Source organism: Castanea sativa, chromosome 12, assembly GCF_040712315.1.
Source record: "Castanea sativa cultivar Marrone di Chiusa Pesio chromosome 12, ASM4071231v1".
NCBI classification, from domain to species: domain Eukaryota; kingdom Viridiplantae; phylum Streptophyta; class Magnoliopsida; order Fagales; family Fagaceae; genus Castanea; species Castanea sativa.
The window spans coordinates 21,114,025-21,258,203 of record NC_134024.1 but is presented as its reverse complement, the minus strand read 5'-3'; the positions used below and the strand labels follow the sequence as shown (position 1 = coordinate 21,258,203).

General features: G+C 35.8%; 4 protein-coding genes, 2 long non-coding RNA genes and 1 pseudogene across 6 annotated transcripts; 5 read left to right on the top strand and 2 right to left on the bottom strand.

Moving 5' to 3' along the window:
• The first annotated feature begins 41,513 nt into the window (after positions 1-41,513).
• Positions 41,514-51,101, top strand: LOC142620352 (inositol oxygenase 1-like). The gene is made up of 9 exons (XM_075793733.1): positions 41,514-41,666; positions 46,119-46,246; positions 49,696-49,775; positions 49,905-49,983; positions 50,084-50,162; positions 50,256-50,460; positions 50,663-50,722; positions 50,811-50,863; positions 50,955-51,101. Exons 1-9 carry the CDS (start codon positions 41,514-41,516, stop codon positions 51,099-51,101), a joined length of 984 nt encoding a protein of 327 aa, XP_075649848.1.
• A 111-nt stretch (positions 51,102-51,212) lies between these two features.
• Positions 51,213-51,661, top strand: LOC142621184 (uncharacterized). Its single transcript, XR_012841722.1, has 3 exons — positions 51,213-51,283; positions 51,386-51,464; positions 51,652-51,661. It is a non-coding gene; the product is annotated as an uncharacterized LOC142621184 (long non-coding RNA).
• A 5,565-nt stretch (positions 51,662-57,226) lies between these two features.
• On the top strand, positions 57,227-92,368 carry LOC142620351 (bark storage protein A-like; annotated as a pseudogene).
• A 6,777-nt stretch (positions 92,369-99,145) lies between these two features.
• Positions 99,146-101,431, top strand: LOC142621146 (putative inositol oxygenase). Its single transcript, XM_075794456.1, has 11 exons — positions 99,146-99,210; positions 99,340-99,418; positions 99,519-99,597; positions 99,691-99,895; positions 100,100-100,159; positions 100,248-100,300; positions 100,392-100,514; positions 100,643-100,712; positions 100,808-100,886; positions 101,075-101,156; positions 101,247-101,431. The coding sequence occupies exons 1-11, from the start codon at positions 99,183-99,185 to the stop codon at positions 101,271-101,273; spliced, it is 885 nt and encodes a 294-aa protein (XP_075650571.1). The 5' UTR covers positions 99,146-99,182; the 3' UTR covers positions 101,274-101,431.
• A 1,217-nt stretch (positions 101,432-102,648) lies between these two features.
• On the bottom strand, positions 102,649-106,460 carry LOC142618590 (uncharacterized). The gene is made up of 4 exons (XR_012841320.1): positions 106,288-106,460; positions 106,018-106,092; positions 105,813-105,877; positions 102,649-103,107 (listed from the first exon to the last, which is right to left on the bottom strand). It is a non-coding gene; the product is annotated as an uncharacterized LOC142618590 (long non-coding RNA).
• A 2,681-nt stretch (positions 106,461-109,141) lies between these two features.
• On the bottom strand, positions 109,142-112,486 carry LOC142620350 (lysine-specific demethylase JMJ13-like). The gene is made up of 8 exons (XM_075793732.1): positions 112,189-112,486; positions 111,685-111,841; positions 111,163-111,382; positions 110,923-110,976; positions 110,755-110,834; positions 110,382-110,659; positions 109,912-110,298; positions 109,142-109,374 (listed from the first exon to the last, which is right to left on the bottom strand). The coding sequence occupies exons 1-8, from the start codon at positions 112,484-112,486 to the stop codon at positions 109,142-109,144; spliced, it is 1,707 nt and encodes a 568-aa protein (XP_075649847.1).
• A 15,688-nt stretch (positions 112,487-128,174) lies between these two features.
• On the top strand, positions 128,175-130,897 carry LOC142620886 (putative calcium-binding protein CML18). Its single transcript, XM_075794189.1, has 2 exons — positions 128,175-129,213; positions 130,407-130,897. The coding sequence occupies exon 1, from the start codon at positions 128,720-128,722 to the stop codon at positions 129,209-129,211; it is 492 nt and encodes a 163-aa protein (XP_075650304.1). The 5' UTR covers positions 128,175-128,719; the 3' UTR covers positions 129,212-129,213; positions 130,407-130,897.
• Positions 130,898-144,179: the final 13,282 nt, after the last annotated feature.

Sequence of the window (144,179 nt, the reverse complement as noted above, 5' to 3'; positions counted from 1 at the left end):
AGTGCCTGAGGTTCCTTAATATGGTGATAACATTTGTTATCCTTTCCTTGTCTCAATATAACTCCATTATTGAGCCTCGTGCTCGCCTTTTGCTTTCCTGCATTAAGTACCTTACTATAGACTTTCCCTCCCATTTCATTCTCTCCCTTATAGATGTCTATTAGGATATGGCGACCCGTGATAAGCTTATCTTTCCTTCTGCTATCATGAGGATCATTCGCCACTCCTCTATCTCCTATCCCAAGTCTGTTCACTTCTCCTTCATAGGTGCCTTGAGCGCGGCACTTGTTTGGAAGGTAAAATGACCAAACGACCTTTTAATGCAAAAGGTAGAAGAGCCCAAGAGTTGCTTGAATTAGTTCATACAGATGTATGTGGTCCTATGTCAACCCAAGCAAAAGGAGGTTATGAGTATTTCATCACTTTCACGGATGATTACTCAAGATATGGTTATGTGTACTTAATGAGACGGAAGTCCGAAACCTTTGAAAAGTTCAAAGAGTTTAGTGTTGAAGTTGAGAATCAATTAGGCAAACGCATAAAGGCCATTCAATTTGATCGAGGTGGCGAATACCTTCTTGGGGATTTCAAGGATTACCTAATTCAAAATGGGATTGTATCCCAATTGACTGCACCTGGAACTCCTTAACAAAATGGTGTAGCGGAGAGAAGGAATAGGACTCTTTTGGAAATGGTTAGGTCCATGATGAATTATTCAACTTTACCAATTTCTTTTTGGGGGTATGCCTTAGATATAGCAATACATCTTTTGAATTTGGTTCCATCAAGATCTGTTCCCAAAACACCCATGGAATTGTGGAGTGGGCGTAAGCCTAGTATGAGGTATCTCCACATTTGGGGTTGTCCAGCACATGTACTAAAGGGGAAGCCTGATAAGTTGGAACCAAAATTAGAAGTATGTTTGCTTGTGGGCTATCCAAAAGAAACTATGGGTTATTTATTCTATAGTCGAAATGATAACAAAGTTTTTGTTAGTACAAATGCTAGATTTTTGGAAAATGACTATATTAATAACTTTATTCCTAGAAGTAGAGTTGTATTGGCTGAAATGAATGAATCTGTTAATCAACAATCGTTGGATTAAACAAGGGATGATGTGGTTGTATTAGATACACCACAAGATACTACTTATGAGAAGTCTAGTATATAGGAGCCTTGTCGTAGTGGGAGAATTGTTTGGCCTCCTATGAGATTCATAGGTTTTGGAGAAACTTATGAAGCTATCTCTGAAGAGGCTGAATCGGATCCCTACACTTATGATGAAGCAATAAATGATATAGATGCACATCATTGGGTCCAAGCTACGAAATCTAAACTGGATTCTATGTATTCCAATCATGCGTAGGATCTTGTAGAGGCGTCTAACAGCATTAAACCTGTTGGTTGCAAATGGGTTTACAAGAGGAAGAGAGGGATAGATGGAAATGTTGAAACCTTTAAAGCAAGACTAGTGGCGAAAGGGTATACACAAAAAGAAGGTATTGACTATGATAAAACTTTTTCGCTAGTAGCCATGTTTAAATCTATCAAAATTCTCTTATCCATTGCTGCTCATTATAATTATGAGATTTGGCAAATGAATGTCAAGACTGCATTTTTTAATGGCAATCTTGAAGAAGAAATCTACATGTTGCAACCGGAAGGTTTCATAGCAAAAAATCAAGAGCATATGGTATGCAAGTTGAAAAGGTCCATTTATGGACTTAAGCAAGCGTCTAGGTCATGGAACATCAGATTTGATTAGGTAATCAAATAATTTGGTTTTGAACAAAATCTTGTGAACCATGTGTGTACAAGAGACATCAAGACAAAGTAGTGATGTTCCTAGTGTTTTATGTAGATGACATTCTACTCATTGGAAATGATGTAGGAGTAATGTCATCGGTTAAGGTTTGGTTGTCAAGCCAATTTGATATGAAGGACTTGGGCGAAGCTAACTATATTCTAGGGATCAATCTTTGGCGAGATTGAAAGAATAGGATGTTAGGTTTGTCATAAGCTGTATATATAGATAAGGTTCTAGAACGGTTTAGCATGCAAAACTCCAAGAAAGGATTACTTCCTTTTAGACATGGAGTTCCTCTGTCTGATGATCAAAGGCCTAAGACTCAAGAGGAGGAAAATATGATGAGACAAGTTCCCTATGCTTCTGTTGTGGGAAGTCTCATGTATGCAATGCTTTGTATTAGACCGGATATTTGTTATTCAGTTGGCATGGTCAGCCGATATCAATCAAATCCAGGACCAAAACATTGGCAAACTATAAAGCATATTCTCAAGTATCTACGGAGAACGAGAGATTATATGCTTGTTTATCGTTGTAAGGATTTGATTCTCATTAGCTATACAGATTCGGATTTTTAGTCAGACCTAGATTTCAGAAAATCCATGTTGGGATGTGTTTTCACCTTGGGAGGTGGAGCCATAAGTTAGAGGAGTGTTAAGCAATCTTGTATTGCCGACTCCACCATGGAAGCCGAGTATGTTACTGCTTGTGAAGCAGCAAAAGAGGCTGTTTGGCTCAAGAAATTCCTTTCTGATCTTGGTGTTGTGAGAATTGAGCAAGTTCCTATTACATTGTTCTGCGACAATAGTAGAGCGATTGCACAATCCAAGGATCCAAGGAATCACAAGAAAGGAAAGCACATAGAGAGAAAGTATCACATCATTCGAGACATAGTTGCTCGTGGAGATGTGGTTGTAGCAAAGATTGATGGTGCAAAGAATCTAGCAGATCCCTTTACCAAAACCTTGCCCTAAAGGACTTTCGAGTCATATTTGGAGGAGATGGGAGTTAGATTAGTGCACTATAATGTTTAGTGCAAGTGGGAGATTGTTAGGATGTTTGCCCTTAAATCCTATTGTATGATGCTATGTATTTTATTATATATGACATTATGTATGACTTAATGTTATGTTTAATAAAGTTATTTTATTATTATCTAAAAATAATGGTAACATGAATATTGGGACATTATCATATAGTCAATGAGATGCATTGTATATGATTTAGTCACAGAAGATGTAAATCACAAGTTCCTTGTAAACTCAAAATGTAGTTCGTAGTCGTTGATGAAAATTGGGCATTTCATCTGCGAAGACTATAACATATGAACTAAGATGATTTGTCTTGATCATGGAAATGGAGATTTCTAGTTGATATGTTGATATGTTTTAAGAGTCAAAACATATTGAACTGGACCGTGTGAGATTTATTATTCTTCCAACGACTGTCATATGAATAATAAAATCACGACTTATATTTGCATGAACTTTTAATCTTAAGAGAATAATGGACTTGATCATGAGGTGTAGGTTGCTTTGATATATCAAGAGTGAGATCTAGAGTAACGGTCAAAACCTCAATATGTTGGGCAACTACATTTAGTGTTGATGAAACATATATTCTCAAAATGGAATTCATAGTCTCTTAATCGAGAAACAAAATATTCCCTTGAGATAAGTTTAATAGGATTGTTATTCAGAGAGTTAGGCCTAACCACTTTAGTAAGGAGTTACTAAAGTATATATATTTATGGAATTGGATTTCATAAATATATAATTAATAACTTTAAATGATTAAACCGGGTACTCAAGGAATTAAGATGTAGTAATCTACAAAGTGACAGTCTTCTTTCATGACTTTGTATTATGACGAATCTTTTATGAAGGGGTTGCATGTACAATAAAGTCTTGGGATATAATTTATAGATAAGGCCTAGAGTACAACTATATTTATATAGTGGTATTAAATATAATTAATGGTAACTTTGGACTTGTCAAGAGTTGACAGAAAAGCCCAAGGCCCATTGGAGCTAGTGTTTTATTGGTCCATTTTGGTCCCACTCCAAGCCACACACTTAAGCCCAATTGGAAAGGCCCAAAAAGGCCAGCCCAATTAGATAATCGGTTAGATACTGATAGGGAACTGATTTAGCCTATCTCCGAGTCGTCCATACAGGTCGTCCATAACCCACCTACCACTGTAGACACCCTCAGAAACTTGCCTACAATTACCTCATCCAGGGAAGAAGAGCTCTGGACAAGGTAAGCACCACCAAAGTGATGCACTCGTCCAGAGTGCCGACAACCTCATCTTGAAGGAATTTTCCTGTTAGATGAAACAGCCCCTGCGCGTGCACCAAAGCACACCCAACTAAGAAACTCCAGGACGAGGGTATCATACTTAGGAAAATCTCCGAATAAGATGTGATAATCCCTTATCCCACGTATAACCGCCAGGTATCCGTTGTGGAACAGAAGCATAACTTCCAAACGGTTATGCAAGTTACGTTTGATTTCTACCTCTCCTTGAATCCAGGAGAAGTTCCAATTTTGATAACCGCCTATAAGAACACTATATAAAGGTTGTTTCAGACAAAGCCAAGGTATGTTCATTTTTTATTCCAAAAAAGTTGGAACTCAGATAACATAGAGAGAAAAACTAACTTTGCCATCGGAGGGTTTTTGGCCGGCAGCCCCGGTCGCCTTTGATTCGCTTTTCTTTCTTTTTCAGGCCGCAGAGAGAACCAGTAGTCCTTTGAAGTCCGAAGCATCCAGCCTACTGATCTTCTTTGCATCATTAATTGGCGCCGTCTGTGGGAATGAGTTATTCTATCCCAGACAAAAGGCTGAATGGTTCGAACAAGATCAAGGGCTACCAGCCCAGGCCACCAGGAAAGTAGGGATGCCTCCAACAATCCCCTTCGCGATCGCAGATCAGCACCTGTAATGCAACCGCCTTCTATTCAGCACATACAATCCATGGCTGCCGCTATGGCAGAACTGACACGTCAGAACCAGGAGTTGAATAGGGAGAGCAACCTCAGGAGGCAGCGTCAAGGACACATGGACGGAAGGGCCCCAAGTCAAGAAGGAGGAGGGGAAAATGTAGAGTCCAAAGATCAAACAAGGGGTACCGCTTCAAGAAGGGTGCCGCACTTGGAAAAAGAAATGGACCAGATGAGAAAAGCCATGGATGATATGGTTCACCGAACGGACTCCCCCTTCACGGCTTCCATCAGCTGTCACCCCCTACCTCCAAAGTTCAAAATGCCTTCTCTGGACTCGTATGATGGAGATCGCGACCCTTGCGATCATATTACAACTTTCAAGACGACCATGCACCTACAAGGAGTCCCGGACGAGATTATGTGCAGAGCTTTTCCCACCACACTTAAGGGACCGGCACGAGTGTGGTTCGGTAAGATACCCCCAAACTCGGTGGGATCCTTTGAAGAGTTGAGTAAGTTGTTTGTCAACAATTTCATTGGAGGACAGCGTCACAAACATTCCTCCTCCAGCTTACTGACCATAGAGCAAGGGGAAAATGAGAGTTTGCGATCCTTCATCACCCGTTTTAATAGGGAGGCCCTGACGGTGGACGAGATGGATGACAAGCTATTACTGGCCGCTTTCCACCATGGGGTCAATTCTGACTTGTTCATTCATAAGCTCTACGAGCAGGAATCGCAGACCATGGCCGATCTTGTACATTCGGCCCAGAATTTTATGAACGCTGAGGACGCTATCATAGCCAAGAAGAGAAAAAGGGCAGAACGTTCAGAAGCAGGTCACCATCGTTATTCGGATCAAGGACCTCGTCCAAAGAAAGCTCGGGTAGACGAGAGGAAAGATAAGGATGGTAAGAAGGCCAGTTCCTCCGCGAGGAATCAGCAATACACGCCCCTTACTATGCCACTAGAGCAGGTTCTTATGCAGATCAAGGATGATCCGTCCTTGAAGTGGCCGAAAAAAATGAAAGGAGACCCCAACAAGCGTAATAGGAGCAAGTACTGTCGTTTTCACAGGGACCATGGGCATGATACGGACGAGTGCTTTGACTTGAAGCAGCAGATAGAAAATCTCATTAGACAGGGAAAATTGAGGAACTTCCTTGGACGAGACCAGAGAGATGAGAAAATGAAGGCCAAGGTGGAAGAATCATCACGCCCCCCCACTAGGAGAAATAAGGGTAATTGTAGGAGGAAACTTGACGGTGCAATCGTCCAAGTCAAGGAAGACATACCTGAAGGTGGTGCAGAACATCCAACAGTCTGGACGACCTCCTAGGACGAGGGAGGTAGACCAACAGGCTGTTACGTTCACGGACGATGAGGCAGGACGAATTCACCACCCACACGATGACGCGATTGTCATCACCCTACTCATCTCTGACTACACGACCAGAAGGGTATTGATAGACAATGGCAGCTCTACAGACATTCTCTACTACCCCACATTCCAACAAATGAGGCTAGGACGAGATCAGCTTCGACTAGTGAACTCGTTGTTGGTAGGATTCAGAGGAATGAAGGTGCAACTTGTAGGCACCATCATGTTGCCAGTGGTTGTCGGAACGTATCCGCAGCAGATAGCCAAGGAGGTAAATTTCCTTGTTGTTGATTGTGCATCATCATATAATGCAATTATTGGAAGGCCAACTTTGAATAGTTGGAAAGCGGTAACCTCTACCTACCACCTGTCCATCAAATTCCCAACCGAGCACGGAGTAGGCCAGGTACAAGGAGACCAGCTGGCTGCCAGAGAATGCTACTTAGCTATGCTGGCCATGGACGAGCACATGCAGGCGATGAGTATAGATGGAAGAAGGGTCGTGGCTGAGCCCACTGAAGCATTAGAGGACGTCCCTTTGGATGATAACCAACCCGAGAAGTCTACTAGAGTTGGGGCGAGCATGGCAGAGGGGGCAAAGCACGCTTTGATTCGGTTTCTGAAGAAAAACCTCGATGTCTTTGCATGGAGTCATGAGGACATGCCTGGCATTGATCCGAGCGTCATTACCCATAGCCTGAACGTGTGTCCCTATTCAAAATCAGTGCGTCAGAAGAGAAGAGTTTTTGCTCCCGAGCGAGACAATGCCATTAAGGAAGAGGTGCAGAAGTTGGTCACTACGAAGTTTATCCGAGAAGTTCATTACCCAGACTGGTTGGCGAACGTAGTCATGGTTAAGAAAGCCAATGGCAAGTGGCGGATGTGCGTGGACTTCACTGATCTAAACAAAGCTTGCCCCAAGGATAGCTACCCATTGCCGCGCATTGACCAGTTAGTGGACTCGACGGCAGGTCACAGGCTACTTAGCTTTATGGACGCTTTCTCAGGGTATAACTAGATTCAGATGAATGAAGCGGATCAGGAGAAGACCTCATTCGTCACGAGCCAAGGGTTGTATTGCTACAAGGTGATGCCCTTCGGTTTGAAGAATGCGGGGGCGACCTACCAAAGGCTGATTAACCATATGTTTCGTCCTCAAATCGGGCGAAATGTGGAGGTTAATGTGGACGACATGCTGGTCAAGAGCCAGGACGAGGATAAACATCTTGACGACCTTCAAGAGACTTTTCATACGTTGCGACGGTACCACATGAAATTAAATCCGAGCAAGTGTGCTTTCGGGGTTTCATCGGGTAAATTATTAGGGTTTATGGTGTCGTACAGGGGAATTGAGGCGAATCCAGATAAAATCCAGGTGATACTGAACATGGAGCCACTGAAAAATATCAAGGAAGTCCAGTCTCTTACTGGACGAGTCGCCGCCCTCAACAGGTTTGTATCGAAAGCTACTGACAAATGTTTACCATTCTTTAAAGTCCTTAGGAAGGCTTTTGAATGGACGGACGAGTGTCAAAAGGCCTTCCAAGACTTGAAGACGTATCTAATGATGGCACCATTGTTGAGTCCGTCTATACCTGGGTAAGAGTTGTACTTGTACTTGGCAGTGTCCCCACATGCAGTAAGCTCAGCGTTAGTCAGAGAAGAGGGGAGAGTCCAGAAGCCGGTCTATTACACAAGCCACGCGATGAGAGGGGCAAAAGGACGATACCCGATGATGGAGAAACTAGCCTTTGCATTAATCACGGCTTCCAGGAAGCTGAGACATTATTTTCAGGCACACGTCATCAACGTCCTAACAGACCATCCCATAAAAAAGGCGATGAGCAAGTTGGAAGCTGCTGGACGGCTAGTACAGTGGGCCGTTGAGCTCAGCGAGTTTGATGTCAGGTACCTCCTAAGGAGTACAATAAAAGCGCAAGCGTTGGTAGATTTCATTGCAGAATTCACCCCCAGTCAGGACGACCTGAACAAGGACGAAGGAAATGAAATGTGGGTGGTTAATGTAGACGGATCGTCCACACTGTATGCAGAAGGGATTGGAATTGTACTGAAGTCCCCTGAGGGTGACAAGCTGGAGTATGCGGCCCGTCTGCAGTATCCAACTACCAACAACGAGGCTGAGTACGAGGCTCTACTCAAGGGCTTGGAATTGGCCAAGTCCTTAGGGGCGGAGTCGTTAACAATCAGAGGAGACTCTCAACTGGTCATTAACCAAGTAAATGGGATGTGTGATGTCAAGGAAGATCGAATGAAGAAGTACCTCAACAAAGTGAAACGCCTTGCCCGAAAATTTTCAGCCATAAGTTTTATTCAACTTCCCAGGGAGGAGAATGTGGAAGCAGACGCCTTGGCGAAAGCCGCCTCGGCAGGGGTCATAGACGAGTTCAGCGACATCCGGTACATGCCGAGCATAGACATCCCTGACATACAGCAGATAGGAGGAGGAGAGAATTGGATGAGTCCGATAATAATTTACCTCAAAGATGGGAGGCTTCTAGAGGACAAGGATGAAGCGAGAAAGTTAAGGGTCAGGTCGGCCAAGTATGTCCTCATTAATGAGGTGTTGTACAAGCGAGGCTTTTCCCAACCCTACTTAAGATGCTTGGCTCCTGACAAGTCAAACTATGTTCTAAGGGAAGTTCATGAAGGATCGTGTGAAAATCATTCAGGGGCAAGGTCCCTTGTCCATAAGGTCGTCCGTGCCGGCTACTATTGGCCAACAATGCAGGTAGACACTAAAGCCTATGTCAAGGTATGTGACCAATGCCAGCGTTATAGCAATGTGCCTAGACAGCCGTCAGAATACCAGACCCCAATGACGGCCCCATGGCCCTTCGCACAGTGGGGCCTGGATATCTTGGGTCCTTTCCCCGTAGGAATCCGGCAGATGAAGTTTTTGGTGGTAGGAATAGATTACTTTACCAAGTGGGTAGAAGCCGAGCCTCTTGCAGCAATCACTCAGCAGAATGTGAAAAATTTTGTATGGAAGAATATCCTATGTAGGTTCGGAGTACCCAGGGTATTAGTATCTGACAACGGACGTCAATTTGACAACGCACCCTTCAGGGACTTTTGCAATCATTTTGGGATCAAGAATCACTATTCTTCACCCTCCCATCCACAGGCAAATGGGCAAGCAGAAGTAGCAAACCGATCCCTGCTGAAAATCATCAAGACTCGGCTCGAGGGGGCAAAAGGGATATGGCCAGACGAGCTACCAGGTGTTCTTTGGGCCTATAGGACGACTGCACGAACTCCGACAGGAGAGACCCCTTTTAAACTAGCCTATGGGAGTGAAGCTGTCATACCAACGGAGGTCCATATGGCAAGTCACCGAGTGATGGAGTACCAGGAGAAAGACAATGAGGAACAACTTCGCCTTGACCTCGATCATATTGATGAGGTAAGAATGGATGCGGAGCAAAGGACAGCAAGGTACAAAAATCTCATGGCCAGATAGCATGATGCCATGGTAAAACCCAGACGGTTCGGTGTGGGGGACCTTGTCCTCAAAAGGGTCTCCTTGGCAACCAGGAACCCAGCTCATGGAAAACTGGGACCCAATTGGGAAGGACCCTACAGGGTCATCAACTGCAAAAGGCAGGGGTCCTACTACTGGAAGCCCTGGACGGGCGGAAGTTAGAGCATCCTTGGAACATGGAACATCTGCGAAGGTACTATCAGTGATGAGCAGGGGCGAGGGAAGTCAGTGGCAAAATTACAGTCGTGATTTGCGTGTTTGCTTATATTTACTTTTGCTTTTACTACTATTATGGTGTGTTATGAATAAAAGTGCACTAGTTCTTAAACTTTTGCACTACTTACAGACTAACTTATGAAAGACGATGCTATGTACTTGAGTATCTTAATAAGGCACTAGCTTATAAGCATGTGCCAAGTTTGTGAACAATGTTCATGTAATAATATGGTTTGGATTTCTTATGTATTTGAATTCTAGTTTCCCTGATAATACCCACGGACGAGGCAAAAGCCTTAGGCAAGTAAAATCTCTGGACGAAGGCAAACTCGTCTAAGATTTCCTAAAAAGAGGGATAAAGCAAAGAGAAAAATGCTAAGGCATGCTCGTCCAAGCTTTCCTTAGCCAGAGCCCACTTGTCTAAGAAGGAAAGTAGGCATTAACGCATGACATCCCAACGACGAGCATATGGTCAAGACGATTACGAACTCGTGAAAATACGAGTAATAATCGCCTAAAGGGCAGGCAAAATGATCATCATCGTCCTAAGCGAGTCGTCCATGAGGGAATCGTGTAAACGATCACCCAACACTTGGGAACATTGCTTAAAAGGCAATGGAATAAAACAAAAATGCGTAAACTCGTCCATGGAACAACAATAATAATCGAAAATAAACATTCATTAGACATTAAAGGGTGGACGACCATCGTCCAAAAACCCTTAAGAAATAAGCCTTGAAAGGCAATTGTTTATAAACTCACCAAAAGTACTCCAAACGAGATAAATGTATTATACATTTAAAAAAAAAAAAAAGACAAGAGCAAAACACTTGAACAAATAGTAATAAAATCTTTGAATAACAAAGGGCATCAGGCATCAGGGTCGTCTTGAGCAGGCTTGGTCGAGGCGTCGTCTTCAACATTGACGTCTTCAGAGCTAGTCTGAAGAAAAGAACTGGAAGCACCTCCTAGTTGAAGGACGATGGGGCTGAAATCAACTTCTGGAAACTTTTCTTTCGCCTCCATGCGAAAATCCTCAAATCCAGCTGCATAGTTGGCGTCCAGAAGGTCAGTGAATGGCTTCGAAGCCTTGAATTCGTCCACAGCTTCGTCCTTAGCCCTCACAAGGGAGTTGCTTAGCTCGTCGATTTTCCTTTGAAAGTGGTCAAGACGAGAGTCTTTCTCCACTATGTCAGCCTTCAGCTCCTCGACGAGGTTGAGCAAACCCTTGGCCTCGTCCTTAACCTTGGCAGTCGTCTTAGCCCAACCCTTGCAATCGTCCTTGACCTCCTGGATCCTCCTCTCCAGCAGTAGCCTCGTCCTGTCCAGCTCAGTAGCCTGCCTGGACGCAGCTATAAACTTTGACATGGCCTGCACAAGCAAATAAAAGTTTTTGTATTAAGCAAAGTCAACAAGCATAAAAGCAAAACTAGTGACGAGAATAAATTCATATCACTTACCTTGAAAAGATCGTGGACACCTGAGTGTTCAAAATCTTTCAAGGACATGTTATAGCATGCAGCCACATCCTCGTCAGACACTGCTTGTTGAAACCTCTCCCAAGCCAAGCCCTCACTCTCAAGAAGGTTAGGCACAACGTCAACGGGAGGCTGGGATGAGGTAGGAACATTGGTTTTGGATGGAGGAGGATGAACAGGCTCGAACGACTCCACATCGACGATCTGGACGGATGGCGATTGAGGAGGAAGAACAGGGACAGCGGGAGAGACGACCCCAGGCTTGGACGACCTCCTGTGCTTGGCTCTTCGGCTGGGGAGGTTTTCAAGGTTGATAGCCTTTGACAAGCTTCTTTTATCACCAGCAGCAGGACGAGCCCTTGCCTCGGAGTCTTGCTTAGCACGCTCGTCCGTGACTCCCTTGCCTTTGTTTTCCTTCATAGTAGCCATCCCTAAAACAAATAACAATACTAACAGGTATGGGTGAATAAGTTAACAAATCTGTCTAAGACGACAAAAATAAGAAAATAATAAAAAAGAGGAAATTCAAGATGAGAACTCACGTCGACGAACTGTGATTTCGTGAGCTAATGCTTCCGGAGAGGGCTCTGGGCCAAGTCCCCAAGTCGCAAGACGCTGCAGGGTGACCAAAGAGTGGAAGTCCCTCTCTGGGTGAAGACGAGCCTTCTGAACGCGTCCTAGATAGAACTTGTTCAACGAGGGCCTTCTAACACCTGCAATAAAGATGAGGAGTTTAACATAGAAAGATGTATAATAAAGGTAATGTTACGGTAGTGGTAAGCATACCTTCAGGACGAAGGTTCCCTATGTCTCCTGTATAGGGGGGAAACGAATCCCTGCTCAACTCAATAGGGCGTCCTGCCCAAAAACCGAAGACGAAGAAGAACTCCATCTTCCAACTCCTATCTGAAGTAACCAAAGATTTAATAATCCTACAATCTTTTCTCCTGGCTGTGAACTGATAGAAGCCACGAGATTGACTAATTTCAGAGGGTTTATAACAAAAAAGGAATTCGTCCACAATAAAAGGACAATCCCCTTCAAAAACCTCTCTCCACAAAACTTGCATAGAAACGACTAGTCTCCATGCATTAGGATTTAGCTGACACAAACCTAAACCTAACCTACTAAGTAACTCCCTGGCAAAAGCATTAAGAGGTAGCCTAAGACCCCCTAGAAGATAGGCTTCATAAACCCCAATGCCAAAGTGAGGTTGGCAACACCATTCACCACGGACGGCTAATCTAGGATTTAGCTCGTCTGGGATTTGGTACCAGCTTATAAGGGATGCTAACTTCCTCTCGTCTATCTTGGCCGAAACCCCTACAGCGCAGCTGTATACAGTCTCAACCTCGTCCATTCTAGTGGGCGAGGGCGCGCTAGAGGGACCAGCCCCAGACCCAGACCCTACCCTCGTCCTGATTTAGCCTATCTTCGAGTCGTCCATACAGGTCGTCCATAACCCACCTACCACTGTAAACACCCTCAGAAAATTGCCTACAATTACCTCGTCCAGGGAAGAAGAGCTCTGGACGAGGTAAGCACCACCAGAGTGATGCACTCGTCTAGAGTGCTGACAACCTCGTCTTGAAGGAATTTGCCCGATAGACGAAACAGCCACTGTGCGTGTACCAAAGCACACCCAACTAAGGAACTCCAGGACGAGGGTATCATACTTAGGAAAATCTCCGAATAAGACGTGATAATCCCTTATCCCACGCATAACCGCCAGGTATCCATTGTGGAACAGAAGCATAACTTCCAAACGGTTATGCAAGTTACGTTTGATTTCTACCTCTCCTTGAATCTAGGAGAAGTTCCAATTTTGATAACCGCCTATAAGAACACTATATAAAGGCTGTTTCAGACAAGGCCAAGGTATGTTCATTTTTTACTCCAAAAAAGTTGGAACTCAGATAACATAGAAAGAAAAACTAACTTTGCCATCGGAGGGTTGTTGGCCGGTAGCCCCGGTCGCCTTTGATTCACTTTTCTTTCTTTTTCAGGTCGCAGAGAGAACCAGTAGTCCTTTGAAGTCCGAAGCATCCAGCCTACTGATCTTCTTTGCATCATCAGATACAAAGGGAAAAACATACAGAATTTTCTGTAGAGAATTTTTGTAAGAACACTATTGTGAAGTGGTGTAAGAAGTGTTAGACACTTTGACATTTCTCCCTTTGGAACTGATTGAGAGACCACACATCTTGGGCGTTAGTGGAATTAGAGTGAAGGTTGAAAGTGTTTCCAAGCGCTTCTGATCTTCGGTTTTGAAATTCACCGCTTCAATGTACACTCTCTTGTTCTTAAATTCTGAAATTTACATAGTATATGTTAACATTTACGAATGAAGTAGATCCGTTATTTTTCCGCTGTGCACATGTATATTTCCATCACATACCTAATGAGCGAATCTGTGGATATGTGGACCCAGTCACAGGATGGTGGGAGACATTTTGGGGAAATGACAACCAATATATCAAAGTGCTTCAATGGTGTATTGAAAGGTGCATGGGGCCTTCCTATTGCCGCAATGGTTGAGTTCATTTAGTCCAAACTTGTTGCATATTTCCACGACCGACATAAAGAAATTACTCATGATTCGTTGGAGGGTAAGAGATGGAGTACATATGCCATGTCCACGTGGTTGGAGCACAACTGATCATATCAACTTTGCAACCAATTTGCTTTAGGGATTTCACTTTCCAATACTGTTCTTAGCAAACAGACACCCATCTCAATGGGAAGGACTGCTTCCATCACATATACCAATGAATAAGGAGTGGTTCCGGTGGAAGATTGAATTGATGTTCTATACCCCCTGAGTGCATAAGGCAACTGTAGGTGCTAGTCCTTGTAGTTCTTTGCGTTCTTCTTCATGATTCACCCTATATTTTTATTAGCAGCCTTAACTGTTCCGTTGGTTTGAGGATGGTGTAGGATTAAACATGGTTTGTATCTCATACAAAATATACGCAGCAGAAATTTAACGGATCTACTTCATTCACAATCGATAACATGCACTATGTAAGTTTCAGAATTCAAGAACAAGAGAGCGTACCTTGGAGCGATGAAATTCAAACCAAAGATCAGAAGTTCTCGGGAACACTTTCAATTTTCACTGCAATTCTACTAACGCCCAAGATGTGTGGTCTCTCAATCAGTTCTCAGGGGAGAATGTTAGAGTGTCTCACTCTCACACACAAACCACTTCACAATAGTGTTCTCTTACAAAAAATTCCTTACTGAAAATTATGTATGTTTCTCCCTTTGTATCTAACTGATTATCTAATTGGACTGGCTTTTTGGGCCTTTCCAATTGGGCTTTAAGTGTGGGGCTTGGAGTGGGACCAAAAGGGACCAATAAGACACTAGCTCCAATGGGCCTTGGGCTTTTCTGTCAACTCTTGACAAGTCCAAAGTTACCATTAATTATATTTAATACCACTATATAAATATAATTGCATTCTAGGCCTTATTTATAAATTATATCCCAAGACTTTATTGTACATGCAACCCCTTCAAAAAATATTTGTAGTAATACAAAATCATGAATATAGACTGTCACTTTGTAGATTACTACATCTTAATTCCTTGAGTACCCAATTTAATCCTTTAAAGTGATTCATTATATATTTATGAAATCAAATTTCATAAATATATACTTTAGTAACTCCTTACTAAAGTGGTTAGGCCTAACTCTCTGAATAACTGAACCCATTAAACTTATCTCAAGAGAATATTTTATATCTCTGTTAAGAGACTATGAATTCCATCAACATTAAATGTGACTGCCCAACATACTAAGGTTTTGACCGTTAGGATAGATCTCACTCTTGATATATCAAAGCAACCTACACTTTATGATCAGGTCCATTATCCTCTCAGGATTAAGAGTTCATGTAAATAGAAGTCTTTAGATTTATTATTCATTTGACAGTCATTAGGAGAATAATAAATCTCACAGCGGTCCAGTTTAATATGTCTTAACTCTTAAAACATATCAACACATCAACTAGAAGTCTCCACTTCTATTGATGACAATAACTCTACATCATTCTAAATGATTAGAATGTCATCAACATACATTAAAAAATTTATTATTCTATATAGCATTTATACACATTGGGCCTTTTAATACTTGATCAAAATCAAACAATTTGATTTCTTAATCAAAGATGATATTTTATGATTTAAATGCTTGCTTTAGTCCATAAATGGAATTTAAGCAACTTGCATTCTAAACTCTACTGTTTCTTTGTTATGTACAAGTCTAGATACATCATATAGATGTCTTCAAGATTGTTACATAAAGAAGCTTTCTTGATATCTATTGGCATATTTCATTCAAATGAAATATAATGGATAAAAGAATCTAGATAGTGTCAATCCCAAAAGTATGAATTTATTTGGTAATTAACAATCCTCCAACTACGAAATTGTACTTGTGTACTAGCTATATATTTAGAATAATCCTTTGTGGTGTATCTAAGACAACCATCTCATTTCTAAATGTATTTCTATAGTTGTCTTACAACAAATTTTGAAAATTTTCTTCTAGAATAATTCTACGTTTTACTTTAAGATTATTCGCTTAGTCATCATTAAGAAGTTTTGTATTTGTACTTTACAAACAACTTATCTTCTTTATGACTACCAAAACAATCTTCTACAATTCCTTTTGGATACTCAACATAAACATACATTTTTCTATCTTTTGATTTCAATTGTTAGACTTCCTTTCTAGCACAAGTGCTGGACATCCCAAAAAGTGAAAGTATCATATACTAGGTTTTCACCCAATCCACAATTTGACAAATGTCCTAGGAACAAACTTTTGAAATTAGTTTCAAAAAATGTATCGTAATTATTACAGTATATCTCCAAAAGAAATAAGCAAATAGAAATACTTATCATGTACTTTACTATTTCTAAAGAGTCTTATTCCTCCTTCATGTATGCACTAACTTAAAGAAGTCATTGAAACTACATTCCTTTACAAAAGGAGCCATAGATCATATTATCCTCTAAATAGAATTCATAAACTGGGAATATAACAAAATAATGGTTCTAAAAGCCCATCTTTCACCAATCTTGAATATAATTTAGATTAATAAGATATAGACATAAGTGCCAAAACATACATTGCTAAAGGATGAAAACTTTCTCTTTAAAAGTAAAACATGTAAATTTTCATCTAGAAAATAATCATGGACAATGCTTAGCTTTACCAAAACCAGAAACACTTTCCTTTTGGTCATGCTTTTGAGTCTAATTTCCTTTTGGCAACTACTAAGGCAACTAGCTTGTCCAACTATTTGGTATTATAATTCCTCATCTTATCACCCTTACCTTTTGGTCTAGGTTAAGAATTTGAATTAAATCATATTGATCCTAGCCTTAGCTTTTAGGATGTCTTCCGTTGCGTAGAACTCACCCATCAATTTAGATAATTAAAAAAAAAATCATTTTCTAAACAATCTGAGTTGATCAAATGATTCTAACATGGACTTATGGATCATATCCATATAAGATTAACATTTAATCTCTACATCCAAGAATTCCAATTCATTTTTAAAAATAAAATATTTTTATAAAATGATATAGAATTAGAACTCCTTAAGCTTTTCTTGGCACTCAATATGACTTATATTGAATATCGGCTAGTAGCATGATATTTCATACCAAAACATCTCATTTAGACTTAATATTAAGTTTAAGTCTAGTACTAACTCTTGCATCTCATGTTGTAGTACAATTGAGATAGAAGCCAATGTTATATTATAGCATTTCAATGGAGATTATGATCATATCATAAGCTATCTTCCATCAATACATTATGCATAGGAAATTATGACAATGTTGAATCGAAACATGTTTATGTACTTAAGCTCTTTTAAGCACCATGTCCAAAATTATTTCTTAGTTAATGTGATTCAATTAAAATAGTAGCTAGTGGACAAAACTTATGATAACTTTATTTTGAGGCTATGAACATAATTACAGGGACATTATATTTTGCATCTATAACTATATAGTATAAAACTCAAAAAACATACTATACTAGGTGCAATGACAACCTAATCTCGCAATTAATATTCCTCAGCATAGAGTAAAAACCAACCACTATGATCAGGCGAGAATTACTCTCATTATTAATGCTATCATGGTAACTCTTACCAAACAAAAATAATTTGCCGCTCTTCCTTTGGCCTCTAAGTAATAATAACAAGAACTCAGCATAAGGATACTATCAAACTTAGTCTAGTGGACACCATTGCCTAGAATCATGTGTAGCCACATTTCATCCCCTTAACAAGTTTATTATGTAGTGCTATGATACAAAACACCCTCCGCATGGAATGCAAAACTCGAGGCTAAGACAAGGTGTTTGATCAAACTACTATAAACCAAGAAATTCAATCTTGTAGTACCATGAAATAAATACTCTCCGCATAGAATGCTAAGTTCGAAGTAAAGACAAAGTATATATTTCACACTAATATGAACCAACAATGGAGGCCGTGAGATCCAACCCTTGTATCTCTCTCCCACTAGAAATTTTAAAACAAGTGGATTGTACTAAAAACATTGTGATCTAATCACAATTTTAACCCTACACATCATATGTGTTTAATTGTTTAAATTCGATGTGATGTTCCTAAGTCAATTGTGAAAACACTTATGAAAAGAGACTTATGAAAATCTTCTATAAAATTTTGTATGTTTCTCTCCTTATATATAACTGATTATCTAATTGGGCTAATCTTTTGGGCCAATCCAAATAGGCTCTTGTGTGTGGCTTGGAGTGGGACCAAAAGGGACCAATATGACACTACCTCCAATGGGCCTTGGACTTTTCTGTCAACTCTTGACAAGCCCAAAATTACCATTAACTATATTTAACACCACTATATAAATATAGTAACACTCTAGGCCTTATCAATAAATTATATCCTAAAACTTTATTGTACATGCAACCCCTTCATAAAAATATTTGTAGTAATATAAAGTCATGAATGTAGACTGCCACTTTGAAGATTACTACATCTTAATCCTTGAGTACCAGCTTTAATCCTTTAAGTTATTCATTATATATTTATGAAATCCAATTCTATAAATACATAATTCAGTAACTCCTTACTAAAGTAGTTGGGCCCAACTCCCTAAATAACTACACCCATTAAACTTATCTCAAGAGAATATTTTGTATCTCTGTTAAGAGACTATGAATTCCATCTTGAGAATATATGTTCCATCAACACTAAATGCGGCTGCTTAACATACTGAAGTTTTGACCGTGACTAATAGATCTCACTCCTGATATATCAAAGCAACCTACATCTCATGATTAGATCTATTATTCTCTCAGGATTACGAGTTTATGTAAATAGAAGTCGTGAGATTTATTATTCAATTGACAGTCGTTAGGAGAATAATAAATCTCACAGTGGTCCAGTTCAATATGTCTTAATTCTTAAAAAGATATCAACATACCAACTAGAAATCTCCATTTTCATGATCAGTGCCCAGGTTAATGGGTTGAGTTTCTTCTATTAGGGGTTCAAGGTATCCATGTTTTAATTCCTTATTATTAAGAGTTTCTTTAAAAATTTTAGAAATAAAAACATTCAAAGCCAGCAAATAAGCAGAATCAGAAATCATATTAAAAGGAAAAGAGTTCATAATAGACTCTATAGACTCAACTAGAAAACTATCACAAACAGACTTAACAGGAGTAACAATATTAGAAAAACTAGACTTAATAGGAACAAAAGCAATGTTTTTGGCAGGAGTGACTGGCTCGACGGTCTTGATCTGATGGAAATATGCATGTTTATATTGTAGTAGAAAAATAACGGATCTACTTCATTCATAAATGTTAACATGCACTACATAAGTTTCAGAATTTAAGAACAAGAGAGTGTACCTTGGAGCGATGAATTTCAAAACCGAAGATTAGAAGCACTTGGGAACACTTTCAATTTTCACTCCAATTCTACTGACTCCCAAGATGTGTGGTCTCTTAATCAGTTTACAAAGGGAGAAATGTCAAAGTGTCTAACACTTACATACACCACTTCACAATGGTGTTCTTACCATTTCTCTTTTACAGAAAGTTTTGTATGTTTTTCCTTTTGTATCTAACTGATTATCTAATTGGGCTGGCCTTTTGGGTCTTTCCAATTGGGCTTAAGTGTATAGCTTGGAGTAGGACCAAAAGGGACCAATAAGACACTAGCTCCAATGGGCCTTGGGCTTTTCTGTCAACTCTTGACAAGTTCAAAATTACCATTAACTATATTTAATATCACTATATAAATATAGTTGCACTCTAGGTCTTATTTATAAATTATATCCCAAGACTTTATTATACATGGAATCCATTCATAAAATATTCGTAGTAATACAAAGTCATGAATGTAGACTGCCACTTTGTAGATTACATCTTATCATTGAGTACCCGGTTTAATCCTTTAAGTTATTCATCATATATTTATGAAATCCAATTCCCTAAATATATACTTTAGTAACTTCTTACTAAAGTGATTGGGCCTAACTCTCTGAATAACAAACCCATTAAACTTATCTCAAGGGAATATTTTGTTTCTCCGTTAAAACATTATGAATTCCATCTTGAGAATATATGTTCTATCAACACTAAATGTGGTTTCCCAACATACTGAGGTTTTGACCGTTACTTTAGGTCTCACTCTTGATATATCAAAGCAACCTACACCTTATGATCAAGTCCATATTCTCTCAAGATTAAGAGTTCACGCAAATATAAGTCGTGAGTTTATTATTCATTTGATAGTCATTAGGAGAATAATAAATCTCACAGCGGTCCAATTCAATATGTTTTAACTCTTAAAACATATCAACATACCAACTAGAAATCTATATTTCAATAATCAAGACAAATTATCTTAGTTGATATGTTATAGTCTTCTCAAATGAAATGCCCAATTTCATCATTGACTACGAACTAAAATTCTGAGTTTACAAAAAACTTGTGATTTACATCTTCTGTGACTTTTCACATAAATCACATACTATGCATCTCATGGACTAAGATAATGTCCCATTATTTCATTTATAAATAGTCTCATATAATTAAAAAATTTAATTATTTACAACATGCCAATAACATGGATTTTAGGGCATAAACCCCAAAAATCTCCCACTTGCCCTCAAAGACAATTTATCATTAGTTCTCAGGTTAATGGGTTGAGTTTCTTCTATTAGGGGTTCTAGGTATCCATGTTTTAATTCCTTATTATTAATAGTTTCTTTACCAATTTCAGAAATAAAAACATTCAAAGCCAGCAAATAAGCAGAATCATAAATCATATTAAAAGGGAAAGAGTTTATAATAGACTCTATAGACTCAACTAGAAAACTATCACAAACAGACTTAACAGTAATAACAATATTAGAAAAAATAGACTTAATAGGAACATATGCAATGTTTTTGGTAGGGGTGACTGGCTCGGCGGTCCTGATCTGATGGAAATATGCATGTTTGTATCGCATAAAAAACTTACGCAGCGGAAAAATAACGGATCCACTTTATTCATAAATGTTAACATGCACTATGTAAGTTTCATAATTTGAGAACAAGAGAGTGTACCTTGGAGCGATAAATTTCAAAACCGAAGATCAGAAATACTTGGGAACACTTTCAATCTTCACTCCAATTCCACTAACTCCTAAGATGTGTGGTCTTTCAATCAGTTTACAAAGGGAGAAATGTCAAAGTGTCTAACACTTACATACACCACTTCACAATAGTGTTCTTACCATTTCCCTTTTACAGAAAATTCTGTATGTTTTTCCCTTTATATCTAACTGATTATCTAATTGGGTTGGCCTTTTAGGCCTTTCCAATTGAGCTTAAGTGTGTGGCTTGGAGTGGGACCAAAAGGGACCAATAAGACACTAGCTCCAATGGGCCATAGGCTTTCCTGTCAACTCTTAATAAGTCCAAAGTTACCATTAACTATATTTAATAGCACTATAAAAATATAGTTGCACTCTAGGCCTTATTTATAAATTATATCTCAAGACTTTATTATACATGCAACCCCTTCATAAAATATTCGTAGTAATACAAAGTTATGAATGTAGACTGCCACTTTGTAGATTACTACATCTTATCCTTGAGTACCCAATTTAATCCTTTAAGTTATTCATAATATGTTTATGAAATTCAATTCCATAAATATATACTTTAGTAACTCCTTACTAAAGTAATGAGGCCTAACTCTCTGAATAACAAACCCATTAAACTTATCTCAAGGGAATATTTTGTTTCTCCGTTAAGAGACTATGAATTCCATCTTGAGAATATATGTTACATCAACACTAAATGTGGTTGACCAACATACTGAGGTTTTGACTGTTACTTTAGGTCTCACTCCTGATATATCAAAGCAACCTATACCTTATGATTAAGTCCATTATTCTCTCAGGATTAATAGTTCATGCAAATATAAGTCGTGAGTTTATTATTCATTTGACAGTCGTTAGGAGAATAATAAATCTTACAGCGGTCCAGTTCAATATGTCTTAACTCTTAAAACATACCACCATACCAACTAGAAATCTCCATTTCCATGATCAAGACAAATCATCTTAGTTGATAAGTTATAGTCTTCACAGATGAAATGCCCAATTTCATCACCGACTATGAACTAAAATTCTGAATTTACAAAGAACTTGTGATTTATATCTTCTGTGACTTTTCACATAAATCACATACTATGCATCTTATGGACTATATGATAATGTCCCAATATTCATGTTACCATTATTTTTAGATAATAATAAAACAACTTTATTAAATACAACATTAAGTCATACATAATAACATACATAGCATTATACAAAAGAATTTAAAAGCACACATCCTAACAATCTTCTTGGCAAAAGTGACTGACTTGACGGTCTTGATCTTCCTCATAGAGTCCTCCATGGGGTGGGCAGATCCCTCCCATGCCTAGTTCTTCAACTCGGTCTTGGCTTCCACTTTGACAGGTGGCTCCTAGTAAGCTCCTTCTTCTTTCAACATCAGTACTACGGGATCTACATCCATATAATCTGTAGCTTCTTCTTCAACCTCCATTCATCAAATAGGTCATGCATGCCTCTATTAACTAAATCAGTGAACCGAGGGAGATGCTCTGACATAGTTTCTTCCATTCTCTTCTTACTACGTTTGGCGTTCTCAAGGGTCATGATTTTGAGACTGTGGACCATCGGTTTTTGATCTAGAGCGACCAACCTGGCATCTATGTCATCTTCCTTTTCAGTATGTGGGGTTGGTGAACTTGGTTTTGAATCATAATATGACCCCAATTTTGGAACTTCTTTTCCATGTTTGTCATATCCAAGGCCACACCTTAAACTAACATTAGTGATATCACTCCAATTTAAAAGTTGCCCATAGGGATATTCATCATGATACATTTAATTAGCTTGTGCATTCCCCTCTCTTGCATTTTCTAACACATTTATCAACTTGTATTGATCAATATCAGTGTCGCTCCACCTGTTAAATTCAGCATCATCTTCTATGTCTTCATCATAATAGTCCAACCACTGTCATATTCTTCATAGAATAGGTCTACATCTTCATATTCTTTATCACTAGGGGGTTCACCCCAATCATCCCCACCGTATGGGCAATTATAGCTTCTGCTATTGTTGTCATCACTATCAGTGCTGCTGTCATCATCATCTCCACTATCCTTATTGCTGTTATCACTACTACTATCTCTCTTGTCTTCACTTTCATCCTCATCATCACTAGGGGCTGCTCCCCCTTCCTCATCTCCATCATTGGTTCTTAGTTCATATGGGCTTTTCAATGCATGCTGGCAAGCCTCCCAATACTCTTCTTCTTCTATGTTGCAAATAGGATCTCCAAGAAGTGTAGTAATGGCACCAAGATCCCCGTAATAGGCCCAATTAGTAGGAACCCAAATTGTGTCTTCCTTCTTCGATTCTTGAACCTTATTGTTGCAATCCAGTAGTATCTCAAACCCAGGTACCATTGTCTTTGTTATAGGATCATATCTTGGTTCAGGAATCCTCAATATCGTTGACTCTCACCAGTTTTTTACAAACTTCTCATTCAATGTAAGAGTGTAGGGTTTCAAAGGTTCTAGAGGATAAGGGAGTTCTTTTTCTTTGGCCTTGGCTCAGGCCATTTTTCTCACTTCCATTTCTAACAAATCATCATTAGTGGGCTTATAGCCTTGCCCAAAAGGTGGTGTGGTAGTAGGAATTGCCAAGTCTTGAATAGTTGGCTTCTTCCTAGCTCTCCCCAAATTCATCTCAGGAAAGTAATTCATTTTTCTCATCATTGCTACCACATTGTTGTTACCATAAGGGGAAAAGTCCATGGGGATTTTCTCAACTTCTTCTTCTCTCTTTTCAAAACTAGGTCTCTCAATCTCAGATCCATCTAAAGTCAATGGCTCTTTTACAGAATCAATACCATAAATAGGTTTAGGCACAGTCAAAGTATCTCCATAGATGGAAATCGAACCTTTTGATATAGAGAGGAAGGTACAGCTTTTGTGTCATGGATCCATGGTCACCCAAGGAGCATATTGAAGCATGAGGCTATATTAAGGACTTGAAAATCGACCTTCTTGATCATTAGTCCTATGGTAAGTTCTAATGTTATAGTTCCTAAAACTTCTCTTTTACTATTGTCATATGCCCTCACATGTTGATTAGTAGGCACAAAGTCTTCAATGCTTAGGCCAAGGCAGCTTGCAGTTTTTGAAGGACACACATTCAAGGCACTTCCATCATCTACCAAAACCATTGATATTCTCTTTCCCATGGACTCTATAGTGATATGCAACGGATCGTTGTGGTGCTTCCCTTTCTTGGTTAGATCCTTGTCAGAATTAAAAATAGTGAGTTCCTTATTGATGGACCCAATCACAGCATTTAGATCCTAGGAGGTTGTGGTTGTAGGGACTTGGATTTGGTTGAGTAGGTCTACCAGGTTTTTTCTGTTTTTGTATGAGGCCATGAGTAAACCCCATAAGGATATGTTGGCTTGTGTCTTTTGTAGTTGCTTGAGGACTTCATCTTCTTCGGCAGGTGTTTGATGAGTGGATTTGCTCAAAGCTTCCACTGGGTTGTCAATCTCTAAATGTGGGGGTTTGAAGTGTCTCCCCTCTTGTGATGTGGGCAATTTTTGTTGGATCATTGGGATCACTATTTTGGGGTTTGAAGTGTCTCCCCTCATTTATTAGTGTTTGGCCATTTACTTGGGGTTTGAAGTGTGTCCCCCTGTTTATGGGTGTTTGGTTGTTTTCTTGCTGTTTGAAGTGTCTCTTCCTATTTGTGGATGTTTGATAATTCTCTTGGGGTTTGAAGTGTCTCCCCCCATTTGTGGATGTTTGGTTGTTTTCAAGTTTTGGTATTTCATTCCATATGTCATATCCTATGGTGGTAGTAGAGGTCCTATCCATTAATTCTTCCCATGTTAGTATGAAGCACTCGGGTAGGTCATAGATCAAGTAGGATGAGTCTTCCTTATTCTCTTCTTTAGTCATTAAGCAACTAATCCTCGGTCCTTTCCCAAAATTGTGATTGGGTAAGGGATTGTTAGTGATGCTAAGCCTCGTAGGAGGCGCAATCACTTTGTTGTCTATTAAATCTTGAATTGTATGACGAAGGGTGAAACAACGGTCAGTGTTGATAGGCCAAAAAAGTATTGACCCCTTGTGATGGATTAAGTTGATTAATTAGCCAAGTTTATTAATTAATCAAATTAACATGCAAATGCGTGGTAGCACAAACAAATCACCAACAAATTAAAGTGCAGCGGAAAAATAAATTGACACGGTAATTTGTTTACGAATGGGGAAAACCTCCAAGGCAAAAACCTCACTAGGTGATTTTAAGGTCACCACTCCCAAGAATCCACTATTATCATAACAAGCGGTTACAAGTAAAGGAATCCTAGTACGTTATACCAACCTACAGTTGAACCCTTACCCCAACTTGAGAAAGATGTTGGCTACAAAGTTCTTCAGTTCATCCTCACAATGAAAAACGAGAAGATGCTTGGTTACAAAACCCTATGGTGCAAAGACACATCAGCTTCTTCACAAAGAGATGAACTAGGGAAAACTTTGTCTCTGGTCACAAATTGGTTGAACAGACTTTGCTCAATGCTTGTACAACTTGTGCTTACTTTGACGGCCCTTAAAATAATTATTTTATATGTCTAAGGTTATGAGAAAAGAAAGCCCAAAGACATGTCCACAGATTAGAATCAAAACAATATTGGAAAACTGTTTTTCTTAAATCTCGACAGCTAGAGGTGTCGAGGTGCTGTTGGGCAGCTATTAAGCCACGGGGCTAGAACAGCTTCTTAAAGCTCGATAGATACAGCTGTCAAGCCAACTATCGAGCTTTAATGATGAGCTCTTCTCAGCTTGTTTCTTGAACACTCTTGCAAGGGTTTAACACTTGATCTTGAAATCTTGTTTCTTGAAGTATCAAAAACATCCTAGATCTACCCAATTACAACTAGAGTGCGTTTTGTCAAAGGATTAGCCAATTACATGACATAATGACATATGTTCTTAACAAGTGAACCACATATGTCCTAACAATCTCCCCCTTTGGCAATCCATGAAAAAACCACAACAAACAAATAAACATATGAGAGAAGTCATAAATCACTCAACTCATACTCACTTGTTGAATACAGTAAAATCTATCTTAACATAAAATCTTGAAAAACTTTGCAAGAAAAGAGTTCATGACAAGTAGACTTTGACAACCTGTATTTCTGAAACACTTTAAACAAAACACATCAAGGCATTTTTGTGTGAAGCAGAAATAATAGATTGCATACATAATAAAGAAACATGTGTATAAAGATAGAAAAGAAATAACACATGTAGAGATATGTGAAGAAAACATACAACATCACATATATATCAAAGATAAACATCATGTATGTAAAAAACTGATCACAAGACCTAGGTACAAGAACAATGTATCTCTAACAAGAAAGAAAAGAAAACAAATACATGTAATCCTTACTACATCCCTCAAAAACAAACTCTCCCCCTAACAAAAATCACCTAACTCTCCCCCTAAGAGTGACTATTCTCCTATCCAAAACTAAAACTACTCCCCCTTTTTGTCACGAGTGACAAAGGGTAAGAGTGTCAAGTGGACACCTCGTCAAAACTGGAAGAGCTAGCATCTCCATCCTCATCCTCATCATCGTCGGAACCATCAGGTGTCTCGGATGCCTCGGGAGGAGGAGATGGAGACTCCATAAAACCACCAAGGCCAGCCTGCCATCTAGCAATGTGGCCGACACGGGTGTTCACTTGATACAATTCTGTAGAAAATGTATCAAGGCGAGCATCCATGTGCTGAAGCTGCACCATGATCACATACAAAGTCACACCTTCTATAGAAGATGAGGGAGTGGAGGTAGAAGGTGTCGAAGGAGTGGGAGGAGCTGTCAAACCGGACTTCTTCGTATGAAACTGCACCTCACTCCATTTAACGGTAGCGTAGTCAATGGCACACATAAAGGTGAAGTGGTCAAAAAAGGGAAAAGGAACAGAAAAGGAACAGAAAAATGACGTAAGATCTGTGTGATAGTAGAAGGAAAGATGAGCTTATCACGGGTAGATGTATCCCTATAAACATCTATGATAGAAAGGATAAAATGTGAAGGAAAATCAATGGAAAGATCCTCAAGAAGGGACAACAAAAATCGAGCACGAGGGTCTGTGATAGAGTTGTAGTGAGAGAGAGGATACAACACAAACATCATGACCATGTTTAAGAACCTAGAACCTTTAGCAAAAGGTTGACATGATGTAGACTGATGCGGAGGGAGTAAGATTAGAAGACGAAGAGGCCCTAGAACGCAAAGGGTTCTAGACCGAAGCAGACTTACGTTTTGGTGCCATTGACGCACTAACGCAAACTAGAGAGAGAGGGGGAAGAAAGAAACATTCAAAAAAGTTCCAACATAGTTCAAATATAGCAAGTATATTGAAAGGAAAGAACGTATGCATGAACATGTGACATGCCATATAAAAGACATCATAGGCTTCGCCCAATCCAATCCTACCAGCTCACAATTAATTGGCACACATCTAAATGCATGATAATACAGTTATTATGCTGATGAAATGCAATGTATGAGATTCGAAACTCATTTAGGCAAAAACCCATCCAAAATTTTCACAAAAACTCAACAATTTTGAAGAACCCCAAAAATTTTTAAAAAGAACAAAAACCTAGGTTTCAAAACATGAAATGCATGTAGAATGAAGGATAAGAAGCTTACCAAGAGAAGAAAATCTTGAAAAAGCTTGAAGAAACCTTGAGGAAAGAGTTTAAGTGAGAGAAAGTGAAAAAGGGAGGTGAGAAGTCAAATCTATAGAGAGAGAGATCGAGAGAAATGAAGACCGAATCACACAGAACCTATATATAGAGCCTTAGTAAATCTCGACATATGAAGGTGTCGAGAGGTATCGAGACAGGTGTAGAGATAGGTGTCGAGAAAAAGTACGTCGATAGATTCAACTGTCAAGGAAGTGTCGAGGAACTAAACATCAGACATACAACAGAAGCTCAATCGATCCACAAGGTGTCGAGAAGCTATCGAGAGGTTAGGAGGTTTCTCAATCAATCTAGAAGCTATTGAGAAGCTATCGAGAGGTCAGGAGGTTTCTCGATCGATCCAAAAGCTATCGAGAAGCTATTGAGATTGCGATAAGATGCAACTAAAGAGCTCGACAGATAAGCCAGGTATCGAGAGGTGTTGAGAAGGTATCGAGATGGCTTAAGAATAGTTTTTCAAAGAGGAGAAAAATACAGATATGAATGCAATCAAACATGCAACTCAGCCAATGATCCAATCAACATTTTAACCTTTCAAAACATGTCTCAACCAACAAAGAGTTAAGCATTTAGCTTTAAAAAACACACACACACCCTAAACAAGTCTAACCAATTTTATATTTCAAAAACAAGTAAAGACATTTTAGGGAGCATACATCAACACATGTAAACCTTGTGATGGACAAATCACATTATACCTGCACATGTATCAAGAGTAGAAAAGAATATTGCATGTTGTGTGTGAAAAACATCGCAAGATTGCATGAGTGTCTTAATGTTATGATGATTTGGGATATGAGAAAATTGCTTTAACTCACACACAATTATAACTATTTGATGGGGACTATCACCTTTGAGGTATATCCTATAACTCCCATATCTCCTAGAAAACACGCTTGCAATCATATTTATAAGCATTTTGCTCTTCTTGCTTTCATTTTCTTTGCATCTTTTTTTTTATTAAGCGAACCATGCATGGGTATACAAAGGAGAGAAAAGAAATATCCAATTATGTTAAGCTTTTGACATTGCACTTTTGCTATGCCAAAACGTACAGATGTCATTGACATTGCACTTTTGCTATGCCGAAGCATACAGATGTCATATCATGATTGACGGGTAACAGTGGTGAGATGGTTATTTATGCCTTTCTCTTAGGATTTTCTAGTCCTTCCCATCAAAAAGAGTGATACGGGTGTTAAGTACAAAAGATCACTTAACCTTACTTATCACAAACAAAAAGTCACAAAGCTCACTTGCTTAGTTGTGCATAGGAATGCTCATCTAAGCTACAAGAGATACAAAGTTTAGAAAACTCTGTTTCAAAGGCCATTTTAAGGTTCCCAAGAACCGATGTATACAAACACACACTGTTATTGTATTTTTTTGAAATTTTCAATTTTTTATTTATTTATTTTTGAATTAAAACAAAATAACTAAAACTAAAAAACTAATAACCAAAAACATGCAAAACAAAACAAAGAAATGCAATAAAACTAGACTGACTCAAAACATTAAAGCAAAACACACAAATAATGTAAAAACAAAGAAAAACAGACGAAGAGAGAGAAAAAGTGATTAGATCACTTGGAACTCTTTTCCTCCCACACCTTGGAAGAACCTTTCCACTTTGCAAACCCTTGAACCATCGGTGAGGGGGAAGAATTGATACCGTTCAAGTTTGAAAGGAACAAGAGGGCTTTGAGAAGATCTCCAAGAGGAGCAAACGAGGACGGAAATTGATTCTGGTTTCCTAACGCCAATATGCTGTTGCTATTTTGAGTGGCTAACCACTTATAGCAATTTGGTCGAGTATGACCAGCTGCTCCACAGTGATGACAAAAATGCTGCTTCTTTTGTTTAGGCCTTTGAGAGGTAGCCTTCTTAGCCCTAGGGTTTTTAACTTCCTTCTTTTCCTGCTTAGGGGGTGCTCCTAAGATAGATTTACCCTTGTTTATGTTCTCACCAGCTAATTCAGTTTTAACATTAGTGTTCTCAACTTCAACATTATAGCTAGGGGGAACATAAACAGTAGTACTAGCAGAAGCAATATTAGAGGAAGAGAAATCATACTCCAAACCTGTTCGATCTGAAGCAGATTTTTTAAAATTGAGCATCTCATCGAGCTTAGCACTTGAGGTCCTTTCCAACTGAGCTCTGACTTGGAATAGTTTCGCCTCAAGCTTCTTAGTCTTCTTAGCCAAGAAGTTATTTTCGAACCTCAGTGCTCCAATAGTTTGATTTGCTTCATCAAACTTTGTGGAAAGCTTTTCACGTTCAAGCTCCACATTACTAAGCTTCTTGGTGGTCAACCTATAGAGCTTCTCATGCTTTTCTGAGACCTTATATAATTTTGCATAGGCTGTGTGAATGTCATCTTGATCATCCATCTTCTTAAACTTGGCTTCCACCAATTCCTCTTCTTCATCCACATCTTCAACAATCCCTTCAGTAGGATTAACTGTGGCAGTGAAGGCATTCAAGATTCCGTTATCCTCATTGTCAGAATCGTCTTTAGGCTCGGTGTCACTTAGCGTAACAGCAAGTGTCTTACTTTTCCCAATCGTCTTAAGATACGTTGGGCATTCTTGTTTCATGTGTCCGAAGCCTTGAAACCCAAAGCACTTAGGTCCTGTAGGAACAGTATACTGACTGCCATCCCTTGCATCCTTCTTCCCTTTGTCTTGACGCTTGAATTGAGAAGAACTGGATTGCCTTTGGTCCTTGTTGAAGCATTTCCCATTGGCATTCTTCATGAACTTCTTGAATTGCCTGGTGATGTAGGACTTCATCTTAGAATCTTCATCGTCTGAAGACTCTTCCGTCTCATTGCTCTTGGCCTTCAGTGCCATATTCTTGCTCTTTCTCGTCTTTCCGATTCTAGACAAACCCAACTCATAGGTCTGTAGATTTTCAATCAGCTCTATCAAAGGAATTTTATCAATATCCTTTGATTCCTCAATCGCAGTGATTTTGGCATGGAATCTTTCAGGCAGAGATCTGAGCACTTTTCTCACAATCTTGGGTTCTGGAATAGTTTCTCCAAGATTAAAGGCAAAGTTCACTATGTCTTTGAGTTTTGCATAGAGCTCGTCAAATGACTCATCCTCCTCCATCTTTATCTCTTCGAAGCTTGTAGTGAGCATTTGCAGCTTCGAATCCTTGACAACCTTTGTTCCTTCATAGGTTGTCTAGAGGATGGTCCATGCTTCCTTTGTAGTTTCTGTAGAGGATATCTTCTTGAATTCCTCATTCGTGACTACACTGAACAACGCATTCAATGCCTTGCTGTTCAAGTTTACTACCTTGATCTTCGCCTCATCCCAATCGGTCGGCACTTCCTTTGGCTTGGTCTAGCCAATTTCTACAGCTTGCCACACCTTCTCATCTAGAGACTGCGAAGAAGCTCTTATGCGTACTTTTCAGTATGCATAGTTAGTCCCATCAAATAAAGGAGGGATAATAAGTGATTGTCCTCTATCCATGACAACAGGGGTCAATGGATCACACACAAAGATTAAACCCTAATCAGAGTGTGCCTGCTCTGATACCACTTGATAGACAAAAAATGTATTGACCCCTTGTGATGGATTAAATTGATTAATTAGCCAAGTTTATTAATTAATCAAATTAACATGCAAATGCGTGGTAGCACAAAAAAATCACCAATAAACTAAAGTGCAGCGAAAAAATAAATTGACATGGTGATTTGTTTATGAATGGGGAAAACCTCCAAGGCAAAAACCCCACCGGGTGATTTTAAGGTCACCACTCTTGAGAATCCACTATTATCACAACAAGCGGTTACAAGTAAAAGAACCCCAGTGCCTTATATCAACATACAGTTGAACCCTTAGCCCAATACCCAATTGGACTTGCTCTGTAGTGACAATCTCTCATTTTCAATGCACGGCTCTCCAGTACGTGACTAACCAATTGAGAAGATCTCAGTACGCGACTTCAATCACCAACTTGAGAAAGATGTTGGCTACAAAGTTCTTCAGTTCGTCCTCACAATGAAGAACGAGAAGATGCTTGGTTACAAAACCCTATGGTGCAAAGACAAAGCAGCTTCTTCACAAAGAGATGAACTAGGGCAAACTTTGTCTCCGGTTACAAATTGCTTGAACGGACTTTGCTCAATGCTTGTGCAACTTGTGCTTACTTTGACGGCCCTTAAAATAATTCTTTTATATGTCTAGGATTATGAGAAAAGAAGGCCCAAAGACATGTCCACGGATTAGAATCAAAACAGTACTGAAAAACTGTTTTTCTTAAATCTCGACAGCTAGAAGTGTCGAGGTGCTGTCGAGCCACAGGGCTAGAACAGCTTCTTAAAGCTCGATAGATACAGCTGTCGAGCCAACTGTCGAGCTTTAATGAAGAGCACTTCTCAGCTTGTTTCTTGAATAGTCTTGCATGGCTTTAACACTTGATCTTGAAATCTTGTTTCTTGAAGTATCAAAAACATCCTAGATCTACCCAATTACAAGTAGAGTGTGTTTTGTCAAAGGATTAGCCAATTACATGATAGAATGACATATGTTCTTAACAAGTGAACCACATATGTCCTAACAAGTGTCATGACCAAGTACTTGGTGGTAAGCACATCTTTTATTCATATCAAACCTTGAGGGCAAGGGGTTTGGAATTGGTCTTGGATCCAAGGGTTTCAGTAACCCTTTTGCTTCTAGCTTATCAAACACTTGGCTTATGGGCATGTACAACTCATGAAATTCTCTCTTAGGTCTAGGCCTTCGGGGTACTTGCACAGGTGCAATGGGTGCAATTAATTGATAAGGATCATTTTTATGAATATTGGAAATTTCTGCAGCCTTAGTATTAGACCCTACATTCTTTCTAAATCTTGGAAGGTCATCGGTCTTTATAATACCATTGATTATAACATCCTCAATTTGGGTTCCAGCAGCAATTAACGTTTTAAAATTGGGACAATATTGTGCAAACAAATACTTGTGGTATACAGGTAATAAGTTTTTTACAACCATGGCTAAATGTTCTTCCTCACTCAGCCTACTCATCATATGTACAGCCTTGGCTCTCCACTTGATAATGAAAGTATAGAAGGATTCTTTCGCCTCTTACTTGGTAGTCTCAAGGTCTCTTCTCATGATATCCACTTCCATATTGTACTTGTATTGCTTGTGAAAGTCTCGGCAGATATCCTCCCAACTTCTTGGTCTTGCATCATCTAGGTTGAGGAACCATCTAAGAACAGCTCCGGTCAGTGTGTTTTGGAACATTTGAGCAAGTACTTCCTCGGTCACGCCTAAGGCCTGCATAGCCCTCGTATACATCTTTAGATGGGACTTTAGGCAGCCAGTCCCGTCAAACTTGTCTAGATTTGGCATCTTGAACTTGGGTGGCAGCCTTGCATTAGGAAACAAGGATAGAGAGTCGTAATCCATAAGTTCCTCCATCTTACGAGCTCTTCTAATTATCTCCTCCATTTTGTTCATCCTTTCGTTGGTCTTCTTCTCATTCTCTAGGACTGGTGGATCATGATCAGTATTATCCCCCTCTTGATTACTCTTCAAATTCTAAAACTGTTGCATCATATGGTTCATATCTTCCCTTAGCTGAATTTTGTTAGCTACCATAGTGTTAAGTAGCTCTTGGGTGTTCATGGTTTTCTCTGTGTTTGGGTGTTCTCCCTCTTTGACCATGTTGCTAGGAGCGTTAAACTTCTTGTGGCTTGTACTATCTTGGAGGTCGAAGATGGGGTTGTGATGTTGCAGCAGTGGAGTCTCTTCTATGCTCGAAGGCTTCAATATTGGTATGGGAGTGACTAGCTTGGAGCCGGAGCTACTGGCTTGAGTGTCAAGCTTGGGTTCTTTTTGTAGTCTTCCTTTAGATCTCGACTAGATTTTCCCCGAGTGACAGGCTTAGTTGGGTTAATCAAAGCTAAGACCCCATCCATATCCATCAATCAATCAAAACAAACACACACAATATGCAATGCATCTTTAACCGGGACCGACCTAAGTGTAGGTTCTAAGTCATTATGTTGTAGAGTGGGTTTGTTGTTTCATTGTTTCCCATAGCTAGGATGTTACACCTCCCAACTTGTAATGTAATGAACATTACGTTGGTCTGAACGGCATGGTTTGTCCATTATAGTCAGTAGGAAATGATTTAGTGACTTTGGGCTATGAGTTGGTGAGTTCGCCACTGGGCACCCGACTCTAATGAAGACCGGTGATCCATGGTTACTACCACCACAAAATTGTTGAAAGGGGTGCATACATTATTGTTTGGATGGCACACACAATGACAATTAGGGAAAGATTTTAACAATTACAAACAAAAAATTCCATACATCAAATCATCATACAACATCCCATCAAACATAATTAAACAAACAACAACTATATCATGCAAGACCATGCAAAACAAAGGTACATATTTGGTCACTTAAGTATAACATGAAGCTTAGCCCTCGACATCCCCAGTAGAGTCACCATTGTGAGAGACCTCGAAAGAAGTGTCCCTCAAAAAAGAGAGATTTTTTTGGAGTGCTTTTTAGGGCACCTCTCTTTTTGGGTAAGTGGTGTGGAGTCGCCACATTTTTTTTTATACAAAAAAATAAGGAAAAATAAATACATGACTGAATTGTTCCATTCATTAATTGAATAAAAATTATATATTTGTAAAATGGAAAAATTAGATGGCTTTAGGTCCTAGTTACAAACTACCATAAATACATGACTTTTTGTCCTAGTGACATTCTATCCAAAATAAATAAAGACAAGACTAGATCTACTTAGCCAAAGACCTAAATCCAGAAGCTAGGTTATGAAATGGGAAGGTGTTAGGCACCCATTCCGCCCAGACAGAGTCTGGTCTTCTAGACTCTTGTGACCAATGTACCATTTAATGCATGCAATGAATGATATGTTGAACATGAGAAAAAAATTAAATCACACAAATTTATATATGAATGAAGTCTCTTCTTTTGTTTTAAATAAAATTCAATTCTTTTTTAGTTGGTAAAAAAAATTGATTTTGATTTGTCAAAATACTCAATCTGTTTTGTAATATGTAGAAAAAATGGTTTTTGGAGATAAAAATTTATATCTGTGTTGTGATAATAAAAAATGATTTTAAAAAAATGATTTTTGAAAAAAAATGATTTTTGAAAATTTTTTTTTTTTATGAAGAGAGTTTCACTCATAAAATAAATCTATGCAACATGAATTACAGAAAACAAACACAAACACAACAATAGATGATCTCTTTCTTTATTTCAAAAATCTTCATGCATTAAAAAAAATCAGATTTGTATCTCAAGAAGATACACATCAGTTTTGATTAAAGAAAATTTAGATCTACATCTAAGGAAGATGAGAGCCATTTTACTTCGTTGAAAAATTCAGATCTGCATCTAAGGAAGATGCAAATCTGTTTTATTTTTAGAAACATTTAGATCTACATCTAATGAAGATGAAGATCTATTTTATTTTGGGAAAATTCAGATCTACATTTAATGAAGATGCAGATTTGTTTTGTTTTGAAGAAAAATTTAGATTTACATCTAAGGAAGATGCAGATCTGTTTTACTTTGTTGAAAAATTCAGATCTGCATCTACGGAAGATGCAGATCCATTTTATTTTAAGAAAAATTTAGATTTACATCTAATGAAGATTCAAATCTATTTTATTTTAAGAAAATTCAATCTACATCTAATGAATATGTAGATCTGTTTTGTTTTGAAGAAAAATTCAAATTTACATCAAAGGAAGATGCAGATTCGTTTTTATTTTAAGAAAAATTCAGATCTGCATCTAATGAAGATGCAAATCCATTTTGTTTTGAAGAAAAATTCAGATCTACATCTAATGAAGATGCAAATTTGTTTTGTTTTGAAGAAAAATTCAGTTCTACATCTAATGAAGATGCAGATTTGTTTTGTTTTGAAGAAAAAGTGTTTTTATTTTAGGAAAAAGTGTCATTCACATGCAGATTATTGACATTCAAGAAAGAGACTATAACAATTGCATAAAAACAATCATGCTTAACACAACACAATGATTAACAGTTCATAGATAAAAGAACATTCATCATTATAAACAAGAATCATAAGAAATAGATAGGGTGAAAGAAACAACCTCTTGCATGAGTACTTTTTGTTCTTGACAGGATGTTTTAGGGCTGAAAGAAATTTATGCAATTCTCTTTGAAATCTAAAAACCCTAATTTAAGCAGCATCACTCAGAGAGGGGATTAGGAAATATGAATAATTTGAGAGCCTAAAATGTATGCCTTAAAGAGCATAGAAAAAAGGTGCTAAATTATGAAGTCTAGTCTCTATTTATAGAGTTCAAAGGACTCTAAAAATAGGTATGGACAATTTGGGTGTGAACTCGGGCACATCCTTTTACGAAAAGACCGAAAAGGGTGTGCCTTATCGTCACCCGAAGTTCCGAATTGGCTTTTGGACTCCGAACTCCCTTTTGTGTTTGGGTGCTGTTTGAACTCCTCTTCTAAGGGTTTTTGACTGATCCTTGTACCTAGACGTGTTTTTATCCTCCATCTATGATTTTTCTTCTTTTTTCTGGATAATTCAGGCTATTTAAGAAAAATTATCTTGTAAATAAATACCCTAAAATAAATCTTGATAAAGTTCAGATTATCCACAATTTTATTGTTATCCAATCATCCTTTTTATTCCTATGCATGTAATCCTATTTTAAACACTAATTATTAATGAATCACATAATTAATTTTAATGGTTTAACCAATAAGAATTAATTCAAACAAATCATGTGTGGTCGACCTTACCTAAACACAATGCATGTTGACTGTGCAAACTTGATCATGCGATATCTTTCGATCTGACGGTCTAATTTGGAAACCGGAAACACCATTATGACCGTTAGAATCTCAAGATCATTTTTGTGATATGCAATAAATAAATTAATGCATGTAATGCAAAGACAAGTTGATGTATATAACGCAAGAACCAATTGATGATGGTTGTGCAAGCATGATTTTTGAGGTACATGGATGGTCATTCAAGTCATTCTCCTTAATTAAATCATGAGTACAAAATTGAGTGTTTACAGCTGTACATAGAAAAGAAGGTAGCACATTAAGTAAAAATTTTTTGAGAAAAGTTGTAAAACAAAATAGATTTTATAAGTTGAATGTCATAACTTGACACATGATATAAAAAATAGGAACCAACTTTCTAACCCTATTTTTTTATTAAAATGATTGAAATTTTATAGCAAAAAAGAAAAACATCATAAAATTTGATATTAGACATGTAGGTACTTATGTCCAATATCAAACAAGTACATTGGATAGAGAAGGTTGAGCTAGTTTATAACTACCCCCATTGTCAACATTTACCACAACTATGGAATTTTTAACTATGACATAACAACTATGGTTTCGTAAGTAATGCATTAAATGGTGAAGAATGCAAAAGAAAGAATCAAGCACAATTTGTAACCTCATAAAAGTTGCTTGGAACTCCAATACAATGCATCAAAACAACAAAGCTAGATTCGACAATGATAGACTTTCTATATTACCAATCCAACAATAGGAATATTGTAAAATCTCTAATATAATCAACAAAATTGTTAAAGAGTTTCATCAAAACTTTTAAAATTTTGAACCAAGATAGTTAGTTCAGTGTAAAATTTGGATTTCAAGTTAGTTAATTTTACTACACGTGTTCCATTTAATCAAAGTTTTTTAATTTTTGTGCTAAATGAGTTAATTTAGAATAGAAAACAAGGATTCCAATATAAATAAATCATAAAAAAACATAATCATATATCTTTTAAGTATATCCATACACATGCATGGAATGACAAGCTAGTTTCTACAAATTAAAAAATAAAAATTGCAAAGTACTCCACAAAACAATGAATGCAGAGTGTACTAAATGTATGGGAATGTTAACCGTCATGTAATGCATTTTCACCACCACTACTATCACGAGGTAATATTATATGTAATGGTTGTATGTGAAATCCCTCTATTGTTGCAATGAGTGAAAATTGCATATTGTGATTGCAACCATAACGACTATCACAACCACCACCTACAACCACGTCACAAAGAGGCTTCAATTTTATTCCATTTTCAACATCAATAAAAGGTATAAGTTTAATTACAATGTACATTTTCTAAGTTTGATCAAATATTCTTTTAAAAATTACCATCTTGATTATCTTAGGAGATTCCTATAGTAATCATAGAGATAATTAGAGACCACATATGAGATTACTCTAGAACAATGGTTATTGATGGGTTAAATAAAGATCATCCATATATGAATTCCCAAATGGATGATTTTTGGATCAAATATAAAGCAATGACTTCAGAAACTCCCTCCCATCACTATAATCCTGAGCTAAGGCACTAAAATAAGGGAGGATCTCCCTATATAACTCCTAAGATTTGCTCATTGGCACTAGTTCAATAACTAAAAATGATTTAGTCATCCTTGCTCAACTCAATATATATACCGAACTCCTCCAACCATGGCTGATATGAGTGAAATACACACACAAAGTACAGTGTTAACCCATTGGTGAAACTGACTTAAACTGACTACAATGTTAACCTAGTGTCACCTTACCTTTTAATCCATTACTTTGAGTGTGCAGGCATCATATCAAAGACAGTCCAAGATCTAGGCTCAAACAAAATCTACACTAAAACCCAAAATATTTGAGGAGACAGAACAAAATTACAAAAACTCCACCTCATAAACTCCACACCACCTATAGTCATGAGCGAATTACATAAAATAAGATAATACCACTAACTTACTAAGAAGAGTACATTGTATAACACACTGAATATCATGAAAATACTTACTTAAATGCAAGTGGAGCTCTTGGCCATGGGCCAAAATCACATCTAGGTGGGGGCTTTATCTTCAGGCACAAGAATAGCAACCTCGCCCATGCCCAATACTGGACTGTTAGGACATATGTGGTTCTCTTGTTAAGAGCATATGTCATTTTTTTTATGTAATTGGCTAATCCTTTGACAAAACGCACTTTGCTTATATTTGGGTAGATCTAGGATGTTTTTAATACTTCAAGAAATAAGGTTTCAAGATCAAGTGTTAAAACCATGCAAGTCTGTCCAAGAAACAAGTTGAAGAAGTGTTTGTCATTAAAGCTTGATAGCTAGCATCTATCGAGCTTAAGAAGCTGTTCCAACCCCGTGGCTCGACAGCTGCTCGACAGCTTCTTAACACCAACTATCTTTAGAGGTTTAAGAAAAATAGAATTTTAGATCTGTTTTGATTTCAATCCGTGGATATGTCTTTGGGCCTCCTTTTCTCATAACCCTAGATATATATAAGGATTATTTTAAAGGCCGTATCGGTTGCACAGCTGAGAGCACAAGTTGCACAAGCATTGAGCAAAGTTTGTTCAAGCAATTTGTGACCGGAGAAAAAGTTTTCCCTAGTTCATCTCTATTGTGAAGAAGCTGTTGTATTTGTGCATCGTAGGGTTTTGTAACCAAGCATCTTCTTGATCTTCATCGTGTTGATGAACTGAAGAACTTTGCAGCCAACATTTTTCTCAAGTTGGTGATCGAAGTCGTCGTGCATCAAAATGAGAGATTGTTACTACAGAATAGGTACAATTAGGTATTGGGGTTAGGGTTCAACTGTAGGTTGGTATAAGGTAATGGGATTCATTTACTTGTAACCGCTTTTTTTTTTTTTTTTTTTTTTTTTTTATAATAGTGGATTCTCGAGAGTGGTGACCTTAAAATCACTCAATGGGGTTTTTGCCTTGGAGGTTTTCCCTATTTGTAAACAAATCACCGTGTCAATTTCTTTTTTGCTGCACTTTAGTTTATTGGTGATTTGTTTATGCTACCACACGTTTGCATATTAAATTTGTTAATTAATTATACTTGGCTAATTAATCAATTAATCCATCACAAGGGGTCAATACGTTTTTGGCCTATCAAGTGGTATCAGATTTAGTACACTCTGATTAGGGTTTAATCCTTGTGTGTGATCCATTGATCCCTGTTTGTCATGGATAGAGGACAATCTCTTATTATACCTCCTTTATTTGATGGAACTAACTATGCATACTAGAAAGTACGCATGAACGCTTTTTTGCAGTCTCTAGAGGAAAAGGTGTGGCAAGTTGTAGAGATTGGCTGGACCAAGCCAAAGGAAGCGCCAGCCGATTGGGATGAGGCTAAGATCAAGGCGGCAAACTTCAACAGCAGGGCATTGAATGTGTTTTTCTGTGCAGTCACGAACGAGGAGTTCAAGAAGATATCCTCCACTGAAACTGCAAAGGAAGTATGGGCCATCCTTCAGACAACCTATGAAGGAACAAAGGTTGTCAAGGATTCGAAGCTATAAAGGCTCACTACAAGCTTCGAAGAGATAAAGATAGAGGAGGATGAGTCGTTTGATGAGTTCTATGCCAAACTCAAAGACATAGTGAACTTTGCCTTTAATCTTAGAGAAACTATTCCAAAACCCAAGATTGTGAGAAATGTGCTCAGATCTCTGCCTGAAAGATTCCATGCCAAGATCACTGCGATTGAGGAATCAAATGATATTGATAAAATTCCTTTGACAGAGCTGGTTGGAAATCTACAGACCTATGAGTTGGGTTTGTCTAGAATCAAAAAGTCTAGTAAGAGCAAGAGTATGGCACTGAAGGCCAAGAGCAGTGAGACGGAAGAGTCTTCAGACGATGAAGATTCTAAGATGAAGTCCAACATCACCAGGCAATTCAAGAAGTTTATGAAAAATGCCAATGGGAAAGGCTTCAACAAGGACCTTAGGTAATCTAGTTCTTCTCAGTTCAAGGGCCAAGACAAAGGGAAGAAGGATGCTAGGGATGGCGGTTAGTACACTGTTCCTACAGGACCTAAGTGCTTTGGGTGCCAAGGCTTCGGACACATGAAACAAGAGTGCCCAACATATCTCAAAACAATTGGGAAAAACAAGGCACTTGTTGTTACGCTAAGTGACACCGAGCTTGAAGATGATTCCATCAATGAGGATGACGGAATCTTGAATTCCTTCACTGCCACAGTTAATTCTACTGAGGGGATTGTTGAAGATGTGGATGAAGAAAAGGAATTGGTGGAATCCAAGTTTGAGAAGATGGATGATCAAGATGACATTCACACAGCCTATGCTAAGTTATACAAGGTCTCAAAAAAACACAAGAAGCTGTATAGGTTGACCACCAAAAAGCTTAGTGATGTGGAACTTGAACGTGAAGAGCTTTCCACAAAGTTTGATGAAGCTAACCAAACTATTGGAGCACTGAGGTTTGAGAATAACTTCTTGGCTGAGAAGACTAAGAAGCTTGAGGCAGAACTATTCCAAGTCAGAGCTCAATTGAAAAGGACTTCAAGTGCTAAGCTCGTTGAGATGCTCAGTTTTCAGAAATATGCTTCAGATCGAACAGGTTTAGGGTTTGATTTCTCTTCCTCTAATATTACTTCTTCTAGTACTACTATTTTTGTTCCTCCTCTCAATAATGTTGAAATTGAGAACACTAATGTTAAAACTAATTTAGCTAGTGAGAACATAGACAAGGGTAAATATATCTTAGGAGCACCCCCTAAGCAGGATAAGAAGGAAGTTAAAAACCCTAGGGCTAAGAAGACTAACTCTAAAAGGCCTAAACAAAAGAAGCACCATCTCTGTCATCACTGTGGAGCTACTGGTTATACTCGACCAAATTGCTATAAGTGGTTAGTCACTTAAAATAGCAACAGCATGATGGCGTCGGGAAACCAGAATCAGTTTCCATCCTCCTTTGCTCCTCTCGGAGATCTTCTCAAAGCCCTCATGTTCCTTTCAAATTTAAACGGCCTCAATTCTTCCCCCTCACCATCGATTCAAGGGTTTCCAAAAAGGAAAGGTTCTTCCAAGGTGTGAAAGGAAAAGGGTTCCAAGTGATTTAATCACTTTTTCTCTCTCTCTCTCTCTCTCTCTCTCTCTCTCTCTCCATCTGTTTTTGATTTTGCATTACTTGTGTGTTTTGCTTTAATGTTTTGAGTTAGTCTAGTTTTATGCATTGATTTGTTTTGTTTTACATGCTTTTGGTTGTTAATTTTTGAGTTTTAGTTTTTTTTTAAAATAAAAATAAAAAATTGAAAAATTCAGAAAAATAGGAAAACAGTGTGTGTATGTGTACATTGGTTTTTGTGAACCTTCAAATGGTCATTGGAACAAAGTTTTCTAAACTTTGTATCTTTTGTAGCTTAGATAAGCATCTCTATGCACAACTAAGCAAGTGAGCTTTGTGGCTCTTTGTTTGTGATGAATAAGGTTAAGTGATCTCTTGTACTTAACACTAGTATCACCCTTTTTGAGGGGAAGGACTAGAAAATCCTAAGAGAAAGGCATAAATAACTATCTCACCACTGTTACCCGCCAATCTTGACATGACATCTGTATGCTTCGGCATAGCAAAAGTGCAATGTCAATGACATCTGTATGCTTCGGCATAGCAAAAGTGCAATGTCAAAAAGCTTAACATAATTGGGTATTTCTTTTCTCTCTTTTATATACCCATGCATGGTTTTCTTAATAAAAAAATATATGCAAAGAAAATAAAAGCAAAAAGAACAAAATGCTTTAAAACATGATTGGAAGCGTGTTTTCTAGGAGATGTGGGAGTTATAGGATGTACTTCAAAGGTGATAGTTCTCATCGAATAGTTATGATTGTGTGTGACTTAAAGTGATTTTCTCATATCTCAAATCGTCATAACATTGAGACACTTATGCAATTTTGCAATGTTTTTCACACCAACATGCAATATTCTTTGCTACTCTTGATACATGTGTAGGTACAAAGTGATTTGTCCATCACAAGGTTTACATGTGTTGATGTATGCTCGCTAAACTGTCTTAACTTATTTTTGAAATATAAAATTGGTTAGATGTGTTTAGTGTGTGTGTGTTTTTTGGGATCTAAATGCTTATCATTTTTATTGTTGAGAGATGATGTTGAGAGTTCAAAATGTTGTTTGGATCATTGGTTGAGTTGCATGTGTGATTGCATTCATTTTTGTGTTTTTCCCTTCTTGGAAAACCATTTTTAAGCAATCTCGACAGCTCCTCGACACCTCTCGACACCTGGCTTATCCGTTGAGCTCTTCTGTTACATCTTATCGCAATCTTGACACCTCTCGATAGCTAGGTGGATTGATCGAGAAATCTCCTATCCCCTTGATAGCTCCTCGATACCTCCTCGATCCATCAAGTTTCTGTTGTGGACATCTCTAGACACCTCTCGATAGCTGCATCTGTCTAAGCCTTTTTATCTCGACACTTGTCTCGATACCTCTTGATACCTCAATCTGTCGAGATTTACTAAGGTTCTATATATATGTTCAAACGCGATCCGGACTTCATTCTTTCGATCTTTCTTGATCTGTCCGCGTCTGTTCACCTCCCAAATCACTCTCTCTCACCCCAAACCTCTTTCCCAAGCATCTTTCAAGCTTTCTCAAGTTTTTCTTCACTTGGTGAGTTTCTAATCTTTCATTTACATGCATTTCATGTTTTGAAACCTAAGTATTGGTTTTTTTTTTGAAACATTTTGGGGATGTTTGTGAAGGAAAAATTCTGGTTTTGCATCTCATGCAAAACCCACAGCGGAAGCAACGAACTAGGGTCTATTTCATTCATGATTGATAACGTGCACAATGTAAATTTCAGAATTTAAGAACAAGATAGCGTACCTTGGTGTGGAGAAATTCAAAACAAAGATTAGAAGCACTTGGGAACACTTTTAATCTTCACTCCAATTCCATTTTACGCCCAAGATGTGTGGTCTCTCAATCAGTTCTTCAAAGGGAGAATGAAAGTGTGTCTCACACTCTCTTACACACCGTTTCTTTTTCTTTTCTAATCTCATCTAATAAAAATTATGTATGTTTCTCCCTTTATAACTAACTGATTATCTAATTGGGCTGGCCTATTGGGCCTTTCCAATTGGGCTTTAGTGTGTGGCTTGAAGTTGGACCAAAAGGGACCAATAAGACACTAGCTCCAATGGGCCTTGGGCTTTTCCGTCAACTCTTGACAAGTCCAAAGTTACCATTAATTATATTTAATACCACTATATAAATATAATTGCACTCTAGGGCTTATTAATAAATTATATCCCAAGACTTTATTATACACGTAACCCCTTCATAAAATATTCATAGTAACACAAAGTCATAAATGTAGATTGCCACTTTGTAAATTACTACATCTTATATTGAGTACCCGGTTTAATTCTTTAAAGTTATTCATTATATATTTATGAAATCCAATTTCATAAATATATACTTTAGCAATTTCTTACTAAAGTGGTTAGGCCTAACTCTTTGAATACTGAACCCATTAAACTTATCTCAAGGGAATATTTTATATCTCCATCAAGAGACTATGAATTGCATCTTGAGAATATATGTTCCATCAACACTAAATGTGGCTGCCCAACATACTGAGGTTTTGACCGTAATTTTAGATCTCACTCCTGATATATCAAAGCAACCTACACTTCATGATCAGGTCCATTATTCTCTCAGGATTAAGAGTTCATGCAAATAGAAGTCGTGAGATTTATTATTCATTTGACAGTCGTTAGGAAAATAATAAATCTCACAGCGGTCCTGTTCAATATATTTTAACTCTTAAAACATATCAACATATCAACTAGAAGTTTCCACTTCCATGATCAAGACAAATCATCTTAGTTGACACATTATAGTCTTCGCAGATGAAATGCCCAATTTCATCACTGACTACGAACTATAAATTCTGAGTTTACAAAGAACTTGTGATTTACATCTTCTGTGACTTTTTACATAAATCACATACAATGCATCTCATGGACTATATGATAATGTCCCATATTCATGTTACCATTATTTTAGATAATAATAAAATAACTTTATCAATCACAATATTAAGTCATACATCATGTCATACATAATGTCATACATAATATCATACATAGCATCATACAATAGGATTTAAGGGCACTAATCCTAACAGTTTGTTGAGTTTTTTGTGATTTTTTTTGGGATGGGTTTTATAGATTTGATCTTAAAAACTCCATGCATTGCATTCCATGAGCATTATAACTGTATTGTCATGCATTTAGATATGTGCAACTCGATTGTGTGCTGGTAGGTTTGGAGTGGGCTGAACCCCTGATGCCTTTTATATTGCATGTCACATGTTCATACATTTCTCATGCATACGTTCTCTCCTTTCAATATACTTGTTTTATTTGAAATGTGTTGGACTTTTCTGAGTGTTTCTTTCTTCCCCCTTTCTCTCTAGTTTACGTTAGTGCGTCAATGACACTGAAACGTAAGTCTACTTCGTCCCAAAACCCTTTTCGTTCTAAGGCCTCTTCATCTTCTAATCCTACTCCCTCTTTTGTTCGGTTCCGTGATGAGAAAGCCCAAAAGGAGTTCTTGAAGAACTTCTCTAAACGAGGTGTTCATTCGGAATGCCGAGTTATTTTGTCGGATTTCGCCGACGCTAACCTTCCCAATGTCATTCACAATCGGGAATAGGAGTCACTGTGTGACGTCCCGGTCACATGTCCTTCCGTGCTAATCTAGGAGTTCTACTCCAACATGCATGGAATTGATACTTCAGTACCTCTCTTTCATACTTGCGTTTGAGGTACGTGCATAGTGGTCACACTAGAGTTGGTATCCGATGTGCTCCGTGTTCTGAGGGTTGCGCATCCTAACTATCCTTGTTGTGAGCGTCTACGGACTGTGTCCAAAGATGAGATGATCTCTATTTTCTGTAGGCGCCCAGTTGATTGGGATGATCATTAGTTTACATCATGTCGGCCTTTTGCTAAAGGTCCTAAATTCTTGAACATGGTGATGACTTTTGTTTTGTATCCTCTCTCTCACTACAACTCTATCACAGAGTCTCATGCTCGTTTTTTGTTATCCCTTCTTGAGAATCTTTCTATAAATTTTCCTTCACATTTCATTATTTCTATCATAGATGTGTATAGAGATACGGCAACTTGTGATAAGCTCATCTTTCCTTCAGCTATCATGTGGCTTTTATGCCATTTTTCTGTTCCTTTTCCCTCATCTGACCACTTCTCCGTTATGTGTGCCATTGACTAAGCTATCATTTAATGGAGAGTGGCACAGTTTCGATTGAGGCGGTCCGGTTGAACAGCTCCTCCCACTCCTTCAGCTCCTTCTACCTCCACTCCCTCTACTTTAGTGGGAGGTGTGACTTTGGATGCGATCATGTCACAGCTTCAACGCATAGATGCTCGCCTTGATACACTTTCTACTGAGTTGTATCAGGTGAACACCCGTGTTGGCCGTATTGCTAGATGGCAGCTTGCCTTGGTTGTTTTGTGGAGTCTCCCTCTCCTCATCCCAAGGCATCCAACGATGATGGTTTCGGCGACGATGATAATGATGAGGATGGAGATGCTAGTTCTTCCTGTTCTGATGAGATGTTTGCTTGACACTCTTACCCTTTGTCACTCGTGACAAAAAGGGGGAGTAGTTTTGGATATGAGAATAGCCATTCTTAGGGGGAGAGGTAGGATATAGGAGATTATTTTTTGTTAGGGGGAGTGTTGTTTTGTTTTTGAGGGATGTAGTGAGGATTACTTAAATCTTTTTCTTCTCTTTCTTTTAGAGATATATTGTTCTTGTACCTACGTCTTGTGACCATGTTTACATACATTGTGCTTATCTTAGACATATATGTGATGATGTATGTTTATTCACCTATCTCTACATGTGTTGTTTCTTTTCTTTCTTTATGCACATGTTTTTTTCTTTTGTATGCAATCTATTATTTTTGCTTCACACAAAGATGCATTGATGTGTTTTGTTTAAAGTGTTTCAGAAATACAAGTTGTCAAAGTCTACTTGTCATGAACTCTCTTCTTGCAAAGTTTTTCAAGAGTTTATATTAGGATAGATTTTATTGTATTCAACAAGTGAGCATGAGTTGAGTGTTTTATGACTTCTCTCATATGTTCATTTGTTTGTTGTGGTTTTGTCACGGATTGCCAAAGAGGGAGATTGTTAGGCCATATGGGGTTCACTTGTTAAGAACATATGTTATTCTTTTATGTAATTGGCTAATCCTTTGACAAAACGTACTTTGCTTGTATTTGGGTAGATCTATGATATTTTTAATACTTCAAGAAACAAGGCTTTAAGATCAAGTGTTAAAGCCATGCAAGTTTGTCTAAGAAACAAGCTGAAGAAGTGTCTGTCATTAAAGATTGACAGCTAGCATCTATCGAGCTTAAGAAGCTGTTCCAGCCCCGTGGCTTGATAGCTGCTCGACAACTTCTCGACACCTGCTATTTGTCAAGGTTTAAGAAAAATAGAATTTCATATTTGTTTTGATTTCAATCCGTGGATATGTATTTAGGCCTTCTTTTCTCATAACCCTAGACATATATAAGAATTATTTTAAGGGTTGTATCGATTGCACAGCTGAGAGCACAAGTTACACAAGCATTGAGCAAAGTTTGTTCAAGCAATTTGTGACTGGAGAAAAAGTTTTCCCTAGTTCATCTCTATTGTGAAGAAACTGCTGTGTTTGTGCACTGTAGGGTTTTGTAACCAAGCATCTTCTTGATTTTCATCGTGTAGATGAACTAAAGAACTTTGCAGCCAACATCTTTCTCAAGTTGGTGATTGAAGTCCCGTACTGGGATCTGCGCAACTAGTTACTCACGTACTGGGAGCCGTGCATCAAAAGGAGAGATTGTCACTACAGAACAAGTCCAATTGGGTATTGGGGTAAGGGTTCAATTGTAGGTTGGTATAAGGTATTAGGATTCCTTTACTTGTAACTGCTTGTTTTGATAATAGTGGATTCTCGGGAGTGGTGACCTTAAAATCACCCAGTGGGATTTTTGCCTTGGAGGTTTTCTCCATTCATAAACAAATTATCGTATCAATTTATTTTTCGCTGCACTTTAGTTTATTGGTGATTTTTTTGTGCTACCACGCATTTGCATATTAAATTGGTTAATTAATTAAACTTGGCTAATTAATCAATTAATCTATCACAAGAGGTCAATACATTTTTGTCCTATCATGGACCAATTGCAATGCCCCACCAATCTGCAAATGACCTTTATGGCTTGCCCAGCACAACTCTCTATACAACCATGCTAGGCAACCACTAAGGTTCCACGGGAACTCCAAGAATATCATATGCACCCTCTCTCCCGACTTGTCCATGAAAATCTTATCCTTGAGTAGCGCTAAAATATAGCACTAGGCATACAGATGTATCTGAATCTTCATTACATAATAAGGCAGTGGCTCTGCAATGCGCTCAACAAGGCGACTAATGAGAATTCCTTGCCCTAGCAAAGTTTTTTTTGTCATTTGCCGGAACTGCAAAACCAAGCAACTCCTCACATAGAGTGCTCCAATCCTCCCTACCAGTCGGCACAACCAAGACCTCACCATCTATATGAAGTCTCAAAATGACCTCCACATCTTGTGGGGTGGTTGACATCTCACCATGTGGAAGATGGAATGTATGAGTCTCCAGTCACCATCACTTAACTAGTGCCAATATTAGGCCATGATCTATCTCTCTAGACAGGAGCCTAAACAATCCTTCTAGCCCCACCAACTTGATATTTTCTATCACCCGATTGTCTTGCATCAATATCTTTGCCATCTCCTTAGAGCAACCATGGCACTCAAGTGGGCCTAGGTCTTGCAAAATCATTAAAAATAATAACGGTTGTTAGAACTTTGAAAGAACTAGATATACAACTTTGAAAAAACTTGCGAAAATTCAAAGAGAACGTAAAAATTAAAGCGGTTGTTAGAACTAGATATTTCACCTTGCCATTTCAAATGTCGATTGATCGATGATTTGGTTGTTTCGTCCGCACTGAATCATCAATGGGACCAGGGCACCCGATCTGTAGCTCCTCACTGATCCGAGGGTCTATATTGCAAAGAGTGCTATTGTGAGATCATTTAAACCCATCGTAACATTTATGATCGATGATTTTACAAAGTAAGGAGAATGTTTGAAAAGCATATTTATTCTATCATATTCCTTCAATTTTTTTTTTCTCTTTCATTACTTCAATTGAATCATTATAACGGATATGTGTGTGCAATTTATAATTGTTGTTATTAATGATGAACTCATTACTAATAAAGTTCTATAACAATTATGCTATAATAATTATATAACATTTTCTAAAACCATCTTACATAAAATATTATAACATTATCCGTTCATCGCACGAGTAACTTACTAGTATATCCTAATTATACATCTCATACATATCTTGGCTATTTCTGGTAAATACAATACAAGATAGAAACTCAAACATAGTCATGTTTATGTGGCAAAATACAATCATCTACTCTTGGTGAGCATAGTTGTTATGTTCCAATCCTATCAATGGAGAAAAGAAAAAAAAAATTTTTTGATGGTTCTTGGCTATTCATACACAAATATCTTTAGCTCAGTTGTTGATTTTATTTATTTTAAGCCTTATCCTCATAACAGAACGCAAAACATGGAGTTGGCCATGCCTGGATTGTCCTGTCATCCACATCTTAGGCTAGTTTTTTGCATTACGAAAAATAGGATGTGATTATCCACAAAGCTGACTCAATGCGTTATCACATTTATTTTTCCCCTTTTCTTTGTAAATGACAACGATGCATGTTTTTGGCAACAAAACAACCAAAGCATTAGGAATTTGGTTACATGGCTAATGAAGATAATGATTGACCATTCAATTCTCTTACAGAAACAAGTTATTTTAAGGTAAAGTTTGTTTGGATAAATTAGCTCTAGCATAATGAAAATTTACAGTTGAGGAGTCCAAGACTGGTCTATTTTCAGTTGAGGACTTATTATTTACCTATAAATTTGACTGGGGCCTTTCAAAGGTATTTGTCTTTGATTTGTTTGCCTTCTTTTGAGTTTTTAAGTGGGAACAAGATGATTGCCGTTGAGAACCAGGCAGTTGGTACTGCTTTGATTATTGTTTCCTTCTTCCTTTTGTCCATGAATGTTGATAATTTTTATTTTATTATAAGTCTATAAGCTTAGTTCAATTGGAGTCTAACTTTTGTGTTCTTTTGTTTGCAAATGTAAGTGTCAGAGAATGCAATACCAAAAGAAGCATCAGATGAATTTACTGTGCCAGAATCCAATGCCTTTGGCCAATCATTCAGGTTTTGACATTTTCTTCCACAATCTTTGTTTATAAGGTCAGGTGTTTTTCATAAATGGTTTAGTTTCTCATTCAATGAATTGTGTCAAAATGTGTGGTAGGGATTATGAAGGAAGTGTAAGGCTAAGCATTGTGGAGAATTGCTATCGGTTGCATCATATTAACCAAACATATGATTTTGTAAGTACACTTTCAATAAGTTAATGTTTAAATATTAAACTTTAGGACTTCATAGATTCAATTTGATATATGGAACTTTCAATGCAAATGCAGGTAAAGAGGACAAGGGAAGAGTATGCAAAATTGAACAAAGCAGAGATGTCCATATGGGAAGCCATTGAACTCCTTGACGATTTTGTGGATGAAAGTGACCCTGACCTGGATGAACCTCAGATTCAGCATATGCTGCAGACGGCTGAAGCTATAAGAAAAGATTATCCTAATGAAGATTGGCTGCACTTGACTGCCCTCATTCATGGTAAATACCCCATGCACACTCCTAGTTTCCGTTCTAAGGCTAAGATGCAAAATATAAGTTCCTTGAATGTGTAATTGTATATGTTTAACTTAGTGGCTCTATGCTCTTATTCATAATATCAGATAATAACTACCCACACTAGGCCCTATATATTCATGTTTAAATAAAACAACTTGATAATTGATTCTTGCATGGATTTCAGATGTTGGAAAGGTTCTTTACTTTCCTCAATTTGGATCGCTTCCCCAGTGGGCTGTTGTAGGTAACAAATGTTCTTTGACCAAATAAATGTCAATATATTTCTCTTGTTTCGAGTCATTTCAATCCGATGATGAATTCTGATGTTGCAGGAGATACGTTTATTGTTGGTTGTGCTTATGACAAATCGATTGTTTATCGCAAGGTCTTCTCAAAAATATTAGTTAATTATGTTTGACATGATTATATGTAGTCAGTCAACTGAAAGAAATTTCTTCCAATCTTTTGCATTGCAGTATCTCGAGGAAAATCCAGATTACAACAATCCTGCCTATAACACTAAACTTGGAGTCTACTCTGAAGGATGTGGACTTGAAAATGTGCTGTTGACATGGGGGCATGACGATTACATGTATATGGTATATCCTTTGAACCTTCAATGAATTTTTTATGAAAAATCTTTAATAAGATTTTCATATTCAAATTTCCACAATATGTTATTCCAAAATAACAATCATAATAATAATAATAATAATGTTGTTTCCAAATCCTTAGGTGCTTAAGGCAAGTGAAACTACTCTACCTCCAGCTGCATTATTTATTATCCGATATCACTCATTACACCGTAAGTATTATTCTTTTATATTTTCCTGTAAATTTGAAAAATAGTTAATATTCTTGAATCGTTTTTATACAATAAAATGAGTTTTATCCGTTTATCTTGCAGCAATGCATCTGGAAGGAGGATATCAATACCTAATGAATGACGAGGACAGAGAGAATCTGAAGTGGTCTAAATTATTCTGGTAAGCTTCCATTTTGCTGTTTAATTTGTACATTTTTTTTCTTTCTTACCAGTGTTCTTCCCCAACAATTATTCATTTCTCATTGAGCTGATTGTGAGCATCAGTGTTTTTCCCGACCAATTATTCAATTTTTGTTCAGTTGATTGTGACAACTAAACTGATTCCATTGTATTGTACAAAATAACAGCAAATATGATCTCTACAGCAAGAGCAAAGTTCACATTGATGTTGAAAAAGTTAAACCATACTATGAATCCCTCATAAAAAAGGTGTGTACCAGTGCAAAATTCTGTGCTTTGGTAATTTTAAACACTTTTTTTTCTTTACTAAAATTGGATATTTTTTTTCTTTCTTTTTGTAGTACTTCCCAGAAAAGATCAGATGGTAATCCTTGAGGATCCGGCTTTAGGCTGCCTGCCATACTTTTAGTTGTGCTCGCTTTCAATTGGCAAAGTTAATTTTATTTATATATGCACTATAAATTTCTGTAACAGTACTAAAGTTTGTAAAATATTAATTAATATTAATAAATAAAACACATCATAGAGATGTGGCGTGTTCATTATTATTTGGCTTGGTTCTTATATATTGATGGCCAGGAGGCCATGTGTGGGATGTCTTTAAGGCCTTGGGGCCTAATCAAATAATGCTAATGTTGCGGCTTCAACAAGAACAAAAATAAAAAATAAACCCCTTAGAAATCAACACCTAGGGTTATCTGGAATCAACACCAAGCTATTGAAGGAAAAACTACAATAATCAATTTCACTACTGAAGCAAACTGTATATATACAATACTGAATTAATTTAGTATTCCAGGCTCTTTAAATAGAGTTCCAAACTTATTATCCTAACAAGAAAAGGAAACAATTCTAACCAATGAAAATTCTACTAATGAAGTAAGAAGATGAATTAAATCCCTAAAACAAGTCGGAAAATAAAATAAGATTTAAAAATTGATAAAGTTTAGTTACAAAATTAGTTGAAGCCTAAGGCTACAATTTTACTCAATATCTTTTTATTAGAGGTGAATTTTGACAAACCCATCATTATATTATATCTTCTTCTTATATCTTCCATGCTTGCAAAATTTCTAGAAAATTAAAGATCAATAGCTATGTCATTAATAAATTGTTTAAATTGCAAGTTTTTGTAGTTTAAATTTTGCATAAAATTTAAGCTTAGAGATTATATAGTAAATAATATTTGATTGATACAAAATTTGACATGTGTATTTAGAGCGTAAAGAGCATACAATTCAACGGTTAGTTGGCTCTATTCCCAAGGCAACGGTTAATATTTAATTGAGTAAGGTTATAGCCTTAGGCTACAACCAATTTTGTTACTAAATTTTGTCATTTCATAAAGTAAATCGAATAAATTAAAAACATTAATAGATTAGGCCTTAAACCCAACTGTTAGTAAGCTCTATTCCTAAGGCAAGTGGTTGGGCCATCTTCTTCTTGTGTGTTGTCCATACTCCAGAGTATGTGTAATTGGGGACATATATCTTGTGTTGGCAACAGCTAAACTAGGCAGGAGCTGGTTGGGATCTTATGTAGACTTAGAATATGGCTAGTGATTGGGCTAAGACTAGTTCTGATATCATGCTTCATTTGATTTCATTAAATATTCTTGCCTAAGGCTTTCCCAGTAGTCTTTTTGGTTGTTAAATATGAGCTTATTGGTCAAGCCATCATATACCATTAGTGAGAATTACGGTAAAGAGTGTCTGCAAGTACATGGTTCATATAAACTCTTATTAACTGTCCTATGTAATAGTTAGACTGTTGTTGACCATCTATTACTTTCATATAAACTTATCATTTTTTCTCCATCATCTACAGTTAGCAAGAATTACGGTACAGAGTGTCTGCAAGTACATGTCTCCAACCGTGAATTAGAATTGTGGTAATCGAGTGCTCTTGTGAGCCAAGTAACAAGGCTATGACAATTATTAAAGGGTTAGTCTATGTATAAACTTATTATTTTTTCTCCATCATCTACCGTTAGCGATAATTACGGTAAATAGTGTTTGTAAGTACATGTTTCTAACCATGAATTAGAATTGTGATAATCGTGTGCTTTTGTGAGCTAAGTACCAAGGCTATGACAATTATTATAGGGTTTCTCCACATGAATTATAACTCTCGGCCAGTTGTATTCTTGTTTTATAATATTGATTGGAAGATACGAATGACATCTAAACTTCAATATGCACATGACCCTACACTTAATAAAACATACATTGCCCATATTCTTTTGTCTCTCCTCACTCTTCACTACATAGTTCTTGCACACTTCCAACTTTCCAAGGGAGAGAATATCCATGACCAACAATGTGGTCTGTTAATTTGCAAGTAATGTTAGTGGTGGGTTTATTGGTTATTGTTAGGACATATGTAATTTATGTTAGGAATATATGTCATCATGTATTTATTAATCCTTTGACAAAACGCACTTTACTTGTAATTGGGTGGATCTAAGATGTGTTTAATACTTCAAGGAACAAGGTTTCAAGTCCAAGTGTTAAAGCCATGCAAGTCTGTTCAAGAATCAAGTAGAAGTGCTGGTTTTTAAAGCTAGTATCTATCGAGATTTAAAAAGCTATCTAAGCTCGAAGCTTGACAGCTGCTTGATAGATAGGGTATCTATCAAGAATTATGAAAATCAAATTTTCAGTTTTAATTTCATTCCAATCTGTGAGTATGTGTTTGGGCTTTCTTTTCTCACAACTCTCAACATATATAAGGATTATTTTAAAGGGCTGTCATAGTGAGCACAATGGCACAAGTGTGAAGTAAAGTGTTGTTCATGCAAATTGCGACTGGAAACCTAGTTTTCCCTAGTTCATCATTCTCTTGACGAAGCTGCTGTGTTTGTATATCGTAGAGTTTTGTGACCAAGCAATTTCGTGATCTTCATTGTGTGATGAACTAAAGAATTTTGCAGCCAACATCATTCTCAAGTTGGTGATCAAGATGCGTACTAAGATCCGTGCATCTATTGGTTAGTTACGTACTAGGAGCCGTGCATTAAAAGGAGAGATTGTCACTATAGAACAAGTCCAATTGGGTATTGGGGTAAGAGTTCAACTGTAGGTTGATATAAAGTACTGGAATTCCTTGACTTGAAACCGCTTGTTATGATAATAATGAATTCTTGGGAATGGTGAACTTAAAATCACCTGGTGGAGTTTTTGCCTTAAAGGTTTTACCCATTCGAAAACAAATCACCTTGTCAAATTTATTTTCTGCTGCATGTTATTTTAGTTGGTGATTTGTTTGTGCTGCCACGTACATTGCATGTTAATTTGATTAATTAATAAACTTGGCTAATTAATCAATTAATTCATCACAGGGGGTTAATACAATGTTTTTGGCCTATCAAGTGGTATCAGAGCAGACACACTTTGATTAGTTTTGATTTTTACTGTGTGACCCATTGACCCTTGTTTGTCATGGATTGAGGACAATCACTTATTATATCTCCTCTGTTTGATGGTACTAACTATGTATACTGGAAAGTACGCATGAGAGTTTTCTTGCGGTCTTTAGATGAGAAAGTGTGACAAGTTGTGGAGATAGGCTGGACCAAGTCGAAGGAAGCGTCGGCCAATTAGGATGATGCTACGATTAAGGCGGCAAACTTCTGATGGAAAAAAACATGTTTGTATCACATACAAAACATACGCAGCGGAAGAATAACGGATCTACTTGATTCATAAAAGTTAACATGCACTATATAAGTTTCAGAATTTGAGAACAAGAGAGTATACCTTGGAGCGGTGAATTTTAAAACCGAAGATCAAAAGTACTTGGGAACATTTTCAATCTTCACTCCAATTCCACTAACACCCAAGATGTGTGGTCTCTCAATTAGTTTTAAAGGGAGAATGTCAAAAAGTGTTTAGCACATCTTATACCACTTCGCAATAGTGTTCTTACAATTCTCTACAGAAAATTCCATATATTTCTCTATTTGTATCTAACTGATAATCTAACTGGACTAGCCTTTTGGACCTTTCCAATTGGGTTTAAGTGTGTAGCTTGGAGTGGGACCAAAAGAGACCAATAAGACACTAACTCCAATGGACCTTGGGCTTTTCTGTCAACTTTTAACAAGTCCAAAGTTACTATTAATTATATTTAATACTACTATATAAATATAACTGCACTCTAGGCCTTATTTATAAATTATATCCTATAACTTTATTGTACATGTAACTCCTTCATAAAATATTCGTAGTAACACAAAGTCATGAATGTAGACTACCACTTTGTAGATTACTACATCTTATCCTTGAGTACTCAGTTTAATCCTTTAAGTTACTTATCATATATTTATGAAATCCAATTTCATAAATATATACTTTTGTAACTTCTTGCCAAAGTGGTTAGGCCTAACTCTCTGAATAACAACCCCATTAAACTTATCTCAAGGGAATATTTTGTATCTCCGTTAAGAGACTATGAATTCCATCTTGAGAATATATGTTCTATCAACACTAAATGTGGTTGCCCAACATACTGAGGTTTTGACCGTAACTTTAAATCTCACTCCTGATATATCAAAGTAACCTACACTTCATGATCAGGTCCATTATCCTCTCAAGACAAAGAGTTCATGTAAATATATAGTCATGCGTTTATTATTCATTTGACAGTCGTTAGGAGAATAATAAATCTCACAGCGGTCTAGTTCAATATGTTTTAATTCTTAAAACATATCAGCATAATAACTATAAATCTATATTTTCATGATCAAGACAAATCATCTTAGTTGATATGTTATAGTTTTCGTAGATGAAATGTCTAATTTCATCACCGACTACGAACTATATTTTGAGTTTACAAGGAACTTGTGATATACATCTTCTATGACTAAATCACATAAATCACATACAATGCATCTCATGGAATATATGATTTTGTCTCAATATTCATGTTACCATTATTTTTAGATAATAATAAAACAACTTTATTAAACACAATATTAAGTCATACATAATGTCATACATAATAACATACATACCATCATACAATAGGATTTAAGGGCACACATCCTAACAACTTCAACAGCATGGCATTGAATGTCTTATTCAGTGAGGTCACAAATGTGGAGTTCAAGAAGATATCATCCACTGAAACTGCAAAGGAAGCATGGACCATTCTCCAAACAACCTATGAGGGAACAAAGGCAGTCAAGGACTCGAAGTTTCAGAGGCTCACTACTAGTTTCGAAGAGATTAAGATGGAGGAGGATAAATCATTTGATGAGTTCTATGCTAAACTCAAGGATATAGTGAACTCAGCTTTTAATCTTGGGGAAACCATTCCTGAACCTAGAAAAGTACTCAAATCTCTACCCGAAAGATTTCACACCAAGATCGCCACTATTGAGGAATCAAAGAACATTGACAAGATTCCTTTGACTGAGCTGGTTGGCAATCTATAGACCTATGAATTGAGTTTGACAAGAATTGGGAAATCAAGTAAGGGTAAAAGCATGGTGCTGAAGGCCAAGAACTGTGACACAAATGATCTTTAGATAATGAAGATTCTAAAATGAAGTTCTACATCACTAGGCGATTCAAGAAATTCATGAAGAATACCAATGCGAAGGGCTTCAATAAGGACCGTAGGCAACCTAGTTCTTCTCAGTCTAAGAGCCAAGACAAAGGGAAGAAGGATGCTAGGGATGGCGGTCAGTACATTGTTCCCTTAGGACTCAAGTGTTTTGGGTGTCAAGGATTTGGTCACATGAAGCAAGAGTGCCCTACTTATCTCAAGTCCATCGGGAAGAGCAAGACACTTACTGCTAGTTTGAGCGACATCGAACCTAAGGAGGATTCTAAAAATGAGGATGACGAAATCCTAAATTCCTTCACTGCCACTATCAATCCTGCTGAGGGGATTGTAGAAGAAATGGATGAAGAAGAAGGCTTGGTGGAGTCAAAGTTTGAGAAGATAGGTGAACAAGATGACATCTATACTGCCTATGCAAAATTATACAAGGTCTTTGAAAAGTATGAGAAGTTGTATAGGTTAGCCCCCAAGAAGCTCAGTGATGTGGAGCTTGAACGAGAAGAAATCTCCACAAAATTTCATGAAACCAATTAGACCATAGAAGCACTGAGATTTGAAAACAATTTCTTGGCTGAGAAGACCAAGAAGCTTGAAGCGGAGTTGTTTCAAGTCAGAGTTCAGTTGGAGAGGACTTCAAGTGCAAAGCTTGATGAGATGCTCAGTATGCAGAAGTCTGCTTCTGAACGAACTGGTTTAGGGTATGATTTCTCTTCTCCTCATATTGCTTCTTCTAGTAATACTTTTTTTATTCCTCCTGCTAACAATGTTGAATCTGAGAACAATGATGTTAATATTGTGATAGCTAGTGAGAACATAGACAAGAGTAAATCTATCTTATGAGCACCCCTTAAGCTCGTTAAGAAAGAAACCAAAAAACCTAGGGCTAAGAAGAGTAATGCTCAAAAGTCTAAAGAGAAGAAGCAGCATCTCTGTCATCATTGTGGAGCCGTTGGACCTTCAATGAATTTTTAATGAAAAATCTTTAATAAGATTTTCATATTCAAATTTCCACAATATGTTATTCCAAAATAACAATCATAAAACTAATAATGTTGTTTCCAAATCCTTAGGTGTTTAAGGCAAGTGGAACTACTCTACCTCCAGCTGCATTATTTATTATCCGATATCACTCATTACACCGTAAGTATTATTCTTTATCTTTTCCTGTAAATTTGAAAAATAGTTAATATTCTTGAATCGTTTTTATACAATAAAATGAGTTTTATCTGTTTATCTTGCAGCAATGCATCTGGAAGGAGGATATCAATACCTAATGAATGACGAGGACAGAGAGAATCTGAAGTGGTCTAAATTATTCCGGTAAGCTTCCATTTTTCTGTTTAATTTGTACATTTTTTCTTTCTTTCTTACCAGTGTTCTTCCCCAACAATTATTCATTTCTCATTGAGCTGATTGTGAGCATCAGTGTTTTTCCCCACCAATTATTCAATTTTTGTTCAGCTGATCGTGACAACTAAACTGATTTCATTGTATTGTACAAAATAACAGCAAATATGATCTCTACAGTAAGAGCAAAGTTCACATTGATGTTGAAAAAGTTAAACAATACTATGAATCCCTCATAAAAAAGGTGTGTACCAGTGCAAAATTCTGTGCTTTGGTAATTTTAAACACTTTTTTTTCTTTACTAAAATTGGATTTTTTTTTTTCTTTCTTTTTGTAGTACTTCCCAGAAAAGATCAGATGGTAATCCTTGAGGATCCGGCTTTAGGCTGCCTGCGTTACTTTTAGTTGTGCTCGCTTTCAATTGGCAAAGTTAATTTTATTTATATATGCACTATAAATTTCTGTAATCAGTACAAAGAAGTTTGTAAAATATTAATTAATATTAATAAATAAAACACATCATAGAGATGTGGCGTGTTCATTATTATTTGGCTTGGTTCTTATATATTGATGGCCACGAGGCCATGTGTGGGATGTCTTTAAGGCCTTGGGGCCTAATCAAATAATGCTAATGTTGCGGCTTCAAAAAAAAAAAAAAACACTCCAAGCTAGGGTTATTTGGAATCAACACCAAGCTATTGAAGGAAAAACTCCAACAATCAATTTCATTACTGAAGCAAACTGTATATATACAATACTGAATTCTAGGTTCTTTAAATAGAGTTCCAAACTTATTATCCTAACAAGAAAAGGAAACAATTCTAACCAATGAAAATTCTTCTAATGAAGTAAGAAGATGAATTAAATCCCTAAAACAAGTAGGAAAATAAAGGTGAAACTACAATATTGGTCTGTCAAGTTTACTCTATTTGCGTAATTAGTCCCTTAAGTTTGAAACGAGCACAATTAGTCTCAAGATTTAAAACTGAGTTGTATTAGTCTTTTTACTAATTTTCGTTAGTAGTGTTACTTACGTGACTAATGGAACAATAACTTGGCATTTTTTGTAATGATGTGGCATTTATTTTTAGTAAAAAATTACAAAATAAATTTACACAAACAATATTTACAACCCAGTTCCAAATTAAAAAGATATTTTCTACTGATGGTACAAAGCACTAACCTGCCGCCGGTGGGATGCACTTTCATTCTGAGCCCAAGGAGGAGGCTCATCTGAATCTGGCCTAGCCCATGAAGGGATTTTACTTTCTTCTTCTTCGTCTCTAGTCTTCTTGTTGCTTGACTCTTTAGAACTTTCAGTCAAAGCAACCACACAAAAACTTACGACGCTGTGGGTTTCTTTTTGCTTGGAATAGGAATGATCTCGGGTATAATGGATTTTCTACTCTGGGAGTGAGACTATTATTATGTAGTACTAGTATTCGATTTGAACGCAACAAGCTTGCTGCCATGCTTCTAACTTTTATATTGCGTTGCGTTGGACTTGGCCTCTTCTTTTGTTTCTGTAACTCAAAAGAATCAAGATAAGAGATCAATTGTATGAATGTATAGTGATAAATAAATAAACTAAACAAGGAAGGAAGGAAAGAGATATGATATCATATGAGACATTGAGGAGGAGGAGGACAGTGGAGAACCCGGGTTGTAAATATTGTTTGTGTAAATTTATTTTGTAAATTTTTTACTAAAAATAAATGCCACGTTATTACAAATAAATGCCACATTATTGCAAATAAATGTCAAATCATTGTTCCGTTAGCCACGTAAGTAACACTACTAACGACAGTTAGTAAAAGGACTAATACAACTCAGTTTTAAATCTTGAGGGACTAATTGTGCTCACTGCAAACTTGAGGGACCAATTGTGCTCACTTCAAACTTGAGGGACCAATATTGTAGTTTCGCCAAAAATAAAATAAGATTTAAAAAAGAGATAAAGTTTAGTTACAAAATTAGTTGAAGCCTAAGGCTATAATTTTACTCAATATTTTTTTATTGGAAGTGAATTTTGACAAATCCATCATTAGATTATATCTTCTTCTTATATCTTCCATGCTTGCAAAATTTCTAGAAAATTAAATATCAATAGTTATGTCATCAATAAATTATTTAAATTGCAAGTTTTTGTAGTTTAAATTATGCATATAATATAAGCTTGGAGATCATATAGTAAATAATATTTGATTGATACAAAATTTCACATGTGTATTAAGAGCGTAAAAAGCATACAATTCAACAATTAGATTTTCAAAATATGTAGTAATATTTATTTAATTGAGTATGGTTATAACCTTAGTCTACAACTAATTTTGTTGCTAAAATTTGTCCTTTCATAAAGTAAATCAAATAAATTAAGAACATTAATAGATTAGGCCTTAAACCCAACTATTAGTAGGCTCTATTCCTAAGGCAAGTGGTTGTGCTCTAGAGTATGTGTAATTGGGGGCATATATCTTGTGTTGGCACCAACTAAACTAGGTAGGAGTTGGTTGGGATCTTATGCTGACTTAGAATATGGCTAGTGATTAGGCTAAGGCTAGTTCTGATATCATGCTTCATTTGATTTCATTAAATATTCTTGCCTAGGGCTTTCCCAGTAGTCTTTTTGGTTGTTAAATATAAGCTTATTGGACTAGCCATCATCTACCGTTAGCGAGAATTATGATAAAGAGTGTCTGCAAGTACATGTTTGAAGGAAAAATTCTGGTTTTGCATCTCATGCAAAACCCACAGCGGAAGCAACGAACTAGGATCTATTTCATTCATGATTGATAACGTGCACAATGTAAATTTCAGAATTTAAGAACAAGATAGCGTACCTTGGTGTGGAGAAATTCAAAATAAAAATTAGAAGCACTTGGGAACACTTTTAATCTTCACTCCAATTCCACTTTACGCCCAAGATGTGTGGTCTCTCAATCAGTTTTCAAAGGAAGAATGAAAGTGTGTCTCACACTCTCTCACACACCGTTTCTTTTTCTTTTCTAATCTCTTTTTAAATAAAAATTCTGTATGTTTCTCCCTTTATAACTAACTGATTATCTAATTGGGCTGGCCTATTGAGCCTTTCCAATTGGGCTTTAGTGTGTGGCTTGGAGTGGGACCAAAAGGGACCAATAAGACACTAGCTCCAATGGGCCTTGGGCTTTTCCGTCAACTCTTGACAAGCCCAAAGTTACCATTAATTATATTTAATACCACTATATAAATATAATTGCACTCTAGGCCTTATTAATAAATTATATCCCAAGACTTTATTATGCATACAACCCCTTCATTAAAATATTCGTAGTAATCCAAAGTCATGAATATAGACTGCCACTTTGAAGATTACTACATCTTAATCCTTGAGTACCCGGTTTAATCCTTTATGTTATTCGTCATATATTTATGAAATCCAATTTCATAAATATATACTTTAGTAACTTCTTACTAAAGTGGTTGGGCCCAACACTCTGAATAACTAAACCCATTAAACTTATCTCAAGGGAATATTTTGTATCTCCATTAAGAGACTATGAATTCCATCTTGAGAATATATGTTCCATCAACACTAAATGCGGATGCCCAACATACTGAGGTTTTGACCGTAACTAATAGATCTCACTCCTGATATATCAAAGCAACAACATCTCATGATCAGGTCCATTATTCTCTCAGGATTTATAGTTGATGTAAATAGAAGTCGTGAGATTTATTATTCATTTGACAGTCATTAGGAGAATAATAAATCTCACAGCGGTCCAGTTCAATATGTCTTAACTCTTAAAACATATCAACATACCAACTAGAAGTCTCCACTTCCATGATCAAGACAAATCATCTTAGTTGATATGTTATAGTCTTCGCAGATGAAACGCCCAATTTCATCACCGACTACGAACTAAACTTCTGAGTTTACAAAGAACTTGTGATTTATATCTTCTGTGACTTTTCACATAAATCACATATAATGCATCTCATGGACTATGATAATGTCTTAGTTCATTTATAGATAGTCTCATATAATTAAACAATTTAATTATTAAATACATGCCAATAAATTGGGTTTTAGGGCATAAACCCCAACAATGTTCATATAAACTCTATTGCAACTATCCTATGTAATAGTTAGATTGTTATTGACCGTCTATCACTTTCATATAAACTTATCATTTTTTCTCCATCATCTACCATTAGCGAGAATTACAGTAAAGAGTGTCTGTAAGTACATGTTTCCAACCATGAATTAGAATTTTGGTAATTGAGTGCTCTTGTGAGCCAAGTAATGAGGCTATGACAATTATTAAAGGGTTACTCTATGTATAAACTTATTATTTTTTCTCCATCATCTACCATTAGTGATAATTACGGTAAATAGTGCATGTAAGTACATGTTTCTAACCATGAATTAGAATTGTGATAATCATGTGCTTTTGTGAGCTAAGTACCGAGGCTATGACAATTAATAAAGAGTTTCTCCACGTGAATTATAACTCTCAGCCAGTTGTATTCCTGTTTTATTCCATTACAAAAAGTGTTGTAATTGCATTAATTTTGCTCCCTGTATTTTGTGGGATTTTATTGTATTGGGTTTAGTATTATGTTGGTGAAAAATTAAGCATGAAATGAAGAATCAGTGCAATTTCGCTAGTGTCTTGCTAGAAGCTGAAGAGTCATGACAAGCTATTAGTTTCGCTGGTGACTCGCAAGAAAGACCTACCAACGAAACATTCTGCTTGGAGATTTTTAAGTGTAACTTTCTTACCCTTCACCTATACTATATATACCCTCATTACCCACAAATGTATGAGAGGCTATTGAGAAAGAAAAAGCCTAGATAGGTTTTCTAAAACACAACACACCCATCTTTTAGGGAGAGAACTACTCATCCTTAGTGAGAAAACATTTTAGCCTCTTCTCCTTCCCTCTCCCATTGTCATACCTTGAGAGGAGATTTGTACCCAAACACAACCCACACCTTTTCAGAGTGTAAAGAGTGTTTTGGAGTTTGGGAAGCTTTGGAGATGATTCAAAAGAAGCCAGTGAGGCTTGGCGAATGCAATCAGGAGTATTGCGGGATCTAGAAAGTTAGAGAAGACATGACTCCGAGAAGTTTGTTGGTAGCAGGAGCTTGGAAGGCTCAAGTACATTGGGTAGACTAGGCTTGGAGGGTCTTTTGTTATTCATGTACTCCAACTTATTCTCTAGTGGATCGATTTCGACTTGGAGGGTCGCGAAGAGGTTTTTTCGCCGAGTTCTTCGGTTTTCTCTTCGATAACACGTCTTGGTGTTATCTTGTATTTGCATCTCTTTTTTCTACTTTTTAAGCTTATCTCTTATTGTTGATATTGGTTGATTATGGCTTAGAGTAGTTTTATCAGTTGTTTGCACTCATTTACTCTTATTCCGCACTTAGTTTAAGTTAAAGTAAAATCAATCTAGTCGTAACCTTTTTTAGGGGGGTCTAAACTGTTAGGATGTGTGCCCTTAAATCCTATTGTATGATGCTATGTATAACATTATGTATAACTTAATGTTGTGTTTAATAAAGTTGTATTATTTTTATCTAAAATAATGGTAACATGAATATTGGGACATTATCAGATAGTCTATAAGATGCATAGTATGTGATTTATGTGATTTAGTCACAGAAGATATAAGTCACAAATTTTTTGTAAACTCAGAATTTATAGTTCATAGTCGGTGATGAAATTGGGCATTTCATCTCCGAAGACTATAACGTATCAACTAAGGTGATTTGTCTTGATCATGGAAGTGGTAACTTCTAGTTGATACGTTGATATGTTTTAAGAGTTAAGACATATTGAACTGGACCGTGTAAGATTTTTATTTTCCTAACGACTGTCAAATGAATAATAAATCTCACGACTTCTATTTGCATGAACTCTTAATCTTGAGAGAATAATGGACTTGATCATGAGGTGTAGGTTGATTTGATATATCAGGAGTGAGATCTAAAGTAACGGTCAAAACCTCAGTATGTTGGGCAGCCACATTTAATATTGATGGAACATATATTCTCAAGATGGAATTCATAATCTTTTAATGAAGATATAAAATATTCCTTTGAGATAAGTTTAATGGGTTCAGTTATTCAGAGAGTTAGGCCTAACCACTTTGGTAAGAAATTACTAAAGTATATATTTATGAAATTGGATTTCATAAATATATAATGAATAACTTTAAAGAATTAAACCGGGTCTTCAAGGATAAGATATACTAATTTTACAAAGTGGCAATCTAAATTCATGATTTTGTGTTACTACGAATATTTTATGAAGGGGTTGCATGTATAATAATGGCTTGGAATATTATTTATTAATAAGGCTTAGAGTGCAATTATATTTATATAGTGGTATTAAATATAATTAATGGTAACTTTGGACTTGACAAGAGTTGACGGAAAAGCCTAAGGCCCATTGGAACTAGTGTCTTATTAGTCCTTTTTGGTCCCACTCCAAGCCACACACTAAAGCCCAATTGGAAAGGTCCAATAGGCCGGCCCAATTAGATAATCAGTTAGTTATAAATGGAGAAACATACAAAAAAAATTTTATAAGAGATAAAAAAAAAAAAAAAAAGGTGTGAGACACACTTTCATTCTACCTTTGAAAACTGATTGAGCGACCACACATCTTGGGCGTAAAGTGGAATTAGAATGAAGATTAAAAGTGTTTCCGAGTGCTTCTAGTCTTTGTTTTGAATTTCTCCACACCAAGGTACGTTATCTTGTTCTTAAATTTCGAAATTTACATAGTGCATGTTATCAATCATGAATGAAATAGATCCTTTTTTGTTGCTTCCGCTGTGTGTTTTGTACGAGATACAAAACCAAAATTTTCCAATAATTGGTATCAGAGCCAAGTTTTTATCTCATGATTGTATAGCGTGTGATTGAGTTTTAGAATTTAAGAAAATCGTTATTTTTGTGTTTTCAATTTTCTACATCATAAAGTAATAGTGCCGTATCTTAATAGTTATTGCATCGTTTGAATATAATGTAGAGAATTGCATCACTTGTATATATATATCCGTGTCTGCACAAGAAAATATTGCTATTGAAGAGAAGTTGTGCATGGTTATGGCCTAGAGGTTACAGTTTTATTCCATAACTGTCAAGATGCGTTTGAATTTAATGCACCGCTTGGCCTATAATTTCACAAACTGGACTTCATGCATGGATTGCATGGCTTGGCTATGCAAGCATTCCAATGTTTTGATGGCCCACGGTTATATATAGATTAACCTATAGATTGATAGAATCCTAAGACATCAAATCAACGTCCATCAAGATAATTAAATTGTCTTAATATATATATATATATAAAAATTTTTTCACGTGTCTAGCATTATTATGGTTCTTGACCTTAAAAAACTTTATTTTAAAATATCTAGTGGGAGAGAGATACAAGAGTTGGATCTCACGGCTTCCATTATCGGTTCATAGTAATGTGGATAAATACCTCGTCTTGGCATATATGCCTCACGATCCCAAAGGAGGGTATTTACTTCATAGAACTACAAGATTGAACTTACCCGTTTAAAGTAGTGTGGACAAACACCTCGTCTTGACGTATATGCCTCGCGATCTCAAAGGAAGGTGTTTTGTTCCATGGTACTACAAGTTTAAACACTATAAAAGAGAGATGAAATGTGGTTACACATGACTCTAGATAATGGTGTACACTAGACTAAGTGTAATGTTAACCTCCCAAAGGAGCTATGTCATTATTACTTAAAGGCTAAAAGTAATACGGCATATTGTTAGTGTTTGATAAGAGTTATTATGATAGCACTAATAATGAGAATAGTTCTCAACTAATTAATGTGTTTATAATAAACTTGCTACCAAGGAATTATAGACATAGATTGGATTGTCGTTGCATATATTATTTTATGATTTTATTAAGGTTCCATATTATATGCTTATATGCTAAATTGATAATGTCCAGTTTACTTATTATATTCATGTTTATTATTTTCATATTTATATCATGGCATCATTAGCCCACTTGTTGCTATTCTTTACTAAAACAAACTGACGGGATCCAACTATGTTGACTGGAAAAGAAATTTGGACATTGTTCTTACAGCTAAAGAGCACAAATATGTGCTTACTCAACCATGTCCTAGCTTTCCTTCATTAGATGCTCCTCTTGAGAAAAAACAACTATATGATCGTTGGCAAAAATCTAATGAAATGGCCAACTGCTACATCCTAGCATCTATTTCAAATGTTCTACAGCATCAAATGCAGTATGTAGAATTTGCTTCGGACATAATGCATAGTTTGAAGGAGATGTTTGGTGAGCAAAGCCGTTTTACAAGGCAAGAAACCATGAGGCAAATTTATAATACCAAAATGGCTGTAGGAAGTTCAGTGAGGGAGCATTGTCTTAGAATGATTGCTAATTTGAACATATTAGAAGTTTTAGGTGCCGACATTGATGGAGAATCCCAAGTGGATATGATACTCCAGTCACTACCGGAATCATTCAAGGAATTCAGACTCAATTATAATATGAACAAAAAGATTTATTCTTTGTCTGAATTAATGAATAAGTTAGTGACGGAGGAAGGCATCCTTGGTACTTCTAGTGTTGAAGCCAATGTGGGTGAAGCTTCTACTTCTCAACCTAAATCGAAAGGCAAGGGTAAGAAGAAGAAGAAGAAGAAGGACTTTACTAAGAAATATGGTAAACAAATTGCTTTAGGAGTTGCCAACAAATGAAAGAAAACCAAAGGAAAGTGTTTCCATTGTGGTGAAAAAGGACATTGGAAGAGGAATTGTCCAACATTCAAGGCTACCAAGAATAAGGGTATGAAAAGTTCATTTCTTATTGAAATATGTTTGGTACAGAATCCAACGGATTCTTGGTGTGTGGATTCAGGTTATACTAATCATATCTGAAATTCTTTGCAGGGGTTCCAAGAGACTAGAAAGTTGAATGAGGGAGAACTATTTCTTACTTTGGCTGATGGGAGCAAGATTCTGGTTGAAGCTGTTAGAGTGTTTAATTTATGTTTTATGTCTAGAGTTTTAATATTGAAAGACTGTTTGTATGTACCTAATGTTCGTAGGAATTTAATTTCTGCAACTTACTTAGGTAAACATGGATATCGTGTTATCCTCAAAGACAATGTTATAATAAAGAAGGATAAAAAGTTTATCTGTTCTGAAAATATTGTGGATGGTCTTTATATTTTAACTCCTGACAAGCATGAATTATACAATTCTGAATTATATAGTAGCTCTCATATAAAATCATTAAAGAGAAAGTTTCCTTCTACTAATGATGCATATCTATGGCACTTGCGTTTGGGTCATATTAATTCAAATAGGATTCAAAGACTAATCAAAGATGGACTTTTACAGCCCATGGACTTTGATGGATTTCCAGTTTGCGAATCTTGTTTGGAATGTAAAATGACCAAACAACCTTTTAATGCAAAATGTAGAAGAGCCCAAGAGTTGCTTGAATTAGTTCATGCAGATGTATGTGGTCCTATGTCAACCCAAGCAAAAGGAGGTTATGAGTATTTCATCACTTTTACGGATGATTACTCAAGCTATGGTTATGTGTACCTAATGAGATGGAAGTCCGAAGCCTTTGAAAAGTTCAAAGAGTTTAGGGCTGAAGTTGAAAATCAATTAGGTAAACGCATAAAGGCCATTCGATCTGATCGAGGTGGTGAATACCTTCTTGGGGATTTCAAGGATTATCTAATTCAAAATGGGATTGTCTCCCAATTGACTGCACTTGGAACTCCCCAACAAAATGGTGTAGCGTAAAAAAGGAATAGGACTATTTTGGAAATGGTTAGGTCCATGATGAGTTACTCAACTTTATCAGTTTCTTTTTGGGGATATGCACTAAAAATTGCTATGCATGTTTTAAATTTTGTTCCATCAAAATCTATTCCCAACACACCTAAGGAATTGTGGAGTGGGCACAAGCCTAGTATGAAATATCTCTACATTTTGGGATGTCCAGCACATGTGTTGAAAGGGAAGTCTGATAAGTTGGAAGCTAAAACGGAAGTATGCATGTTTTTAGGGTATTCAAAGGAAACCAAGGGTTATTTATTCTATAATCACAAGGATAACAAAGTGTTTGTTAGCACCCATGCCAAATTTTTGGAAGATGATTATGTGAATAATTTTAATCCTAGAAGTAAAGTTGTATTGGCTGAAATAGATGAACCTGTAGTTGAACAACCAATGGATGAAACTAGGGATGATATGGCTGTATTGGATACACCACAAGATATTACTCATGAGATGTCTAGTACACAGGTGCCTCGTCGTAGTGGGAGAATTGTTCGGCCTCCTATAAGATTTAGAGGTTTGGGAGAAACTTATGTAATTATTTCAGAAGAGGCTGAATCGGATCCCTACACTTATGAAGAGGTAATGAATGATATAGATGCATATCATTGGGTCCTAGCTATGAAATCTGAATTGGATTTTATGTATTCCAATCATGTATGGGATCTTGTAACGGTGTCTAACGGCATTAAACCTGTTGGTTGCAAATGGGTTTCCAAGAGGAAGAGAGGGATAGATGGAAATGTTGAAACTTTAAAGGAAGACTAGTGGCGAAAGAGTATACACAAAAAGAAGGTATTGATTATGATGAAATTTTTTCACCAGTAACCATGCTTAAGTCTATCAGAATTCTCTTATCTATTGCTGCTCATTATGATTATGAGATTTAGAAAATGGATGTCAAGACTGCATTTCTTAATGACCATCTTGAAGAAGAAATATACATGTTGCAACCGGAAGGTTTCATAGCAAAGAACCAAGAGCATATGGTATGCAAGTTGAATAGGTCCATTTATGGACTTAAGCAAGCGTCTAGGTCCTGGAACATCAGATTTGATCAAGCAATCAAATCATTTGGTTTTGAACAAAATCTTGATGAACCATGTGTGTACAAAAGACATCGAGACAATATAGTAATGTTCTTAGTACTTTATATTGATGATATTCTACTCATTGGAAATGATGTTCTTAGTAATGTTCTTAGTAAAGTTTAGTTGTCAAGCCAATTTGATATGAAGGACTTGGGTGAGGCTAACTTTATTCTAGGGATCAAGCTTTGGCAAGATCGCAAGAATAAGATGTTAGGCTTATTACAAACTGGATATATAGATAAGGTTCTAGAACGGGTTAGCGTGCAAAACTCTAAGAAAGGATTGCTTCCTTTTAAACATGGAGTTCCTCTGTCTGATGACCAAATGCCTAAGACTCAAGAGGAAGAAAATATGATGAGACACGTTTCTTATACTTCTGCAGTGGGAAGTCTCATGTATGCCATGCTTTGTACTAGACCAGATATTTGTTATTCAGTTAGTATGGTCAGCCGATATCAATCAAATCTAGGACCAAAACATTGGCAAGTTGTAAAGCATATTCTCAAGTATCTTAGGAGAACGAGAGATTATATGCTTGTTTACCGGTGTGAGGATTTAATTCCCATTGACTATACAGATTCAGATTTTCAATCGGATCTAGATTTTAAAAAATCCACTTCAGGATGTGTTTTCACCTTGGAAGATGGAGCCATAAGTTGGAGGAGTGTTAAGCAATCTTGTATTGCGGATTCCACCATGGAAGCTGAGTACGTTGCTGCTTGTGAAGCAGCAAAGGAAGCTGTTTGGCTTAAGAAATTCCTTTCTGATCTTGGTGTTGTAAGAATAGAGCAAGTTCCCATCACATTGTTTTGCAACAATAGTGGAGCGGCTGCACAATCCAAAGATCTAAGGAATCACAAGAAAGGAAAGCACATTGAGAGGAACTACCACATTATTCGAGACATTGTTACTCGTGGAGATGTTGTGGCAGCAAAGATTGAAAGTGCAAATAATCTAGCAGATTCTTTTACCAAAGCCTTACCTCAAAAGACTTTCGAGTCACATTTGGAAGGAATGAGATTTAGATTAGTGCACAATAGTCTTTAAGGCAAGTGGGAGATTATTAGGATGTGTGCCCTTAAATCCTATTGTATGATACTATGTATGACATTATGTATGACTTAATGTTGTGTTTAATAAAGTTTTTTTATTTTTATCTAAAATAATGGTAACATGAATATTGGGACATTATCATATAGTCCATGAGATGCATAGTATGTGATTTATGTGATTTAGTCACAGAAGATATAAGTCACAAGTTTTTTGTAAACTCGGAATTTATAGTTCGTAGTCGGTGATGAAATTGCGCATTTCATCTGCGAAGACTATAACGTATCAACTAAGATGATTCGTCTTGATCATGGAAGTGGTGACTTCTAGTTGATATGTTGGTATGTTTTAAGAGTTAAAACATATTGAACTAGACCGCGTGAAATTTATTTTTCTCTTAACGACTGTCAAATGAATAATAAATCTCACGACTTCTATTTGCATGAACTCTTAATCCTAAGAAAATAATGGACCTGATCATGAGGTGTAGGTTGCTTTGATATATCAGGAATGAGATCTAAAGTAACGGTCAAAACTTTAGTATGTTAAGCAGCCACATTTAGTGTTGATGGAACATATATTCTCAAGATGAAATTCATAATCTTTTAATGAAAATATAAAATATTCATTTGAGATAAGTTTAATGGGTTTAGTTATTCAGAGAGTTAGGCCTAACCACTTTGGTAAGAAATTACTAAAGTATATATTTATGAAATTGGATTTCATAAATATATAATGAATAATTTTAAAGGATTAAACCGGTTACTCAAGGATAAGATGTACTAATTTATAATAAAGTCTTGGGATATAATTTATTAATAAGGCCTAGAGTGCAATTATATTTATATAGTGATATTAAATATAATTAATGGTAACTTTGGACTTGTCAAGAGTTGACAGAAAAGCCCAAGGCCCATTGGAGCTAGTGTCTTATTAGTCCCTTTTGGTCTCACTCCAAGTCACACACTAAAGCCCAATTGGAAAGGCCCAATAGGCCGGCTTAATTAGATAATCAGTTAGTTATAAAGGGAGAAATATACATATTTTTTTTTATAAGAGATAAAAATAAAAAAATAAAAAAATAAAAAAAGAATGTGAGACACACTTTCATTCTCCCTTTGAAAACTAATTGAGAGACCACACATCTTAGGCGTAAAGTGGAATTGGAGTGAAGATTAAAAGTGTTCCCAAGTGCTTCTAATCTTTGTTTTGAATTTCTCCACACCAAGGTACGCTATCTTGTTCTTAAATTCTGAAATTTACATAGTGCATGTTATCAATCATGAATGAAATAGATATTTATTTGTTGCTTCCACTATGTGTTTTGTATGAGATACAAAACCAGATTTTTTCAACATAAACAAGCTCTTGTGTTTCACACAAATCCGAGCTTTCAAGATCAATGAGAATGCAGAACCTTATATTGGGCTAGTGATGACTTTTCCTACCAAAGAAATTGCACTTATAGACTCTACTTTCTTTGTTCCTAGCTCAGAGATCCCATGGGTTGACTTGGCCGATACTTTCTCTCTCTGTCGCTCTCATTGTCTTTGGGGACTAGCGTAGTAAGGGGATAGAATATAGTAAGTTAACACGCATTTGAAAGGTTTTAGCAAACTAGCATCTCGAGTTTTAGAAACTCAAGTTCTAGATTAAACTCGCGGCTTAAAAACTCGCTTCGTACTTGATGAGTTGGACATTATTATGCCACATAGATCTCGAGTCTTAAAGACTTGAGTTTTAAAAAGCCAAACCGAGCCTTTAAGACTTGATTTTCTTTGGGAAATATGGTTATGACACATAGATCTCGAGTCTATAAGACTAGAAATTTAATTAAAATATACTTGGATCCCGAGTCTTATAGACTTGATTTTTGCTGGGAAAAATTCTATAATACATAGATATGCATCAGTAAGTCACTCACCCATAACACTCAGCCTCACACTCCTCAGTAACTCATTGCCTCACTCACCCATAGTATTCACACTTCTCATGCGACATTGTCTCTAATTTGACACCACATTACCTCTCTTTATCATTGCTCCTCCCTCTCAACAAATTTACATCTCAAGTAAGGGTTTTGATTTGATTGCCATTGTAGTTGGGTATTATTTGTTGTTGGGTGTGGGTTAAAGAGTTTGACTATTTAATTGGTATATAGTTAACATAACTTAGTTAAGATACCAATATTGTGAATTATAGAACTTTGTTTTGTTAGTGTCAGTTTTTTGAGTATTTATTTGCATGGTTTTTGTTATCAAAATTTATTCATCATTTCTAGACTCTTATCTTTATCATGCCCTTCGAATGAATTATAATGAAATTGGTATGTAATTCATGCCCTTTGAATGTGTAAGGAAATGACTTTTTTGTATTGGGTATGAAATAAGTATGTAAATGTTATGGGTATGTAATTAGATAAAATGTTGTATACTTTTACAAGGATTTTGACTTTTTTTTTTGGCATTGGGCATGAAATGGGTAGTCTTAGAATGACCGAAAAAGGATTTGGGTATGAAATGTGTAATGAAATTCATGCCCTTTGAATGAATTGGAATTTGTACTTTGTGTAATTTGACTAGATAAAATGTTTTTTTTTAACTAACATAGTAACTTGACTCTAACAGGTTCACAATAACTGTAATTGATATAATCCTATACTAGGGTGGTCTGCTTAAGAATGCCAATGCGAACAAGATATTGGCATTTGAAGGGCCGCGTATAAAGTGCTATTATACCCAAATTGATTGTAGGTTGAAGACCCTTGATGAATTGAAGAGGATAGTTGTGGAAGAATTTTGTGTGAATCCTGTTGTGTACAACATACAAATTACTTATCGTATGCCACATGAAGTCCTGAAGCACTGGATTAATTACAAGTATATGGTGATAGAAGCAGACAAACATGTAAAAATCATATTTGACAAGTTGGAAAGAATACCTGAAGTAAGTGGTATTAAGTTGTACATACAGTTGGAGCCGTGTGCAGAATTTGGTATCGAGGAAATCCAACAAACAACCACACGTTTACAAGTTACAGTTTCGGATGCTCAATATGAGTATTTTACACATGTAGAGGATGATGATGTTCATGATGACGATGATGATGATGACTATGTTGATAAGATTGCCATTAACGGTGAAGATTTTGTCGATAGAGATGGGTATGAATAGAGGATTGAACGAGGGGACTTTGAGAGGGACATTGATGGCCATGAGACATTTGACCGTAGTGAACCTGATGCAGACAATGTTATTAGTGTCCAAAACATTACAAACACAATCCTTGCCTACACACCTCCTGCCTTGTCATTTTCTGCAAATACTTGGGCAAATAGGATTGATCCTTCAAATATTGAGATACCATTTCCCGACGAGGCATTCATTCTAAACACCGAGTCATCTTGTCGGACTTCTTCGACACTGACCTTCCCACTGTCATCCACAGTAAGGAATAGGAGTCACTGTGTGACGTCCCGGTCACTTGTCCATCCGTTCTTATCCAAGAGTTCTACTCCAACATGCATGGATTTGATTATTCAGTACCTCTCTTTGTTACTTGCGTTCAAGGTACGCACATCGTGGTCATTTTGGATATTGTATCTAACGTGCTCCATGTCCCTAGGGTAGCACATCCTGACTACCCTGGTTGTGATCATCTTAAGACCATGTCTAAAGACAAGCTTATATCCTCCTTTTGTGAGCGACCTTCTGATTGGGGTGAGCATCAGTTCACTTACTGTTCACGCTTTGCTAAAGGCCCTCGGTTTTTGAACATGGTTATGACTTTTGTTCTTCATCCCCTATCTCACTATAACTTTATCACAGAGCCCCGTGCTCGGTTTTTTCTTTCCTTTCTTGAGCAATTTAGTATAGATTATCCTTCTCACTTCATTCTTTCTATCATAGATATGTATAGGAATTCAGCGACCCATGATAAGCTCATCTTCCATTTGTCTATCACGAGGATTTTACGCCATTTTTCTATTCCCTTTCCTGCGTCCGATCACTTCCCTGTTATGGGTGCTATAGACGCTGCTACCGTTAAACGAAGCGAGGCACAGTTTCGGTTTAGGCAGTTCAGGTCCGCAGCTCCTCCCACTCCTTTAGCTCTATCCACATCCGCTCCCTCTTCTTCTACTAATTGTATGACTCTTGAGGACATCATAGCACAACTTCAGCGCATGGATGCTCGCCTCAACACTCTTAGTGATGAGTTGTGTCAGGTGAACACCCGTGTTGGTCGTATTGCATGACGGTAGGCGGTCATGGGTGGCTTCGTTGCTTCTCCTCCACCTATTCTAGAGGCTTCTGAGGATGAGGATGATGTTGATGATGCTACTGCTTCCAATGATGAGGATGATGGAGATGTTAGCTCTTCTAGTGCTGATGAGATGTCTACTTGACACGCTTACCCTTTGTCACTTGTGACAAAAAGGGGGAGTAGTTTTGGATGGATATGAGAGTAGTAATTTTTTTTTGGTTTTTAGGGGGAGAGTTAGTATAGGAGATTTTTGTTAGGGGGAGTGTTGATTTTAAGGGATGTAGTGAGGATTTCATGTATCTTTTTCTTTTCTTTCTACTTCAGATACATTGTTCTTGTATATGGGTCTTGTGACCATTTTGACATACATTGTACTTATATTATTTATATACTGATGTATGTTTTCTTCACCTACCTCTACATGTGTTGTTTCTTTTCTCTCTTTATGCACATGCTTCTTATATCTTGTATGCAATCTTTTATTTCTGTTTCACACAAAGATGCCTTAATGAATTTTGTTTAAGTGTTTCAGAAATACAGGCTGTCAAAGTCTTCGTTGCCATAAACTCTCTTCTTGCAAAGTTTTTGAAGAGTTTGTGTTAGGATAGATTTTATTGTACTTAACAAGTGAGTATGAGTTAAGTGATTTATGACTCCTCTCATATGTTCATTTGTTTGTTGTGGTTTTGTCACGGATTGCCAAAAAGGGAGATTGTTAGGACATATGTGATTCAATGTTAGGAGCATATGTCTCTATTTTATGTAATTGGCTAATCCTTTGACAAAACGCACTTTACTTGTATTTGGGTAGATCTAGGAAGTGTTTGATGTTTCAAGAAACCTTGTTTCAAGTTTAAGTGTTAAAGTCATGCAAGTCTATCAAAGATTTAAGTGTGAAAAGTGTTGTTCATTAAAGCTCGATAGCTAGCTTCACAACTAGCATCTATCGAGCCTTGAAGAGCTGTTCCAGCCCATGGCTCGACAGCAGCTCGACAGATTGGGTATCTGTCGAGGTTTATAAAACTCAGAATTTCTGGTCTGTTTTTCATCCAATCCGTGATTATACATTTGGGCTTTCTTTTCTCATAACCCTAGACATATAAAAGGATTATTTTAAGGGTTGTCAAAGGTGACACAAGTGTTGAGCAAATTTTGTTTATGCAAATTGTGACCGGAGACAGAATTTGCCCTAGTTCATCTTTCTTGTGAAGAAGCTGTTATGTTTGTGCACCGTAGGGTTTTATGACCAAGGAGCTTCTCGATCTTTATCGTGTGATGAACTAAAGAACTTTGCAGCCAATAATCTTCTCTAGTTGGTGATTGAAGTCGCATACTAGGATACGCGCAATTGGTTAGTCATGTACTGGGAGCCATGCATTAAAATGAGAGATTGTCACTACAGAACAAGTCCAATTGGGTATTGGGGTAAGGGTTCAACTCTAGGTTGGTAGAGGGTACTTGGATTCCTTTACTTATAACCACTTGTTGTGATAATAGTGAATTCTTGGTAGTGATGACCTTAAAATCACCTAGTAGAGTTTTTGTCTAGAAGGTTTTCCCCATTCGTAAAAAAAATCACCATGTCAATTTATTTTCCGCTGCATACCTTAGTTAATTGGTGATTTGCTTGTGCTACCACACGTTTTGCATGTTAATTGATTAATTAATTAAACTTGCCTAATTAATCAATTAATTTATCACAAGCGGTCAATACATTCTTGGTCTATCATTATTAGTAAAATGTTTGATTATCCCAAAAAAAAAATCCATAGGAAATGGAATTACTAATAGCATTTTATTGTTTATTCTTCCTTATCACCTTGCTAATCTTGGATTATATGCTACAAGGACATTGACATTATTACTAGCTACTACTATTATTATAAACTAGTCGTGGACCCGCTCATTGAGTGTGGTAATTGTTTTTTAGGATCGTGTTATTAGTTGAAATATTTTTGAATGTATTACTACTTAAGTTGCATCATATATGTATAAACAATATATTGTAGGATTCATGATGATAGAAGGTATTGTCTTGGAATTAGATGTGGAAATGATACAACTATACTTGGCCTTGTAGTCAGTTTAGAGCTGATCAACCATCTTCCCAAGTTAGTAAAATTTAATTAACTTAAAATTAGATAGAAATGATTTTTTAAATTTGAAGTTAGCGTCATGGTAAGTGAAAAACTTTAGAGGACTGTAATTAAGTTGTTGCAAGTCTTTTTAAATAGATATTAATAATAAAAGAATATCTATTCCTTTAAAGATAGAGATTAGTATTATAAATAGGATGAGGAAATTTTATTGTATTATGTTTTTTGGAAACATAATTTCTACCAAACTTGGTTGGCTAATTTGTACATTTCCAAGTCAATTGAGTACATTTTGCATGTTACATGTAATTCTTCATTTCCATATCGGTAAGGGAATTCACGATCCCAATGACCCACTCCATTTTTCTTGCATGCTTGGTTTTTTGGGATGCGAAATGTGTTTGTTCCAAAAACTGTATGTCAAAGGATTTGTCGATAGTTTTGCAGCAATTGTTTTTCATCTGGTTGGTTTAGAATTGATAATAGTAGTTGTATTCCTTCATCATGACTTTGGAATCATCTGTGTAATGTAGGAAACTTTAATGTGAAGGGCCATAGGCCATAGCCATAAAGAAAAACTTTGCATCTATTCGGCCCCTAGGGAGTGTATAAGTTTTTTTTTTTAATTGCAATATTTGATTGATGAAGCTATAATTTTTTTTTTTTTTTAGAAATATAACGATGACTATAGAATTGCGCACTACTTCATAGTAAAAAGTTAATAAAAAGAGAAAATTTAAACTTGGGATATATGGATCAACATTGTAATGAGAACACACACACACACACACATATATATATATATATATATCCGTATCACGCTGACTCTGTAACATCATTCATGTTATGACTTTGGAATACACCATTTGTCTAACGCAGGAAACTTTAATGTGAAGGGTCATAGCCATAAAGAAAAACTCTGATGAAGCTAGGGAGTGTATAAATTGTTTGGCCCCTAGGGATTGTATAATTTTTTTTTTTTAATTGTAATATTTGACAGATGAAGCTATAATTTTTTTTTCTTTTAGAAATATAACAATGACTATAGAATTGCGCACTACTTCATAGTAAAAAGTTAATAAAAAGAGAAAATATAGGAATTCAATATTTTTTCCCTCAATTTTGGATGTGGTTGATTGTGATTAGAAGAGAAAAAGCGGCGAGTTCATGTGAAAGTAACAAACATGAGATTCGAATTTAAAGTTGTGTACCTGATTTTGATGTTGCCTAAAAATTATGCAGAATTATGCAGAAAACTTACCGCAAAAATTGAAACACCAAAAACAATTTGCTTTGATTATAAAACCCAATCCATGTTATACAATCATGAAATTGAACTGCGGTCTAATATCAATTATTGGAAATGGATATCAATCTAAATGTAATATACAATGGTAAAATAAAATAGTTTTTTTGGCTGCCAAGGATTATGCAGTAAAATTATGCAGAAAACTTACCGCAAAAATTGAAACACCAACACTATATACTTCACTACTTCATAGTCTTACATTCTTCCAATAGGCCACAACGCATTAAAAAAATGAGACCAGAAATATTTCCAAATAAACCAAGGTAAAATAAAATAGTTTTTTTGGCTGTAAAATTATAGCACTATTGAAACGACATTCAGGCAATCTCACAAACACATCAATGGCATGCCAAGGATGCTCGTCTAATATAAACACAAACACAAAAAAAGAAAAAAGAAAAAAAAAAGAAAAAGAAAAAAAAAAAGGGTCTCATATTAATATAAACAAAGCATAAAAGTTTTGCACCCAAAAAAAAGAATTGAGATGTAGAGATACCTCAACCAAAGCAGGCAAGTTCTGTCAGTATTTATACACCGTGGGGAAAGGAATAAAGGAAGGAATGAAATCAGATAAGCAGCCATTACTGCGAAACAGTAGAGCAGGAAGGTGGGTAGCTTTCAAACTCTCTGTTTTCTCACGCAATACCTGAAGGCTTCAATGTTTTTTTTTTCTCCCTTTAAGCTTCCCTCTACGTTACAAACCCTGAAGGCTTCCACCTTTTTTTTTTCTTTCTTTCTTCCTTTAAGCTGAAAAGTCTCACACAAAACAGCCTTGAACGTTTTTTTTTTTTAATTACGTTTTTTTTTTCCCTCCCTTTAAGCTTCCCTTTACGATACAAACCCTGACGGCTTCCACCTTTATTTATTTTTTTCTTTCTTCCTTTAAGCAGAAAAGACTTACACAAAACAGCCTCTCTTTTTTCCCTCCCTTTAAGCTTCCCTCTACGTTACAAACCCTGAAGGCTTCCACCTTTATTTATTTTTTTTCTTTCTTCCTTTAAGCTGAAAAGACTCACACAAAACAGCCTCTCTTTTTTCCCTCCCTTTAAGCTTCCCTCTATGTTACAAACCCTGAAGGCTTCCACCTTTTCTTTTTTTTTTTTTCTTTCTTCCTTTAAGCTGAAAAGGCTCACACAAAACAGCCTTGAATGTTTTTTTTTTTTTTTTTAATTATGTTTTTTTTTTCCCTCCCTTTAAGCTTCCCTCTACGTTACAAACCCTGAAGGCTTCCAACTTTTTTTTTTCTTTCTTTCTTTAAGCTGAAAAGGCTCACACAAAACAGCCTTGAACTTTTTTTATTTTAATTTTTTTTCCTTTAAGCTGAACTGAAAGGCTTTGGGTTGGACTTGGTAGTGGAACTAAATAAATAAGAGGTGGGCTGGATTAATTACACAAATTTATTATAGGGTAATAGTGGAAGTAAATAAATAAGTAGTGGGTTGCATTTATAGGGCTGGGATTTATAGGGCTGAAAATTTTAAAAACCATTTTAAAATTGAAGGAATTTTTTTTTTTTAAATGACGTGGCAACTGATGTGGTGTAACGTGAGAACAGCAGCATTAAATGCTACACTTCAGCTTTTAGTACAATATAGATATTGATATAGATTATCTACATAGTTATCATTCTTTGAGCAATTTTATCATTTCCTTATTAAGCACATGTACTAGAAAAGGCAGCTAGCATTGCCTTTAGGATTCTCCAATCACATAAGAAAAGAATATGTTTTGCGTACGCATGATTCTTCTATATATAAACCCCATTTTCTTTATTGCAGTAACCCATGCCATAATCTTAGTTGCTAACCTTTTGGGAAAAATGCCCATACACCCCCTGAACTTTAGAAGAGTGGTCATTACACCACCTAAACTTTTATTTTGGCCAATTTACTCCTTCAACTTTGCATATCTGCCAAATCACTACTTCTGTTAATTTGCTGTCAATCAGAATGACCATCTCGTCGTTCAACCACAATACGAATCCACACCAGACACACCCAAAAAAAAGTCTCAAATCTCTCAAACAAGTTTGTTTCAGTTTTAAGAAGGTTCTAATGGATCTGGATATGAGGGATTGTGCCGCTAAAGCTCCCTAGGGATTTCCTAGAAACCCAAACAACCGGAGGTTTTTTGTTTTTAAGTTTTTGATTGAAAACAGAAATTCTGGGTTTTGAAGAATTCGGTGTTGTTGGGATTTAGAATTGGACGTGGGTTTTACCGTTTTGGTTAGTTTTCTTTATTGGGTTGGTAAAGATTGTTAATATAGATGGTGGACTTGGCTATTGGGGTTGTTGATTACTGCTCCCAAAGAATTGGTCCAGAGAATGCTTGAAGGGCAAAAGAATTGAAAGTCCAACATTTCATCCTCTTGTAAACCACGGTCCCGAAACTAAGGCATCATGGGAAATATTTAAAATGAAAATATCAGTAAAATGGTGGCTATTGAATAGGAGATCCATATTTACAGCTGGATGGTGCAGTGGGACCGTAAACGGCAGGACAAAGACTTCCAGCCCCGAAGGTAGGGATGCCACATTAGTGTTCTAATCATTGATCTCTCTCTTCTTCTTATCTTTTTGATTATGGTATTTTAAGCCTCACGTGTGTCTCATGTGCATTTTCTATTAGAATTTTGAGAGCAAATTAACAGAAGTAGTGATTTGGTAGATGTGTAAAGTTGAAGGAGTAAATTGGCCAAATTAAAAGTTTAGGTGGTGTAATGACCACTCTTCTAAAGTTCAGGGGGTGTGTGAGCATTTTTTCCTAATTTTTTTTTCATTTCTCATTTTTATAGGTAGCCTTTTGCTCGTTTTTGTTCTTTGTCTTAAGCATGCTTCCACGGTGGCACAGCACAAAGGCAGTGTCTCCTTCCAACTTGCTAGATGACAAAGTTTACATTCCAATAGATCTATCTTAAAAGGTCAAGGTACATTAAATATGTATCACTACTTCGGCTTGTGGTCCTCTTACCTCTATATATGAGACATGAAAATATGGACATAATATATATATTTTTTCATAAAAAAAATGGAAGTTAGGATTAATTTTTATTTTACAATATCACACCATTTAATGAAATTTGATTGTATTGGTATTTTATTTTTAAACCTATTATCATAATATAGTATGTTTGTTCATCATACTTGTCAAATATCAAAATAATTGGATGATAAAAAATTTCATATAAAAATGCTAAAAATATATATATAACTTTCTTACATTTCAAAAATCTACTAAATATATCAATTTCAAATTTGACAATAAGTGAATAAATGACATTTAATTGAAATGATTTTAACATACATGTTAAGTGTGGGGAAGACATTTACAAAGAGTTATAAGATGTGATTTAAACCTAATCCATATTCCTCTTGCAAAAGCATTGAATAAAGTGCAAAAAAGTTTTGAAACCTTAATCTGTCTAAGTGGATGTCCGTACGTGTCTTTCTTGATACCATTAATTGACTAGTTAATTTAGTGGTAAACTAGGTTATTTTCAACCATATGATTTCACTCTGTTTCTTTAATTTACAAAGCATGTTCTTGTTCCATGAAAGGTCCTTAATGTTGACCCTAAGGTACAAGCGGAAGTTTAGTTCTGACACATGGACAAATATTATTGAGCTCCAAGGCTCATATTGAGAGTTTAATCTAACAAATAGACTTGAAAATAGCTTGAAAAAAGTTTGATAATTGAGAGCCATCTGGTTGTTGTCTAAATGTCCAAACGTGCTAGCTAATGGTATTATCCTAGGAAGTATATAATAAATGGGTTTAGTTATATTTAGCAGGACCCGTGTGTGTGTATATATATATTCTCAGTTATTGAAGCTCAAATTCCTAGTAAATGGTTAAGAACTATACATGTCTATTGATGATGCCAAAATCGTCAGTTAAATCACTCGTCCAATCTGGAGCTCTTAACGATCTTGTAGGACCTGTGAGATAAAGAGAGTTCATCGAAAAGACCACTGGGTTGTGCCCGGTGGGGGAGCATCCGATGCTTAAGTTAGTATCAATCCATATCTTTCATATATAGATAGTATTTTGTAATAGTTTATGACATACCTTAGCAAAGGGAAAAATTGTCCCTTTTATAGGTGACTTAGGTAGTTGTTGGACATAAATGAGGGTGATTGTTACCATAATTGTAACATTCTTTGTCTTGATGAGAGGGTTTAAGGCCTTTGATGATTGTTATTGAATGTGTTGGGCAGTTACTCATCTATCTTTAATGGCTTACTAATGATGCAATGATCATCCATTAAGAGGGACGACCTTAATAATTTTTATGGACTCGTCAATTGTCCCCCCACTCCCAAGTCTGATTTTGCTTTTCGCTAGTCAGGCTTTGGGAATATTCTCGACTTGTTAGATTCAGATTTTTTTATCTTTAACTACTTTCTTCTTCAAGGACGGTAGTATTTTTTGCGATGACTTCTTAGTATCTACCTTTTGAAGGTCTTTTTGGATGTTTGAGGTATCATAGCTTGATCTTGAAAGAGAGCTAATTTCTTTGGACGACCATTTTTATCACAGTTGAAGAGTGAGGTGATTTTTTTTTTAACGACAATTTTTTATCACTTCAATTCTTCTTCTTTCATTCATTTTCTAGTTGTCACATTTGATATTTTTGATTTGCATGTGACTTGCGTTTGTGTGAGAATCCTTGTCTGCTTACACTCGTCTAAGGGTATTTAGTCACTTAGCCACTTTTAGGTGACTTACATCCAGTTACGGAGCTTTGTCATTTAGACTTCGTCAGCGATTTACATCGGTCTAGCAAAATCTTGTCCTTTTTTTTTGGTGATTTACATCCATTTAAGTAATCTTTTCACTTAGGCTTCGTCAATAATTTACATCCATCTTGGCGGAATCTTATCATTTAGCCATTTTTTGGTGACTTACATCCATTTAAGGAATCTTGTCACTTAGGCTTTGTTAGTGATTTACATCTGTCTTGGCGGAATCTCATCTCTTAGCCAATTTTTGGTGACTTGCATCCATTTAAGGAATCACTTAGCCATTTTTTGGTGACTTATTTCCATTTAAGGAATCTTGTCACTTAGGCTTTGTTAGTGATTTACATCTGTCTTGGCGGAATCTCATCTCTTAGCCAATTTTTGGTGACTTGCATCCATTTAAGGAATCACTTAGCCATTTTTTGGTGACTTATTTCCATTTAAGGAATCTTGTCACTTAGGCTTTGTTAGTGATTTACATCTGTCTTGGCGGAATCTCATCTCTTAGCCAATTTTTGGTGACTTGCATATATTTAATGAATCTTTTCACTTAGGCTTTGTCAGTGATTTACATTCGTCTTGGCGGAATCTCATTACTTAACCATTTTTTGGTGACTTATTTCTATTTAAGAAATCTTGTCACTTAGGCTTCGTCACTGATTTACATCATTCTTAGCAGAATCTTAACACTTAGCCATTTTTTTGGTGACTTACATCCATTTAAGGAATCTTGTCACTTAGGCTTCGTCAGTGATTTACATCCTTATTGGCAGAAGCTTATCACTTGGCCATTTTTTTGGTGACTTATATCCATTTAAGGAATCTTGTCACTTAGGCTTCGTCAATGATTCACATCTGTCTTGGAGGAATCTTATCACTTGTTACTGGAAAGATTCCTTGACACTGTCGTTGTGGACCTTCTTGAGGCCATGTTGATATCTGCATTAAGCTGCACATGCACTTTCCAAGACTTGGTTAAACAAGAACAATTTATATATAAATAATAAGTTACCAATAGCCTAGGTGGACCTTTTTCTTATTTCTTTGTAATCCTAGAGTTTTATCTCTTTTGTGATCTATCTAGTAATGCATACATTTTTGCATGAAACCTTACTAGGTGTAAATTTTTATAGACAAATACAAAAGAGACAGAGATAAATGTGTTACCTTAAATGACAATATTATTTTGTCACATACCTTAATCTTTTTATTGCTAGGATTTTCTTGACAAGCTCTTCCTTTTTAAGATGACGAGCTCTTCTCTTTTCAAGATTTTTTTTTTTTTTTAGCTCAACATGATACTTCATGTCTAAGACTTCTTTTGAGACTTAAATTCATGAGCATATTGTGAATACGATCATCTAGCATTTTGAGTTCAGGAAACTTAATAGAGCTTCTCAGATTCATGACGATGAAACATATGCTACTAATAATATAGTCATATTGATTGTTATAATTGTAACAATTTTATAGCAATTTTTTCAACATGTTCTACATACACATTTGTAATAATCATGCAAGCTTGATATTTATTTAGTTTCAATAAAATGATCTCATGGATAAAAAAAAGAAAGAAAGAAATGAGTTACCTCAATAGAAGGCCTTGAATCTCAATACTATTTTGTACATACCTCGATCTTTTCATTGTTGTAGTCTTCTTGACGAAGTCTTCGTCATTAAACTCTTACTTATAGAGCTCTTCTTTGTTGGATTTGTACAACCCATGATTTATAGGAGTCAAACTCGGCATTTTGTGATGTAGATGGAATTTTTACAACTTTTAGCTATATCTCTATTTTCTTCTTAAGGGTTTTTTTAGTCAAATTATGACATTCCCTTAGAATATTTGGAACATTTGTTTTGGCATATCTGAAGCTAGTTATCTAGCAAACCTCTTATAGGTTTACATGTTATACGAAATTTTGGATGAATTGATATAGCCTACGTCCAAACAATATCGTTTCATGTAAGAGTATGAAAACTTACTGAGGATTAAAGCCACACTTAATGCCATGCGATCAAACTGAATTGTCTTATTTTATATATGAAGCACATGCTCTATAGGCAATTCACCCATTTCCTCTTTTTTCTTTGTTTTGAAGATAGCAAAAGAAATGGACGAACTTAAGATCATTTGATCGGCTAGAGATCAAAAGTCTAAAATAGGTCACACTAGCTAGAGCAGATATTACTAGTCAAGCCTTTTAACTTTAGCAAGAGATTATCTAGTCTTTTGTGTCAATTGTGTATGTTTGTACTAATCTTGTAATTTAGCAATTTGCCTTTCCAACAATCATTTTCATAATTAGTACCTATTCTTGTGCAACTAAATAACACTTGGCAAAGTGTTTAAAGAGTGTTAGAATTCGGTGTGTTTAATGATATTTACCAATATGATAGACAATCATTATATTTATCATGGTAAACAATTTTAAATTTCTTAAACAGCTAGGTTTTTATTTGGCAATAATGATATTTGTCATTATGCCTAACACTTGACTTCAATCGTTGTTGCAAATACTTGGAGAATTAAAAGGGAAAAGAAATGTTTAAATCTGACCTTTAAGGACCAAGAATCGGGCTGCATTGTTGCTATATTTCGTTCCTGGCAAGAAAACCTCTTTGACATTCTCAACAGTTGTGCATACTCCATGACCTTTTTCTGCTGGATGATTTTTCTTATGTTGAGCCTTTTGTTGATCAATTTTGTCAAGATTTTACTAGGCTCATTTTGCTCCAAAAAATACTAACAAATTAATAACCTCGATTGTTCTCAAATGATGACCTTAATATAGAGTACATGTCATTCGGGTCAAAATATACATTTGGCCGATTGCTTTAAGGAGCATTCACAGGGTCCTTAACTAATTTCCATTTAATAAAATCACATGGAAATAATTTGATACTATTTAGTATTTAGAGACAGTAAGATCTGCTCGTATATCATATATGTGAGTAAGTACTTACTCTGGTGATGTCACTAGTGTGAGCATAAAATAAAAACATTGTACCCTGTATGGCCACTTTTACTGAATCATACATGTGGATTGTAACATCATGAGAGTCCCAATTGTATAAATCCAATTTTGTAGCATGTACAATGTACAATCATACCGCTGATTTTTGGGACTCTCACTAGTGAGGATTGTAACATGTGGATTGTACATAGTATAAATCCTCACAATTGTACAACTGTTCAAATCAGCCTTTAACACCCAAAATTGGAATCTTAAATTCATCAATCAATGCTATTTTAAAGTTAGTATATTTTTTCTTGAAATATTTCTAGACTTTATATTTTTTTTTTTCCTCAAATTGATTAATTCTAAGATTGGCCTTGTGGACAATGGTTTAAGTCCAGACCAAAAATCATTTGAACTTCTAGTGAGAGCTTAATTGTGTTTTATGTAGCTATTTGGATTGGGACAAATAAAATTGGGTAAATGGTTGCAGTTTGCTACCCACCACCTTTGGCGTAAAAACATTTATGGGACATAAATTTTGATTTGATTCCATATTCATACACATAATTCTTCTCCATAACAACAGTTATGGTAAATATTTCAAAAGAATTTGATTTGTTTTCTAGTTTCTACCATTTTCATAGTTGACTTCCTTAATAGGCACTGTCCATAATTGGTACCATTCTTTATTAAGCAACTTTCTAGTATACTTTCCAGAAATTATGTTGCCTAATGCAATAATGAAAATAAAATTAAAATTATATACATGGCAGCTGGCTTTCCTCAACCGTTTTCTTCTTTCTATTTTTCTTAAATTGTCTTTTAATGTGGCAAAACTGTAATGATATTGTTTTTATGCCAAAAACTTGTATTTTCAAATGCAATTTGACCTCACCTCTACCCAAAATTGGGGTCTTTAAGCTTGGTAGGACAACAGACAACCAGGCTTATTCTAAATCTAAAGCCAGTGAGGAAATCATTTTAATTTAGAAAATTTTTAGAGTGAGGCAATCCAATATTTTGAAAGTAGTTTAGCATGAAATAGAAAAGAAGCCACATGCCAAAACAATCATATAAACACTATTGTAGCTTGCAAATATTTGGAGAGCTAGAACGGGAAATGCATAAATCTGAACTTAAGACCCAAGAACTGGGTCATACCCTTGAAGCCTGTTGAGGTCGCTTGAATTTTGTGGTCGTCTTTTGTTTAGTCCATGCCTCACTATGAGCCACCCACTTGATTTCCTTCACATCATCATCTACTTGTTTGGTTGAAAAGCCATGCTTTGAAGACGAAGGTGTCTCGGTGAGGCCTCTTTATCTCGCCCATCTCAGCCCAATCGTAGATTAAATGAAATGAGCATGGGCAGAATGAAGAGATGATCATAGGGTATTATCCCGTGGGGTACTCTTAGATTGGTATTTTTGTATTCATGATTCTCCATTGAACTGAGTGAACCCATTGTTGCAAGAAGAGCTAGATGACTAATCACGTTTTCCCACAGACGACGCCAAACTGAGGATGCCAAAATCGTCAGTTAGGTCACTTATCCAATCTGGAGCTCTTAAGGATCTTGTAGGACCTGCGAGATAAAGAGAGTTCATCAAAAAGACCACCGGGTTGTGCCCGGTGGGGGAGCATCTGATGCTTAAGTTAGTATCAACCCATATCTTTCATATATAGATAGTATTTTGTAATAGTTTCTGATATACCTTAGCAAATGGACATATTGTCCCTTTTATAGGTGACTTAGGTAGTTGTTGGACATAAATGAGGGTGATTATTACCCTAATTGTAACATTCTTTGTCTTGATAAGAGGGTTTAAGGCCTTTGATGATCGTTATTGAACGTGTTGGGTGGTTACTCATCTATCTTTGATGGCATACTAATGATGCAATGACCATCCATTAAGAGGGATGACGTTGATAATTTTTATGGACTCATAATCTATGGTAAAGGTAGAGTCATCTAAACGAAAAACAAGCTTAAATTAGTCTGGAATGTCCCCAAAGTTTTCACTAATGCCAAAGCAATTGAGCTGGCTAATGTCTGCCCCTTGATTAATGCAACTCTGTCGGTCTGTCCTACAACAAAATTCTGAATTTAGAATTGGCAAAGCTTTGGCTCTCTCTCTCTCATCTGTTTTGCATGATTAGCCAAATATGCTCCCATGAGCATAGAGCATTGAACATGTCACTTCTCTATTACTATTAGTATCCATATCTTAGTGTTTCAGTGAGCACAGAAATCTTACTCCATATGATTGATTTCTTGGAGATTACTAAGAACGAAAGACTTGGTTGAATTTGGCAGTTTGCCAGATGTAATTATGTTAGTTTTCAGAGGAAAAAGGGTACTATGAGTATGAGGGTGCTCTCATTCAATTTACATTGAGCGCCTTCTCCAGTCCTACAGGCATTGATGAATGAAACAGTCTATGATGTCCAAATATACAAGCAGATCCCAAGATCTGCTCCCATGTCTTATCCACATTGTGAAAGAGATTTATCATTGGGGTTGGGCTTCAATCAAGCCCTATTAAATAAATAAAAATTACAATATTTTCAATAAGGCTGTGGACCTGTGGTATATGGGGGTACTTTTACTGTTTTACACCCTCAAAATAATTCTGTGCCTTGTCATATTTCTGTAAATGAAAGATTAGGGACTGTGACACCCCATTAAAATACTATAATTACATAGAGGTGCCGCCACACAACTAATGATTTGTAACAAATTTGTCTCAAATTTGTATTAATGTGTTCCCTGTGGGGTAAATGAGACACAAATTGTGCATAATGATAAAATTATCCTCACTAAATGCAATGAAAAATCATAGTCGACAAGGTGAAATTAAAAAAAAAAAACCAAGGGGCACGATATAGCCTAACAAGAAAGTTGGCTAAGAATGGGATGATTTGGACGATAGACGTGGCCCCATCATGACTTAAGAAGAATCCAAATCTTCATCCTAATATCCATCCTCTCATCACTACTCTTGAGAAATCTTTCATCATTACTCTAATGTTCAATGGTATAAAATACTATACGACAATTTTGAGACTTGTGTTTGAATTGCATGATTTGTGAATACCTTGTTTCGATAATTTTTAATATTTAATAGATAATTCTACATTTAGACTGCGTAATTTGGGAATACTTTGTTTGGATAGTTTATATGAGCATTAGTATTGGGTGTGCTAAAATCCCTCAAATTTTAAAATGGCATATACTAGGTAAAACACACCTCCACCCCAGGTGCTATTTTAGCAAAAATTATGCAACATGCTACACTAAATTGCTAAAAATAGCTCTTTATAAGAACTAAAAGAACACTATGAACAAACATAAATAGAAAAATGTGATTTTGCTCTTTACCATCAGTTGGGTAAATGAGCCCAATACAAAATGTGGCTGTGAAATCAATACCAACCCAATACAAAACACCACACATAAACCCCTGTTCATGCAACCCATTGCCTCAGCATAACCCACTTAAAAAATCCCAGCTTTCTTTTTGAGCATAGAATACATAGCACTTTATACATAGCACTGCCTAAGAACCTAATATCTGAATAATTTTCTTTTTGTTTCCTACAATATTTCATCAACCAGAACCTTAATTTAATTAAAAAATATAAAGCATACGAAAATTAAAAAGCTAACTCAATTCTATACCCTCAAAAACTCTAATACCCAACTCAAAGTCATTTCTTTCCAGCATTGTTTTCATCAATCACACACACCAATTAACAACAACCAAAAAACCAAATAAAATCCATCAGAAGAATAAAGAAATCGGGTCCAACTATAAATAAACATAGAAAGGAAAAAACATACCTTAAGAGGGTTTTATAGAGCGTCTCCGATGTTTGGCTGTCTGAATGTGTGGCCGCTGGTGAGGGTTTCGGTGCTGAAGGTTGAGAGTGCTTCACTATGAGAGTGAGTGATTGGGTTTCGGTGTTTGAAGGAGGAGAGTGTTTGAGTGACTAATTTGGGTGTGAGACTAAGTGATTTTGAAAGTTTTAGAGTGAGTGATTTTGAGAGTGACAAGTGAGTTTGAAAGTTTGAGAGTGACTTTGAGAGGGCCAAGCGAGTTTGAAAGCTTGAGAGTGAGCGAGAGTGTTTCAGTGTGTATGAACTTTGAGAGTGCAATTGAGTGTGTTTGCATGAGAGTGTTTGAGTGAGGCATTTGAAAGTGGCTGCATTTTTGGTTTAGAGTGTGAAAATTTCAAGTCTTATAAACTCGATTTCTACGGAGTTAAATTTGGTCCACGTGGAAAATTTGTTCACATAAGGGTATAACAAACACCAGGAATCGAGTTTTAAAAGCTCGAGTTAAACTAATCTCAAGTTTTAACAACTCGAGATGCTAGTTTCCCATATTGTTTTGAAACGTGACAACTAACGAAAATGTTAGATATTTAAGGCTAAATGGAAAAAAAAATTCCATTGTCTTTGTTTTCTTTCTTCTTTTGGACTTGTCGGTGTTGATTATTGACTAGAATACCTTTTGTTGAAAAATGAAAATGTTTTGTATAATAGGGTAATTTCAAAGGTTTTAATTTGGGGGAGATGGCCCAAGTTATGCCCATTTAGCCCAAAAGTTATGTCACTTCACTATTTGTTGTTGGAAACATATTTATAAATGGTTTATATTTAAATATATTTTGGTAAATAAAAAGTCAAATGAATTAAAAATATTCACAAATAAATTAGGATTTATTTAATAAATATAGTATAATCAGAATTTGTTTAATTTTAGGCTGTTTTTATTCTAATTGCCAAGAGTCATCAATAGTTTAAATTCCCTTTCTGATCCATCCCCAATTATCAAATTATCAAAAAAGAAAAATGTTATTTTATTCCAATCACACAATGAATTTTAATTGGTTTTAATTTACATGTAAATATGTAATAAATACCAAATTTAAAAATAAAAAATTATGATTATATAAGCTTTTAAACAGTTGAAGTGACAACATAAGAAAGAGTCAATCCAAAAAGTCAAGTACTTTCATTTTTGTATCTGTCAAATAAAAAAATAAAAAACTTTCATTTTGATATGCGTGCCTCTTTGTTGTGGCAAAGGCATTAGTTGCACTGTCAGCTTTGCTCTATTCTTCTATGGAGTTTGGATTTACTGAGAAAATCGTGTAGTTACACACCATGTGTCTATTTTGTTGATTGCCTAGCAAGGAGGTTCAACATTGGGACTATTAAAGGTGTAGATGTAATTTATGTGATGACTGGAGAGCAAACAGTAAGATTCCATCTGTCGTTCATTGTTTTTTTCAATACCATAACAATTAATACATACTACATATACTTGATGTGAAGCATTTTTCATGAGTGGTAGACTTGACCTTTTTGTGGCACTCTTAGGTGAATGCAGGTATAACTGTTCAAATCCTACTTGATACATTTGATATCATAGGAATTGTTCATTATGGGATCGCTAGAAGTTCTAATGATTCATTGTACATTGGTGATGTTAGTGTCCCAAATTATGTTGCCTATACAGGATATTGGACATTGCAGGTACAAGTTTAAATTTGTATTAATTGATGAAAGAATTAAAAAAAAAAAAAAATTACTGCAATCCTTGCTTTTAAAATGAAGAAGAAGAAGAAAAAACTAATCTTTTCTTTGTTTGATTTTACTGCTACATTATGATGTTTGCCTTTATTGAATAAAAGTATTTACTAGAAAGAATATGCACTCTACTTATATTTTGGTTCAGAAATGGTCTTATGTTTGAAGCACCCAGTTAAGTATTGCCACTATGTTTAATTCATCTTTCATCCTCTTATTTGCGTTGTAAAGGAATTCAGGTCAGCAGAGGGGAATATAACATAATTGAAGTTTGGTCATTTCAACATCCCTTAGAAGGGAGAGAACTTGTTGGCAATGATAGACTTCACTCCACAGCAATTGTACTACGTTGGGAAACCAACGGAAGAGGTTTTTTGGCTTCCAATTGATCCAAAATTATTCAATATTGCTTCTGAACTTCAGGTTTGTAGTATAATCATCCCCCGGTCTCTTTTTATAGCTTATGTGTGTTGATTAATATGTTCTGATGAAAATATCATTCAAGGTTTATTTTTTGGTTCATTATGATGTAAATTTCAAATTGATTACAGGATGTAAAGCTACAACAATGTGTCCATGAGACATATTGTCTACTTGAAAAACCAAAGGTTGTATATGGACTGAGAGGTTCTACTGCAGATATATACCTTGACAATGCAGCTTATAGAGAACTTTTTTCAAAGCATTTAATGTCTCAACTATTGATGAAGAAAGCACTGCAATTGTAATGGTTAGTAAAATAAAAAATAGATTCACTTAATGATAATTCAAATGTATTTGTAAAGAATGTCTGTTTACATGTTTGGAGTTGTTGCTCTCTATGCAAACATCTCTATCAAATGGAGAGCCTTGTATTGTGTTTCGTGGTGTATCGGATTATGCAGGCGAAGAGGGATTATTGTCATCAACAAGCCTTACTTATTTGGCTGCTGTGAATGCTCTCAGTGTTGCTGTTGAGTTTATTGGATTATTTTGGCGAGGAAGCTGCTATCCATGACCATTGAAAATGGACACCCTTTGAGGCTAGAGAAATATTGCTAAATATGTCAACAAATTATTGAATTTTGATAAAGTAATGTCCTAAAATATGGATTTGCCTCATGTTGTACAGTTCGGACTGATTTCTAGAAGGTCTTGCACTCTTGCCCTGCCTTATGAAGTGTGAGGGTTCTAAAGTGTGACCTATGAATGTTACCATATCAGTCATGTGAATGACTCTCTTAGGAGCTATCTGGGGTGGACACGTCTAGTCGTCCTACACATGGATCTGAATACACCACTAAATCTAGGGCTAAGGTGAAAGAATGGAAGTCCCCACTTCCTTTAGGTTCGAGAAACACTCTTATCCCTTACTTAGAGGTCCAACTTAACTAGACTTGAGTCTGGAGTTAGGGTACGGGTTTGCCAATTTGTTAGGCAGGCACCTAGACTTGCTTGACCGAATGGATCAGCCTCGACTAATATTTCTAGGCCATTTTTTATAAGATCCAAGATCTTATATGGGAGTAGCTGAATTCAAGGACAGCTGGCCTCTAAGAAAGGGATAAGGGAGAGAGAATTAAAGAGAAAGAGAGGGCAAGAAAGTAAAAGAACTTCTGTTTTATTGCTTATCCCTTTCTATGAGTATACTTAGGTATATATATATATACAAGCCTTATCATAGGACTCAACTAATCAATGATTACAACCAATGATTTACTAACTACCAACTAACTAATCAATGATTAACAATGCAGTAACTAACTAATCAGCAATATTAACTGACTTAACTAATTGACTCAACTCAGCAGCCTTGGCACAACTCAACAGCCCTGTATCAATTTTCAACCAAAGGTTTGACTATATTGGTTTTCGTCTAATATATACAACTAGTATGTAATCTATGCGTGCACATGAGAATGGTGAATTGTAGTGTTGCTATTGATATTAGTTTAGGTTATTAAACATATAGGACATAGTTCAACCAACTCATTTGGAGGTACTAATATAGTTTTTTCTTTTAATTTTCATGATATTGGTTATACTAAGTTTCTCATTACATTGCTATTACGTATATAATTTTGAAAATTACTATCAGATCTTCATATGCAATATCAATTCACAATTATTGTTTGCGAAATTCTACTTAATACAACATAAAATAAAATAATAAATTGGTCAAATAATATCTCTTAAATTGAATGGGGACAGGTGTATGAGATCTTTCAGCTCAATTTATAGTTTGTTACATACAATATTTTCACATACAATATAAAAAATATACTCATTAGTTCAAAGAAAAAATAATAATAAAAATCTAAACAATTTAATTTGCATGGAAAGCTAATAAAAGCAAAATCCAACTTTGATTCTAATTAAATTTTCTCTAAACTATGGTTCAATATATATATATATATATATATATATATATATATAACCTAGTTAGTAATGGATTGTACATAATCATGGTATATTACATAAAGGACAAAACTTAGATACAATATCTTAGGTGTTGTTTCTTAAGTTCCCCTCTTAAGATTTAGTTATGACAAGGTTGTCCACGGGTCAGGCTGAGTCAGTTTTGGACCTAACCCAAACCCGACCCACCGGCATCAAGTGGAAGGCAGAGGGACCCGAAACCAATCGCTGGCATCAATCGGTTGAATTGGTTTCGGGTTCGGGTGATGCTCAAGTCGATTCGGTTGGTGAAGAGATTCGCCGGATCCTACAAACGTCGCCGAAATCTTCAAAAACTTCACCAGAATTTGTACAAACTTCGTCAGAATTCGTAAAACTCACTCCATTTACACTAAAAATCACCGAAATTAGCTTGGATCTCCTCAAATCTCGCCGAATCTCACCAAAAATGGTCAAGATCTCGCCGAAATCAACTTGGATCTCCTTGAATTTTGCCAGGTCTCACCAAATATGGTCGTTATCTCGCCGGATCTCCTAGAATTTGAGCTTGATCTTGTCGGAGTTGGCTGGATTTGTATATATCATCGGTCAGGTCAGGTGGCTCGGGTTTTGGAGAAGAAAACCCGCCACTCGACCCACGGGCGTCAGGTCTTGGGCGCAAAAACCCGTCACCGACCAGCGGGGGCATTGGTTTGGGTTGAAATCGGGTGGGGATCAGGCGGTTTCTTCGGGCTGGCGGGTCTAAGTTAGGTCTAGACACCCCTAAGTTATGTGATTAAATTAAAAAATACTCTTCCATCCTATGAAGAAAAATCCACGTGGCAGAATCTTAAAAAGGGAATAAGGAACAACACTTAAGTACTATACCTAAATCTTGCCCTTACATAAATGACTTATAAATTTAAATTGTTTTTAGTTATATGATTAGATTTTTTATGGTTTATTTATATTGGACTCCTCATTTTCTACACTAAATTAACTCATTTGACACAAAAATTATAAAATTTATATTAGATGGTACATGTGGTACAAAATTAAAATCTAATTTTTACACTAAATTAACTCACTTTGTACAAAAATTTAAAACTTAGATTAGATGGGACATATGGTGCAAAATTATACTCTAATTGAATTTCAACTTGAATTCCAATTGAATTTTCTCTCAGTTTTACCAATTAATATATATATATATATGTATATATAAAGAGAGAGAGAGAGAGAGAGAGAGAGAGAGAGAGAGAGAGTAGCTTTGTAATCTCATGTATATGCATGAATACACTTCCTATATATATAATTTAAATACTATTGATAGTCATTCTTATATTTTGTTAACTCCTTAAAAAGTCTTGTAAGAATATTATAAAGTATAAAAATGTAAATTGTCAATGATTATTTATTTATTACTTCTTAATTTTTGTTATTGTGAAGCACTTTTTTCTTTTACAATTTATTTATTATAAAATCTTTGGTTTTTGTACTCAATAACTCATTTGGATAAATATTTATGATGTGGTTCCACATTTGATTTTAAAATTAGGAAATAAAACTCTCTCTAAAAATAAATAATTTAGGACATATGACATAATATTGGACTCTAACTTGAAATTCTAATTGGATTTTCTGTAAACTTTACCTATTAATATATATTAGTGTGTACCCCAAAATTTTAGAAGATGTTTAAACTATACATGGTATTAATTTACACTTTTTTTAGAATTGTACATTTCTAAAATATGGAATGATTTCTCATTATATATATATATATATGTGTGTGTGTGTGTGTGTGTGTGTGTGAGTGATCTAAAATTTAATTGGTTTTAAACTCTTCAGTTTTTGCATCTAATAATTCACTTTCTACAAAAATAAAAAACTTAGATGGATTAGATTTGAACTCTTTGATTTATACATTGAATAATTCATGTGACACAAAATTAAAAATTAAATAAGACACGTGACGCAAAATTGAAAATCCAATTAAAATCTAATTGGATTTTCTATTAGTTTTGTCTATTAGTGCGTATAGATAGATAGATAGAGTGGAATTTAAACTAAAAAGAATTCAAGAAAATAGGGTACAAAGAATACAGTGTGTGCTTAGCCTAAAGTAGGTTTCAAATTGTTATTTTTGCAGAGAGGCATACACATGACCTGTTATTCCATAAACATACATACACAATTGTGAGGTATGTGTACGCATCCTGACAAAATTGAAGCTCTAATTCTACATCTTCTTCATCCTAAGTGATCAAACAAAATCCTAACCTAATTCTACAAACAAAAACAAGCATAAACTTTAAAAGAAGAGAGATTTTGGAATTTAAAAAGAAAAGGGGCTTAGCTTTTTTGAAGGATATTTGAATATTGACTAGTCCCCTCAGTATATTTGATCCAAGCCAAAACACTAGAAGGGTTAGTAAACGGTAGCTTTATAAGAATGGAACTGCAAGAGAGTTTTTGAAGAGAGAGAATGCTTTTAGCGAATCCTTTTTGACATAATTAATAAGTAAGTCAATTTTGTGTTAATTTGCTTAACCTAAAATCAACCCAAAATGGCTCCATTCATATAAATAAATATCATTTTTGTTTAAAATATATTTGAATTTTCTCTATAGGATAGTGTAATTAAAAGAATTTTAAATTCATTTTGGCTTATATTTTGAATGGTTTGGAATGGGTCATATAAATGTTAACCCAATACAAGTTTATCAGACATTTGAAATGAGTAGTGTTTGTGTATATTAAGTGAGCTATGTGGGTCATGTTGTGTTACTTGCTTAATAAATGGGTTCTGTTAGGGTAGAAGGGTTTTGAAATGATTATTAAATGAGTTAGGTTAGGATTGACATTTGTAGTTGGATACCAATGTCTCGAACACGATTTGTCATCACTACATGTTTGAACAAAATTGTTAAATCATGGTTTTTTTTTTTTCCACCTTCATATATATATATATATATATAGATATATATGAGAAATGTTTAAGTTACACATTTTCTAAACTATTGGATTTAAGTAGATCCAACGGTTAAAAAAATGTACTCATTAATACTGATATTCTAATATGTATCTCATTTATTACTCTTATTTATAACATTTCATACCTATCTCTAGTTCCAAAAATAGGTATATTTTTCTCTCTGCTCTCTCTTTCTCATCCACTATATGTTTCTCTCTCCTCTATTGCTCTTCCACCTCCATTTTCATAAGTTCCACCTCCACAGCCACATAGAATCTGTTTTTTTTTTTTTTTTTTTTTTCTAATGAAAGACTAAACTTTTGGTACTTAACAAAGCTTTTGGTGAATCATATATATATATATATATATATATATATATATATATATATATATATATATATATATATATATAATTAATCATATGTGATACATACTATTAATTAGAAGGAAAACTAAGTCAAAAGAGATGGTACAAAAATTGAGTAAATGAGCTATTCGGGTTTTTACTTTTTCATGAATAACAAAGAATTTTATTAACAAAGGGTGAAGCCAAGCACATGGGAAATATACAAGAGAAGTGCTTGAAAACTGAAAATAAGATGTAAAGTTACTAAGATTCAAAAAATCAAAAAAAAAAAAAAAAGGATGAAGAATTGAATTTTCCAAAAGTTCTAGCCGACTCCAAAAAGATCTCAGGAATAAAATTTTCCGCTGAACAGTCGTAGATTCAATTCACTCAAATGTCCTGGCGTCATGCTCTCTCTAAATACTCCATAACAAGCAAAGTGCGATACCTTCCCACGTCTCTAACTGTTTATTGAAAACCCATTTTAGATACTGGGAATTCTTGTTACTACCTAGGGTTTTTGATAGGGGTCCATTTGCTAAAAAAATGGGTCCTTTGCCCTTTTGATCCTTGTCTAGCGTGTAAGTAAATTGAAACAGGATTTTCTGGCTGTTATAAATCCTTTGGTTGTAACTTATATGTACCCCAAAGCTTTGGATGATGATGAGACTGAGTTTCTTGAAAAGGTAGAAATGGTGAGATTAATTAAGAAATTTATCTATTCAGTGATACATAGATTCTACGTGGCTGTGGAGGTGGAACTTTATGAAAATTGAGGTAGAAGAGCAATGGAGGAGAGAGAAATGTGTAGTGGATGAGAAAGAGAGAGCAGAGAGAAAAATATACTTATTTTTGAGATTAGAGATAAGCATAGAATGTTATAAATAAAGATAATAAATGAGATACTTATCAGAATATCAACATTAATGAGTGCATTTTTTTTTACCGTTGGATCTACTTAAATCTAATGGTTTAAAAAGAGTTATACCAGGTGTAACTTGAACCCATCTCTCTCTCTCTCTTTCTCTATATATATATATATATATATATATATATATATATATATATATATTTAAAGATTCTCCTTCATTTTTTTTAATTAAATAATTTAATAGTTGGGAATGAGTGGATTTGAATCCGGACACATCGTTCGGAACTACCTTAGAAGCTTATTGAGCTACAACTTAAAAGGCTCGTTCACATTTTACATTATGATGAATTTCATATTTATAATGGGATACAAAAGTCCATGAAATTTGAACAAAAATTACATATTGATTGCTGGAATTCCATAATTTACTTTAGCAATCAATCCCTTGATTTATTAACCAATCCCATAATTTTCTCTTGAAACCAATATCTTGACTTGGTCCTCAATGGCAGAAAAAATGAATTATACTTTCTAAACTAGTATATCCTAATTATACATCTCATACATATCTTGGCTATTTCTGGTAAATACAATACAAGATAGAAACTCACATTGTCATGTTTATGTGGCAAAATACAGTCGTCTGCTCTTGGTGAGCATAGTTCTTAGGTTCCAATCCTATCAATGGAGAAAAAGAAAACTGGAGTTTCTTGATGGTTCTTGGCTATTCATATACAAATATCTTAGCTCAGTTGTTGATTTTATTTTTTTTAAGCCTTATCCTCGTAACAGAACGCAAAACATGGAGTTGGCCTTACTGGATTGTCCTGTCATCCATATCTTAGGCTAGTTTTTTGCATTACGAAAAATAGGATGTGATTATCCACAAAGCTGACTCAATGCGTTATCACATTTATTTTTCCCCTTTTCTTTGTATATGACAAAGATGCATGTTTTTGGCAACAAAACAACCAAAGCATTAGGAATTTGATTACATGGCTAAAATGAAGATAATGATTGACCATTCAATACTCTTACAGAAACAAGTTATTTTAAGGTAAAGTTTGTTTGGATAAATTAGCTCTAGGATAATGAAAATTTGCAGTTGAGGAATCCAAGACTGGTCTATTTTCAGTTGAGGACTTATTATTTACCTATAAATTTGACTTGGGCCTTTCAAAGGTATTTGTCCTTGCTTTGTTTGCCTTGCTTTGTTTGCCTTCTTTCGAATTTTTATGTGGGAACAAGATGATTGCCGTTGAGAGCCAGGCAGTTGGTACTGCTTTGATTATTGTTTCCTTCTTCCTTTTGTCCATGAATGTTGATAATTTTTATTTTATTATAAGTCTATAAGCTTAGTTCAATTGGAGTCTAACTTTTGTGTTCTTTTGTTTGCAAATGTAAGTGTTAGAGAATGCAATACCAAAAGATGCATCAGATGGATTTACTGTGCCAGATTCCAATGCCTTTGGCCAATCATTCAGGTTTTGACATTTTCTTCCACAATCTTTGTTTATAAGGTCAGGTGTTTTTCATAAATGGTGTAGTTTCTCATTCAATGAATTGTGTTGAAATGTGTGGTAGGGATTACGAAGGAAGTGTGAGGCTAAGCATTGTGGAGAATACCTATCGGTTGAATCATATTAACCAAACATATGATTTTGTAAGTACACTTTCAATAAGTTAATGTTTATATATTAAACTTTAGGACTTCATAGGTTCAATTTGATATATGAAACTTTCAATGCAAATGCAGGTAAAGAGGACAAGGGAAGAGTATGCAAAATTGAACAAAGCAGAGATGTCCATATGGGAAGCCATTGAACTCCTAAATAGTTTTGTGGATGAAAGTGACCCTGACCTGGATGAACCTCAGATTCAGCATTTGCTGCAGTCGGCTGAAGCCATAAGAAAAGATTATCCTAATGAAGATTGGCTGCACTTGACTGCCCTTATTCATGGTAAATACCCCATGCACACTACTAGTTTCCGTTTTAAGGCTAACATGCAAAATATATAGGTTCTTTGAATGTGTAATTGTATATGTTTAACTTAGTGGGTCTATGCTCTTATTCATAATATCAGATAATAACTACACACACTAGGCCCTATATATTTAAGTTTACATAAAACAACTTGATAATTGATTCTTGCATGGATTTCAGATCTTGGAAAGGTTCTTTTCCATTCGAAATTTGGATCGCTTCCCCAGTGGGCTGTTGTAGGTAAGAAATGTTCTTTGACCAAATAAATGTTAACATATTTCTCTTGTTTCGAGTCATTTCAATCTGATGATGAATTCTGATGTTGCAGGAGATACGCAACCTGTTGGTTGTGCTTTTGACGAATCGATTGTTTATCACAAGGTCTTCTCAAAAACATTAGTTAATTATGTTTGAAATGATTATATGTAGTCAGTCAACTGAAAGAAATTTCTTCGAATCTTTTGCATTGCAGTATTTCAAGGAAAATCCAGATTACAACAATCCTGCCTACAACACTAAACTTGGAATCTACTCTGAAGGATGTGGACTAGAAAATGTGCTGATGTCATGGGGGCATGACGATTACATGTACATGGTATATCCTCTGAACCTTCAATGAATTTTTAATGAAAAATCTTTAATAAGATTCATATTGAAATTTCCACAATATGTTATTCCAAAATAACAATCATAATACTAATAATGTTGTTTCCAAATTCTTAGGTGGCCAAGGCAAATGGAACTACTCTACCTTCAGCGGCATTATTTACTATCCGATATCACTCATTTTACCGTAAGTATTATTCTTTATCTTTTCCTGTAAATTTGAAAAATATATTCTTGAATTGTTTTATACAATAAAATGAGTTTTATCTGTTCATCTTGCAGCAATGCATAATAAAGGAGCATATCAATACTTAATGAATGACGAGGACAGAGAGAATCTGAAGTGGGTTCAAACATTCAAGTAAGCTTCCATTTTGCTGTTTGATTTGTACATTTTTTTTTCTTTCTTACCAGTGTTCTTCCTCAACAATTATTCATTTCTCATTGAGCTGATTGTGAGCATCAGTGTTTTTCCCCACCAATTATTCAATTTTTGTTCAGCTGATTGTGACAACTACACTGATTTTATTGTATTGTACAAAATAACAGCAAATATGATCTCTACAGTAAGAGCATCGTTCGAATTGACGTTGAAAAAGTTAAACCATACTATGAATCCCTCATAAAAAAGGTGTGTGCCAGTGCAAAATTCTGTGCTTTGGTAATTTTAAACACTTTTTTTTCTTTACTAAAATTGGATTTTTTTTCTTTCTTTTTGCAGTACTTCCCAGAAAAGCTCAGATGGTAAACCTTGAGGACCCGGCTTTAGGCTGCCTTCCATACTTTTAGTTGTGCTCGCTTTCAATTGGCAAAGTTAATTTTATTTATATATGCACTATAGATTTCTGTCATCAGTACTAAGAAGTTTGTAAAATATTAATAAATAAAACACATCATAGAGATGTGGCGTGTTCATTATTATTTGGCTTGGTTCTTATATATTGATGGCCAGGAGGCCATGTGTGGGATGTCTTTAAGGCCTTGGGGCCTAATCAAATAAAGCTATATGTTGCGGCTTTGAAAAACAAAAAAAAAACCCTACGAATTGTACCTTGGCTTGCTTTGTATCAGCATCAAGCAACAACAACGAAAAAAAAAAAACCCCTTAGAAATCAATACCTAGGGTTATTTGGAATCAACACCAAGCTATTGAAGGAAAAACTCCAACAATCAATTTGATTACTGAAGCAAACTGTATACAATACTGAATTCCAGGTTCTTTAAATAGAGTTCCAAACTTTATATCCTAATAAGAAAAGGAAACAATTCTAACCAATGAAAATTCTACTAATCTAGTAAGAAGATGAATTAAATCCCTAAAACAAGTAGGAAAATAAAATAAGATTTAAAAAATTGACAAAGTTTAGTTACAAATTTAGTTGAAGCCTAAGACTACAATCTTACTCAATATCTTTTTATTGGAGGTGAATTTTGGCAAATTCACACTTGGATTACATCTTCTTATATTCTCCATGCTTGCAAAATTTTTAGAAAATTGAAGATTAATAGCTATGTCATTAATAAATTGTTTAAATTACAAGTTTTTGTAATTTAAAATTATGCATAAAATATAAGCTTACAGATTATGGAGTAAATAATATTCGATTGATGCAAAATTTGATGTGTATTAAGAGCATAAAAAACGTACAATTTAACGATTAGATTTTCAAAATATGTAGTAATATTTATTTTATTGAGTAAGGTTATAGTTTTAGGCTACAACCAATTTTGTAGCTAAATTTTTCCCTTTCATAAAGTAAATCATATAAACTAGTCGCTAACCCGTGCAATATACGAGCTAGTTGTGAAAATATAATTTTATAGATAATTGATGGTTAATAAGTATGAATAAATAAAAAATGAAATTGGACTATTTGTAAAAAAATAGCTTACCTAATTTAGTTAGAATTTTTTTACATAAATTCAATCCTAATTTGTTCAAAATTTATTTAGTTTTGGATCCCTTTATCAAATTCTAAATAGTTCTAATTAACATAGTTGAAGACTATATGTAACTCTCTCTTTTTTTGATACCATAGAAAACAGTTCTAGGACACAAGTTATATAACATAAGATTTGGAGAGATCCAGCAGTAATTGGGTCAAATAATGAACAGCTAGAGAATTGAAGCTACTTCTAACATATTACACATGATAGTTTTTGGTACAAAAATGGTGTGAAAAGTTAAATCTTATTAAGTTAGAAAATGCAATTCTGTCATCATAGGTTGTTCCTGCAATCTTGGTTAACTTTTTCCATTGCAAACCTGTTCAATCCTTTTGCAACCACTGACAAACAAAATTAGTCTAAATCCAAGGTCTCTAGCTTTTATTGCAACCTCCACGATTGCATCCTGAAATGTTGCTGGGTAAGATGTTGACACACTGCTAGGCTCCCCCACTAATATTAGATCTCCCTTCAAGTCCTTTGCTTCATATGCATAGCCACTCTGTTTCAATTTCCTTTTCCTTCAACAAACTACTTTGATAATGAGTTGCCAATCCCTATTGGAGACATCTTTATGAGTTGGTATGCTGTGATCTTGATATTAGGATTGTCCATTTCTAAAGGCCTCCTGGTTCCTGCATACAAGCGAATTGGCAGTGAGTGAGAACAACATTTATCAGATTTGGGGTCTTCCCATCATGAAACACTTGATTTCTACGGTTCCATAAGGACCATAGAATGGTAAAAAGAGATTGAAGATATAGGTCCTTTTTATGATTGACTATATGTAACTATAAAAAGTAAAATTTTAAAATATAGATTAGAATGACAATGTAGAAAAATAGCTTTTCAAATGGTTATCTGTAGGAAATCCTAAGGGATGCAAATTAAATCACAATCAGCAACTTGCCCCTTCGTCACTAAGGGATGCAAATCTTGAGAAGATTGTTTTTAATTAAAACTTTGAAAACAGCTTACATTGATAATATGAGGTAAAAATAATTCAATAACCTACAACAGAACATTAATTATTCAATAACTAAAAATATACTTGCATTTTGTTTATAGTAAAAATAAAAATAAAAATAAAAATAATAAAAAGAAGGAAAAGAAGTACAATTATGAAAATTTTCAATTTATAATTAACAATACTACTTTGGAAATGAACTCATTATCTCAAGTCTCAAGCAAAGAAAAAAAAAAGTGAAATTTAGAAACTCATATGGTCTATATAGATTTAATACTTCAGTTTAGCACATAACATATGCAACAATGATAATTGACAATTATCAGTGGTATACTTAGGCTTCCCAAGCATTAGTGGTATACTTTTTCCTTATTCCCACATCTACATCAGATTGGCTGAAATCACAAACATTAATTCTACTTGATGCAAATGCACTGCAAAAAATATTAATGATAAATACGGAAAAAAAAAAAAAAAACTTTTGAGACACTGAACCATGATCACAAAGCATTGGGACTGGACCATGATTTCTCTCTAGCACAACAAATTCATAGGAGTCACATAAGAGGAAATCAAGACTGAACATGGTGGCTCAGCATTTAAGAGAACTTGTATAAGAGATGTTAGCAAATTAATTATTACTAAATTGGAATTGAAAATTATAGGAGAAACATTAGTATATACATAAAGTACAATATTACAAATAGAACTCAATTTAGAATTTGCTTTTGGCTCAAGTGACAATTTGCCAAAGAGAATAACTTGCCTTGATTCACTCTATCAGCCATATCTTCAGTTGAATAACAACTACATATCCTTGTCTTTCTCTATTAATCTTTTTATGTGACTAAGCATTTATAGCAATTGCAATACCTCAAATTCAAAATATATACGATAAATCATTGTTAGATACTTCTACAACCTAAAACCATGTTATCACCCAACTAACCTAACATTCTAAATCCATCATTAATAGAATTAATGATTGGTCAACCAACTGCAAAGGGGGAGGTTTCTCAACAAACAAACAAAAACCTGCATAGAAGGAGAGATTATTATCAGATGCAAATACATGTTGGCCCAATTTCTAAAATGGGATGCTCAATTTATTCGTAATCTTCATCTCAATTGAACATAGATCATAATTTTCTCAAACACCTGAAAAATGTAATGATTTGTTAACACAAATTGACTAATGGAATTATAATTTTTTCAACCTCCTTGAAGCTTCTAATATACATAATACATTCTCTATGGAAAAATGCACTTACTAATATATTATTATTAATCTGACAATATGATTATCTTCTCAAAAATTTAAAATATACACCCAAAGAAGTCATACCTCGAAAATGTACTTTTCTGAACCTTCAATCCAAGTGACACAAATGCATCAACAATTATTTAAGATTTAATCCAATAATTAGCATGCATTCATATATATGAAAGTTATGAATCAGTGCTTTACTGAGATAGCAAACCATCAATATCATATCCAATATTGTTTTTTTTGTAAGAAAGACAAACAATTTAATAACAAAATAAATAAACAGTAAAATTGGTATATGGGATGGCAGAGTAAGAATTTCTATTAGACTTAGAATGTGCAATAGTGTAAGTGTCCAATCGTATTATACTCAAATGTAAAAATTGCCTACTCACTATCCATTTATATGAGGAGGAAGAGCCCATTGTCAGAAGAGTGGAAAAGTACTAAAGAAATAGATATCTATCTCAATTTGATAGGAAAACACAAACCTGAGATTCACCTTTCAATCAAAAATATAAATATAAACATATGTATACTGGAGTTCATCTAACCACTGGTTGACATGGTCATATTATCTATTTCCCTGTATATTTTTTTTTCCTGGAACCTAAGCCATTGCGTTGGCTTCTTTTTTATAGTAATACAATTTCTACCATTTCAATCAAATAATGATAATAATAATAATAAAATCGAAACTGAATTTAACTCCCAACTATTAAAACAAACTAAAATAGAGACTCACATTAGGAAAATTAGAAGACCAATTTGTTTAGGAAAATTAGGCCATCTCACATTGCACACAACCATGCATGATGCATAAATAAAACAATGAAAGAAACATACACAAAACACACAAATACAACTGAATAAAGATGCATAGTTAGAAGAGTAATTTTTTCAAATAATTGAACTGCAACTAAAAAGCGCATAAACCAATGTTCCTCCAAAGCAAATCCTCCCACTTTTCAAAGGCAACACAACAATGACAAATGATCCACTACCTATTAGATTCAATAATCAATATACCAGCTTGGATCATGGAGGAGTCCCACAAAATATGTTTCAAAAATAGATATGAAAGATGAAAAAACATAGCTCTCTACCTTTTTCCTTCACTTCCAAATCATGCACTTCTCTGTTGTTGGGATTTGCAAACAGCTTCTAAACTCTATATATTTGGTCCTCAGTTGGGCATGGTAGCAATCAGGAAAAAAAAAAGTTCAGTAGTAGCTAGTAGCAAACCCTAAGTTTTTACTGTGAATCTTAAAGCTTCCATGGCTCTATCGAAATTAAATATACAAACTTTACCATCACTAACGAATAAATTTGGCAAAGGGCGAAGCCAAGGTTGCTGAAGCAGGACATTGGAGAAGAAGCTTAGGTCTGCAACCAAGCAAATAATCAAACAAAACCCCTCAAAAAATCTATTTGGGTTTCTCATAAACGACCCTAAAAGCCCAATCTTTATGACCAATCTTGAATCTACAACAATACTCCACGACTCATGGCTTCTTTGCTTAGTTTGTGGCTTTTTAGGATTGTGAGAAACAAATCAGCAAAAGCAAAAAATAGACTTACAGTTATGAAGCGAAATAAAGAACCAAGGGAGTTAAACACAGTAGCTATACCCTCTGCCACGGCTGGGACAGTGGCTTGTTCAGTGATGCCTTCTTTCTATCTCGGACCTGACAGTGTGGGGATGGCTTCTTGGCAGGATTGATTTTCAGTGTTGGGTTTTGCGGAAGGAGAAGGTAGAGAATAGAGAAGAGAGAGGAACGGCAGAGGGCTGGTTTTGCCTTTTGCGTTTATCACTTTATCGGGTTTTAGAAAAGGTTTTTTTTTTCGCTTATTTTTTTTTTTTTTAAATATTGTGCTGATGTGGAAAATTTTGGGAGCTTCAGAGGCTTCGGTTTTATATATATATATATATATATATATATATATATATTGATTAAGAATATTAATAGATTAGGCATTAAACCCAACTGTTAATAGGCAGGCTCTATTCCTAAGGCCAGTGGTTGGACCATCTTCTTCTTATGTGTTGTCCACACTCCATAGTATGTCTAATTGGGGGCAAATATCTAGTGTTGGCACCAGCTAAACTAGGCAGGAGCTGGTTGGGATCTTATGCAGAGTTAGAATATGGCTAGCGATTGGGCTAAAGCTAGTTCTGATATCATGCTTCATTTGATTACATTAAATATTCTTGCCTAAGGCTTTCCCAGTAGTCTTTTTGGTTGTTAAATATGATCTTATTGGAAAGGGGACTAAGTGCTAACAGTTCTGAAAAGAGTACAAGCCAGAAAAATCAAACGGAGGAGTGGTTTCAAACAATCCTTGGCCTAAAGTAGCATTCTATGGTCATATGGATAGAACTCATAACCCTGAGCCCTATCCCATCTTCTATTTCATTTTTTATTTTATTTTTACAAAAGAAGAGGTGCTTGTGATTCTCAACCTACTAGAAAATGGGACAAGTTAAGGAATTAAGTAACATCATACAGAAAAATCACTTAAACTTACGCAGTGAAAAAGCAGATGCAGTAGTTAGTACTTTCACTGCACTCACCAGAAAATGAGAGAAGCTAAGAGTCAAGCAACATTGTTGATATTTGATACCTTCAATATGTTCTGAAACTGGTTACTCGTATTAAGACATCAGAATTAATTAGAAAACTAATTTCTACTATGTTGGCGATCAAGTGCAGAGAGAAACTGTAATTTCTAACTATACATATTTTTGATGTGATGTTCTGCAGACTTGGTAAGATAAACTATATTTTAAGATGCATTTCAACCTAAAATATTTATAACAAATGCTCTTTGAAGGTTGAATCACAACCTTAAGAATATGTGTGTTCAGGGAAACCATGCATATGTAGCAAAAATGTTATTGCATTAATATTCTGAAAGGTACAACTGATATAAAGATTTCTGTCTATCATCATCTTGCTGCACACATAGGTCAGGAGCATATCAACCCTACTGACTGAAGAGAATAGAAAGACTTTGAACTGGTTTAATAAGTTAATATAATAATATATTCAATTTTTCTTCTTTTATGGACATATTTGATTTATTCATCTTTTCCCCCTTTACCAAAGTCACCTGTTTTTGTTACCATGTTAAATCATACAGTAGAAATATGACTACTATAGCAAGAGCAAAGCTCAGATAGATGTTACAAAATTCAAGGTGTTTTATCTCCCTCCTGACAAAACAGAAGTACAAGAAAAGAGGAAAAATAGGTAAAAACTGTAAAATAATGTCACATCCTTGATTGAAAAGGTGAGCACTTGCTTGGTAATTTTGTTCAAATTTAAAGCATTTCGCTTCAAAACTAAGAAGATGGAAACATATGTCAAAGACAATATTAATATACAACATTCTTCTCAGAATTTGATAGATTGTACAAAATTTTGAGCCTTTCTAACCACTCTTGAGTACTACAAAGCTTATGCCTTCCTAACTACTCTTGAGCATTGCAAAATTTGTGCCTGGAACCTTTTAAACTACCATGTATACCTTGCAGATATCTATCAATATATCCATTTAATGAAAAAAGAATAATGATAAGGAAAGCTAAGAGCCACTTGAATCTGATTATGCCAGGACCTCAATTGAACTACTCTTTTCTGAGTCAGAAAGTCAGTAATTGCTAAAAATTTCTTCTGTGCATTCTTTCTTGTTAGAAAGTCATCAAGGTAATGAAGGGATTAAGATCCTCTTGAGTTCTTAAGAATTCCATATTGGAGTTATTATCCTAAGAACTCCAGAGGATCCTAATCCAGTAATGAAGTCAGTGTCTTAGTGATGTCAAACTCTAGAAAACAATCCAGAGGCACTAGTGAACTATGTTTTGATCAGCTCAGCTCACTATAACCCTCTTGCAATCCCTAGATAATGAAGGCCTTCTCATTCTATGACTCTTGAACCTTCTCTTGTTAGATTTTCCCCCATTGAGCTTGCCAATTTCTGTTTCTTTCATTTTCATGGTCAATGCCTCTTCCATAGAGCTTACATTTCTGTTGTAGGCATTCCCTCCGTTGTGTTGATGGATGTTCTGTTTTTCATTTCCAGAACATAGTTGAGTTAGAAACAGTAAATTGGAAAACAAAAAAAAGGGGTGTATAATTTAAGAACAATCTAGCATTGTAAATGGGTTTCCATCTAATTCTGGCAGCCATCATCCCTAAGAAATTGAAATAAAGAAACTTTATTGACTCTTAAACTTGATCCTATTAGTTTTAGTGAGAGCTCCAATGGTTTGGCTTACCCATTTAAAATGGACATATGCCTTATATTTTTAAAATACAGTTTTGGGCATTCTAATACCCTGAGCCTTCTTGCATTTGTTTACTGTCCCCAGAAAGCACAAATTTGACACAGCATGGAAAATGTGTAACTATCCAGGAGTAATTAAATTAATTTAAAGCTTTGATTCAAATCTCACCTCGCAAAATGGAGCGGATCCGTCCTTAATGCAAGAATATTTACTTGATTTCATGAACATGTCATGTCCAAATTTGGTTTCTTTTTGAAGCTCCAGCAAAATTTCTTCTTCTTGCTCAAATTTTTGAGCTGCATCTTCCATTGCTGATATGTCCTCCCTCAAGAAAATGGTACATTTTTCCCCACATGAACAATTAAGCAAATCAATATCTATGTCACAAGATTAGGATTAGTAAAACCAATGTCATAATAGATTATCAAGTGTCTAAACACCATATCGAAACAAAAGTATTTAAATAAATTAAAATGAAATTTAAATATTTTAATTTTAACGTGTAGAAAGTGAAAACAATAGATGATTTAGGATATGTTTGTATACTGCTTATTTGCTGAAAATTTTTTGCTAAAAAACACTGTAGCAAAATATTTTTTAATTAGCAAAAACACTAGCAAAAACTCTTAACGCGTTTTTAGTGCTTGGCTGGTCCATAAGCAGTGCCATGGACCAGCCAAACGCAAATGTAAATGCAGAATCATCACAAAACAAACGCACACTTAAACACAGTTGAAACTAACTAAACTGATCCCAAGCCTTATTCTTACTTAACTGCAGTAGAAAACAAAGTACTTGATTTGAACACAGATAAAAACTAAATGGATCTGCTTTTAGGTGTGGTAACAAAAGATGACATTCACAGGAATGTACATTTTTTATCAAAATTAAGACCTCTAGCAATATTCTTATACCATGAAAAAGGCAGATAGGATCAGAGTAGCAGCAGGTACACATGATATATGCCAAGTAACAGTCACGCTTGCAGCGGCCACATACTTGAGTTTCTTGAGCATGTGAGGAAGTAGAGGACACTTTTAAGCGCTGCAGAGCCTGCTTATGCAGTCCTATGAGGCGTACAAAAGAAACTTTAACAGAACGTTGAGAGGTCAAATCTGCAGATAAAGCCCCAGAATTTTCTTTTTTTAAAGAGTTGATCAGAAACATTGCTTCATTGCAGAGAAGTTCCTCATATGGTATTAATGGAATCTTTCTAAGAAGAGCATAACGTTGACTAGCCAGAGCCCCCAATGGAAACCAATCACCAGTTGCAAAATTTACTGCCTCACCACAGTTAAAGCCTAAAATTGAACAGAAAAGTAAATGAGTGTAAGATGATAAAGAAGAAATAAGTATAGTTTATGAGAGAGAGAGAGAGAGATACCGTGGCTAAATCCAGCATGATATGCTCTGGGGAAGGTTATAACAAACTCCCCTGGCATCTGCACTGCCTTGTACACAGGTACATTATGTTGTAGCAGGATACTTGGAGGAAACATGGTGGTTTTTTCCTGTAGCAGTTCAAAAGCACCATCTTCCCCATTGGCTGATAAGATATCTTGAGAATACACGTTATCATGGACTACCCTCTCAAACTGCAGAGCTGCATCACCAGGAACGCCATACCAAGTTTTGGGAGCACCAGAGTGATGATAATTAATGCTGAAAAGGGAAATTTTGAAGGACATCAATCTCCGAACACTCAGCTCTTAAAAACTTAAGACAATCACTAAAACAACCTATAAAATAAGATTTACCTGTACAGATAGTGATCTTCCACATGCCATGCAAACATACCAAATAACATTCCGATGTAAAGCATTGGGTCCGTTATTCCCTGAATTTGAACTCAACAAAGTTAAAAAATAGCTCTAGCATATATTGACAAAAGCATTGAATGTAGCTTTTAGCCAATGGTAACATACCGGTATAACTCTTTCAACTAAATGCAAAATGGAATTGGGAAGTCGTGATAAATGCTGCAATCAAAGAAACAAGTATTGTATATGAATTATAAAATGGAGGATGGACTGAGAGACAAAAAGGTCACAGATCTGCTGATAACAAATTAAAGTTAACCAGCCTCATATTGATGAACATTTTGAAACAATAGACATAATTTAGAATTTGATGATACATATATTAAGGATGAGAGAGAGGGAAACCTTCAAGTTCCATTTGCTTTTACCAAGCTGATCATTAGGATCACATGAAAAGGCACTGCCATCAACATTGACTCCATACTCAACTGTTCCTTTCTGTCCATTGGCCATATCATGCCAGAACACCTTTTCCATGTATGCAGGAGGATTACATGAAGAATTAGATAATCGACGAGCAGACACCTTTCTTGCCTTTCTCTCAAAGTCATTGTAGGTATATTTCCTGAGAAAGGAGAAAAAAAACATCATAATGCTTGGACACTATGAATATGTACCATACAACATCTATGGCATAATATAGTTAGCATTATATCACATAGTTACCATACGGTATATCTATGGGTACATAGTGCTTGGGCACAAAGGATATGTACTATACAATATCTACGGCATAATATAGTTCGCACATGGTTTCCAAAAGCCCAAAAAGATTTAAAAGGTGACACAAAAGTCTTTCCAATTTGCTAACCAGACAGTACTTATTTCATTTAGCAAGACGAAGAGTATGTATCATGTAAAAATTACCTTCCACTTCTAAAGAATGAGGCCTTCTCATTCATGTTCCATTTGGCAAGACGAAGAGGTTGCATATTAGTTTCAAACTTGAAATTTCTAATTTCTTTCTTTAGTACCACGCTGGCTGGAACAGAAGCATGTATTGGAGAAACAATCTTGCAGATTCCTGAAATTTGATAATTAAACAAATTGGTTCAGATACGTTTAAAGAATTTTCATAGAGAAATGAGCGCAAAAGGTAAATATGCTTGACTAGAACACATAAGAAAGCTTTAACTGTCAATATGAAAATGTGAGCACATTAGTAGGTTGAATTAGCATCTGCATAAACCACGAAAGTAACATGGAGATAAAACGAATTAACAGATGAGCTCACCAAAAGGCCATCATAAACACAATAGGCTCTCTCTCTCTCTCTCTCTCTCTCTCTCTCTCTCTCTCTCTCTCTCTCTCTCTATATATATATATATATATATATATAATACAAAGGTATGTCTTTTAATTATTACATACCATATTTGGAAGCTTCCGGTGCAATTTTTTGCAGATAAATTAAAGGGTCCTTGAACTCCATCTTTGATGGACGGTATACAGGACACTCTGAAATTTTCTTTGTCCATTCAAGATCTCTAAAATCAAATTTCTTCACTTTGCACTTTGAAGAGACACCTTTTGCAGTGGACTGAGAAAATGATCTCTTAGCAGTAGCAACTTGCATTCCAACTGATGTGAGAGCTTTTGTGGCCTTCACTAGACTTGGTTTTTTCATGTTAGTGGGATAGGTAACTTCAGGGATGATGCTGGATTCCATCCAGGCGAGTCTTTGTTTTTTCCCAGGAAAACTTTCCACCTGCCAAGAAAATTTCAATACACATTATACGGCATTCTCACTAAAGAAAACTCAGACAATGTATATCTGAAAGACTAAAACACAAATTCGGAAGTTGTGTAAACTGAACTTGAAATGAGTTAAATTTATTTATTTATTTACTTTAGCCCTCCAACAACCTCAGATAAAAAATGGATTGATTGTGGATGCTGTCAGAGCGAACCGTGAATTTATAGAACTTTCAGAACTAATATGATTTACATCAAAATGGTAAATATATAAATGCTGTTTACATGCAGGAAATTCAGTACTGCAGATAGCATGTTCGCTGCCATTACCAAAATTATCCCCCGCCGCATTCACAGAGAGGTTCATTTTTTTTCATTAAGATTATGCATAATACAACATAGCATATTCCTGCCATTAACCAATGGTTTCCCAGATAAATTGTGAAAGGTACAATTGTAATTCCTTTTGTCCTTTGTGTGTCACTAGTAGAAGGAAACTACCTTTGTGATATAAAATTAATTAGCTAAACCGGTTCTGACCCTGAGCAGCTGAAGATTTACTTGAATATTTACATGGCCAATGCAAACAATTACTAATATTTTAAGCCAACAATCTACCATGAAAAAGAAACTTGCCAGATGGGGCTCGGCACCATGACGTAATCAGCATTTTTTAAATAAAGTTTTGGTAACATAGAATAGAATGTACAGCAGTAAAACCATCTACATCAGAATATTTCCTCTTTGGTAACTTATGTCATTAACGCAAGCCGTGTCTCATAATAAATGACGTTCAATCATATCATTCTAAATTAAATCAACCAGATTTTTTTTTTTTTTTTTTTTTTGCAGTTAATAATCTATTTCCTAAGTGATTATGAAGTAGGATCATGCAAAAGTCTATTCTATAAATTTGTATATAGGCTACTATAATACAGGAGATCTCTAAAAGAGAGCAATTAAATTTCTAATTATAATATTTAGCTATAACTTGTTTTTTTAATTACATTGGAAAAAGTGGGTAATAGGTTTCTTCTTAAATTTAACATATATATAGCAATCAAAATGGATAACAATATCATTCAATTAAAATGATACTACCCTGCATGTGAAGGTCAATAGTAATTACCCATAGCAAGAATTGAACTAATTATTGTACAAACCTTACTGAGAATGTTTGGTTTATAGAGAGGAAAGCAAGAAAGTAAAGAAAACCACAGCAGTGTTTATCAAGTTACTAATTCAAACAACCACATAAAGGCCTGAGCATATCTTTATAAATTCAATTGACTTCAAAGTATTCTTCTGACTCAATATTACTAAAAAGTTCAAATCCATATTTTCCTAATAATGCAGTTATAGCGGAAGACATTCTTCAATTAATATTACGAAATTTTGAACTTTTAATGAAACTCAAGTTATTCAAACTGAAAAACATGACATTAAACCTTAAAGATTTGACAGAATATTTCAATATTCACTTAAGTTTGGAATTGATCCAAAACCATACTTCACACTTGACAGAAAATTAAAGAAAAATACATATTCCTATATTTGATCAAGGAGAGAAAAATAAATCAGAACCAAAAAATTTTGACAAAATGAAAAATATTTTCACAAATTCAAAACTTTACCCTACATAAAACACTTGTAGGCATGCTTTCCAAAAAACTTACACAGACAAAAGGAGAGAAAACAAAGAAACCCCAAATAACAAATAGCAAAAAAAAAAAAAAGTCTTGGAAACCCTTTGTGCAGTTTGCTCAGAGAAGAGAAAAAAAGAAAACTAAGAGGAAAAGAAGTCTTTAATTTTCTATTCATTTTCTTTTCATTCTAATAGTAGGGTTAATTTTCTTCTTAAAATCCTCTTAAACCCAAACCAATAAACAAAAAGAAGGAACAAACAAAAAGTATGTTATACTGATTTATACATTCTTTTCTTTCTTACAAGTTTGCATTACTGATTTATTTTCTTTCTTATATTTTTCCTTGGGTTTCTTGGTAACCAAACAAGCATTAAGGTAATAACAGGAAAAAGGCTATGTAGAGAAGAGGACTATACCATTGAAACAAGAGGTTTTCCGAGGAAAGAAGGGAAAAGTTTTTCTGGGAAATTTGAAAGAAACAGAATTCTCAAATAGAAAATCTCTCAAAAGAGTTTACAATTCGATAGGTGCAATTGGTATTTATACTTTTAACTTCACCGGCAACCGTTGGTAGTTAATGAGTCCCTAAGATGTAATGCTTTCATTCCTCTATGACTGTGTGAGCGAGTTTTTTACATGCCACGTCATTTAAAAGACTTTGGTGGGACACGTGGAGTGATATTAGATGGGGACTCTTAGCGATTTGTGTAAAACGCAAAATAGGTAACTATTAATAAGTAGCCGTTAGTTTGGAAAATTGAAAATTGCTTGTGGCTTAAGTTTTAATTTATTATTATTATTATTATTTATTCTTAATTTCCCAAACCCTATTCGGATTAGGGAATTTTAGGTACTATTAGTCGGCTCAAATTTCAATTCTATTTGATGCCGGAATTCTAAATGTTATGTACTCCTAGTAATAGACTTTTTGTTTTTATTTTTTTTTTAAAATCCAATTAGCTACACAAATACTTAATTTTTTTTATTAGAATTATATAGAAATCTTAATTTTGCTTTACTTGAAGTTCCTAAAATCTTATTTCATCCATTTTCATGAATGAATTGGATTTTATTATTTTTTAAAAACTAATCCAAGTATTGCCATTAAAAAATTATCATATTATTTAATTATAAATGACTTAAATACAGATTATCAACAAAAAAAAAAGACTTAAATACAGAAAATAAAGAATATAAAGATAAATTGAGAAATTTAAAATCAAGATTAAAATTCAATCAAATCACTCAAAAATCAATCTAAATCAAACTTACATGATTGAGGCAACCAAAAGCTTTTCAGCCTCGTCTACCCTGTGCCAATCGGATTCAGGCCAAATATGCTAAAGAAATTGGGATTTTTGCTCATTCGTGAAACATGTCAATTCTTGAAACATTATTTGCCCCTTTACAGTTTAACATTTGTCCTAAAGTATATAATTCCTTAGATATTGTATTCTAAGTTCCTTAGTTAAATTCAATCATATGGTTATTGTTGGGTTAAGATAGATTGACCTAGTTAATTAATACAATTATCCAAGTTGATTAATTAGGTCAAATTACATGGAAATTGTGGAGACACCAACTAGTCACCAAATAAACTAAATGCAGCAAATTAACATGGTGATGTGTTGACAAATGAAGAAAACCTCTCGCAAGGCAAAAACTTCACTGGGTGAATTTAAGGTCATCACTCTCAATAATCCACTAAACAATAATCAAGCAGTTACAAATATAAGAAATCTTACCACTATTCTAGCATATCCCAAAATACCAACCTACAGTTGAACCTTTGCTCCAATATCTAATTGGACTTGATCTTGTAGCAGCAATCTTTCCTTTGTTGCACAAATTTCCAATATGTGACTAACTCCTTTGCACAGATCCCAGTACGTGACTAAGTTCAGCAACTTAAATGATTGTTGTTGGTTGCAAAGTTCTATACTTCATAAACAATGAAAATCAGAAAGCACTTGGTTACAAAATCCTAAGGCACACAAACACAATAGCTTCACACAGAGTATATAAGTTTTAGGTTTCTGTTGTGTGATGACTTTTAAAATAAGTCTTATATATGATTAGGGTTGTAAGAAAAGAAACCCTAATCAAACAAGTCATTATAAACCGAATTTCAGATCTGGAAATTCTGAAATCATAGATCTCGATAGATCGAGTTTGTGTCGAACTTCTCCATTAATCCTCGATAGTAGTATCTGTCAAGCTAGTGTCGAGACTTAATGAACCAGCTTTTTTTCACTTGTTTCTTGGATCAATCTTCCTGTCTTTAATGATACCACTTGATATATTTGAATAACATATTTCTTGATACATTAAACCCAGCTTAAATCTATCCAATTACAGGTAAAATGCATTTTGTCAAAAGATTATCCTAACAATTATATTGACCAATACATCAATAAGTGTTATCTTTTCTAAGGATAAAGTATATAATTCCTTAGATATTATATTCTATGTTCCTTAGTTAAATTCAATCATATGGTTATATTGACCAATACATCAAAAGAGTATTTATCTTTTCTAAGGATAATTGAATTCAACCATTTAATTCATTGATCAATGAAACTGTCACGCCCCAAACCCAAGTGAGAGCTAAGCACGTGACAACGGCCACACACTTATAAAGTTTACACCCTACAAGTATGTAAGGCCCTCATAACAATTAAAGAGTTATCCTCAAAGAAAATTTCATCAAGTCCATAAGTTTGAAAATATCCTCAATAATGCAATTCTCAAAAAATCTTCAAATAATAATCTTCCAACATCAAAAAAAAATAATAATAATAATAACTAAACCCTTTAAATCTAAAGGTCCACACAAAATGGTAATCTTAAACATAAAGGTTCAAATCTTATTCCATTGATTTCCTAAACTTCACTCATGCACACATCCCAGCGGAAGCCCAAACATATGCTACTCTTCCTGATCAAAATCTGAAAGGAGAAAGAGGGGGGGAGGGGTGAGTGACAACTCAATAAGTAACCAAAATCCTATGAAGTTCTATCAAGTAATAAATCCATAAAGTAATAGATGTAATATGTGTTTTCAAAAGTTATAGCATACTATGTGTTTTCAAATTATCTGAAGAAGTTTCATAGTCTCAAAATAATAGGTTGCACAGAGATCACATACTTTACTCTTACAAGTATATCATAGATGATTTAGAAAATAGTCAGTTTCTCATATATTCAGAAACCATAACTTACAATACGTTCCAAAACTCATAAGCAGTGTTTGTGTCTCAAAATAGTTCCAATAATCAAACATTTCCATAATCATATATGTAGTTTAAGGACTCAAAATAATTCAAATATTCAATGAAATTCTTATTTCTTAATAATCTTATGACTATGGTCACGCTATATCCCCGTAACTGGGTATCAGAGTACCAATGAATAACCCCCATTGGCTGGGTATCAGAGTACCAATGAATAATCCCCATTAATTTGGGTAACAGAGTACCAATGAATAACCCCCATTGGTTGGGTATTAGAGTACCAATGAATAACCCCCATTGGTTTGGGTATCAGAATACCAATGAATAACCCCCATTGGTTTGGGTATCAGAATCAATTCATAGTCAGACTGTCTATAATCATATATATGAAAACATAATTTCTAACAAAATATATCTTATTCAATTTCATATACATATAATCATATATTCAATATTTTTAATACATTTGTGATATTTCTATATTTCTTATTTTAAATCAATATAGCTAAAGAAACGATTAAATAAAATAAATCTTATATTCAATGCTCATATATATTTGTGGAAATTCTTTATTCTTTACTTTGAATCAGTATGGCTAAAATCAATTAAACAAAGCACATCGTATATTCAGTAACCAGATATATTTGTGATAATTCTTTATTTGAAATTAGTGATACAATAGAAATAAAATTTTTAACAATTATAAACAAATTTTCAGTAGTTAAAAAGACATTAATATAAGTAAAATAAAACCCAATTAGGATAAGGTTACTTACCTCCAAAAGCCGTATCAAAAGGAACTTCTCCCTAACACTTCTTCTAAAATTCTTAAGTATTACCTAAAACAATTTCATAAGTACCATTCACTCAATAATCAAATAATTTAAGAATGACTTCTAACGGTATCCGGCCAGAAGAGAAACTACTAAAATATCCAACAACTGTCCGTTGATATCTCACATCAAAATTCTACATATTCATAATATATATTTCATTTACTTCCTACTGCTAATAGCTCCCTAGGAATAAAACCTATATAATACACCATACACACAACCATATATAGTCAAAAGTCAATTTGAAAAGGACACCACCTTGATCTATCTTCTACACGTGTGCTCTCTCTCTTTTTTTTTTAAAAAAAAAAAATTTATTTGTCAGAGACTTCAAGTCCACACCATGACTTTTCCTATTCACCAAATCCATAAGTCGGTACAACTTCTTAAGGCAGTAACTCGTGCAGAACTGAACTCACCATGTCTCACCTTGTGCAACTTCCATCTACACTTACACGCATGACACAACAATGGGCATACCAAAAGAAATCACAATACTGAGGCAGAAAAATCTGCAGGTACAAAGTCCAGTATACCAAAAATAAATCTAAACTTTTATACGATTGCATTATTCTAACTCTTGAATATTTAAATAGTTTCACTATTGGCCAAAATACTCACATAAAAAAAAATACTCTAATTCCAAATAAAGATTAGATTTAACAAGAAAGAAATTCATAGGTTCTTACCTCAAGTGTGCAGTCAAATTTTCTCTACTTGAGTATTTGGCTAGTCTCCTCCCTCAAAACATCTGTTAGTATACGCTGACTTAAATTAGACTATATAAACTAAGGTTTCAACCTTATTTTCTAAAAACCCCTTAGTAATTTTAATTATAACAATTGACCTCATAAACAAATTTACTTAAATACCCCTCCTTTTTTATATATATTTTTTTCTTTTCTTTTCTTTTCAGGTATTACATTCTCCCCCCCTTAAAAGAAGTTTAGTCCTCTAAACTTGACATACCTGAGTCCTCAAAAAGGTATGGGTATTTCTCCTTCATTTCATCTTCTAACTCCCATGTAGCCTCTCTCACAGATTGGTTCCTCCATTGAACCTTGACATAATGTATGGTACGACGCTTTAGCTCTTGCTCCTTCTTGTCCACAATTTTAACTGGTTGCTCTTCATAAGATAAATCATCTCTTAATTTAAGAGGCTCATAATCCACTACATGACTAGGGTCTGGAACATATTTCCTCAACATTGAGACATGGAAAACATTATGTACCCCTGATAAAGAAGGTGGTAAGGCGAGCCTATAAGCAACATTACCCACCCTCTCCAAGACTTCAAAAGGTCCTACAAAACGAGGGCTTAATTTACCTCGAAGACCAAATCTCATAACTCCTTTAGTAGGTGAAATCTTCAAGAACACATGATCACCTACTTGGAACTCTAATTTCCTTCTTCTAAGGTCTGCATAACTCTTCTGCCTACTCTGAGCTGTTTGTAGCCGCCCTTTAATCACTTGAATTTTATCTACTGTTTGCTGTACAATCTCAGGACCCAACAATCTCTTTTCTCCAACATCATCCCAACATATAGGAGACCTACACTTCCTACCATACAAAGCCTCATATGGTGCTGCTTTAATACTTGCCTGGTAGCTATTATTATATGCAAACTCCACCAAAGGTAGATGTTCATCCCATGAACCTTTGAAATCAATTACACAAGCTCTCAGCATATCTTCCAATGTTTGTATAGTTCTTTCTGAAAGTCCATCTGTTTGAGGGTGAAAGGCTGTGCTGAACTTCAAGTTAGTACCTATTTCCTTATGCACGCTCTCCCAAAATTGAGACACAAATCTTCGGTCTCTATCAGACACAATGGACACAGGAGCACCATGCAATCTCACTATTTCATTAATATACAATCTAGCTAACCTTTCGAGTGTGAAGTCCACCTTAATGGCCAAAAAGTGTGCAGATCTTGTCAACCGATCCACAATCACCCAAATTGCATCCTTACCAGTAGGGGTTCTAGGCAGCCCCGTCACAAAGTCCATAGTAATGTCCTCCCACTTCCGTTCTGGAATGGGAAGAGGTTGCAAAAATCCAGCTGGTCTTTGATGCTCCATCTTGACTTGCTGACACACTAGACATTGAGCAACATATTGAGCAATCTCCCTCTTCATGTTGTTCCACCAAAAAGTCTCCCTTAAATCTCGATACATCTTAGTGCCTCCTGGGTGTATCGTGTAACTCGTGTTATGAGCCTCCTTTAGAATTTCAGCCTTAAGGTTGGGATCATTTGGTACACAAAGCCGATTACCAAACCTCAAGGATCCATCCTTATGAATGCAAAACTCAGATTGAGGGCTTAGATTTATCAAATCTCTTATCTTCTGCAACTGTGGATCATTAGTTTGTGCAGTCTTTATCCTTTCAATCAAGGTAGGCTGAACTCTAAAGTTTGCCAGATGTGCCTCTGCTTCATGAAACCGTACTTCTATCCTCATCTTCCTCAAATCTTCTAGGATGTGTTTTTGTGTAGACAACAATGCTGCCAAATTTCCTGTAGACTTCCTACTTAAAGCATCAGCTACCACATTGGCTTTTCCAGGATGGTAACTAATAGTCAGGTCATAGTCCTTTATTAGCTCCAACCATCTTCTTTGTCTCATATTCAACTCTTTTTGAGTAAAGAGGTACTTGAGGCTCTTGTGGTTAGTGAATATCTCACACTGTTCTCCATACAAATAGTGCCTCCAAATTTTTAGTGCAAAAACCACCGCAGCTAACTCCAAGTCATGTGTAGGATAATTTTGCTCATAAGGCTTCAACTGTCTCGAGGCGTATGCCACTACCTTCCCATGCTGCATAAGAACACACCCCAAGCCTTTCCTAGAGGCATCACTATAAATGGTGAAACCTCCACTTCCTAAAGGTACGGTGAGAATGGGTGCTGACACCAACCTTCTCTTCAATTCCTGAAAGCTTTCTTCACACTTTCCGGTCCACCCAAACTTGGCTCCCTTTTGGGTTAAGCGAGTCAAAGGCATGGCTAAGTGAGAAAATCCTTCAACAAACCTCCTGTAATAACCAGCTAATCCCAAAAAGCTACGAACCTATGTCACATTGTTCGGTCTATTCCATTCTACTACTGCTTCCACTTTCTTAGGGTCAACAGCAATCCCATCTTTAGACACAACATGCCCAAGGAATGCAACACTGTCTAGCCAAAATTCACATTTTTTAAGCTTCGTATACAACTTCTTCTCCTGCAATAGTTGCAGTACAAGCCTCAAATGATTCTCATGCTCCTCCACACTCTTAGAATATATCAAAATATCATCAATAAAAACCACAACAAATTTTTATAAGAAGGGTTTAAACACCCTATTCATCAAGTCCATAAAGGCTGCTGGTGCATTGGTTAAGCCAAAAGGCATCACCAAAAATTCATAATGGCCATATCTTGTACGGAAGGCTGTCTTGGGCACATCAGTGGTCTTAATCTTCAATTGATGGTAACCGAAACGAAGATCAATCTTAGAGAAAACCTATGCTCCTTGGAGTTGATCAAACAAATCCTCTATCCTTGGTAAAGGGTACTTATTTCGCACTGTCACCCTATTCAACTCTCTATAATCAATGCAAAGTCGCATACTCCCATCCTTTTTCTTTACAAACAATACAGGTGCACCCCAAGGGGAAACACTAGGCCTGATGAAGCCTTTTTCAAGTAGCTTTTGAAGTTGTTCTTTTAATTCCCTTAACTCTGAAGGTGCCATTCGATATGGGGCTTTAGAAATTGGGCTAGAACCTGGTAATAGGTCAATAGAAAACTCTATCTCCCTATCTGGTGGTAACCCTGACAAGTCTTCTGGAAACACTTCTGGAAACTCTCTCACTACAAGGATGTCCTCCAGCTTCAATTCACCTTGTTGTGTGTCTCTCACGGTGGCCAAATATCCTTTACACCCTTTCCTTATCATACTTCTAGCTTGTAAAGCTGAAATCACCCGTGGAGAAGTATATGCCCCACTTCCCACAAAACAGAACTCAATCTCACCAGATACTTGGAAAATTACCTTCTTCCTATGACAATCAACTATGGCATAATGGGCAGCCAACTAATCCATCCCAAAGATTATGTCAAAATCCCGCATCTCCAACAATGTTAGATCTGCAAGTAACTCTCTATCTGCTATTTTGACAACACAAGACTTGCAAACACTATCAGTAACTACTACACCCCCAACTGGGGTATCCACACATAATTCAGACTCCATAGGCTCAAATTTAAAATTATGTTTCTTTGCAAAATTAGAAGATATGAAGGAGCGAGTGGCACCAAGATCAAACAATGCATAAGCATAAGTTGTGGAAACTGGAATGATACCTGTTACCACAGCATTAGAAGTATTAGCATCCTGTTGAGTGAGTGCATAAACCCTTCCTTGGATCTTGGGCCTTTGGTTTGCTCCCTGATTCTGTCCTGTTGTTGGTCTTGGAATGGTCTGACCCTCCTTCCGTTGGGGACACTCAGCAATCCTGTGACCCCTTTGTCCACATGAGAAACATGCTCCAGTATTCCAGTGGCAATCCTTATCTGCATGAGACCTACCACATCGAGAGCACTTTGGCAGTGCCTTGGTATCAGCACGTTGTGTTCCTTGTTTCTTAGCTTGCAAGCTAGAGCTTTGCTCTCCTTGCCTAGGCCTCTTCTTCTGGTTGTTATCTCTTTCTGCTTGAGCCTCATTAAGCCCCATCTCCACTAATAAAGCCTTACTCACCACTGCCCTAAAGGTAGTCAACTCAAAGGGCACAACTCATTGCTTGATTCGGAACCTTAATCCATCTTCAAACCTTCGAGCCTTAGTTTCTTCATCCACCACTATTGTTGGAGCAAATTTGGCTAACCTAAAAAATTCTGCTTCATACTGAGCAACTGTCATGTTACCTTATGTCAGCTTGATAAACTCTTTTTCCTTCTGAAAACGGATGCTCTTAGGAAAATATTTCTCATAGAATACAGACTTAAATAGCTCCCAAGTCCAAGGCTTAGTCTCTTGGCCACGTTTGTCTTCTTCCAACCGCCACCAGTCATAAGCATCTCCACGCAACATATAGGCTGCATAAGTCACTTTCTCACCCTCAGAGCATTCAAGAACTCTGAATACTTTCTCCATCTCAATGATCCATTTTTCTGCTTCCATAGGCTCAGTAGTCCCCTCAAAAGTTGGAGGAGACAACCTCTTGAATTCAATCATCACACCATGATGACCTCAGCGTTGCTCCATCATCCTAGCCAAGTTATCTCCAGTAGTGACCTGTTGTTGGACTACTCCAACTAAGGTCTGCATCATCTGGATCATCTCTGGTGGCTGGCCTTGGTCGTGCCTAAACTCTTGGTTCTCATCTTGCTGATTCCTACCATTGCTAGAGCCGTTGGGAATGTTCCCAGTGTTTTTGCTACAAGGTGGCATCCCAACCTCTGTTCAATATGCACATGACAAATTAACATGTCATCAAATTTCTAATAATAATAATAATAATAAAAAAAAAAACAGATCTGAAACTCATTTAGTGTATATATCATACAACGTATCCCCAAATGCCTAATTTCTACCCCCTCTCACTATTTAGTTTCATAAATCCATGCCTAAGAATCCAACCTAGAGCTCTAATACCATAAATATTGTCACGCCCCAAACCCAAGTGAGAGCTAAGCACGTGACAACGGCCACACACTTATAAAGTTTACACCCTACAAGTATGTAAGGCCCTCATAACAATTAAAGAGTTATCCTCAAAGAAAATTTCATCAAGTCCATAAATTTGAAAATATCCTCAATAATGCAATTCTCAAAAGATCTTCAAATAATAATCTTCCAACATCAAAATAAAATAAAAAAATAATAATAATAACTAAACCCTTTAAATCTAAGGGTCCACACAAAATGGTAATCTTAAACATAAAGGTTCAAATCTTATTCCATTGATTTCCTAAACTTCACTCATGCACACATCCCAGCGGAAGCCCAAACATATGCTACTCTTCCTGATCAAAATCTGAAAGGAGAAAGAGGGGGGGGGGGTGATTGACAACTCAATAAGTAACCAAAATCCTATGAAGTTCTATCAAGTAATAAATCCATAAAGTAATAGATGTAATATGTGTTTTCAAAAGTTATAGCATACTATGTGTTTTCAAATTATCTGAAGAAGTTTTATAGTCTCAAAATAATAGGTTGCACAGAGATCACATACTTTACTCTTACAAGTGTATCATAGATGGTTTAGAAAATAGTCAGTTTCTCATATATTCAAAAACCATAACTTACAATACGTTCCAAAACTCATAAGCAGTGTTTGTGTCTCAAAATAGTTCCAATACTCAAACATTTCCAAAATCATATATGTAGTTTAAGGACTCAAAATAATTCAAATATTCAATGAAATTCATATTTCTTAATAATCTTATGACTATGGTCACGCTATATCCCCGTGACTGGATATCAGAGTACCAATGAATAACCCCCATTGGTTGGGTATCAGAGTACCAATGAATAATCCCCATTAATTTGGGTAACAGAGTACCAATGAATAACCCCCATTGGTTGGGTATCAGAATACCAATGAATAACCCCCATTGGTTTGGGTATCAGAATCAATTCATAATCAGACTGTCTATAATCATATATATGAAAACATAATTTCTAACAAAATATGTCTTATTCAATTTCATATACATATAATCATATATTCAATATTTTCAATACATTTGTGATATTTCTATATTTCTTACTTTAAATCAATATAGCTAAAGAAACAATTAAATAAAATAAATCTTATATTCAATGCTCATATATATTTGTGGAAATTCTTTATTCTTTACTTTGAATCAGTATGGCTAAAATCAATTAAACAAAGCACATCATATATTCAGTAACCAGATATATTTGTGATAATTCTTTACTTGAAATTAGTGATACAATAGAAATAAAATTTTTAACAATTATAAACAAATTTTCAGTAGTTAAAAATACATTAATATATGTAAAATAAAACCCAATTAGGATAAGGTTACTTACCTCCAAAAGCTGTATCAAAAGGAACTTCTCCCTAACACTTCTTCTAAAATTCTTACGTATTACCTAAAACAATTTCGCAAGTACCATTCACTCAATGATCAAATAATTTAAGAATGACTTATAACGGTATCCGGCCAGAAGAAAAACTACTAAAATATCCAACAACTGTCCGTTGATATCTTACATCAAAATTCTACATATTCATAATATATATTTCATTTACTTCCTACTGCTAATAGCTCCCTAGGAATAAAACCTATATAATACACCATACACACAACCATATATAGTCAAAAGTCAATTTGAAAAGGACACCACCTTGATCTATCTTCTACACGTGTGCTCTCTCTCTTTTTTTTTTTTTTTAAAAAAAAAATTTATTTGTCAGAGACTTCAAGTCCACACCATGACTTTTCCTATTCACCAAATCCATAAGTCGGTACAACTTCTTAAGGCAGTAACTCGTGCAGAACTGAACTCACCATGCCTCACCTTGTGCAACTTCCATCTACACTTACACGCATGACACAACAATGGGCATACCAAAAGAAATCACAATACCGAGGCAGAAAAATCTGCAGGTACAAAGTCCAGTATACCAAAAATAAATCTAAACTTTTATACGATTGCATTATTCTAACTCTTGAATATTTAAATAGTTTCACTATTGGCCAAAATACTCACATAAAAAAAAAATACTCTAATTCCAAATAAAGATTAGATTTAACAAGAAAGAAATTCATAGGTTCTTACCTCAAGTGTGCAGTCAAATTTTCTCTACTTGAGTATTTGACTAGTCTCCTCCCTCAAAACATCTGTTAGTATACGCTGACTTAAATTAGACTATATAAACTAGGGTTTCAACCTTATTTTCTAAAAACCCCTTAGTAATTTTAATTATAACAATTGACCTCATAAACAAATTTACTTAAATACCCCTCCTTTTATATATATATTTTTTTCTTTTCTTTTCTTTTCGGGTATTACAGAAACTATATGGTTGAATTTAATTAAGGAGCCAAAGATACAATACCTAAGTAAATGTACCTAATCTTTGTCATATCCAACATACAATGCATAAAAATATGAAGGAAACATTAGGGACAAGAGGAAAATCAACAACAAAAAAAGAGGAACAATAATTTGCTAAGTCACTTTGTGTGGTTTGGAATTTTACCTCCTCTCATAAGGGAAACTGAATGTTTAGCAGTGTTAATGTACTCTGCCATGTTGTAGAGGACGGATTCCTCTTCAGATCCTAACATGAAGATGGCAAAGACCTTTGCCTTTTTGGCAAGCCATCCTGCTAAATTTAGCTGCAAGGTGAGGGAGTTGAGGCTTTGTGGTATCTGCTGGCACATAGCTCTGACTTGCCTCATGTATTTTGTCAATTCTGCTGTTGCCAATTGCACACACTTCACCATCTTTTCTGGGACTAAATAATACTGCAGAGAATCAAATAAACAGAACTAATTTAGTACAAAAAACTCATTATCTTACCATTCAACAGTTCATTACTTCCACTCCACCCCTTTGACATTTTTCCATTTTATCATTTGTGGATGATTTAATAGAAAGGAAAATACTAGTAGACACACTGTATCACACAATTTTACACAAGCTTGAAAAGCATTGAATTTGTGACTCCAAGAAAGAAACACTATCATAACACTAGCAGTAATGAGCTAATGATCTTGTTATCAAGAAAAATGCAGGAAGCATAGTAGCAAACACATCAGACGAGCAATATGTACTTCTCCAATCCCTCCAACTTCCAAGCATGAACATGGTTCACCTTTTCCCTTTGCATTTGAATATAAATTACCATAACCTTTGCCACTAATGTAAAAGTTCCATTCTCACACCATCTAATGTGCATTTCCATTATCAGTCTTCAATATTCAATTACCCAACTAATTCTAAGGGCCCTGTTGCAACTATTGTGACAAAAGTTCCCGTATCTTGACTTAGGTTTTGTCATTTCCGACTCCCTACCTTAAAAATTTCATATAAATTTCGCAAGTGTCTTAAGAGTAAGATATAACATTATGGAATGGGTAGTGAGATCAAATTTTATATTAGAATAAAAAGTTGAAAAAAATAAAAAGGGATCTACTGAAGCCTAGCTAGGTGTGAACAAGTTATGTGAATAGGCTTCGTGAGGCTCCACTCAGTCTTATTAGTCAAGCATTTTATCAAGTAGGTTGTCTGTTTCCTTAGCAATTCCAATCACCTAGTCAGAAACCAAATCAATCAATGTTATAATTTTCCTATAATGTTTACTACTAGTTTTTTAAACTCCAAATCAAATCCACCAATGATTCATAGTAACACAAATCGATTTCATTTCCATGCTTTGAAGCTTAACCTTTTCTTACCATAAAGAACTTTGTTACCCACAATCCCTGCTAATTCTTAGGGTGATAGGTATTACTATCAACGCTAATTGCGCAAGTGTTAGAAACACAGTTTGTTACTTATACAAAAAAGCAATAGCATCTCAAATTCACTATAACCAACCAACCCACCAAAAAAATAAAGATAATGTTTTATTAACTAAACAAACAGAAAAGTGCCATAAATAACTCAAAAAACAAAAAAAGGCATAACAAACAGACCATGTCAAAGACACTCACCTCCATTGTAAGTTGTAACAATCTTGGTGCACCTAAAAACACACTCAATTAGTCAAATTATGATTTTTCATATTAAACAAACCAAAGGTCGGTGCAGTTTAAGCAATATGTTCATTCCGCGCACTTTAGCAAATGGAATAATAACAAATAATAAAAAGCAAAACAGAGCAACCCATGTTAGTTAATTACAAAAAAAAAAACTGACCGTTGACATTGTCTGTTTTAATGTTTATTTTATATGTTTTTTGGCCGGGGATTAGCGTTACGGTTTCAATCAATAAGATCTTGCACGCATTTTCAAGATCCGCAAATTCAGCTAAAAAGAATGAATTCTTTGAATCATAATAATATATAAATGTATTTCCAAATTCGGTCATAAAGTTTTTGATTGAATACTGAATGAGTGAAACAAAATTTGAAATTGGAAGGACAAAAGTGAAATTCAGAGAAATATCCTATCTGGGTTGACGGATTTATCAAGGATTAGTGGCAGTACAATGAGTTTCCTTCTGTTTGGATCAGAGGAAAATTCTGGTCGAAAGTGTGAAAAGAAAACTTGAAATTGGGAGTATCAGCGTGAAATTGAGATCATTTCTGCATCTGGGTATTGCATATTTTTTGAAGTTAAGTAGAAAGAGATTGGCATTTTGATCAATCAGTGAAAAGCTTTTGGTCCCGTTTTGTTTGAAGAAACAGAGTGACTTGTGGAAAAATTTCAGGGGATTCTAAAAAAATTGAGCTGCTGGGGAAAGTTTGAGCTGAAAGATAATAGAAAGGTGTGGAATTTCAGAGTGAAAATCAATCCGAGATGAGCGGTAAAGAGGGGTTGAAGCTTGAAGATGATCAGGTCGCTGAATTACAAGACATTTTTCGATCATTTGATTGTAATAAGGATGGGAGTTTGACACAACTTGAGCTCGGATCACTGATCCGATCACTAGGCCTTAATCCGAGCCCGGAGCAGCTGGAGGCATTGATTCAAAAGGCAGATAAGAACAGCAATGGATTGATCGAGTTTTCAGAATTTTTGGAGCTTGTGGAGCCGGATCTTTTACCTGCCAAAAGTCCCTATACAGAGGAGCAGTTGAAACAGATATTTAAGATGTTTGATAGGGATGGAAATGGATATATCACGGCGGCGGAGTTGGCACATTCGATGGCAAAGTTGGGGCATGCGCTTACTGTGGAGGAGTTGACTGGGATGATCAAGGAGGCGGATACAGATGGCGATGGATGTATCAATTTTGAAGAGTTTGCTCAGGCAATTACTTCTGCTGCATTTGATAATTCTTTGGGTTGAAGGTATTGGAATTGTGGTGTTGATAGTCTTTGTTCTGCTTTTTCCCTTTGATTTTTCATATGTTTGGATGCTGAGGAATTGGTGGAAATATAATTTAAAGGTAGAAATTTTGAATCTTGTGGCCAAGTTTAGTGATGCTGTTTGATGTTTTTGGGTTCTAAGCATTGACAAATTTAAAAGTTTAATTTTGTTTTGTATTCTTTTCATACATTTGCTCTGCTTTTAAACAGGACATCTTTGTGTTGTTTATCATGTTCTATGTGGTCCACAGTTTAAATCCATCTGTTGCCTTTAAATGAAGATGGTTTTGGTAGAGAGTGATTGTGACTGCAGTTGCTTTGGATCGATGCTTGTATGACTGCTTTCTAATAATTGATGATAATTTAGTAATGCGTATTCTCTGGTCTATTAGAGATAGCTTGGTGCACATTATAAAGTTCATATTCCATTTCTATCAATAAATAACAAAGCTGATTATTTATAAGTTGGGTAAACTCTTAAGTGATGAAATTATCTTCCTAAAATTATGTTGTTTAATTGTTTTCTTATTCAAGTGCTCAAAACTTCAGCGGATCAGGGAACATCTGAGCTATCTTGTAACTAGGAAATCATATGTGGAAACTAGACAAGCTCTAAACTGAAAAGGAATGATTATAGTTTATGTAGGTAGATTGTCAGCTTCCAAGATTATCTGAACCAATCACCTTGGCTGCTCTTACAATTAATGAGCTTGAAAATGTAGGATTTCTTTGAATGTGTTTCTCTAGTAGTTTTTTTATTGATATTATTATTGTTCTTTTGGATCCCTATGGCTGTCATCTGGTTGCTTCAAATTTGCATGTTAGTTTATATGGTCTTTTTGTTCTTTTTTCTTTTTGGGTGAGAGAGAGAGAGAGAGCAACAACAACAGCCATGCCTTAGTATCAAAAGTTTTGGAGTCGACTATAAATCCTCAATAGATTAGTTAGGATGTTGTTGTTGTAAAGAGAGTGAGGAGTAAGAAAATATGACACTTTGTGCTTAAATCGATATTTTCTAGTAATCCTTTACCACAGGAACACATATTGTTGGGGCACATGAATCTTGGTTTTGGACTTCATTAGAAATTTAGATTAGCAAGACATGCCTTCTGCACTGACTCTAAATTTAAGTCATGGCACTTAGATATCTGATACTATTTTCATACTCTCTGTAGGGAATAGGCATGCCCTGAGCTAACAGGAGTGATCAAGGAGGTCCACACGGACCACACCAATGGAGGCAATTATGGATTGTGCAATTTGATTTAACAAAATCCGTGTGTTTGTGGTTGAGGCTGTGACTTTACATGTATGTGTTTGTGCTCACACATATCAAGTGTAGTTCACTGGGGTTCTATTAGATATATCTCTATATGTCGACAACAGAGGAACTAGTAGAAATTGGGAATTTTTCTGTGGCTGCTGGGAGCTGATTTAGGTTGAGTCACACACTCCTCTTCTCCTCTTTCTCTATACACGGGTATATAGAGGATTACAAGATTGTGATTAGCATGTCTTTTTTTGAAGATAAGGAAATACCTCACTTCTCTTTCCATTTTCTTTTTTTGTGTCAAATTGTAATAATCATACATACGTACATATGTGCATGTTGCAGTGTATATGATTCTGTGGACGTCTAATTTTAGCATTAAATTTCAGCTAAAAATTGCAAGTTTCTCAACATATATAGGTATCTGTTATCTATGACTCCATTATTTCCTCTTTTGGATTAATTACTCAACTTAGAGTAGTATTGAGTGGTTCTTATCAGTTGTTAGGCTCTATCAATTAAAATTAATTTTAATGAATTAAAACACTACTCTTCTTGGTATGGATTGTATGATGTTTTTGGGGTGGTTTCAAATTGAACCCTAAAGTTTAAAATTTTCAATTAAACCCAATATCTTTTTTTAAATGTTTCAATTCATTTCCTTAATAAGTCACTATTAACCAAAAATAATAGACTTCAAACAAGCTGTGACTAAATGTCATCTAAACACAAAAGATACCTCCATATGAAATTATATGATCTCTAATACAGTGTTAGGAACCCACATTTGTTGTAATATCCTAATATCCTGATAATTCTTGTAGTTCCATGACACTTTAGTTAGTTAGTTACACATGTTGAGATCTTGAGTTCTATAAATAGTGCTTGTAACCATCATTTGATATATCTTGAACAATAAACCAATTACTTAGTGCATCTTTTCTCTCTTAACATTTCTATACGAAGAGTAGTTGCCTTGAATTAAGTTAAGTCTCATCCATCCCCTTTAGGAACTACATGTTTCCTAACATATAGTCTGTGAAAGTTGCAAAATTATATAATAATATTTCATCTTTTTTTTTTTTTTTTGAGAGAGAGAGCCTCAATCTTTGGCGTCCGCTCTTGATGATAGCTCTTTATCATCAGGCCAAGACATCAATCAGTTTTTGGTATAGGCAGAGATTGAACCTCAGATCTTTTATATAACTATTAGAGACTTTACCATTTGAGCTAACTAGAATCCACTCTATTTATTTTCAATAGAACATTCACAATAAAGTTATATATTGTATGACTTCTTGGGCAAATCATATCATATAATCTACTATATAATAAAAATTGTTATTATGTATCCATTTGGATACCGAGGTTTGTGCGTCTGCCTTTTTTCTTTTTTGAGAAGCGCGTTTCTTAAACTTTATGTCATACTAGTGGGTCCTGTGCACTGTTCACGGGACCCACAAATCTATTTTTTCATTAACTTTTTCATTAAAAATGGGTCCCATGGCACTATTCACACATTTAAAAATTATTTTACTACAGTGTTCTCAGTTTTCAGCGATATCCAAACGAACCCTATATCTTATGATTTTACTAAGTAGGCACCATCTCATTTTTTATTTATTTAAATTTCTTCTTCTTATGTTATATGGCACACTTCAAGTACATTAAAATAATTAACATAGTTTCTCTAAATGAAACTCTTGTCTAAGTTTCAAAAAGTTCAAAAAATTATTAATTCAATTGAAATTCTAATACCAAGAGTTCTTAAATATTTAAAATAATAATTATTAAATTTGTATGTAAGTTTTACAAATTGTACGATATACTATTGTGATAGAACTCTATACGACTATACATGTATAAGGGTTGTATATTGTATAATATATAGTCATTGTGGGGGAGTTGTGGTATAAGTCATTGTATTGTACTAACTGAGAGGACAATTAGTAAGATTAGTTAGACTAAGTGATTCAGTTAGTTATAGAGATAAACCACTGTAATAAAAGGGGATGTAGGCATTGCAATATTGAATTCAAGCAATCAGAATAAGACTGTTCTTGAGTAATTCTTTTCTCTGTCCCTTGAAGTGACCTACAACAACTTTAATTCCTTTTTCATGGTCTTTTCCTTCCATAGTTTCACTAATTCCTTAGGCCTCATTTGGGAAGAGGGAATGAAATAGAATGGAAATGAATGAAAAGAATAATTTTAGAATATTCTTCCCTTCCCTTCCCTTCCCTTGTTTGGGAGTTTATAAGTAGGAGAGAATGAAATAAGTAAGATGGAACACTCATTCCTCTCTATTCCCTTAAAACCTCAAAATTTCATTCCCTTTGAAATTAAGAGGAATGGGAAGGAATGAAATTAGATTTAATGAATTTTTTACTAAAACTCTTAAAATACCCCTATATATTCAACTCTTTATTTTAAAATAGGGGTCTAATAGTAATATTGTCATAAAATGATTTCATTCCATTTCCTCCATGTTACTCCCAATCAAGGTTACTTACATTCTATTCATTTTCATTCATTTCCATTCCTTTATTTCAAAACATTCAATCAAGGTTACTTAGTTCCATTCTATTCCATTCTTTTCTCTTACTTAAATCCAGTCAATTCCTTTCTATTCCCTTATAATCATTCCATTTCATTCCATTCTCTTATGAACTCCTAAACGAAACTTTAGGTTCTTATCATTTTGCATGTGAGTCATTTTGGGTACATTAAAAATATTAACATGTATAGAATGTTTTATGTGCAAATCTATCACTAAAGTTTTAAATAAACAAAATTTCAATTTGATTAAAACCTAATTCTCAAAAAATTCTAACAATTAAAAGAAGTTTCATTAATTTTTTTTATAACATTTATATGATTTTATAATTTTTGGTTTCTCTAGAAACTTGATCATACATGTTTTGTTTTTGTCATGAAACTTAAAGTAATTTTTATTGTCTATTTAAATATTTAAAATTAATTATGTTTATGAAGTATTTTCTTTAATTTACATATGATTATACGTTGTGCATCACATGACAGAGAACGAGATAATAAATAAATTACGCTCTATACATCCTCAAAAAATAAAAATAAAAAATGGTTCAATGTAATTATATATTACACATGTTACACCATGTAGATTGTAGAGTACTATAAGCTCATTAAAATTTTTCAAAATAACAAATTATATCGTTTAATTTTGACATGTTTTCAATTCAATCCTTTGAAAACATATTAAAGTTAGATAGGGAAGTTTATAATTTAGTCTGAAAAATTTAACATATTTGGTTGTAGATTAAAATTTTTTTTGCTAGAGAGTTTTACAAAAATTAGGAAAATTACTACAACTAACCAAAAAGTCATCTAAAAATATACGAGAAGTTTCATTATTTATTTTAAATAATTTGAAGCACTTACGATTTTTTTAGTAATTAATGTTCGGTCTTACAGATGACTGTTTTATATGGCTCAATGTAAATGTTACACATTGTATTTTGTACAACATAGTGCTTTCATTATATGGCGTGCTATAAGTACATTTAAAATATTAACATAATTCTTCTCAAAAAAAATATATATATATATATATATATATTAACATAATTTGCTGTAAGCAAAACTCTATTTCTAAAGTTTCAAGAAACTTAAAATACCTATGGTCTGTTTGGAATCCACTTATTTTGCTGAAACTAAAAACTTTTTACTGAAAGTTTTGTAGATAAAGGTAAAAGTTAGTTGAAATAGTATAGTGAGATTTATAAATAGTACCAAAAAGTACAGTGGGACTCATAAATAGTAGCAAAAATAAATTGAATAATAAAATAAATTGGCAAAAATAATTTTTGCCAAACACAGACTTAGACCCAAATATAAATTTAGAAAAATTTTAGTATGGAGTTGTTGAGGTACAAATTTTTGGACCCTAACTTCTTTAGCCCACGCACAGAAAAATACCCACACAAGCCCAATAATTATTTCAAAGCCCACGTAAATATTTCCCACATATTACTTAAATATTCTCAATGTTATTGGGCTTCCACAAATATTTCCTACATATATAAGCCCCACGAATTACCTTGGGCCATCTCACAAATATTACCCACTACAAAACCCATATTATCCAACATGGGTTTTCGCAAAAATATCCATCTATTAACGTTGGGCCACAAAATTATACTCCCTCCACAAAAGGCCCAAAATCATTCAACTCGTTGCCAAGACTCAAAAAGCCCAACAAAACCCTTTTCTAAGCCGTTGCTACACAGTACCTCTAAGCCCGTTGCTACACGGCACCTTACAAAGCCCGTTGCTACACGGCACCTTACAAAACTCGTCACTACACGGCACCTCTAAGCCTGTTGCTACACGGCACCTTACAAAACCCGTCGCTACACGGCACCTTACAAAACCCGTTGCTACACGGCACCTTACAAAACCCGTTGCTACACGGCACCTTCTAAGCCCGTTGCTACACGGCACCTTACAAAGCCCGTTGCTATACGACACCTCTAAGCCCGTTGCTACACGGCACCTTACAAAGCCCGTTGCTATACGGCGATATTTTCTACAATTTGGCAAACTATTTTATGAAGCCCAAATACTAATTTGGCAAGCTATATTACGAAACCCAAATACTAATTTGGCAAACTATTTTACAAAGCCCAAATATTAATTTGGCAAACTATTTCCAAAGCCCAAATACTAATTTGGCAACTATTTTCCAAAGTCCAAATATTAATTTGACACTATTTTGCAAAGCCCAAATATTAATTTGGCAAACTATTTCCAAAGCCCAATATTATTTTGGCAACTATTTCATAAAGCCCAATATTGTTTTGGGCACTATTTCCTAAAGTCCAATATCATTTTGGCAACTATTTCATAAAGCTTAATAATGTTTTGGCACTATTTCGTAAAGTCCAACGTCATCTTGGCAACTATTTCCTAAAGCCCAATATCATTTTGGCAACTATTATCTAAAGCCCAATATTTTTTTGGCAACTATTTCATAAAACCCAATAATGTTTTGGCACTATTTAATAAAGCCCAATATTGTTTTGGACACTATTTCCTAAAGCCCAATATTATTTTGGCAACTATTTCCCAAAGCCCAACGTCATCTTGGCAACTATTTCTAAAAACCCAATATTATTTTTGGCACTATTTCTAAAAGCCCAAATACTATTTTTGGCACGTATTTACAAAGCCTAAATATTATCTCAACGATTATTTCATGTATACAAAATCTCTTATTCATGGGAAATATAAGTATTTATCCTCCAAGAAAATACCTCTCTTGCAAAGTTTATAAAAGCCCATGAATGTCATGGCAAAATTCTTCATTTGGAGGGAACAATCAGGCCCAAAGCAGCCAAAACGTGAGGCCCAGCTGGACCAGCTTAGCCCAAAACCCAGGCACCATTAGCAGAAACTCACGTGAGCTAATCAGCCAAGAATCCAGCACAAGTCAGCAGCTGGAGCCCACTGCTGTCAGGCATCAGCTTGTCCCATCAAGTCAGAACAAGACACATGTCCATCAAGGGTCAAACCTTTCTGAAATATCATCAATCCTTGGGTGACATAAAGCTGAAATGGACTTAACAAAAGGCTGAGAAGACCCAATAGGGGGCTGAAAGCACTTCAGCCAACCACCCCCTCTTTCTTCTCCAACATATTCGGTTAAGCACCCAAGGCATCCATTAATGCCCTAAAGAAAGCTCAAATCAGCTCGTTTTTTATGCTAAAAAATACGTATTTTCTGGTTCATAAACCAAGCACATGAACCCCTAATGGGAAAACTTAGGGAAATGTGGTTTAGAGGGCACCAAGGAGAGCCCAGCAGAGTTCCCAGCAAAGGCTCCAAGGTTGACACCTGGCTCGGGGTGATTTAACTTGCCTTTGGGAGCTCTGAATCTAGTAAGCAGTACAACCAAGGTCATTAGCTTAATGCATGCTCTAAACCCAACAGCCAAGACTAATTAGCATTAATGCAAGGTTAGAAACCCAGCTAATATTGCATCAAAAACAGAAAGAGTCTTCAAATGGTCAAGCTTACCATCCTTAGCTAACATTCCAAGAAACAAATCCCTAAGGATTTTCTGAAGATTGGGGGAGATTTATTTGCCAATTGCCCCCTAAATCTCAACTATAAATAGAACCCTCTGTTAATGCCTCACCGGGGGGGGGGGGGGGGGACAAGAACACACCAAGAGATATACCCATAGAGAAAAACTCTCACAAAACCTTTCCATATCAACTTCTCAAAATCCCAGCAAGATTCTAAGTCACAAAGCTCTCATTCTTAAGCATGGAAACTGAATTCCCCCACTCCTAGCTTAAAAACACCTCTCATACCTCAAGTTTAAAACATTCAGCTCCTCCCTAGCAGTGAGTTCCAACAGCCCACTTTACACTTTTGCCCACTTCCCACACATGTCTCTCTCTACCCATTATACGTACTACGCTCAAGAGCATGCTTTGGCACCATAATGACCTTGCTGCACTAGCTGGGATCTCTCTCTCTCCCTTCATCTCACGCTAAGTCTTCTCCATTGTTTGTTATCATGGACCCAATGACATTTACTTACTCATTTATTATTGATGGTTATGATGTAACTGTTACAATAGAATTTTTCCCTCATATTGTCATATTAGATTATTCTTCTTCAAAGATAACGGATGATGAGTCCTAAAATATGAATGTTTCTCTCAATTTGTGAAAAACTTTACTGCTAAGTTATTTTTCTGTAGAAATCTTTTTACGACTGGGTCATCTTCTGTAGAAATATTTTTACGGCTAGGTGACCCTTTTTTGCGGAAGTATTTTACAGCTGGGTTACTCTCTTCTCCAAAAACATGTTACGGTTGGGTTATTTTCTGCAGATACACTTTATCGCTGGGTTATTTTCTGCAGAAACACTTTACCGCTGGGCCATTTCTTACAGTAGACTTTTTAACCACGATGACGTGTCCGCTGTAGGGATTGTTTAAGGGCCGCTCCTGCAAATCTCAATCTAGGCCCGAAGCATGAAAACACGGTGAATTGTTTAGATCTTTGCCAATAGCCTTTGGGCCGTGCATCGAGCCTATCGTCGAGTTTTGGTTTAGGGCCCCGACCCAATATAAATCTCATTTGTCGGAAGGGAAACTTTTCCACCCCCGACATTTTGGCGACTCTGCTGGGGACCCTACTAAAGCCAAAAGTTCACCATGCCTCCTAGGTTGCGGAGTAGCCGACAAGGGACTCAAAACGACAGTCCCCCAGCTGCACAAAGCCATAACAGCCCAACCATACAAGGAGAACATGCTGGCCAACATGGGTTTAACCAAGAGGGTTCTGACCACCGATTCTCTTTCCTCATGGAGACTTTACAAGGAATGCAACAAGCTCAGCTCGAGTTTGCTGAATCTTTGAGGATCTTAAGAGAAACTCAAAGGCCAACACCCCAACCATTACATGAACAGCTAGATCCGAGAACCCAGCAGGAGAGAGGGTCAACCGTTGGGAATCCTTAGTCTGGTGAGCAAAATGCCTCTCTTCCTCAGTTTGTTACATTATCTGATCTCACTGCTTTGCTGGAAAGGGAAAGGGTTAGCCAACCGAGGGAACCAAGGCACTTTATATGTAGGCCACCCTACCTAGCTGAGTTACTAAGCAAGCCGTATCCGGAGAAATATGAGACTCCTACCTTCTCTCTTTATGATGGGAGGAAAGGGAATGCGATTGAGCATGTCAACAAATTTCTTGATTCTATGGGTCCTTTTGCTGGAAATGGTGATCTTTGTCTAAGAGAGTTCTCAAAATGTCTTACTGATCGTGCCTACACATGGTATTCCACCCTTCAGCCGAGTTCCATTGCTACATGGGACGACATGGTTGAAAATTTTTGCTCAAAATATTTCTATGGAGAAGAAAAGGTTACCATTCTCACACTTCACAACACCAAGCAAAAGTCCTCGACTCCTTGATTTTATCCGACAATTTAGGGATGCTGCTCTTGATTGCTATGGGCAGTTTAAAGAACAAGAGCTTGTTGAGATTTTCATTGACAACATGTCTCATGAGTACCGTGCCCATTTGGAAAATCTTGATATTATTCAGTTTGCCTAACTGCTCCAGAAAGTTAGGAAGATAGCCGTATCAGTCAAGCCTCCCACTACCGAAAAGGCAAAACTAGAAAAGAAAAGTGTTCCACATGCTCTCATAGTCACCAGCAGTGAACCAATAGTCGGAGAAAAGCGAAAAAGAGAAACGGAGGAAGAGTACCCTCCTATACCATGCACCGATGAAGAAATGAATTTCGTCATTGACAAATGGATGGCTGATGGAGTACTTAGGCCATTCAAGCCTATCCGAGAGCCTACTCAGGAAGATATGAGGAAGCCTTTCTATTGTCGGTATCACCGATTTGTGGGCCATGGAACTAGAGATTGTAGAGCGGTCCGAAGAACATTTCATGAGAAGATTTCTGATGGTACTTTGAATCTCACATGTGAGCAAGGGGTCCAACGGAACCCATTGCCTCAGCAGCCTAGAGGAAAGGCCACGTCAGCTGTACTTTTTCATGATAGGGTTGATGACAATGAAGCTGCCAGCGGTACAGGTTTGCCCCCAACAGCTATCTCTGCTCTTCAAAGAAGCCCTGCCTTTCGAACTTTGTTCAATCAGTTGGGGCTTAAAGAGGAGTCAAGGAGAACAGCAACAAAATCCTTTGTATCCATTGCAACCAGTTCTGGAACACACTGCCTCACAGCTGAAGCTTATGCCAGCCGAGCCTTCCTAGAGACTACTAATGCCATTACCTTCATCGATGAGGACGTGGAGGTACAACACCCTGATCATAGTAAACCATTATATGTTGTTGCTCAAATTAATGATGTTCACATAAGAAGGGCACTAGTGGACACCGGTGCATCACTTAATCTTATATCAGCCAGCACATTTCGAGCAGCTGGGATCCCACTCAGTAGAATCGCTGGGGCACCTATAGAGGTTTTTAGCTTCGTTGGAATTCATGAATGCACTCTTGGCAGTATTCAATTAGTCCTTAAAGTGGGGCCCGTTGTTGCCCTCACCAGATTCCATGTTATCGATTCAACCGTTTCTTATCATGCTTTACTAAGGAGGCCATGGCTCCATAAACACAAGCTTGTGCCCTCCACATATCACCAATGTGTCAAAAGGAGATTCAATGGTAAGCCTCTACGCATCCCTGCTAATCCTACACCATTTGATCTATCTGAGGCACATTATTTTGAGGCCACTTTCTATGATGAGCTTGCCCCAAGTGGGGAAGATTCTACCTCAAGGCCCGTTAGGACTCCATTACCCCGCTGGCAAGATATTGAGAATAATCCAGAGATAGACATGAGGTCTTTCCTTGATTAAAGAAGAAAGAAAAGAGAACGTGGGGAAACCCCCAGCGGTCTCTCATAGCCACAATGTGTACAAATCCAGCTGCTGGATGGTCGTTTGGGGTATCGCTTATGATGGTACACAGGGCCTAGCTATCTCAAACAGAAGGTTCCCGGACTGAATGAAACAAGTACTACACCAACTTGCTGTTATACTCAAGAAACAGAAACCCCAGCGGTAGAAGAAAATCTGCCCAGCAGTCTGGCAGAACTTTCTGAAGAGCCCTTAGTGGTAACTAATTTTTCACCTGATGTGGAGTGGGAGTCCATTAATCTCAGTGATGATCCTAATATCCAGAGGCCAACATCGGTCAATGCAACATTGCCACCACTGGAAAAGGCTCAACTTATTTCATTATTAAAGGAGTACATCGATGTCTTTGCTTGGGAATACCATGAGATGCCCGGTTTGGATCCTAACCTAGTAGCACATGCTCTCAATGTGGAACCAGGGGCAAAACCAGTAGTGCAGCCCATGTGGACATTCCATCCTGAGGTTGAAGCTCAGATTATTCAAGAAGTTCAAAAGCTCCTCACAGCTAGGTTCATCAAGCCTATCATGCACCCGAAGTGGCTTTCAAATATTGTACCAGTCAAGAAAAAGAATGGACAAATATGATGCTGCGTTGACTTCAGGAATCTTAATAAAGCATGCCCTAAAGATGAGTTTCCGCTTCCGAATATGGATATGCTCATTGATTCAGCTGTTGGGCATGCTATGTTCTCATTCATGGATGGTTTCAGCGGGTATAATTAGATCAGAATGTCATCCAAAGATGCGGACAACACAGCCTTCCGAACTCCTATGGGCAACTTTTACTATACCGTCATGCCTTTTGGTCTCAAAAATGCCGGAGCCACGTATCAAAGGGCAATGACCGCAATCTTTCATGACATGATGCATAAAGAGATTGAGGACTATGTGGATGACATCGTTGTGAAGTCCAAAATGAAAAAAGATCATCTTGCTATCTCGTGAAAGGTCTTTGAAAGATGTCGACTCTACAAGCTTCGCATGAATCCACTCAAATGTGCCTTTGGAGTTACGGCTGGGAAATTTCTAGGATTTCTTGTCCACCAAAGAGGCATAGGCGTTGATCCTAGCAAACTGCAAGCCATTGCTACCATGAAGCCACCTACTACACTCACACAGCTTAAAAGTTTCCTTGGTAAGCTCTTAGACATCTGACGGTTTATTCCTGGTCTTGCTGCCCTCACGGCTGTCTTTGTACCACTGCTAAAAAAAGGAAGACCCTTCCACTGGGATTCCAAATGCTAGTATGCATTCCTCCAGCTGCAGCAACTCATGACCAGGCTGCCAATCGTATGTGCACCCATACCAGGGAAACCACTTAAATTATATTTTGCTACCAATGATGAGGCAATAGGAGCACTTATAGCCCAAGATGATCAAGAAAGGATCAAGCAACTGGTTTATTATGTTAGTAGAAAATTAAAAGATGTTGAAACCTGCTACCCAAAGGCTGAAAGGGCTTGTCTTGCTCTGATATATGCTGCCCAACGGCTACGTCATTATCTGCTAGCTCATACGGTACAACTCTTAACAAAATATCATCCAATCCATTCACTCTTGAGGCGACCGGTTCTTTCCGAAAGGCTAGCACAATGGCTCTTACAATTATCTGAGTTTGAGATCATAGCAATCACCCTAGTGGCTGTAAGGGGTCAAGCCATCACTGATTTACTATCAAACTTTCCTGGTGAGGACAGCTGGGACATTACTAATGATGTACCTGGAGAGCTGCCAGCAGTTGTACTGATGGAAGCAGCTAGCGCTGCTTGGACCTTACGATTTGATGGATCCTCTACCACCTTTGAAGGGGGGGGCTGGGATAGTCCTATCCAAAAACACCAGAGAAACAGTGGCTATGTCGTTCAAACTTGATTTCCCATGCACCAATAATATGGTTGAATATGAGGCATATCTTACGGGCCTAGCAGTAGCTCGTGAAATAGGTATTAAGCATCTTCAAGTGATTGGAGACTCAAATCTGGTTGTTTGCCAAGCCAGAGGAGATTTTGCACTCAAGGAACCATCTTTAGCTCCATATAGAGCTATGGCTCAAAGGTTGGAGGACTCTTTCGATGAATTCAATATTGAACACTCCTTAAGGTCCGACAATCGCTTCGCCGATGCCCTAGCCACATCGGGATCAAAAGTCAGATTAGAAGGTGCAACTATAGATGTAACTATTGTGAAAAGGCCTATCCCGGTCATACAAATGCTGAAGGTGGAATTCTTTGAGCAATCGTTGGGTCAGACAGACTGGCGGTCTCCCATTAAAGAAGTACTATTATCACCGGATGATAAAGATCATTTAAAGATACTCAAAGAATATACTCTAATGGCTAGAGAGTTGTACAAGAAGCTGCCTAGAGGAGTTCTAGCTAGATGCTTGAGCCCTAGCGAGTCCACCAAGCGATTAAAAGAGGTCCATGAAAAATCCTGTGGTGCCAGCGGTTCTGTCAGTCTCTACAGACGCCTCCAACGGCTGGGCTCCTACTGGCCAGAAATGAGTAAACAAGCTGCTACTATCCAAGGACAATGCACCAGCTGCCAATACACTTTTGATCAGAAAGATTCATGGGCAGCCTTAACCGTTAGTGATTGGCATGTACCCCTCCTTGAATATCTCATAGAGGGAGTCTTGCCCGATAATCATGAGGAGGCCTACCGCTTGAAAAAGTTGTCTACTCGCTATTTTGTGGAAGGGGGTATCCTTTTCCAGAAAGGGGTTTAAGGGGGATCCTTTAAGATGTCTAGGGACCCCTGAAGCACAATCGGTTGTGCAAGAGGTACATGCGGGAGAGTGTGGTGACCATCAAGGCAAGAGGCGACTTCTCTAGCAGCTGCTCAACCTGGGGTATTTCTGGCCCACCATGAAACAAGATGCAGCTGAATGTGTGAAGACTTGCCATACTTGCCAAGTCCATGGAAACCTCATACATACTCACCCCACCAACCTCCAAAACATGATGACTCCTTGGCCATTCCATACTTGGGGGCTTGACCTAATAGGCCCCATTAATCCACCATCAAAGGGTCATATTTGGATACTAGTGGCCACTGAATACTTCACAAAGTGGGTTGAAGCCATCTCCCTAAAGAAGGCTACAGGCCCAACCGTTGCGAATTTTATCCGAGAGCATATAATTTGCAAATTTGGCATCCCTCACAAGATTGTTACTGATAATGGTACTCCTTTTGTTAACAAAGATGTCCAAAAAGTACTCAACCGTCGCTGCATCAAGCATCACAAGTCTACTCCTTATTATCCACAAGGCAACGGCCAAGCGGAAGCCACCAACCGAGTACTATTGAGAATTCTCAGCAAGATGGTGCATGAGTATGAGGGTGGCTGAACTGAGCACCTGCTAGAAACCCTATGGGCATATCGAAGCTCGAGCAAAACAACCACCGGTCTATCGCCATTCTCTCTTGTGTATGGTACCAAGGCTATATCTCCAGTTGAGCTATTAGTCCCTACCCCAAGGGTTGTTCATGGACAAGAAATAAATATAGATGCTGCCACTTGTGCGAAAATGAGAACTTCAGACCTTGAAACCTTGGAAGAAACACGAAATCTTGCCTATAACCGCACCCAGAGGTATCAGCAACAGATGGCCTACGCTTACAACAAGGCCATGGAAGCCAGGATTTTTGCCAAGGGACAAATGGTCCTAAAAGCAGCTGATCATGTGAGGAGGAATCTCTCAGCACCCTCCAAGTTTGCTCCAAGCTGGGAGGGGCCTTATCTTATAAGGGAAGCCAATGACAGCGGTTACTATCGTCTAGCTACAGCGGAAGGTGAAAGTCTTGCGGAACCTATCAATGGAAAATGGCTTAAGTTGTACTATGCTTAAATTCGCTTTCAAGTATGTACCAAGCAACTCTCTTTTGTATGATCTTGAACTCCTACTATGCCAATAACAATTAAGCATTGCCTTTTGCCTCAAACATGAATTTATTACTTTCTATACATAAGCATGCACGTTCAAAACTATGAATAAAGTTACAGTCCTAACAGCTGGGCATCTTGAATCAAAATAGTCATGAACACAACGAGCATTTTCAAAATTATGCATATAATTCCCATGACTATATTTCTGCCTGAGCATACTATTCTTTGATAAATAAATCATTTTTCACGAAATAAATTCATATACATGTGCAAAAACAAAGACACAGCTTGCACAGCTGGGAAAATACTGAGTTTCTACATAAGGTTCATATGGCTGG

What these genes read in the sequence shown, in the direction of transcription:
- LOC142620886 (XM_075794189.1), top strand. Translation starts at nt 128,720, where the DNA reads ATGAGCGGTAAAGAGGGGTTGAAGCTTGAAGATGATCAGGTCGCTGAA.
- LOC142621146 (XM_075794456.1), top strand. Translation starts at nt 99,183, where the DNA reads ATGATTGCCGTTGAGAGCCAGGCAGTTG. An exon ending in GCCTTTGGCCAATCATTCAG is followed by an intron (nt 99,419 to 99,518) that starts GTTTTGACATTT and finishes AATGTGTGGTAG; the next exon opens with GGATTACGAAGGAAGTGTGA. An exon ending in TCCCCAGTGGGCTGTTGTAG is followed by an intron (nt 100,160 to 100,247) that starts GTAAGAAATGTT and finishes CTGATGTTGCAG; the next exon opens with GAGATACGCAACCTGTTGGT.
- LOC142620350 (XM_075793732.1), bottom strand. Translation starts at nt 112,486, where the DNA reads ATGGAATCCAGCATCATCCCTGAAGTTACCTATCCCACTAACATGAAA. An exon ending in ACCGGAAGCTTCCAAATATG is followed by an intron (nt 111,842 to 112,188) that starts GTATGTAATAAT and finishes ATCAAATTTCAG; the next exon opens with GAATCTGCAAGATTGTTTCT. An exon ending in TAGTTGAAAGAGTTATACCG is followed by an intron (nt 110,835 to 110,922) that starts GTATGTTACCAT and finishes GTTCAAATTCAG; the next exon opens with GGAATAACGGACCCAATGCT.
- LOC142620352 (XM_075793733.1), top strand. Translation starts at nt 41,514, where the DNA reads ATGGCGTCGGGAAACCAGAATCAGTTTCCATCCTCCTTTGCTCCTCTC. An exon ending in GCCTTTGGCCAATCATTCAG is followed by an intron (nt 49,984 to 50,083) that starts GTTTTGACATTT and finishes AATGTGTGGTAG; the next exon opens with GGATTATGAAGGAAGTGTAA. An exon ending in TCCCCAGTGGGCTGTTGTAG is followed by an intron (nt 50,723 to 50,810) that starts GTAACAAATGTT and finishes CTGATGTTGCAG; the next exon opens with GAGATACGTTTATTGTTGGT.